Source organism: Chenopodium quinoa, unplaced genomic scaffold (assembly GCF_001683475.1).
Source record: "Chenopodium quinoa cultivar QQ74 unplaced genomic scaffold, ASM168347v1, whole genome shotgun sequence".
Classification (NCBI taxonomy): Eukaryota; Viridiplantae; Streptophyta; class Magnoliopsida; order Caryophyllales; family Amaranthaceae; genus Chenopodium; species Chenopodium quinoa.
Window position 1 is genome coordinate 3839331 of NW_018745324.1, and position 144179 is coordinate 3983509.

Here is a 144179-nt window from a genome sequence, read left to right on the forward strand (position 1 = left end):
ATGCACAAATAAAATTATTATTGGCGATCAATTGAATTATAATCATATTAGCCTAAACAAGATTGTTAATTATCTTATTAAGTGTGATTACAAGTACAAATTCCCTTTAAACATGCATAAAAGGCGTGATAAAGAAATAACAACAAATAATCAAGCAACATAATAACAATAATCATCATAATATTCTCAATCTCAAAGCATAATAATATTAGCAAGATCTTAGGCATGATACTAACAAGATTAATAACAAATCCTAGCATGTCACTAAACATTAAAAATCAAAGTTTTATCCCTAACATGTAGAAGAAAGAATAGGAAGCAACCTAAACATGATACTAGAAACATACATGATATTAGAAATATTAGTTATTACCCTAAACATGATATTAGGAATCATAAAGACATCCTAACATGATACTAGGAATTCAAAAAATTAAAGCATGATTTCTATATCAAAAAAATAATTAAAGTAATTAAATTACTTACTTGGATGTCTCGTATCTCTTTCTAATAACAAAATCCACACGTTCGTAACTTCAATGAAAATATTAAATCAAAAAATCAAATTAAATAATTGAAATAGGGATTTGGGACCAAACCCTCAGAAATTATCAACCTTTCACGTCTAGGGCGAAGACAATTTCGAACTTGGCTAGGTGTGTCTAGAACTTGTGAATGTGGAGTTTTGTAAGAGGGAAGGTTTAGAAAGAAGGAGAAAGAACCAGCTTCTAGCTTTTAGAGAGGGAAGAGAATAGAATTAGATGATTGTTGATGATTGGTGAATAAAAACAGGGAAATACGACCCTATTTATAGAGAAAATAGTCCGAAAACGATAGAAAAGAGTTAAAATTCGAATATGAATAGAATTGGCTCCTATCGCAAAGTTGTCGCGAAACGACAGGGATCACGCATGGCGACAGGCTCTGTCGTTTGGCGACAAGGCTGTCGTTTCACAATGAGACAGTTTTTTTGCGGATTTTGTTTTTATCATATCTTTTTATCAAGAAGTCAAAATAAGTCATATAATGGTCGTTAGAAAGATCTTGAAGTCTTCTTTCCAACCTAATTAGAATCAAATTAAAATAATTTTTAGATAAAAAGATATGGTCGAAATAGTGAAAGGGTGTCAGTTTTGGACAGAGTTTCGTATTTCTTTCATATCTTTTTCGTTATAACTCGGAATTAATATTATAATAAATCATTGGAAAGATAATTTCAAGATCTATCCAACTATATAATATTTGGATAAATATTATGAGGTACGAAAATAATATCTGACCATCTTCCATTTCGTACAGAATAAGGACTCTCAAAAAGAGAAGTTTTATACAATTTCGATATCTTTGATCTTATCTTTTTTAAAAAAGGATAATTAAGATCTTTTATAAACTTATAAAAGCTTCTAATAAATCCTAATTAGTTCAAGAATGGGATTAAACTTTAGGACCCTCCACATGATCATTGGGTCGTAGGTAAAATCCAGTTTGAGCCCAATTTAGTATTTTGGCCATAACTTCCTCATTATTCATCGGAATTGGGATTATAATATAACGTTGGAAAGGTCTTTTCAAATTTTCAAGCCCCATAAAACTAAACCATTATTGGACCTTTATCATGGACCAAAGTAAACTAGACGAGACGTTTTCAGTAAATCGATTAAGAAAAGAAATATTTTCAAAAACAGAAAGAAAGATTTTTATTAAAACAAACACATCACAAGACTTTTCACACTTTCACCTCTTTCGAAAATCAAGCGACGTGAAAAGTATTCATTACTGGGTTTGGTTTTTAGGGACACAATTGGATGTCTACACTCATATCACTTTCTAATTCCCTCTTGACTTAAATTGATTAGGCACAGTTGGTTGGAGTAAAATAAATGGGGCAAATTTGTCTTTTCGCATTTTATGACCAAACCATGCTTTAAGAATTAAGGAATACTTAAACACAAGTTACCATTTGATTAATGACATTACTCTTTGGTTACCAAAGATATTTAAAAGTTGAACCCTTTACCATTGAGAAAAATAATTAATTTGTGATTACCAACGAGAATTTCCCTAGTATTTATCACGTATGTTCTAAACTCTTGTAAGTTTGAACATTATGCTAAGTAAGTATTAGGTACTCGTTTTGTTTTAACATATATCTTCGCACATACATTTACAAAACAAAATCCTATATATTGCTTTAAACTATAACATTTAAACATCGGCAAATGACCCACTATTATGCTTGATAATGACGATACTAGTTGACTATGCAACTTCAAAATTAAAACAATTTTAACTAGTATATATATGCTTTAGAAACAACTACAGGTTGTGAAATCTGTAGTTGGGCCCAAACTCCAAACGTTGTTTGTTATCCATGTTGTATATGGTTGGTGAACATCAATAGTTGGGCCCTATTTATAATTTGTTCAACTAATGTGCCAGACCAATGATATAATTATTGGACTAGCCCTTTTGAATTAAAAGTTCATAACACAATTTTTGGACATCGAACTTGAAAGGATAATATTATTGGACCACATCTCTTTTGAATTGAAAGTTCATTAATACAAGTTTTGGACACCAAACTTGGGCCCCCATAGTACTTGATAGTTAAAGGACAAATCAATAAGATATAGTGTATTGAGATGACATAAATTTACTAGGCCTAACCCACGAGGAGATGTTATATGATGTAAACAAGTAATTGGACTAGAGCACACTTGGGCCACAACTGTCTTGTTAATAAAGGCAATTGGAGGAAAACTATCATATAATTGGACCACAAAAGTATTTGGATGACAACACTTGGGCTACCTAGTTGGGCTGACAATAGGCTACCTAGTTGGATTGACACATATAACGAATGTAAGGGTCAACTCTTCACAAGAATGATATCAACACGAACAATTGTGTCATATAACAATTAATTATCGAGAACCAATTGAAAGTACAACGTACTACATCCTACCAATTGGTACGCTGAAAGTGGGTTTACAAAAGACACACAACATCTAAAAAACGCTAAAAGTATTAAGAGAACCATCCTTGCAGCCAGCAACACTGAAAACGGGTTTACAAAAGACATACAACATCTAGAAACGCTGAAAGTGCTACAAGAATCATCCTTGCAGCCAGCAACGCTAAAAGCGAGTTTACAAAAGACATTTGAAAAACCAAAATACTAAAAGTTCCATCTCCATAACACAAAAGCCAATATTCCCGGACATTACCATGGCTATTACTCGAAACCAAATTCACCAATACCCACATTATCCACGGATGAACAAGGTCAGTCGTGCATCTCAAAATTCAAAAGATTCAGTGTCGTTGTCCAAATCCCTGTCAGCCATGACTCGATATCCACCTTTGACCTGCTATAACAACACAAAAAATATTCATAGTCAACTATAAGATCTGCTTATAAACATACATACATACATACATACATACATACATACATACATACATACATACATACATACATACATACATACATACACACACACACACACATACATACATACATACATACATACATACATGCATGCATATTACGTGGAATGATCAGTTATCTACATACTCATATCATTGTGGCATGATTCTGGGATGGAATTGGACATGGGAACAAAACAAATATATTCGTTAACATCCCAAACATGAATGAAAAATAAAAAACATTTGGGAAGAAATTGAATTACCTCTTTCCTTCTACTTCTAGTATTTTATGCCTTATAACCTGTTTCAGAATTGGGTTTGTTTCTAGAACTCTTTGGTATTCCACGTTTTCTTTTACGTTTTGTGGGATCAAGCACCAGTTGAGATGACTGCTATGGGATCACATCATCCTAGTCAAGGCATTCACCACTACTACCAATTTGTTGTGGGATCACATCATCCCAGTCAAGGCATTCACCACCACTACCAATCCCACCTTCACCCCCTTCTTGGGTAACGTTTACATCCGGCCGACTACCATTGCATGGTTTATACACCGACGTAGAGCTACAGTGTGACTCGTAGATCCTATTTTGAATACGGGGTATTCAACACTAGGGGGAAGAACACAACCATGTGTTTTGATGTACTTCTTACGGTGTTCCTTCACGTCCTCCCTTAGCTTGGACAGAGACATAAGTAACATGTGTCCACAATATCTTCATCAACGGCAGAAGCTTCGTCACATAGTGGCTCAAAAGCTGTCATAATTCTATTATACCTTCTCACCTCTAGGGTTTGTGACGAGTCATGATAAGCAACCTTGACCCTTGTATGCTTCCTAATTATGACTTTCCTCCATCGATCTAAAATATATTTTTGTGGTATCTCAAACACCAAATTATGGTCCATAATTCTTATAAAATACTTGCATAATATGCCATGGGTTTCAAACTTACGACATTCAGATGACACCTCTTTCGTCGTTGTGTTAAACCTAACGCGGTAGGAACGTCATCTACCGGTAATAATTAACCTCTTTGCTTTTCCCTTGGGAACAATCCACACTCTATCTTTGAGCCATAATCTTTGGTATGATCATCAACAACCCTTTCACCCCTACTATTACAATACAATGTCCTAGACAACTCCTTCTAAACCTTTCGAATTTACCATTAGTGTACAACCTTTGAAATATTTTCTCAACCTTGAAGCCACTTATTAGGCAGCGAACATACTTCATACATCTAGCATTAGCTTCATTCTCATCTCGGACCCTTTTCTCCATTGCCCCTAATATACTTTTGTGGAAACTCGTGCAGTTTTGTTTTGCGGTTGACAAAACCGTCAAAATTGCTATTTATGCTCTCAACCCTTTGAGTTGTTTTCATTCTTGCCCCAAAATACTCTTTTGTGAATGCAGGTACCAACATATGCCTCTCCTGAAAAAGATTATCAAGCCATTTATTCTCTTCCAACTTGTAGTGCTTGATAATCTCTAGCCAACCTTTCTCAAATTCTTTAACGATAAAGCTCTCGTATAAAACATTTTTCAACGGCCTCTTAAATTTCTGGTACTTGACACAGTGTGTTTGCTTTGTATTTGCCTCTTAAATTTCTACATACTTACGAAAATATAGGGTTATTTAATCATGTAAAAGATATGAAACAAAGGTGACCAATAACTTACAAGGTCCATTTTCCAAGCTTCTTTGGGAACTTCTTCATAATGTGCCTTATACACCATCGATGGCGGGAGTTTGGCATAATTTCAGCTAACGGCTTCCTCATCGCTGCAGCTAAGTCTGTAAGTATGGCCAACGGAGCTTTGTTCCTCATATATTCTACCCACTAACGAAATACCTAAGCATAGTGTCGCAATCTTCACGATAAACAAGAGCATAGCCGAGTGGAATTGACTGACCGTGATGGTTCACCCCTACAAAGTTTGCATATGGAAGTTCATATTCATTTGTTAGATAAGTGGCATCGAAGCACATAACATCCCCAAAATCTTTACATGCTACCCGACTCCATGCATCGACCCAGATGACGTCTTTCAGGCAACCTTTAGCATCCAAACGATGAGCGTGATAAAAATTGGAATTATCGGCTTGCATATTTTCAAAGTAACACATCATTGCTGCAGCGTCACCGCCCTCCATTTTAAGCCTCCTCACCTTATACACCTCATGTTGAAGGTCCTTCACACTAGGTAACACCCTCTGGTGAGATAAACCTCTGTGAATTTGAGATACGAGAATACCCTATTCGTAAAAGTTAAGTAACTGCTTCCGAACAACAGGCGTGTTATACTTCAATCTATACTCCTTCACCAGCTTAGATTTGCCTGGGATATGATTTTTATGTTCATTGTTCACTTCTTTTATAACCCATTCACCTTCCTCATTGATACTAGCATATATCAAAGCACCACTTTGGCACTTTTTGGAGGTCCTCTTCCCCTACTGTAGCTCATCTTGTCCTATAACCCCATTTACCTTACCACCACACCCGGACACTTTCATCGCCTTAGCCCTCTTCTTAGCCTCCCTTAGCGCCCTCATGTTAGGAGCACCCCATCATTCACATCTCCATCTTAACACCCTACACTCCTTAGGTTTCTTTGAAAAATTTCCTTTAACGCGAGTAACTCGAAACCCTTTTTGCTCGGCTTACTGTTTATAATATATCTCAATATCCTGCCAGCTTCTAAAAACCATACCCACCCTCAGTGGTTCTACAACGGTAACAACACTAACCCGGTTGTTAGACACAGTTGTTTCAATTGTTTGGATCGGAGATGAGTATACAACAAGGTTACTACTTGGAATTTCTTTCACAACACGATCAGGGGTTTGCAACAACGACTCACCAACGACGAAATCAACCATGTTATTGTTAGGCTCAGTACTAACAGGAACACAAGTCGTCGATTTGGAACATATGAATTTAGGGTCATTATCATCACCCAAACTAATTCCACTAACAGAAGTAACAACATCTTCCTTTATTATCCCTTCACCTATAATCTTATCCATAGTTCAACACACGTAAAACAGATCTACCTACAATTAAAATTGAGTAATTTTAATAAACTTACAAATATAAATCAACTCATTATATATCAAACCTTAATAAAATCAAGAAAGGTGATATGATGATGAACTTATGTGGGGCTTGATAATCGCTACAGAGGCTATACCATTTCAACCTACAATTAAAATTGAGTAATTCTAATAACTTACAAGATAAATCAACTTATTATACTTTAAACCATAGGAAAATTTCACAAGAATAATCCAACCATTAGCTTGTTCTCCCAAAATACTCCAACGTTTTGATTAACCTTGAATAATCCTAATTATACTACTTATCTTATCTTACCGAGCCTTTTGACCGGTTACCTGAACTTCAGGTTACTTTTTTATTTTTTTTATTTTCCTTAATTAATTTCCCCCGCCTTCTTCCTTCTCCCCTCTTTAACTTATTCCAGCCATTAACAATGGCTTCTTCACCTATCTCAACCTTGCCGCCACCGTGCACAACCTCACCTCACCTCACCTCACTGTCAGCCTAACCCATTCCTATCCACTGTCAGCCTAACCCACTCACCACAACATCCATGACCCACCCACAACCTCACCTCACCTCACCACCTCCGCCACCACTAACCCCACCCAAACCCACTCCCACCAGACTCACAACCACCAATCCCACCTAGTCGTATACGTTCATACCCGAATTCACCAACCCATACCCGAAACCCCAATTCTACCTACCCAGAACACGAAACCCCAACTCCCACCAATTTCCTTATCTTTTCTCCCTTTCAATTGAATTTTGGGCTGAATTGGGCGGCCGTAAGCCGTTGATATTGTGGATACTGTTTTCGGTTGTGGGTGGGTCATGGATGTTGTGGTGAGTGGTGATGTCGGTGGTTGTTTGTGGTGGTTCTAGGTGGTGGTGTTTGTAGTGCTGTGATGGTTTGTTGAGTGGTGTTGGTGGGTGATAATGGAGGAAGGAAGAGGAGAGGGAAACAAACAGAGGGTCGGGGAAGGAGATAGAAGGGGTTTTTTTTTTTAATTTTCAGAATTTAAATTTATTATATATTTAAATTAAAAATAAAAATTTGACCAATCAGAAATTGCCACGTGGATGGTAACTGGTTAAAAAGGGTAAGGTGACTTGCTGGGGTTGCTAGGAGAAAATATATAGTAAACTTAGGATTATTCAAGGTTAATCGAAAGGTTGAATTATTCTGGGAGAATGAGACAAAGGTTGGAATATTCTTGTGAAATTTTCCTAAACCATAATAAAATCAAGAAAGGAGATATGATGATGAACTTACTTGGGGCTTGATAATCACTATGGAGCCAATACCATTTCCATTCTCCTCTTGAATTGCTTATCTCACTCGTACAACAATAATGCATGATTGCTCCTCTTGAAAATTTGAAAGGTGCAACAGTAAACTAGAGTAACTAACCATAGTTAACAAGCGTTAGATGGCAACTAACGACATATTACTTGGCATCCAAATGTTTGCCTAACGGTGCAAATTAAATGCAACTTGTAGGTGAGCTGTACAAAATACTTGAACTAAGGGGCACGCTTTTTCCATACATTTACAAGAAATGCCATCAGATAAACGAAACTTCGTTAATCTGGGGCATGAACTTGTCGTTTTTTTTATGAACAAAAATACTCCCTCCGATTCAAAATAATTGGTATTGTTTGTTCTTATATAATTGATACATGACCAAAGTAGTAAGGGGCAACTAATACTATTTTCTTTCGATGTACTAACTAATAATAAATACTACCTCCGTTAATTTTTATGTGCAACTTTGGAATATTTTATATCTCACAAATAATATCCCAAAGTTGCACATAAAAATTAACAGAGGTAGTAAGAAATAAGAGACAATAGACAACCTTTGAATATAATTGCGGAAGCATACACCTAAATCGGAGGTATTACCGCCACACTCAACAACTTGTCAAGTGTTAAGGCTTACAAAAATCTCAACAGTTACAACCCAATAAATCTAAGTCAGCTATTTATGCAACTTTACAAACTCGATATGAAAACACTAATCGATCACTTGAGCTCCTTTAGCTCCTTTAGCTACGATCACTTGATCAACCTGTTCAAACAATCTTGACTGCTCACCATTAAGGACAAATTCCAAAATAGATCGTCGTAGGGCCACCATAAGAAAAAGACATGGCAGTAAACACAAGTAGCATAACAAACAAACACACACGTCAGCAAAAGTTGAGTAATCACCACATATTATAATACAAAGAATAATATAATAATTAACATTACTAGGTCAATTAAACAATGTAGTTAAAAACTACATTACACATTGTACTCTGAAAATAACCTTTGTCTGCCTCAACCTCGAATAAATATGATCATTTACTCAATTAACTCATACATCCCATAAGTCTGCCATGTTCTTTATTCTATATCTAGCCTTGGACATGGGTAATTCAAATAACAAACCTACAAGTATAAAAACTTGAATACTCTCATAACCAGAAAAACACCTTAAACTAGACCACATATGGGTCAATCCCACTGTAGGGGACCATAGAAAAATAAAGGGAAATTTTCTTTGGTGAACCCCAATTTTTTTGTTTTCCAAGTGGTAAACATTCTTAAATTTTATTATCAATGGTAAACCTAAAATTTTGATTACCATTGATAAGTGTTATTTTAATAAAAATCCTAAACTATGGTTAGTTAGTTATTTTTTTAATGATTAAATAATTATAAAAGTAATTTTTTTTTAAAAAAAAAAAAAAAAAACCAAACCCCTCCCCCACCCAACCTAGCTAGCCACTAGTAGGCGGCAACCCCTCTGATCCCCTACCGGCGGCCATTCCTCTGCCGGAGACACCCGACCTCCCCCAGCGCCGACGACTCCCGACCTCCCCCTCCTTGTCCAGCGACGCCTAACCTCCCCCGCCCCACCTTCTCTCTTTCTCCCATCCTGATATCTCCCCCGCCCTACCTTCTCTCTTCCTTCCCCTCCCCGATTCCGACCACTAACTCCCTTCCCCTTCCTAATTCTGGCCACCCTTTCCCTTCTCCTCCCATTTCTTGCCACCCCTCTCTTTTCCTCCCCGATTTCAACAACCACCAACCCCAGCACCAGCCCGCAACACCATTGAAATTAGCGCTTCTACTGCTACTCCTCTTCTATTCGCAAACACACCACCCACAAACGATGCCCGCAAATTCCTCATTGGTTGTGATTGTGGCTGCGAATAGGGGTGCTTTGCGAATTGCGGTTGAGATTGGTGGGAATTGTGGTTGCGATTGGTGGTATTGGGCTGCGATTTTGTTGCGGCTGTGAAAATGGTTAGGCATTTGGTGGGTAGCAGTAGCAGTTGGTGGTTTTGTTGTTGGAGATGCAGAGTGGAGCGCTGGTGGTTGGAGGAGTGGTGCATTGGTGGTGTATTTGGGATTTCAATAGGTGGTTTAGGGGAAGGGGAGGGGCTGGGCGATCGGGCTTTGGGTCAGAAGTGTACCGCCGGCACCGAGTAAATCCTCTGGCCGCCGACGGGGGTAATGGGTGGTGGTGTGGTTGCTGTCGGTGAGGGGAGGATTTTTTTTATTATAAAAAATATTTCTAAAATAAATGTTAAAAAAAAAGCTAACTATGGTTAAATATTTAGTTAAAATTTATGATTAGTGTTATATTTGACTTAGTATAAAATTTTAGGTCTACCATTGATAATAAAATTTAAGAATGTTTACCACTTGGAAAATTAAAAAGTTGGAGTTCACCAAAGAGAATTTCCCAAAAATAAATAATAAAGATTGTACCTCATTCTTAACTCAGGATTATTATCTCCTTACCAACATGCCTAGGACTAAGGTCTATAATGCCTAGCCTCAAACAAAAAACAAAATAATAACGCTCAACCTTTTGATCTCATAAGTCGATCAAATAATTATTCGCAAATTAATTTATAATATCTCAATAATGGCACAGGTTTCCAAATAACATAACAATTCGATTCATAAATATCTCAACTCTTAGGGCAATAAAACTAATTCCCAAAATTAATTAATTCTCAACCCAAAAATAATATTAACAACTCTAATCTAAAACCTCAAATATGATACTATATATTCAAACACAATGCCTCAATACAATTATGCTAGTAGACTACCAGAGAGCAAAAGGTTACATCAAATAAAGCCACATAAACTAAATTGTACATGAAAATCATATACGGAATATATCAATATTCATTCAATTCCACAAAGTCGCAGACCATCAAATACATAAATTACAAACATGATTGTAGTATAATTAAACAACAAAATATGATATGATTAAACAAAATAAATTATATAATCAATTAACTCTAAACAAATTAAAATCGTGTGATTACACATAATATTGAGATAGTGTGATTACACATAATAAACAATACAACCAAATTACTATCAAACCACTTCGAAATATTGAGATAGTGTGATTACATATAATAAACAATACAATCAATTTAATCAAATATCTCCAAAGAAGTTTGTGTGATTATATATAATAAATAATACAATCAAATTATAAACAAATGATATAAAGGTTGATGGTGTGATTACCTTTCTACGAAATACTATCAACTACTATATTGAAAGAAAGAAGTAGATTGACTGACGTCACAATTCCTCGCCTTCATTATACAAACATCTTGTGGGCTTTCTTTACGATTCAATAAATAAGCTAATGGAGATTGGTGAATGAAACAAAACTTAGGAAATAATTTTGGGTTTGGTTGATGAATCCGACGCACACAAGAACAAGAAAACGCTGGCTTCGGCTGCTTTACTTTTTTTTTTTAAATAAAATAATAATGTAGGGTTAGAGATATAAATTCTATCAAATAAGATAAGAAAATAAAATTTTATAGTACACAACTCTAATTTTATAATTTGTAAAATCATAAAATATACGGATATTACACCTACTAATTTAGGACTTGTTACATAAAGAAATAACAAGTCAAAAAATAGAAAAGAAAATTAAAAAAATGGCATCCCTCAACAGCTTCCCCAATTTCATCAATGGTCCCATCGCATGTTTAAATGTGAGTTGGTAAGCCTTATTTACGTTCACACTCATTGTAATAACTTAAGTGCGTTCTATACCTGATTTTTACTTATTTGAACTTATTTGATCTTATCTGATCTTATCTTAACTTATTTGCCTTGTTAGAACTTATTTTAGTTATAAATTAAATTGGGTAGTCCTTTTTAACCCTTATCACAACTTATCTCAACTTGTTTTTCCTGAAATTATCTTATCTGAACTTATTAACTCTTATCTGAAGTTATATGAACTTACTAACCTTGAAATAAATGGAAATAAGGTGAACATAATAGGGCCTAAAGGTAAATGTCGTTAATGGTCTTAGTTGGTGTTGTGTAAGGACTTTTTATGCCTATAGTAACTTATATGGTTATATTACTACCTCTGTTACAGGTTATGTGCAACGATTTGACATAAAGCAGAGAAGGAAAATGTCTAATCGTTGCACATAACCTGTAACGGAGGTATTACTTTACTTTTTTTTTTTGTTAGTAAACTTGTTATAATTACTAAAAAAATAAAAATTGCAAACAATTTTTTGAGAAATCAATTATATTATACTAAAGGCGAAGCTTAGAGAACACTTGGCAAAATATTATAAAAAGTTTTCCCTCCCAAACCACTTACTAAAAAAAACTTATTTTAATTAAATTATGACTTTTAGTTTGTATAAATAAAATCTAAAATAAATGTCCTTAAATATCAAATTGCCCATTATAACTATTACATGTTTAATTAATTTCTTTCACAATATTTCATACTTTTTATTACTAAGTCTATTCCTTCAAAAAAAAAAAAAAATATTACTAAGTCTATTTATAATATTTATATCCATTATTTTTGGTAAAATTTATTGTCATTAGAATCAACAATCAATTACATTATACTAAAGACGAAACTTAGGGAACACTTGGCAAAATATTATAAAAAGTTTTCCATCCCAAACCACTTACTAAAAAAAAAACTTATTTTAATTAAATTATGACTTTTAGTTTGTTTAAATAAAATCTAAAATAAATGTCCTTAAATATCAAATTGCCCATTATAACTATTACATGTTTAATTAATTTCTTTCACAATATTTCATACTTTTTATTACTAAGTCTATTCCTTCAAAAAAAAAAATATTACTAAGTCTATTTATAATATTTATATCCATTATTTTTGGTAAAATTTATTGTTATTAGAATCATCAATCAATCAATTACATTATACTAAAGACGAAACTTAGAGAACACTTGGCAAAATATTATAAAAAGTTTTTCCTCCCAAACCACTTACTAAAAAAACTTATTTTAATTAAATTATGACTTTTAGTTTGTATAAATAAAATCTAAAATAAATGTCCTTAAATATCAAATTGCCCATTATAACTATTACATGTTTAATTAATTTCTTTCACAATATTTCATACTTTTTATTACTAAGTCTATTCCTTCAAAAAAAAAAAAAATTACTAAGTCTATTTATAATATTTATATCCATTATTTTTGGGAAAATTTATTGTCATTAGAATCATCAATCAATTACATCATACTAAAGGCGAAACTTAGAGAACACTTGGCAAAATATTATAAAAAGTTTTTCCTCCCAAACCACTTACTAAAAAAAACTTATTTTAATTAAATTATGAATTTTAGTTTGTATAAATAAAATCTAAAATAAATATCCTTAAATATCAAATTGCCCATTATAACTATTACATGTTTAATTAATTCCTTTCACAATATTTCATACTTTTTATTACTAAGTCTATTCCTTCAAAAAAAAAAAAAATATTACTAAGTCTATTTATAATATTTATATACATTATTTTTGGTAAAATTTATTGTCATTAGAATCATCAATCAATTAGATTATACTAAAGGCGAAACTTAGAGAACACTTGACAAAATATTATAAAAATTTTTCCCTCCCAAACCACTTACTAAAAAAAACTTATTTTAATTAAATTATGACTTTTAGTTAGTTTAAATAAAATCTAAAATAAATGTCCTTAAATATCAAATTGCCCATTATAACTATTACATGTTTAATTAATTTCTTTCACAATATTTCATACTTTTTATTACTAAGTCTATTCCTTAAAAAAAATAAAAAATATTACTAAGTCTATTTATAATATTTATATCCATTATTTTTGGTAAAATTTATTGTCATTAGAATCATCAATTACATTATACTAAAGGCAAAACTTAGAGAACACTTGGCAAAATATTATAAAAAGTTTTCCCTCCCAAACCACTTTCTAAAAAAAAAAACTTATTTTAATTAAATTATGACTTCTAGTTTGTATAAATAAAATCTAAAATAAATGTCCTTAAATATCAAATTGCCCATTAAGACTATTACATGTTTAATTAATTTCTTTCACAATATTTCATACTTTTTATTACTAAGTCTATTCCTTCAAAAAAAAAAAAAAATATTACTAAGTCTATTTATAATATTTATATCCATTATTTTTGATAAAATTTATTGTCATTAGAATTATTTAACAATCGTGCATTGCACGGGGTTTAATCTAGTGGAAGCATAAATGAAAATACTAGTAAACACTTTTTAAAATAGATTTACTTTTTTTTTTTAATGCAAAGCCGGGGGCATGATATTAAAAGAAAGTAGAAGTCAACAAGATAGTTAGGGAGGCTTATCCTCCAATATTACATCCCGAATAAAGTCAGCTGGATCATATAAAATTACAAGAGTTACATCTTGATTCGGAGATGTCCTACAATATTTAGCTAATAAGATTTACTTTAACCCCTTATAATTAGACGCTCATTTTAAAGACCCGCCCCATTTATTTATTAGACGGATCTAATCCATTTATAATTGTAGCGGGTCAGGACTTTTATTCTCGTTGGACCTATCTCTCAGTTATCCATTGAAGCACAGTTGACGTTCTCCGTTGAAGCCTTCTATACTTGTATCCGCCATTGAAGCTGCTTCTGGGGTAAGTTATTTGTTCTTGTTATCATCATATCAATTTCACAATCTAATTTAGTTAAGGGTAGGGTTCGAAATCTCAACTATTGGTTCTAAATTCTAAGATTATGAAACCATAAATCAAAATAATGAGCCTAATTTGATTATTGAATCCTAAAATTATGTGGTTTTTCGAGATGATTGAATGAAATTTGGTTGCTAATGTGTTGCAAAACCCTTTAATGTTAGGATTGAGCTATGAATCAAAATTATGAACCTAATTTGATTATCGAATCCTAAAATTATGTGATTTTTCGAGATAATTGAATGAAATTTGGTTGCTAATGTATTGCAACACCCTTTAATGTTAGGATTGAAGTATGAAATTAGACCTCTTTTCGCTGCCCTGCCTTAGGGACGGGCCTACATTCTTTCTCCTCGGCTCTCGTCGCAAACATTGCTTCTCTATCGGAACCCGATGTTTGTCTTCGCTATCATCCTCATCAATTGGAACAGAAAATTTGAACTCTCAGAATGCCGGACGTACTGGCGGAATTATGCCTTCTATGATTGCCCAAACGCCGCAGAAAATCGATATAAATCCTCCCAAAGGAACAAGAGATTTTCCTCCTGAGGATATGCGGTTGCGAAGCTGGTTGTTTCAGAATTTCAGAGAGGTTTTCTTAGCTGAATTTTTGAATGTTTTTCCAATGAATTTGTGGAATTTTGTTTTCATTAATTTGCAATTGTAGGTGTCGCATTTGTTTGGTTTTGAAGAGGTTGATTTTCCGGTGTTGGAATCAGAGGCATTGTTTATTAGGAAAGCTGGAGAAGAAATCAGGGACCAGGTATGATGGTGAAATCAAATGAACTGTATTTATTTATTGTATTTTTTTTAAGTTCATTGCTTTAAATTGTATGTTTTTTTTTTTTGGCTGAATTATGTGATGGTGAAGTAGACTGTATGATTTGTTTTTGACTTTTTGGTGATTTGATGACTTTGAGCAACTTTTATGGCAACAACAGATTATTTAATTTTATTGTGATGGCATTAGAACCTACTAACCAGCCTAACACTTGGAGTATAAACTATAACACAATAGTATAAACACAATGCACACACGAATGTTGTGGTAGCACCTGTATGAACCATAGCAAACATTTCCTTGCCATTCACAATGACCTTGCAATACATCAGGCCATAACAGATTCTTTGTGTTCACCCTTGGTAGCATTCAAAAACTTTATGGTTAAAGGAAAAATTGCCCAGAATAATCCAACTTTTGCCTCATCCGCCCAAAATAATCCCACATTTTAATTATTTTTTAATAATCTGACCTTTAATACCAATCCACTTATGATCCCAAGTGATCTGTAACCGGTTGAATAGGTAATTTATGTTTAATTAATTTAAATTTACATGTGTCCAATGTGATTGGTCAAAAATAACTTTTAATTTAATTTTTTTTTTAAAGCAATGATTATTACTAATTAACAATAATTAACTATTTTAAAACTAACGTTTTTAAAAATAATAAATTTTTTTAAAAAATAATAACTAAAAATTAAAACAACAACCAGCCACCCCGCCCCACCATCATCCCGCCGTCCCAGACAGCAGCCTTGCTGAACCAGACCATCGTCCCAGACTGGCCGTAAGCCTGTTGGTCGCCGCCCCTACCCCCTTCCGTCAGTAGTAGGAGAAGGTGACCGAAATCGAGGAGTTGGGGGGGGGGGAGGGGGCTGAAATTGTGGCAAGGGGAAAGGGATAAGGCCTGAAAAGGGATAAGGGAAAGGGAGGGGCTGGAAACGTGGGGGGAATGGGAGGGAGGTCGAGATCGGGACAGGGAAGGATTATTTCGAGGCTGGTTAGTGGTGCAGGGGTGGGAAGTAGGCGATTCAAGGGGGAGGGGGATGGCGGTCGGCGTGACGCTCCAATGGGGGGGGGGGCAGGGGGTCGGGCGAGTGGGAGTGATCAGCCGTAGAGGGTGGTTGGGCTGGTGGGGTTGATTTTTTAATATTTTTTTTTATAAATTTTGTTAATTAATTAAGTTTAATATTTTTTATTTAATAAAAAATATTTATATTTTTTTATTTTTAGACCAATCAGATGCCGATGCCGACACATGTCATGTAACTTGCTATAGCAAGTTAAATGACCGTTTAGGACCATTTAAAGCAGATTGACATTAAAGGTTGGGTTATTAAAAAATAATCGAAAGGTGGGATTATTTTGGGTGAATGAGGCAAAGTTCGGATTATCCTGGCAATTTTTCTATGGTTAAATTCAAAGTTTTCATACAACTCAACCTCTGTCATTTCATCTATCAAATTCTTTGGTTAAGATGGGAGCAAACCGAAGATCATCCTCCAATTGAAACATATTAACAAGGCTAGCAGGCACTATATAGCCTCAAACTGTGCCAAACAATGAAAGAAGCAACAAACTCAATTACAACAAACACTAACAATGCCTGACATAAAAGAGAGGAAAGAAGCTTAAACCATTTCAAACTTAATGGTTTGGTTGGGAAATGCGGTGGAAAACCAGGCTCACCAGTGCTGGAAGGAAGCCAACGAGTCTTCAACAGCCATAGGTCTGTCTAGGGTGTGGGGTCTTTCAGGAAAGTGAGGGGAAAAACACTTTTTTTTTGTTTTGTTATTTCATGTCCACATTCCTTGTAGTTCTTTAAGTAATCCTCTAACTCTACCGATTTCTTTTGGAAAGCTAGAGAATTGATGCTAATATTATCCTCTTCAATCTCCATCTTCTTCTAACCTCCGCTTTGCATATTTTTCCTTTAATTGTTACTTGGTCGCTGCAATTTGTTCACGGAAGACTGACTGAAATCTGTGTTTTGCAGTTATATTGTTTTGAGGATCGAGGAAATCGCCGGGTTGCATTGAGGCCAGAACTTACTCCATCATTGGCAAGGCTAGTATTACAGAAAGGGTACTTAACTTGCCATTTTGGAGCTTTTGGTCATGTTGTCATGGAATAGTGTTCAATTATTTTTATTGGTTTGTCCAATGCCTATTTCATTGTTCACTTTGGCTTGTGCTTAGAGCTGGTAATCAAATGAAAATTGTTTAATTAGTTTGTTTATTATTATGATTTTTGTGTCCAGGTACACCAGCCACAATTTGATCCCCATGTTTTTTTCTGTCCAGAAAATCCGCATCCTTGCCATTGAAATGGTTTGCTATTGGACAATGTTGGCGTTATGAAAGAATGACTAGAGGTCGTCGCCGTGAACATTACCAGTGGAATATGGATATTATTGGTGTGCCTGAAGTTATGGTGTGTGCATTACTTCTGCAAATTCCTGTGTTTTTGTAATATTTACTTAGTGATTTATTACTCCCTCATCGCGGATTAGTTGCACTAGTTTGACTGTTGCATGTTTTTACAGAAAAACAATCGACTCATATAGTGGAAAGAGTATGAATTATTTTTGAGAGGTGCGAGTGGGGATCCTATTATTTTAAGTTTTCTTTGGAAAAAGTAAGTAAAGTGGTACCAAAGGTAGTGAGTGAAGTGATAAAATTAGAGCCCTTTGAATTTTTCATTGGAGAGATTTAGTAGTAAATTGTTCATTGATTAGTTGCACCATGCTTGAACGTATTCTTATTACATATTAATCTACTTTGTTGTAGAGACTTAGCATTTGATATTTTAGATCTTGTATTCTTCAACTTGTTTCATAAACTTATTGTTATTCTTGTGACTAGCGTAGATTTGGATCAGTGAAAAAATATTCACTAATCAAAATTACACACCCTAGCACAGATTACTTGTATCTCTTTGACGGTACAAATTTTGCCGATGCACATTTGACTATCAATATCCTTAAAATCTATAAGTAAAAATTATAAAAAGGTTAGTACTTTGAAAATATACATTAAGATAAACCCATCAACTTCTTACATACTAACATTTGTTAAGGTGCGGTTTGTGAATATTGCAAAAAAATCATTTTGGGATGTTGATGAAATCTACATATTTGGAAAGTGCACATTGAGAGGACATTAGATTTAAAAGCATGCTGAAGGCACGTTCATTTGTGTGCCATGGAGCATTTCCTACCCCAAAGCGCCTTAGCCTAGGTGCAAGGCACAATGCCTCTCTCATTTCTGGTGTAAGGTGGGTGATGTGGCAGATTTCTGTAAACTTCAAAATTTAAAAATTATCATGTGACGTATTTACTACCTCTCAATGGTCAAAACTAGTCTGCAAAGATTAGAGGAAAGAGAAAAGTCAGAAAACAACAATTCCTCAAAATCCTAAGTTCAATTTTCAATTGTAACTTTCTTGGTGACTAACATCCTATTGATCAGAAGTATGTAATCTCTTGTTTCTTGTTTCTTCTCTTTTCATATTTCTTTTCTCACCTACTTTCTGCTTCATTCTTCTTTTCTCTTCAATCTGTCTTTTTCTTGTCTTGATCTGTCTTTTGCTTCTTCTCTATTCTTTTTTTTAGATCTATTTGATTTGGAAGCTTCACCATTAAGTCAATTATAAAGTACTTTTGTCTCCTCTTCCCCCCCCCCCCCTCTTTATTGTGTCTTTCAATCACTCTCATCTAGTTATGTGCCCCGCTTTCTCTAAAACAGCGAGTCGACTGCTAAAAGTCATGTGAACCCCTCCCTAGCTCCCCCTCTTCTCTATCTTTCATGAGGACCTTCATTTAATTGTATTTACTATTTTATCCCCCTCTCTAGTTGGTTTTTTAATGAAAAATTATATCAAGAAAAAAGGTGTGCCTCTTCTTTGAGAGGCGCTTGCCTACACTGTGTGCCTAAGCTCTAGGAAGTAGGGACCCTTTGCACCTCAGTGTGCCTCACACCTTTGAAAATTAAGATTATGATAAATCTAAGTTCTTACTTGGTAATGTTTCTTTGTTATACATTAGTGTTGGTATACAGTTTAAGTTTAGTTGGACCAATACATCATAAAGATAAATATTCAGACCTGCCAGACTACCTTAATATAATCAGACCAAAATACTTTATTTCAGAAAAGAACAGGTTCTTAAGCCTGTGAGGTTTTATGTGATATGGAGAATTAGAACTGTGCTTGCTTTTGTTCCTTTTGTTTGATTTCCTTATACTGTCTACATATCCTTAAGTTACCATACTGTTTTGATCATGATATATTAAAGTGTATGTGTGCGTTAGCGGACCATTTGCTATGATTTTGTAAAGTTCAAATTGGGCCATCATATATCATCAATAAAATTATAGGATATGGCACCTTTAATGCCATCTATCCTAAGCTGGTGGAGGTCCTATCTTAAAATACCTGCAGAATACCCTCAATAATCTATCTACGTAATTTTTATTATTTACTGCTATTTGTTTGGTTTGATACATAAATCTCATTGTGCTCATGATATTTGTACTGGTAAAAGGCTTAAAGAACACTAACCCTGGTAATCTGATAATAATTTTATTAGACATCTCATTCTTTTCCAGGATAATCCATTTATTTCAAAAGTTGTTTCAATTCAATTGATTCATGCTATGTCTCCTGCAAGTTCCATCGTCAAAACTATGTCTTTTGTCTGATCTTTGGCTATGACGTATGTATTTGGTAGAATCCTGCTTCCTCTCGCTGAATTTTAAATTATAATTTCATGCAATAGGCTGAGGCGGAGCTTATTTCTGCTATAGTCACCTTCTTCAAGAGACTAGGGATAACAGAGGCAGATGTTGGATTCAAGGTTTCGAGCAGGAAGGTATGAACTGCTTTTCATGAGGTATTCATTCACTTATGAACCTCGATCTTTTTTACTGCCTTTACTTCTTAAAAAAAAAAATGTATGCTGACATGTTTGATCAGGCTTGATTTTATTTTCCTGTATAAAATATTAAAAGGTTTAATGTTTTACATTTTTATACAGCAAAGATCATGCTTGTTTGATTAATAATTTTGTAGGGTTATCCAGTCATTATGTTGATTATGTGAATATTTAGGGGGAAACATAATACTTCCTCCGGTTTTTTATAAGTGCTATATTTTCCTTTTGCGGCCATTTTATTATTATTATTTTTTTATTTAGAAATTTTTTAAATTACCACCCAAAAATGTATCCATTTTCAAAATAACCACCCGTTTAATTTTTTATTTTATGTTACCACCCCTTAAATTTAAAAACTACTCCGATTACCACCCATTTCAAAATTTCGATGGATTTTTCTTTTGTGGGCCCCACCTAACGACTCTTAGTGGTGATAGGAAAAAGATGATCAGTGGTAGTGGCAATTCAGGCAGCTAGCTCTTGGTTTTTTTTTTTTTCTTTTGATTTTAGGTTATCTTGTACTCAATAAACTGGTTTAAGGGGGAGGTGGAGTGAAGACATGACTGATTGTAATGCTTAGACATAGCCGTTACTAGTCGTTGGGTAGGTCCTCAAAACATTAATCCACTGGAATTTTAAAATGGGTGGTAATCTGTAATGGAGTGGGTCAACCGGGTCAAAGAGCCAAGTCAACCACCACTTTTGGTGTACTCAAGGCGCGCCAAACAGGGGCAACAAGGGTCAAAGATAATCAAGGACAAGAAGCTCCAGGACAAAGTTAATTAAGAGAGTTCAGGGAAAGAAACCAAGTTGCTTTAACAATGTCATTAGAAGCAAATTTCCATTCTTAGCTTAGTAAATCACATGTATCTCTTTAGCTTGAGTATATGTAAGTTAGTAAGTCCCATTAGAAGGATATCCAGAAAATTGAGAGTAAACACATGAGAGTTGTGGCCTAAAGCTACTATGAGATTTATAACCTCAAGTTATGTCCATCCCTTGTAATTCAATCTTCAATCAATCAAGTACTCAAGCATTCAACCTTAGTTTACATTTTCTTGTCTAAATTACATTTCCGAATTAGTCTATAACAACTTGGTATCAGAGCGGTGGTCCTGCGGCCGCCGGCGACCGGGAACCACTACCCCGTACCCTAAATTAAAAAAAAAAAGGAGGAAAATCTTTCACAGAGGATGGATGTCATGGAGGGTACACTGGCTGACCCTGAAAACTCAGTTGGCAACGCTTGTCGAGAAATTGCAAACTCCCGACGACAACATATCACAGGCAGTGACAGCGGCGGTTAAGGTGGCCATGGAGGAGGAGAGACGGAACATAGCAGAAGAGCGGAAGAAGACGGAGGAATTATTGAAAACCACCGTCGAGAAAATGGATGACCGCCTTGACCGTTTTCGGGTCACGGTGGACACCCAGGCCGCAATCGACCGCGCCAAGATCACGAAGTTGCAGGAACAGGTGGAGAAGGTGGCGACGCAACCTCGCCAACCGCAACCAACACCCCAGCCGTTGGGTCTGCCCTTAATAGGGGAGAACAACACTCAACCCGAGTTGGAGGGAGTGCGAACGTCACCGGGGAGGCCATACGACGACCCTGGGTGGCACCCTCCCGACAATAGTGGATGGCGTGGCGGCGACTGGAGAAGTGCCGATGAGGGCGGCGGAGGAGGTGGTGGCGGTGGTTATGGCCACTGGAAACACCGTAAATTGGAAATGCCCTTTTCGCCGGGGTGGAACCGGATAACTGGACGGCTAGGGCCGAGATGTACTTTGAATTTTACAAACTAACGGAGAAGGAGAAGATGGAAGCCGCAGTGGTCGCGATGGATGGGGCCGCCTTAAAGTGGTTTCAGTGGGAGCAGAAGCGGCGACTGTTCTACGGGTGGCCGGACCTCAAACAACGGGTGTTGAACGAGTTTCGACCCTCGCATTCGGGAACGCTTCACGAACAATGGTTGGCGGTGTCACAAGAGGGCTCGGGGACCGTGGCGGAGTACCAGCGAAGGTTTATTGAGATGGCGGCGCCACTAGAGGATGTGCCGGAAAGTCTGATGCTCGGGCAGTTCATAAATGGGCTGAGTAGAGAGGTCAAAACCGAGTTAATACTCCTTAACCCTCCCACCCTTGAAAAAGCCATTTAATGGCTGGAAGAATTGAGGAAAAAAATCGTGTCCAGCAAGGTAAGAAGCCTCTTAGTAATTGGAAGGGGGGCTTGGTGGTTGGGCCAACGAATTCTAGCCCAAATCACAGCAGCCCAAGTGTGAGCAAAGGAGGGTTAATAGCTTCATATGGGTTGCTAGCAGCAGTGGTCCGCCCAAATCGTGGCCCAAGGCCCCAGAGTCTCAGGGCTCCGTGAACATGGGCCGGACATATCGAGGCCCAAGTCAGAATTCTACGGGTGGTACAAGGCGTTTGACCGATGGAGAATTGGCGGAAAGGAGAGCGAAGGGGTTGTGTTTTAGGTGTGATGAGAGGTGGGGTGTGGGCCACCGTCGTAAGAGGAAGGAGCTTAGTGTGTTGATCGTGGCGGAATGGGAAGGCGAGTTGGAGGATGAGGAACCGGAGACGGAAAATGACCTTCCCTCGGAGGACGTTGGAACGATGTCCTTGTGTTCGGTGATCGGGATTCACAACCCAAAAACCATGAAGATGAGGGGTGTAGTTAAAGGGCAAGAAGTAGTAGTTACGCATAATTTCTCGGTGGAGCAAGTGGCTATCCCCGTTACTCAAGGCGGGGAGTTTGCCGTATCCCTAGGAAACGGGGACACCATTCGGGGAAGGGGTGTTTGTAAAGGAGTCAAGGTGGAGCTACAAGGGGGACTCTCCATAACCGAAGATTTTTTCCCACTCACATTAGGTAGTGCCGAGGTGATTTTAGGAGTCCAATGGCTTGAGAAGTTGGGGGCCGTGGTTACTAATTGGCGGACCCATGTCATGAAATTCACCATGGATGGAGTTCCGATAACCCTCACCGGAGACCCGACCCTTGAAAAATCACAAATTTCACTCAAGGCCATGATGAAGGTGTTAAAGAGGGAGAAAAAGGGGTATTGGGTTTAGTACAACAATTTAGAGGAAGAGAAGTTGGGCCCAATCCCAGCCGGCCCACCCGTCTTCTTGGAGGAAATATTGGGCCAGTTTCAAGGGGTTTTTCAAATGCCCAACGGGCTACCCCCAAGTAGAGGCCATGAGCACTCTATTGTGCTAAAGGATGGGGCCAACCCAATTAGTGTTAGGCCTTATAGATATCCCCAAATTCAGAAAGATGAGATCGAGAGGCTCATGCGGGAAATGCTCGAGTCCGGCATCATCAGGCCTTCATCAAGCCCGTTTTCAAGTCCGGTTTTGCTAGTCAAGAAAAAAGACTGGTCTTGGCGATTTTGTGTCGATTACCGAGCGCTCAACAAAGAAACGGTCCCGGATAAATATCCGATTCCGGTAATTGAGGAGTTATTAGATGAGTTGCATGGGGCAACGATTTTTTCCAAGCTCGATTTAAAATCGGGCTATCATCAAATTCGGGTCAAGCCGGGAGATACTCATAAAACGGCGTTCCGAACCCACGAGGGCCATTATGAGTTTTTGGTCATGCCATTTGGGCTCACTAATGCCCCGACAACCTTCCAATCACTCATGAATGAAGTCTTCCGGCCTTACTTGAGGAAATTCGTGCTTGTTTTCTTTGACGATATTTTGGTGTATAGTAAAGCCGAGGAGGAGCACAAGCGTCATTTGAAATTGGTTTTGCAAAATTTAATGGAAAATCAATTATATGCCAATTTTAAAAAGTGTGAATTTGGCAAGAGGGAGATTGCATATTTGGGGCACGTCATTTCCGAGCAAGGGGTCGCCATGGATAAAGAAAAAATTCAATGCATTCTTGAGTGGGAAACACCACGGAATCTAAGAGAGCTACGGGGTTTTTTGGGGTTAACCGGTTACTATCGGAAATTCATATCCCGTTACGCTCACATAGCCAACCCTCTTACCGCCCAACTGAAGAAAGACTGTTTCGGGTGGTCAGAAGAAGCTGCAACAACCTTCCAAAGGTTGAAGACGGCGATTACCACCGCCCCCAGTGTTGGTGGTTCCAAATTTCAGCGAGGTTTTTGTAGTTGAAACCGACGCTTCCGGGTTCGGTCTTGGTGCGGTTCTGATGCAAAATGGTCGACCGGTTGCTTTTTACAGTAAGATGGTGGGAATCCGGGCTAGAGGAAGGTCCATTTACGAAAAAAATTAATGGCAATTGCTTTGGCAGTGACTAGGTGGCGCCATTACTTGCTCGGTTGCCATTTCGAAATTCGAAGCGATCAACACAGCTTGCGGTATCTCGCGGAGCAGAGGGAGGTCGGAGGGGAATACCAACGGTGGTTGAGAAAATTGGTGGGGTTCGATTTTACCATCAATTACAAACCTGGCGCCGCGAATAGGGTGGCCGATGCACTATCCCGTAAAGGTGAAGCTCGGTTGACATCCTCACTGAAAAGGCTCGAAGGAAAGAAGGAAGAGGATGTGTTAGAATTTGGGTCAATGATCCACTCTTGCTTTGTGGATTGGGCTGAGCTGGAAGAGGAATTGGAGAGTGACAAGGGTTTGGGCCAGATTGTAGTGGGCTTGAAGGAAAGACAAGAGGGCCCAAAAGGCTACCACTTAGAAGGGTCCAGATTATTTTATAAGAACAGAGTAGTTCTGCCTTCTTCCGCGAAGTACATTCCCCTGCTATTGAAGGAATACCACAGCACTCCTACGAGTGGCCACGACGGCGAGATAAAATCATATTTCCGGCTCGCCGCCGACTGGTTCTCGGCAGGCATGCGGAAAGATGTCGGAAGGTTTGTGCGAGAATGCGATGTGTGTCAGAGGAATAAGGCCATCACCAAGAGTCCTCTCGGGTTGCTTCAACCCCTCCCAATTTCCGAGGCCGGTGGAGGATATTTCCATGGATTTCGTGGAGGGGTTGCCTTTGTCTCGTGGGGTAAACTCGGTGCTAGTAGTGGTGGATTGTCTCTCGAAATACGCCCACTTTATTGGGCTAAGGCACCCTTTCAACGCCCTCAAAGTGGCCGACGCCTTTGTGAGGGAGGTTGTTCGCCTCCATGGGTTTCCGGCCTCAATTGTTTCTGACCGTGATAGTGTTTTTATGAGTATCTTTTGGAGGGAACTTTTCAGGTTGCAAGGAACACATCTACGGCGAAGCACGGCCTACCACCCACAAACCGACGGGCAGACCGAGGTGGTAAACAAAAGCCTCGAGACATACCTGAGATGCTTCATCGCTGAACAACCGCAAAATTGGGCTCGCTGGCTACCTTGGGCGGAATATTCCTACAACACCTCGCTGCATACCTCGACCAAGATGACACCATTTAAGGTGGTGTACGATCGTGATCCTCCGAAGCTGTGGCGTTTGGGTGCGGGCCAAACCATGGTCAGCATGAGGAGGGCTTGCAAGAGAGAGATGGGATCTTAGAAGAGTTACGGATGAATTTGAACCGTGCCCAGCAAGTGATGAAGGTTAACGCGGATAAACTGAGAAGGGAGGAAAAATTCGAAGTTGGGGAGCGGGTATTCCTCAAGCTGCAACCGTATAGACAGAAGTCTCTCGCTAGAAGACCTTTTGAGAAATTGGCTGCAAGATTCTACGGGCCCTTTGAGGTAATAGAGCAAATTGGCAGGGTCGCTTACAAATTGAAATTACCCAGTGATTGCAAAATACACCCAGTGTTTCATATCTCACAGTTGAAGAGAGCACTTGGCAGCCTCCCAAGTCAGCCCACCATTCCGCAGCAGCTTTCCCCCGACCTAGAATTGATGGTTGAGCCACCTGGGCTCCTCGATGTGCGCCTGGTCAAAAAGAACTCGGTGATGGTGCTGGAAGTACTGCTCACATGGAAAGGGTTGCCCGATTGTGAAGCCACATGGGAAGAGTTCGACGCAGTCAGTTTGCGTTTTCCTTCCTTCCACCTTGAGGACAAGGTGAAACTCAAAGGGGGGAGTGATGTAATGGAGTGGGTCAACCAGGTCAAAGAGCCAAGTCAACCACCACTTTTGGTGTACTCAAGGCGCGCCAAACAGGGGCAGCAAGGGTCAAAGATAATCAAGGACAAGAAGCTCCAGGACAAAGTTAATTAAGAGAGTTCAGGGAAAGAAACCAAGTTGCTTTAACAATGTCATTAGAAGCAAATTTCCATTCTTAGCTTAGTAAATCACATGTATATCTTTAGCTTGAGTATATGTAAGGTAGTAAGTCCCATTAGAAGGATATCCAGAAAATTGAGAGTAAACACATGAGAGTTGTGGCCTAAAGCTACTATGAGATTCATAACCTCAAGTTATGTCTATCCCTTGTAATTCAATCTTCAATCAATCAAGTACTCAAGCATTCAGCCTTAGTTTACATTTTCTTGTCTAAATTACATTTCCGAATTAGTCTATAACATAATCTGAGTAGTTTTTAATTTAAGGGGTGGTAAAATAAAATAAAAAATTAAACGGGTGGTTATTTTGAAAATAGATATATTTTTGGGTGGTAATTTAAAAATTTTCCTTTTTATTTTAAATAATACAAGTTGTACAATTCCTTTTTTTTTGGCAACCTACTTCATTTAATTTTAATTCTCTTCTCACTTATGATCCCTACTTAAACCCACTATTACTTTTTTGTTATTCTTTCCCTCTTACATCCCTTACTTTACAATAAAAGAAACCCACTTTCTTTTCTTATAATTTTTTAATACCCCAACAACCCCACTTACATCTTATTATATTCGAGTATTTGCTAAAAGGCCCTTTTAACTCAGTGGTAGAACAACGCCATGGGAAGGTGTTAGTCATTGGTTCAAATCCAATAAGGGGCTTTTTAGGTTTTTCATAAAACTACCATATATCTGAGCGGGGATAGAAGTATTGTTAATTGGTATTATGAAAGTACAAAGCAAGCAACTTTCTAAGCATAGTAAGTTATGCTTATTAGTAGTAGTTATAAAGTTGAACTAATTAATATATCTAAAGCTTTGTGCCAATCAAAGCATAACTCTTAAAAAAAAAAAAAAAAAAAAACAGAGGGAGTAGCAAGAAGTGGAGGCTATGATTGTGAGAAATCTATTGAGATATTCCAAGTGAAACTGATGATTGTGGTTTAAAGGATTTGGCACCCAAATAGGTTTATTTCTTCAAATATGTATATTTAGCTTTTGCAAAATGGGAAATTTGAAATCTTTCTTTTATTAGGTGATGGAATTTTGTGAAACAGGTTATCTAAAGTGATATGGTTCGTACAGTTGCAGTCAACTGTATTTTATTAAGGACTGTTACAATATAAAAGTAAAATGGGTAAAAGGTGTTTATGAAGATTGTCTTGTTTGGCTATGTGTAAAGTGTGATATTTGATTCTATAGAATTGTAGGTTATTTGCATGCAATATAGAAATAAGAAGGATAGGAGGTGCTTATGAAGATTGTCTTGTTTGGCTAGATATAAAGTGTGATTTTGTGCTCATTATCCTATATGGAGGTCTCCTTGCTGTCAAGTGATGCATTCTCTCTCATTTTAAATTTTCAGTACTTCTGTTTTTATAATGTTCTTTCTCCTCTCTAATGTGCTTCAAATTAATTGTTCTTATTGTCAATGTTATGTCGATGGTTTTTATGTACTTATCCCTGAAAACCTTTTCTTACTGATAATTTTATATCTGTTTGTAACTTAGTGACCTGGTTTGGACATTGTGCAAGATTGGAATTACATTTATCTTTTCTTTACAATAAAAACCTCTATAGATCATGTATTCTGAGTTTATTGTTTATGTAATTCTTTTTCTTCAAAGCCTGAAAAGTAGTTGTGACAGTTATTTTTCCATTTTTTGGTTGTGGTTTCTTATATTATGACTTGTCTTGTGACTGAATTTGCTGAAGATGAGCGTGGAACAATTTTTCTTGTCTTCTCTGCAATTCCTCCTTAGCTGTCCACTCTTCTATATTACATCATCTTCTTATTCTAATGTTAACTAGTAGTTGTTTATTATACTTTTTCAAAGTATGTATGTTGAGTCTATTCCTTCTATTCAGGTTTTGCAGGAAGTTTTGAGGTGCTACAATTTACCAGAAGAATTATTTGGAAGAGTTTGTATTGTTATTGACAAGGTCAGTTGAAGAATTATTTCCTAGCATGACTATTTTGCGAGTGGATTGCTTTTTTTTAAAACTTGGATCTGAGTGGTTATCATTTTCCTTTCATCTCTGACCTGCCTTTTTTTGGACCAACGTTTTCTTGATGAGCTTGTCGCTAACCAACAAAAGTAAAAGCTAAATAGTTCTTTTAATTATTTAACATTGCAAGTTGAGGTCGATCATGCGTATGGTTTTTTTAAACAATTGGTTGGTATCATCACAATTAGTCGAATCAAATAAGGAGTTGAGTAAATTATGTTAATAAAATAAATTTATGAATATAAGTTCTAGAAATAAGTATCCCCATATATAAATCAATGTAATTCATAATTATCCCCTTAAAACCAGTTTAAATTCAACGAGATAGATGTGCCCTATACTAGTAACAATAATTATTTTATTAATTAATTGATTCTTATAATATGCAATCATGCCTACTTTTATAGTCATGCTGATTACAGACTTTGAATTTTGTATTTTAATTCCTATCAACTTCTTTCAGCTAGTTTTGTAACAATGCTCCCTACTTTTAGTTTTGAAGTCAATCAAGAACCATATTTTTGTTGTGAGCTAATTACATTCATCAAACACTTTTTTTTTAGTTGAAGTATTATAATAAAACCAACTTTAGTGAAGAAATATAACAAACAAATTACATTAGAGATTTGGGATTAATTCATGACATCAAACTATATTAGGGTTCAACCTCACTCCAAACAAGATACCATAATCAAATATTCAAATAAACAAAAAAAATACAATAATTAAAGATATCATAGAAACGAAACAAGAGAATTGAGAAGAAAAGATACTTGAATTAGTGAAGTGAGTCTAGTTAAACATTGAAGATCTATTACTTCATTAGTTTATCTCTCATTTATAAACATAAAGTAATTTAATGATAATAATGTTGGCATTCTGAAACAGGGTTTTCAAGGCTATTTTATTTATCTACAAACAAAGAGCAAATCAATTGGTCGTTAAAATAGGTTGCATGACCCTATGCTCATACGAGCACTTGGGTGCTTGGATGTGTATTGGAGTACAGAAATGTACACTGTAATAGTGTTTCGGATTTTAAACCTTAAATAGCCCATCGCTTCTTTAGCAACTACGATTAGCCCCTTAATCTCCTTACCCCTTCGTCGCTCACTTTCGGGCGAGGTCACCATTAAAAAAAAAGAGAGAAAATCGAACCTTAGAGGTATCAATGACTATGATGATGGTGATAGATGAGCAAAAAGAAAAGGGAAAAAAAAAAGATCAACAAAAAATTGTAGATAAATATGCTTTCCGATTTCCCTAATACAAACCCTTTCTTCATTAAGGTTGCTGTCGCTCTTTGAACAATTTAAGATCAAACACCATCTTATCATGCGTATTTTTGTAACCTCCATCTTGAGTGGAAAATTCTACAGGCGTGATTTTTGTATGAAGGGAATAATGTATAATGGTAGGTGGGATTAGATGTAATAGGAGCAATTTATAAAGACTGATGGCGCAATGACACGATGAAGGTCTTGCTGCGCCTAGGCGTGCCTTTGGTGCACTTCTTTGAAGTGAGCTGCACAATATAAAACAATTTAAGAAATTTGCCTATGTGCTTCTTTGAATGCATCTTGCCTAGAGCAAAAAAAGGCGCTGTATTGCCTAGCGCCTCAACACTTAGGCGTGCCTTTTTATACACCAAATAGGAGTAAATAAAAAATTTAATTGGACATAATAAGGACAGTTATGAAAAGTGAGTAAGGTTAGTTTGGTATTTTGGTGGGGAAAACTTACTAAAATTAGTAACGTTGCAACTAAAAAAAACTTCTATATTATGGAAGTGTATTGAAAGAGAACAAAGGAAATATTCTTTTCTAAGTTAATTTCCTTGTAACAATATTACTTAGAGGAGTTATTACATATAATCATGTACTAACAAATAATTTATGCATAAATTTCCAAAATTAAATTATAATAGCTAGTAAGATCATTTGCAACACCTTTTATATACACCCCAGTGCACATAGAAATAGGTGCACCCAAGAGTAGTTTTTTGTTCATTTGATATGTTTTCGCTCATTTTTAGATTTTAAAATGAATAAAGCAAATTTCTTAAAGTAATGAGCCAAAAATACCTTTAGGTGCACCTTGCACTCTGGTGTTTATAAATTTATTTACATCATTTGAAAGTTATATTTTTTTTCAATCAATGATGTACGCTGTTTTATTGTACTCCCGTAATTTTTTTTTGTTTAAATGCTACACTTGCCTTATTCGGTTTTTATATTTTTTAAATGACACACTTCCTCTTTTGGAAATCTCTTACATTTTAATAATATAACGTCACCCACCAATGGTCCCCATTCTTTCTAACTTTATCATTTCTCACTCCTTTAATGGTCCTCAACTCTTCACTCCCTCTCACATCCCTTTACTTATCAATAAAATAAGGAAAATTTGCAAATTACAGCCATTTAAAGTTCGTATTTTGCAAATTGCAGCACAAAAGTTCGTATAAATTGTAAATTGCAGCCTGATTTAACTGTTTTATCGGTTTACATCTCAAAAAATCTTCGATCAAGGTTTTACGGGCTATTTTAGCCCTTAGGGGCTCAAAAATAACGCAAGTGCCTCGTTTTGCGTAACAAAAATGTATGGATTTGTGGGAAATTGTAAAAATGAGACACTTACGTTATTTTTTTGCTAATTCCGAGCTCAATTCGGTTCTCTAAGGACTAAAATGACCCCTAAAACCTTAACCGAAGATTTTTCAACATGTAAACCAATGAAAAAGTTGAATCGGGCTACAATTTACAATTTATACGAACTTTTGGGCTGCAATTTGCAATTTTTTTTTAAATGGCTGCAATTTGCAAAATACGAACTGTAAATGGCGTAATTTGCAAATTTTCCATAAAATAATAACTCCACTATCTTTTCTTACAAATTTTTATTATCCTACCTACCCCACTAACAACTTATTGTATTAAAGTCTCCTAAAATTCCATGCATTCAAAACTGTAACATTTAAAAAAAAGGACTATTGTTTTTTATTCAAACAAATTTCATGATTTGTGAAGATTGATTTTAAATGATACCAATGTTGCTTTGCTTATTGCCTAATAAGGGATCCAGTCTTGTGTCGTATGTAAGAATTTTAGGAATTTAACTTATTTGATTTTCCAAATTATGAGTTTTCATGCTTATGTTCCTTCTTTGTAAAATTTGATAAACAGCTTGAAAAAATCCCTCTTGATGAGATAAAGAAAGAGTTGAAGTCTATTGGAATGTCTGATGAAGCAATCAAGGAACTGCTGGAGGTCCTTTCTATCAAGTCTTTAACGAAGTTGGAAGGTTAGCCACCTGTATGACTATATATGTAAAGGTTTTGTCTCCTTATTAGGGCTATTGAAAGTATTGATTTAATGTTTAAGTTGTACTCCTTAGAATATTAGTCAGATACTCATACCTTGAATTATGCTTCATTGGTCCTGCAACAGTCTTAAATTACTCAGAGCATGATTATATGATCCATGCAAATAGGTACTGTAAAAATAAATGTCCTAGAAATATCCCAAAATAGATTTACAATATGTAAAGAAAATGTGATCAACCAATTGCAAAGAAATCCTGAAACTACCAAATCATGTATATTGATTTTGAAATTTTACTTGATCCCATACTTACACGGTGTGTAATACTTTACAACCTCCATTTTCATGAGTAGTTACAATCGCAACAGAAACTAAGGTGAACTCAAAAGGGGACCACCCATGTGGGTACTTTAGCTTTTAGGAAGAAAAAGATAGAGAGTATGATAATTATCAAATATAAGTGGGTCACAAAAATTGGTATGGAAGATGATAAAATATGAATAAAATGTTGACATAAATGGAGTGCAGTAAAAAAGAGTAAAATCCCCTCAAAAAGGTAAAAAAAAAAAAAAGTGACCAGAACTAAGAAATACATATGAAGACAGAAAGTGAATAGAGCTAATGAAGACAGAGGTAGTATAATTTTGAGCTGTGTAAAAGATATAAGATAAAACCTTGAGGAGAGGAAATTAAATCAAGAAAAAAAGGAAATTTAAAGTGCTCGTAATAACAAAATTTATAGTTAAGAAGAAATTTATGAATTGGTTGAAAATGGTTTGTTCCAGTTCAGGTCAGGTCGTTTTCAAATAAGGAGGTTGTCCAGTTGTGTTGGGTCAATTTTGGGTCAGCTTATTATGGGACATATATTGATTTAAGTCATGTTTATGTTTAGATCAATTTGGATCATCCAATTTTTGATACAGGTAGGGTGATTAAGTTGGATAATTTGGATTGCCGGGAGGAAGCATTAGCCATCATATGGGTTTGGCAACCTGGAATGTCAATTTCCATGGATTAGATATTTAACATTTCTGAATCCTGATAAATTTTATGTATATATCGTGGCTTTATTATAGGATGATTGTATATTATGCCTTTGTGACACTGCTCATGATAAATGCAGAGAAACTTGGAACTTCTGGTCAAGTTGTTTGTGAAGTTAAACAACTTTTTGCTGTTGCTGAGAAATTTGGTTATTCTAAATGGATCCAGTTTGATGCATCCATTGTCCGTGGTCTGGCCTATTATACTGGCATTGTGTTTGAGGTATGTGCTGTATTTGGTTCTTATTGACTCTATAATTTTAATAAACATTATCTTTGTTTCCATTTATGTAGAACTTGTAATTTTTTAGTGTCTTGCTTTCTTTAGATATTTCCGCCTTTGTTGCCATATCGTTGCCCATTTGCTAAATATATATGCTCCAATATAATTTGGTCAATTTTATTTCTTTGGACAATTGATTGAATTTGTGAACCTTTCAAGTTCTGTGGCTTTGCCTTTACTTACACATAATAGTTGATGTGAAATTTTTTTCCCTCTATGTTTGCAACTACTTCACTTGTCTCAAAATGTACAATTGATTGATTTTGTTCTTGATTTGGATGTGATTTGAGGATTGTGACTGGTCTTTTCCTTCAGATATCGAGTTTAATAAGTAAGAGCATGTACAATATACTAATGCAAAGCTGTTGGCTAAGGCAGTAAGGTCTCAATCTTGTATTGAAGTAAGGGCATATTTTCTGCACGAATGTGCTGTAGGTAGGAACTAGTAGCAGTAAATTCTACTGCTGAGTAACTAGTGTAGGGTCATAGCTTGTTGATTTCACTCTTCTTATAGGATTATACCGGTGGAAAAGGATGCATAAATTTGACTTCTATGCTTTATGGTAAAATTACACAAAATAAGGGCAAATTCTGGCCAAAATTAGGCTATGTAAAGATTGTAAATGACTTGTTTGAATAGTGTCATTGATACATAGAATATCTTAAGTCTAAATTAGAATTGAGGTGCATAGTAGAACCAAAATGCTCATTGATAATGAGATATGCAGTAATACAGGTCTGGTATATGCCTAGTTCAATTAATCAGCACATTAAGGTGATCATGAACATAACAAATGGCATTTGAAGTTTTGAACAGTGTAACTCCCATGAAAGTTGGTTCAGGTGATTTCTTGAGGGATTAATGAGTTATTGATTTCTTGTTGGTAAGTAATGTAAGCAGCAGTGGGTTGCAATTTTCTTGTGCACATATACCACCTATGACCCCAGTCAGCCAACTGATGTTTTTCTTCATATTAAGTAGTATTATTATTTCATCTGCAGTGGAGTTCCTTGAAAAAACCTTTTATTTTTCTATCATTCAGGGCTTTGATAGAAAGGGAAAGTTACGAGCCATTTGTGGTGGAGGACGTTATGATAGACTGCTATCTACATTCGGAGGTGATGATGTTCCAGCCTGCGGTTTTGGATTTGGTGATGCAGTCATTATGGAAGTAAGCATTTTCCTTGTGATTTTGTTGATTTGATAATTTATTTACAGACATTGCTAGAGTTCATATAAAGTAGCTGTATACTAGCTGCAGTCCAATATCTGGTATTGCTTGTTTGGCTGTTTATTATTTGCAAATTAAATTAAGGGGATTTTACTAACAAGGTTTTCCAAACTGTCCTAGCCTAACTCCCACTTACTTGACTTAAAACCCCAGCCTGTACCTGAATTCCTGAAATCAACCCAACTTTGGCAAATCAAAATTTGACCCAACCATATCTAAAGTAATTACTAAGTAATGATTGATTATCACATTTACCCACTTGACCAACAACCGAACCAATTGAGTGATTCATCACCCCGATATGGCAATGAATTGACCCGAAATTAGAACAACCCATTTCACCTCTATACATGTTGATCTGGGTGTTGAATGGGAAGATAGAATTGAGAGTATATACTTCCAGTTTTCTCCCTCATTGTTTTTACTAATAATTTTACTTTATTTAACTTTTCTTTCAAACTACCCTATTTTGGCAGTCTGTTTTTAAACCATGCATAATAGAATTTTGGTAGACACGACCACATTTTCCACCTTCAGCAAGGGTCTGCAAAATTTGATTGCAGGTACTTGTGGTTAATTGCATTTCACTCTTTCTTCCTGGCACCAAAATGTAATGTTAAGGTTTTTTAATTACCGTGTTTTGGTAACTATTATATTTGTCGCTTATATATCAACTTTTAATCCTAAAACAGGTTAACCTGTTTACGTCTTAAAGCCCTTGGCCCATATTATGGTTACTATCTCCCAGCATCAACTTTTTTCACAATTTGACTGCCTTCATGTTGTGCCCTGGTTATTTTGTTCAGCTGCTCAAGGAGAAAAGCCTTCTTCCAGAAATTGGCCTAGAGGTCAACAACATAATATGCTCACTTGATCCTGACCTTCAAGGTGTGGCAGCATTAGTTGCTTCTACTCTTAGAGGAAAAGGTCAGAGTGTTGATTTGGTATTGGAGAGCAAGCCAATGAAGTGGTAAGCAATTACTTTGATTTGTTTAATGGCTGTCATTTTTATTCTTCATAATGAATCAGAAATTGATAGTTGAAGGTTTGGGAAGTGTTTCAAATTCTTAAGTTGCTGAGTGTTGATTCCTACTACATTTTTCAGGGTATTTAAACGAGCTGCACGAATAAATGCTCAGCGCTTAATATTGATCGGAAAATCTGAGTGGGAAAGAAGTACAGTGGCTGTAAAAATACTTTCAACAGGCGAACAATATGAAGTCAAACTTGATGAGTTAGATTGACACGAATAAGTTCCCATGTATGGATAACAGGATAAGGGGTTGGAGGAAAGAAGGTGAGGGAGAAGGGAGAGGACGGGTCCATTTTTTCTCTCTTTAATAAACACTCTCTTCCTTCCCCTTCCTCCTATATCCCTCCCCTTTCTTTCCTCTTATTTTGCTATCCAAATTATTTTCCAGCGTTAGGCTATTATTATAATTTTTTTCTCATTATATTGCAAACAGCAGTACCATAATATCGATGTATAAATAAGTGTTTTGTTAGACAACCATCTTATTTGATACTTACACTGTTATCATTTTAGGCTGCTGTTTAGTTTTTTTCATTGCATAATTATAAGTTTACTTTCTACATAGAGTGTTCGTATTGGGGAGAATGTGGGGATGGGGTGGAGGAGGTGATAAGAGAAGAGAAACTGAGGCATTTTCCATTGTTCAAGTGTGGGAGTGAGCGCAAAATACATGTTGATCAATTTGATCAACTTGTATTTTCAATCCCCCGGGTATATTGGAGTGGGAAGATTTACAACTTCCCACTCTTTCTTCCCCCTACTTTTATTTCTCCCTACTTTTATTCTTAGTAGTTTAGTTCCCTGTTTTTTTTTTTTTTTTTTTTGACAAGAAGAGAAAGGATTTCATTAATGAAAGATAGCCAAACGGCACTTACAAACAATTCCGAAGAAATCTAAAATTCCAATACAAATACAATTCACCTTAGAACTAGTTACATCGCAGATTCGATCAACGATCGCCTTTATAAAAATCTTCATCTGAAGCAATACAATCTGTGAGTTAGCACTAATTCGGCTTGAGATCCACATATGAATAGTTATTTGGGTGAAAAAACTCATATGGCCTTCTAGACACTTTTGGAGATTGTGAAACCCTAAATCTTTAAACTTTGACAGACGAACAAACAAATAAAATAAACCTAATAGATCAAACTCCACCATAAAGATGTGATCTTTTATTGATAGCAATTAAAAAGTTTTTTTGGGCTTACCACCGGTAAAAATACCGATGGAAGCCCCTACAAAAATTTACAATTGAGATCAGAAGAAAAGAGATGGAAGAGAAAGAGAGAGAAGGAGAAGATTGAAGGAAAACCTTCAAAAAAAGTAGAGAAAATCTAGCAATGAAGGCTAGAAAAACCCTCCCAAGGGAGAAACCCTAGAGGGAACCAAAAAAACCCTCCTAAGGAGAAAACCTAGAGGGAACTAAGTTTAGTTCCCTTTAATAACAACAAATTAGTTACTTGATAATTTAGATTACTTTTGATTAACTAGGAATAAATTGACTTGTTTCCCTATGGTTCAACCCTTCTTCCCTATCTACATAGTTAGTGGACTTATGAATTATTTTTTATTAGTTGATTACGACTTTAGCCTGTTAAAACTTTGGCGCCGTTGTCGAGGAAACGGTTTTATTTTTATTTTTGATTTGTTTTTTTGTAGTCTAGATTATTCTCTCTTGTCTCAGAGAATGTTTGTTCTTTGAGGAAATTCTCATATTTGTCTTTTAGCTCTTTGTTTATGCCCATGTGTTCCAGATCAGGTTATATTCCATTCGATCATGAGATCGAGCGCTCTTTCCATAGACAAAAGAAACTTTACAGGCAAATCCTGGTGGGTTCCGGGGATAACAATAATCACAGAGACCCTCCAACTGATTCTAGTGATTCAGAAGTTCCCTTAGATTCAGAATCAGAGATGACAACACCTAAGAAGCAGTGATTATTCGTAGCCATCCCTGACGAATTTTCCACACCTTACTCCTACTTCGGCCCTTGATGGAGTGCAATTTGAAATCAAACCCCAATTTATCACGATGATAGAGAGGAAGCAATTCATTGGAGCTAAGGGTGAAGATCCTAATCTTCACATTGCAGATTTCTGCCAATATTGCAACACCATTAGACAAGCTTGGGTCACGCAAGATCAAATCAGAGAGATTTTTTTTCCCTTTTCTTTATGTGGAAAAAACCAAATTATGGTTTAATGGTTTGAATAGAACTGCACTTGGTATATTGACTGGAAAACTCTTGATTTGAATTTTTATACTAAATATTACCCTGCAGAGAGAACAGCTTTACTAAGGAGTGCTATTCAGAACTTTGCCCAAGAGCCAGAGGAAACTCTCTATGAGGCAGAGAGAATGCCCTCACCATAATCTAGCACGATGGCAGTTCATCCAAGCCTTTTTACAATGGACTTGGAAATTTATCTAGATCAATTCTAGATTCTGTAGCTAGTGGGAGATTCATGAATCTTAATGTTGAAACTACAAGTCAGGTTATCAAAGACTATGAAAATTCACAATTCCCAATATGGGAATCCGAGAGGGTTAGCTAACAAAGGAAAACATAATGTCGATTCAGTATCCTTTTTGCAGGCTCAATTAACATCTATTTGTCAGAAACTAGATAATCTTAATGTTGTTCCTAACTCTGTAGCTACTGTTTCTGCTTTTGCCAACAATTAAGCTTTTTGTGAAAATTTTGAAATTATAGGACATTGGGAGCAAGATTGTAGGAGTTCTATAGAGCAAGTTAATGCCTTTCAATCCTATAGGCAAAATAACCCATACTCCAACTCTTATAATCCTGGCCTCCGGAACGACCCATATCTTTCCTACCGGAGTATCAATGTACAAAACCCTCCACCTCCACAACAAACACAAAAGCAACCACCACCACAGCAAAAATATTACCATCCTAATTCTGGCTAGAAAACTAATCACAATCCTCCTCATCTTCTGACCCTGCTATGTCAGAAATTAGAGCAATGCTTTCAAGCATGCAAAAGCAAATGGAGAGTAGGGATGCACAAATTGATTTAATTATAGCTCATAATAAAATCATAGACAATCAAATTGCAAAGATTTCATCTACCCTACAAACCCGTCAACAGGGAGCTCTACCATCGCAACCAATCCATCATACAGATCATGCCAATGCAATCACTCTAAGGAGTGGTTCACATTATGATGGGCCTCCTATGCCCATGGATGATGGACATGTTGCTAATCCTGATTCCCTTGTACCAAATGCTAATCTAACTAACCCTGCAGGGCTACAAAAAGAAACTAACCCTTCTAATGTTTCTTTGCAGGGTAAATTTCAGGACAAGGGTGGAGATGTGTATAGCCCAGTTATCAAACTACCATTCCCTAATAGACATTTGAAGAGTAAGTTTGATAAGCAATTCGGTAAGTTTTTGGAGGTTGTGAAAAACTTGCAGGTAACAGTTCCTTTCACTAATTTAATCACTCAGGCACCCGCATATGCTAAATTTATGAAAGATATTTTGACTAGGAAAAGAGCCTTTGAGAGGTAAAAACTGTAGCTTTTACAGAGGAATGTAGTGCTTTATTGCAAAATAAATCCCCTCCTAAATTAAAGGATCATGGTAGTTTTTCAATCCCTTGTCATATTGGTAATGTCTTCCTTGATAAAGCATTATGTGATTTGGATGCTGGTGTCGGTGTTATTCCATCTTCTGTGTGTGCTAAGCTTAATATAGGTGATTTGAAAGTTACTAACATTACTTTACACATGGCAGACCGTTCTGTTAAATACCCTTTAGGTATTTTAGAGGATGTCTCTGTCGTAGTTGGTAAATTTTTTATCCCTATTGATTTTGTTGTGTTAGACATGGCTGAGGATATACAAATTCCCATTATATTAGGTAAGCCTTTTCTTCATAATGAAGGAGCCATTATTAATGTTAAAAATGGAAAACTAACCCTTTCTGTAGGAGATGATAATATCACTTTTAATTTAGGGAAGGTTTAAAAAGGGCCTATGCTAGAAGAAATCTGTTGTTTAATTGATGTCATTGATATAATGGATGATATTTGTGAAGAAAGCTTACCACAGGTTCTTGCAAGGGTTCCCATGGAGGAAGTTCTTTGTGGAGATGTATCTACAGGTGATGCAAGCATTTAAAGAAATGAGGTGGATGCTATTGAGAAAGCTCTTTCAGTAGAAGAGCTTGATCCTAAAGAGACCATGAAGGTAGTGAAATTATTTCAGGAATCAAAACCTGCAGAGGTCAAGAAACCTGATCTAAACTCTTCCTTCTCATTTGAAATATGTTTTTCTTGATGAGCAGGAACTATACCCTTTGATCATTAAAACTGCACTTGATGACCCACAAACTTCCAAACTTCTAGAGGTTCTTCGAACCCACAAAACGGCAATTGGGTACAACATTAATGATCTCAAGGGTATTAGCCCTGATTTTTGTATGCATAGGATACATTTAGAGGACAACTACAAGCCATCTATTCAACCCTATAGGAGGTTGAATCCTAATATGCAAGAAGTAGATAAGATAGAGGTGATGAAATTACTTGATGCAGGTATTATCTATCCTATTTCTAACTCAAAGTGGGTGAATCCTGTTCAGGTGGTTCCTAAAAAGGGTGGGATGATTGTGATTAAAAATGATAAAAATGAATTGATTCCAAATAGAACTATTATAGGGTGGCGTATGTGCATTAATTTTCGTAGATTAAATATCGCCACTAAAAAGGACCACTTCCCTCTTCCTTTTATTGATCAAATGCTTGACAGGTTGGCTCATCATAAGTTCTTCTGTTATTTGGATGGGTATTTGGGATTTTTCCAATTCCGATTCACCTTGAAGATCAAGAAAAGACTACATTTACATGCCCTAATGGTACTTTTGCATATCGTAGAATGCCCTTTGGTTTATGTTATGCACCTGCTACCTTTCAACGTTGCATGATGAGTTTCTAATTTCTTAGAGTCTATCATGGAAGTCTTTATGGATGATTTTAGTGTGTATGGGTCTTCATTTGATGCATGCCTAGTAAATCTCGCTAAAATTTTGAAAAGATGTGAATAGTGCAATTTGGTTTTAAAATGGGAGAAGTGACACTTTATGGTGACAGAGAGAGTAGTTCTTAGTCAAATTGTATTTGATAAGGGTATACAGGTAGATAAAGCTAAGAATTTCGTGATTGAGCAATTGCCTCCTCTTGTTAATGTTACGGGGGTTAGAAGTTTCTTAGGTCAAACGGGGTTTTATCATCGCTTCATCAAAGATTTTTTAAAATTGCTAAACCACTAACTCAACTTTTACTCAAGGATGCCCCTTTTGATTTTACTGACGAGTGTCTTGAGGCTTTTCACAAGTTAAAGCAGGCATTGATATCGGCACCCATCATAAGTGCACCCGATTAGACTCTTCCTTTCGAGATCATGTGTAATGCAAGTGATTTAGCATTAGGTGTTGAGCTAGGACAGAGAAATAATAAAGTTCTACATGCTATCTACTATGTAAGTAAAACTTTGGATGAAGCTCAAGTCAACTATGCCACTACGGAGAAGGAGTTTCTTGCTGTGATATATGCTTTAGAAAAATTTAGATCATATATCTAGTTGGTTTTAATTAAAGTTATTGTTTTTACTAACCATGTAGCTTTGAAGTACTTAATAGTATAGCCAAGGCAAAATCAAAGCCTAGGCTACTCCGTTGGGTTCTCTTGCTCCAGGATTTTGATGTGGAGATAAAGGATAAGAAAGGTGCAGAGAACGTTGTGGTAGATCACTTGTCACGTATCAGGTATGATGAGGGTTGACAGGGTAAAGTCGTATCCCCTAATAAAAAATAATTACCTAAATCCTCTAACTAAGGTAGATAGGGAAGTAAGGCCGAACTCCACAGGGAAACAGGTCTTTTTACTTCTAATTAATTAATATAATCTAAATTATCTAAGTAACCAATATTTTTATGAATAAAATCTAAACTACGGAGAATAAGGTCGAAGGAAATAAAGTAGGGAGAAAATCAAATATTAAAAGGCCTAGGGTATAGGTTCACTAATAAACAATATTCCAGGGCAATCATAATAAGCAATCATCAAGCATTGGTTAATCAGATTATAAAGGGCTTTCGCTACGTATTATAACCACAGAGTTAATTTACCGGTATTAAATCTCATCTGTCGAATCTCGACTTAACCATTTATAAATTAATCCGCCTATTGAAACTAAGCCTAAATATCAATTCTCATCTGTCGAATCTCGAATTAATATTGCTAAACTCGTACAATTAAATCTGGCCAAACCTAATTGCATAGCATTTAATCAATCAATAGGAAATCAACCAAGCATTGATAATTAACAAACACAAAATTACCACTTCATATTATTTATTAGATCCCCATAAACCCTAGAAATTCAACTACTCACAAATCATCATGACTAAACTAATCAAGCAATTAAATAAAAGCATAATCAAGAAAACAAATAAAATAACTGAAATTAAAAGAGAAGAAATTGTTACCAAAAATAAATCTGGAATTAAAGGAAGAAATAAGAACAAAAGTTGGGAGAGAATTTAAGAGAGAGAAAAATACTAAGTAGAGAGAGAAAGTCTAAGAAAGAAGGTAATCTAATAATTCCGTACAAAATCGTATTTAAACGTTTTCTAAAATAAGAATTAAAACTAACTTAATCAGGTCTTCTAAAAACGCGCGCCCGATCGGGCGAAGGGCCGCCCGATCGGGCGAAGGGCCGCCCGATCGGGCGAAGGGCCGCCCGATCGGGCGAAGGGCCGCCCGATCGGGCGAAGGGCCGCCCGATCGGGCGAAGGGTCGCCTGATCGGGCGCGCCTTTTTCTTCGCGTTCCTACCCAGCAGCATCGCCCGATCGTGCTAGATGCTCGCACGATCGGGCGCACCTTAGCATGCACAGCACTATGGTTTGCCGCGCCCGATCGGGCGAGAGGTTGCCCGATCGGGTCTTTGCTCCCCTTGAGGCTTGGACTTCGATTGGGCTAGATTTCTCGGCCCAATCCGGATTTCCTCTCGGGTCTCGAATACTTGGTCCAAATGCCTCGGGATCCCAAATTACCGAGCCCTTAATCACCGGCTCTCACCGATCCTGGGCTCCAAAAGTGGTCGTGTCCTTCTAGCTTCCGTAGTTGATCCATAAAGACCGGAAAAATGCTCCAAGAGTGCAATTTCCTGTAAAATACAACTAAAAATACGAAAACACTAGAACACACAAATTAGTAATAAAAGTGGCCCGAAAGAGCCAAAAACACTACAAATAACGACCAAGGGACAGGGGTAAAACACTATATAAAATGGACATATCAAACTCCCCAAGCCAAACCTTTGCTTGTCCCTAAGCAAAGAGCTCATCAATGAACATATAAAACATACTTCACCCCAATCATCAAATCAAAAACCAACGATTCAAGGCAAATCTAATGAACATGCTTCAACATCAATCAATCTTATTCATCTAACCACCCTTCCTCCCCAACAATTGTCAAGTAGAGCAAACTATAAGGGCATATAGAATTCAAGACTAGTGCTCACACACTCAACTCTCATTTATGTGGCGAGTAAAAGATGTACTCGATTGCTCTCCAACCCAACCCCTTTAATGTGAACAATGCCCTCCCAACTCACACCCTCGTGTGTATAAAAACATTGGACGCTCATCCTACTAGTCGACTCGAAATATGCCAAGTCATAACTTGCATTGACAAACAACATTTTCACATTTACACAACTTCTATATGCACAAGGTCGGAAGGTCTTTTAAGCTTGTAATGTAAGACTAGGGTGAAGGTAGGATAAATTTGGGATTATGTGAGAGAAAAGCTATGCATTAAGGGAGCCAAATCCTAATAAACCCATGATCAAAATAATAATGATGATCATACATCTCCATAAACATAACCAACTCCAACAAAAAACCACCAAATACAACTCTAATTATCATAAACAATCCCATCACCCACAATAATCACTCATAAAAAATATGATAATGTAGAACTTTGAGTGATAAACAAACTTTGAACTCATTCTTTTTTTTTCTACTTGAATTTTTTTCTTCTTTTTTTTTTCTTTTTCTTTGAACAACCTTCAAATAGAACATTTGAACATTTGAACATTAATAAAACTTTTTCTTTTGCTCTTTTTTTTTTCTTTTTATCTCATATTGGAAAATTCAACTTTGGAACACAACATCAATATTTTTCAATCAAAAATCAAAGAACAATAACTCTTCTTTTATTCCCACATTGTGCAAATAATGTGCACACCACAACTCCCTCACCTCACCAACTAATAGCTCCCCCAAGCCAAGCTTGGGACTAGTAACCAATGGGGCTCATATAGGCTTGTAATGTGGCTATATAAACAATAAAAGGGCACAAGCAACAACATGGGTAACAAGAAGGGAACAAATGTATCTAATACTCTGAAGGCTACCTAAAAGAATGAACGCCTTCGTCCTCCTCATGTGCATAATAATAAGTCATGAAACACTACTCATAGTTGCAAATCAATACTCAAATTCATTGACATACCAGGAATTATGGAACTATCACACATTTCCTAACCAAATCAACTAGTCAAGCACTATATTCACAAGTAGTTGGGCAAGGTTGACTCATGTTTAGGAATGCAAGCAATTAAACTTCAAATCATGACCAACAAATCCACAATGCTCATTATCAATAACCAAGAATCAAAACAAATTTTTCTCAAGTATGGGGCACAGGGAAGTATGATTCATAATTCATTAGAACGTATTTTTGAATTTTTTTTTATTTTTCAATTTTTTTGTATTTTTCATATATAAGAAAGCAATAAACACTACACTAGGAAAGCAATAAAAACTATACTAGAAAGCAAATAAAAAGAGAAAAGGAAGAGAATTACCAAGTGAAAGAACACCCCCCCAAGCCAAATCAAGAAATGCCCTCATTGACTTGGGAGAGTAACCTACTCTTCATCCTCATCCATCCTCGAATAGCCCCCGCCGTGGCTAGAACCGGCTCCTCAATGGCTAGAGCCACCACCTCCATACCCCGAACCACCTGCAAAGTAGTTAGGTTCCACATTCCCCCCAAGCCCACCAAAAGGTACATCGGTCCCATAACCATGGACCGATGAGTAGTCGACATAGGTACCAAAGGCACTTGGGTTCGTATATCCACCCTGCGGATATTGGAACCAATCAGGGACAAGTGAATCGGGGGGGATATCCCCCCGACGGGCGTAGTCATCATACATGGGGTATAAACCCCTCCCTAGGTTCCTCTCCACATAATCTACCCTTTTATCTAGAGACCCTACTCTAGCATCTAAATCCCTAACCAAACCCTCAACTCTCCCTTGCCCCTTCTGAATCCTATCCAATTGGCTCCTAAAAGCCGAGAAGTCATAAGGGGCGTTGGGGTTTATGTTGTAGTTGGTAGAGGAAGTGGGGATATCGTATGTAAAGGGTTGAGGTGATGGATAATGTGGTGAATGGTGAGGAGGTGAGTGGTCAATGGGAGAGTGATGGGGTTGATGTGAAGGGTGAGGTGGTTGCACCTCACCTTGACCGTTAAGCTCAAAAGTGTAAGAAGGCTTCCCCTTCTCAAATTTGGTCAAGGTGGGGTGGGGTAAAGTGAAAGCATTATCCCTCCTACCCGATTCCCGTTGAATCACCCACCAAGTATCCCCTTCCATGACATTAATCCAATTAAGGCTACCTAGATAGGGTAGGTCCATAAGAGTTGGGTCGGCTACCTTACCATCATCGTTAGGGACAAAGCTAAGGTGTTTGAACGCTATATGTGTAACTAGGCCACCAAAATAAATGGGTACCCTAGACCTACCCGCCTCGGCCGCGTTGGCCACCCATTGGAAGTGGTTGGCCATTTTGTGGACTATATTGAGCTTTTCACTCCTAATGATCATGTATGACCCTAGTAATTCAAGCTCATCCCGCCTAACATTGGCGGGTTCATGCCTTCCAAAAATGGTAAGGCCAACAAACCGTTGCCAAATCTTTGGCACGGGATGTTGTATCCAAGTACCTTTAGCATGTTGGAGGTTCAAGTTAGGATCCCCCGTAAGGGATTGATAGACAACGACAATGTTGTCTTTGGGTGGTTCAAGAGGCCTATCCGATTTCAACTCAAAAATCTTACCAAACTCTTTCAATGTCAATCTAATATCATTATTGAATAACCGAAATTGAACATGAGAAATTAAGGCATTTGATTTTATGACATTAAAACTAGAAACGAATTCTAAGGTTAAATAATCATAAGTATCGTAATGCATGTTAAAGAAACCGTTCATTCCAACTCCTTTGAATAATTTTTCCACATGCTTATCAATTCCTAGTCTAATAAGGGTAGGGTGATGAATGAAACGAGTGGGAATTACCTGTCTCGTGATGAGGTTAAGCATTCTCTGTTTTTGCTCTTGGGTGGTGATGACCACCCTCTCCCATCCCGGAATTTGCAAGTCCGGGTCAATTCTCGCCTCTTGGTTCCTTGAGCCTTCCCCCTCACCGTTCTTAACCTCTTGAAAGCCATTGATGGTGGAAATAATAGGAATTGAGTGGTTTCTCTCTCTTAAGGTTTAGAAAAAGTTGAGAGAAAATTGTAGAAATTGGGTTTAGATTGTAGAGAAAGGTGAAAGGATTAGAAATATATAAAAAATTTTGAGTTTTGATGGAAGGATGGGAGAGGATCTTGAAGAATAAGTGAGTTTGAAGGTGTAAAAATGGGGGTTTTAGAGAGAGAAAGTAGAGGAGAAGAAGATGAAGTAAGATGAAAATGAGAAAAGAAAGAAGCAGAAAAATATAAGGGGACGGCCAAAAATAGGCGTGCCCGATCGGGCGAGCCTCGCCCGATCGGGCGGATCATTTGAATTCCAGAATTGTAGTTGCGCGCCCGATCGGGCGAGCTCCGCCCGACATATCTTTTCCTTCACTCGATTTGCGCCCGATCAGGCAACCTCGCCCGATCGGGCGAAATTCGCTCGAGTTTGTAACTGAACTTGCGCGCCCGATCGGGCAAATCCGCCCGATCGGGCGAAATAAGGCTCGATTCCAGCTCTCTTCTCGCGCCCGATCGGGAGAGAGAAGTCATGAATTTTAACCTCCCTTGCGCGCCCGATCGGGCCCGTGCCCAGTCGTTTCCTTTGCTTTTCTTCGTCTTCAAATTGTTCTAAGTCTTTTGACCTCTTAGACCTATACCTGTAAAAAAACACTTATAAACGGTAAAATTTCACTCTCCTCGCCTCTCTAAAGTAAAAAATAAATAAATAAAAATAAAAATAAAACTAGTCTAGAAAGCAAGAAATACGGGTTGCCTCCCGCAAAGCGCTGGTTTATCTAGGTCCCGCACGACCCTCTTACCACAGTGAAACTCAGAGTGAATCGGAACTAATTAGGTGAAGTATATCAACCGCACCGATTGTAGCCCCTCATGATATTGCTTGAGTCTTTGGCCATTAACTTTGAACTCGTTACCATGTTCGTCGAAAACTTCCACAGAACCGAATTCGTTGGCCCTTTTTACGATATAAGGACCCGACCACCTTGACCTTAACTTTCCTGGAAAAAGTTTAAGTCGTGAGTTGAATAGTAACACTTTATCACCCTCTTTGAATTCTCTCAGAAGGATCATCTTGTCGTGCCACTTCTTCGTCTTCTCTTTGTAGACTCGAGCACTATTATAGGCCGTCAACCTAAACTCATCGAGTTGATTAAGTTGAAGTAACCTCTTTTCTCCCGCTAGTTTGGCATCTAGATTGAGCTCCTTAATAGCCCAATATGCCTTATATTCCAATTCAACTGGGAGATGACATGTTTTTTCCGTACACGAGTCTATACGGAGTAGTACCTATAGGGGTCTTGAAGGCAGTTCTGTATGCCCAAAGAGTGTCGTCTAACTTGTCACTCCAATCTTTCCTTGATTTTGACATCACCTTCTCTAGAATGGCCTTGATCTCGCGGTTGGAAACCTCGACTTTGCCACTAGTTTGGGGGTGGTAAGCTAACCCTGTCCTATGGTAGACACCATACTTTTTGAGGAGGGTGTCCAACTTCCGTTCATGAAAGTGAGATCCTCCGTCACTTATTATAGCTCTGGGTACGCCAAATCTTGGAAAGATGGTCTTCTTAAAATGTTTGTGGACGACCTTGGCGTCATTGGTAGGAGTGGCGATGGCCTCAACCCACTTGGATACATAATCTACGGCGAAAAGAATATAACGGTTCCCTTTTGAAGAAGGGAACGGTCCCATGAAATCAACACCCCAAACGTCAAAAATCTCAACTTCTAAAATTCCTGTTTGAGGCATCTCATGCCTCCGCGAGATGTTGCCAGATCTCTGGCAAGAGTCACAAGCCTGCACAAACATGTTAGCATCTTTATACATTGTAGGCCAATAAAAACCTGACTCATTAATCTCGGCCACCGTTTTAGTGGGGCCATGATGTCCTCCATATGGTGAGGTGTGGCAACTGGTAAGCACACCGTGGACTTCCCATTCGGGAACACACCTGCGAAATAATCCATCTACACACTCACGAAACAAAAAAGGATCATTCCAAAAATAATGCATAACATCAGAAAGGAATTTCTTTCTTTGTTGGTAGGACAAGTCAAGGGGTAGAGTACCACCCACTAAATAATTGGCGAAGTCTGCATACCATGGGTGTTTCTCTACAACTGCATATAGGTTGTCATCAGGGAAAGAATCATCTATAGGTAGAGAATCCTTACCCTCATCATACCTGATACGTGACAAGTGGTCTGCCACTACGTTCTCTGCTCCCTTTTTATCTTTGATTTCTATGTTGAAATCTTGGAGCAAGAGAACCCACCGGAGTAGCCTTGGCTTTGATTCCGCCTTAGCTATCAAATATTTCAAAGCTGCATGATCAGTAAAAACAATAACTTTAGAACCAACAAGATATGATCTAAATTTCTCTAAAGCATAAATGACAGCAAGAAACTCCTTTTCCGTAGTAGCATAGTTGAATTGGGCTTCATCCAAGGTTTTTCTAGCATAATAAATAGCATGCAAAACCTTGTCCTTCCTCTGTCCGAGCACGGCTCCTAGTGCAAAGTCACTTGCATCACACATGATTTCGAAAGGAAGGTTCCAATCGGGAGCACATATGATGGGTGTCGATATCAAAGCCTGCTTGATCCTGTTGAAAGCCTCAAGACACTCGTCAGTAAAAATAAATGGGGCATCCTTGAGCAAGATCTGTGTCAGTTGTTTAGCAATTTTAGAAAAATCTTTGATAAAGCGGCGATAAAACCCTGCATGACCCAAGAAGCTTCTAACTCCCTTAACATTAACTGGGGGAGGTAATTGCTCAATCACTGATATTTTAGCCTTGTCTACTTGTATGCCCTTATCAGATACAATATGACCTAGGACTAATCCCTCTGTCACCATAAAGTGACATTTTTCCCAATAAAGGACTAAGTTGCACTCTTCACATCTTTTCAAAATTTTAGCGAGATTAATTAAACATGAATCAAATGAAGAACCATATACGCTAAAATCATCCATAAAGACCTCCATAATAGACTCTATGAAATCAGAAAAAATGCTCATCATGCAACGTTGAAAGGTAGCGGGTGCATTACATAAACCAAAGGCATTCTACGATATGCAAAAGTGCTATAAGGGCATGTAAAAGTAGTTTTTTTCCTGATCTTCAGGGTGAATCGGAATTTGGAAAAATCCCGAATACCCATCCAAATAGCAAAAGAATTTGTGATTGGCTAACCTCTCAAGCATTTGATCAATAAAGGGAAGAGGGAAGTGATCCTTTTTAGTGGCGATATTTAATCTACGATAGTCTATGCACATACGCCACCCTGTTACAGTTCTAGTGGGAATTAATTCATTTTTTTCATTTGTTATCACAGTCATCCCACCCTTCTTTGGCACTACCTGTATGGGACTTACCCACTTGGAGTTAGAAATAGGATAGATAATACCTGCATCAAGTAATTTCATCACCTCCTTCTTGACTACTTCCTGCATGTTGGGATTTAATCTTCGTTGGGGTTGAATGCAGGGCTTGTAATTTTCCTCTATATGTATCCTGTGCATACAAAAGTCAGGGCTAATACCCTTGAGATCATCAATACTGTACCCTATAGCCTTCTTATGGGTTTTGAGAACCCCTAGAAGTTGGGAAGATTGTAGGTCAGTGAGTGCAGTACTGATGATCACGGGGTGTAGTTCCTGTTCATCTAGAAAAACATATTTTAAATGAGAAGGGAGAGGTTTTAGCTCAGGTTTCTTAACCTCTGCAGGTTTTGATTCTTGAACTAAATTTACTACCTTCATTGCTTCCTTGGGGCTTAACTCTTTTAAGGAAAGAGCCTTTTCAATATCCTGTACCTCATTACCCCAAATGCTTGCATTGTTGCTAGATAAATTCCCGCAGAGAACTTCCTCTACGGGATCCTTCGCAAGAACCTATGGCAAGCTATCATCACAAATATCATCCATTATATCAATTATATCAATGTAGCAACAATTTTTCTCTAGCATAGGCCCTTTCAAAACCTTCCCTAAATTGAAAGTAACATTATCGTCACCTACAAAAAGGGTTAGTTTACCATTTTTAACATCAATAATCGCTCCTGCAATATGGAGGAAAGGCCTACCTAATATAATGGGTATTTATGTGTCCTCTGCCATGTCTAAAACAACAAAATCAACAGGAATAAAAAATTTACCGACTCTGACAGGTACGTCCTCTAAAATACCTAAGGGGTATTTTACCGAACGATCTGCCATCTGCAAAGTTATATTAGTAACTTTTAATTCTCCCATATTTAATTTAGCGCAGACAGACGATGGCATGACACTGACACTAGAATCCAAATCACACAAAGCTTTATCAATAAAAACATTCCCAATGTGACAAGGGATAGAAAAACTACCGAGATCCTTTAATTTAGGAGGCAATAAAGCGCTACACTCCTCTGTGAAAGCTACAGTTTCTACTTCATTAAAGGCCCTTTTCCTAGTCAGAATGTCTTTCATAAATTTAGCATAAGCAGGAACTTGAGTGATTAAGTCAGTAAAAGGAACTGTTACCTGCAGGTTTTTCACCACCTCTAAAAACTTACCAAATTGTTTATCAAGCTTACTCTTCAGTTGTCTATTAGGGAATGGAAGCTTGATAACTGGGCTCTGCACATCTCTTCCCTTATCCTGCGATTTACCCTGCATAGAAACATTAGTAGGGTTAGTATCTATTTGTAGCCCTGCAGGGCTAGCAGGATTACCATTTGGTATAGGGGAATCTAGATCAGGAGCTGGTCTATCTTCCTTTGGCATAGGAGGTCCATCATAATGTGAACCACTCCTTAGAGTGATTGCATTAGCATGATCTGTAGGATGGATAGGTTGTGATGGTAGAGCTCCCTGCTGACGAGATTGTAGGGTATATGAAAGTTGTGCAATTTGATTGTCCATGATTTTATTATGGGCCAGGATAGAATCAATTTGTGCATCCCTACTCTCCATATGCTTTTGCATGTTGGCAAGCATTGCTCTAATTTCTGTCATGGCAGGGTCGGAAGATAATGAGGGTGATGCTTGACTTTTCTGGCCGGAATTAGGATGATAATATTTTTGCTATGGTGGGGGTTGCTGTTGTGGTTGTTGTGGAAGTGGAGGATTTTGAACATTGGTGCTCCGATATGAAAGATAAGGATGATTTTTATAACCGATATTGTAGAAATTAGAATAGGGGTTATTTTGCCTATAGGTTTGAAAGGCATTAACTTGTTCCATAGAGCTCCTACAATCTTGCTCCCAATGACCTACAATTCCACAATTTTCACAAAAAGCTTCATGGTTAGCAACAGCAGAAACATTAGCTACAGAGTTAGGAGCAGCAGTAAGATTATCTAATTTCTGACAAATAGATGTTAATTGAGCTTGCAAAAAGGATACGGAATCGACACTATGTTTTCCTTTATTTGCAAACCCTCTCGGATTCCCATATTGGGAATTGTGTATTGCTATGTCTTCGATAACCTGTCCTGCATCATCCACATTTAAATTCATAAACCTCCCGCTAGCTGCCGAATCTAGCACTAATCTAGAAGAATTTCCAAGTCCATTATAGAATGCTTGGATCAATTGCCATTGTGCTAGATTGTGGTGGGGGCACTCTCTCTGTAGATCCTTGAACCTCTCCCAAGCCTCATATAATGTTTCGTCGGCCTCTTGAGTGAAGTTCTAAATAGCACTCCTTAGCACCGCTGTCCTCTCTGCAGGATAATATTTATTATAGAAATTCAAAGCAAGAGTTTCCCAGTTAGTAATACCAAGTGCAGTTTTATTCAAACCATTAAACCATAATTTTGCTTTGCCACATAATGAAAAAGGAAAAAGAATCTCCCTGATTTGGTCTTGCATGACCCCGGCTTGTCTAATGGTGTTACAATATTGGCAGAAATCTGCGATGTGAAGATTAGGATCTTCACCCTTAGCTCCGCTGAACTGATTCCTCTCTATCATAGTGATAAATTGGGGCTTGATCTCAAATTGAACTCCATCTAGAGCCGGAGTGGGAGTTAGGTGCGGGAAATCTATGAGCTTCGGTTGCGAGTAGTCACTGAGTTTCTTCTTGGCCGTCATCTCTGATCCTGAATCTGAAGGAATATCTGTGTCACTAGAATCAGAGGGAGGATCGCGGTGATTATTGTTATTATCACCAGAATCCGCCAGGATTTGCTTGTAGAGATTTTCCTGTCTATGGAAGGAACGTTCGATCTCAAGATCGAATGGGATGTAACCTGATCTGGAACACCTGGGCATAAACAAAAACTAGAAGAAAATATGAGAATTGCCTAAAAGAACTAACGTTCTCTGAGGCAAAAAGGGGATAATCTAGACTACAAAAATATAATCAGAAAACAAAAAATAAAACCGTTTCCCCGGCAACGGCGCCAAATTTTGACAGGGTAAAGTCGTATCCCCTAATAAAAAATAATTACCTAAATCCTCTAAGGTAGATAGGGAAGTAGGGTCGAACTCCACAGGGAAACAGGTCTTTTTACTTCTAATTAATTAATATAATCTAAATTATCTAAGTAACCAATATTTTAATGAATAAAATCTAAACTACGAAGATTAAGGTCGAAGGAAATAAAGTAGGGAGAAAATCAAATATTAAAAGGCCTAGGGTATAGGTTCACTAATAAACAATATTCCAGGGCAATCATAATAAGAAATCATCAAGCATTGGTTAATCAGATTATAAAGGGCTTTCACTACGTATTATAACCATATAGTTAATTTACCGGTATTAAATCTCATCTGTCGAATCTCGACTTAACCATTTATAAATTAATCCGCCTATTAAAACTAAGCCTAAATATCAATTCTCATCTGTCGAATCTCGAATTAATATTGCTAAACTCGTACAATTAAATCTGGCCAAACCTAATTGCATAGCATTTAATCAATCAATAGAAAATCAACCAAGCATTGATAATTAACAAACACAAAATTACCCCTTCATATTATTTATTAGATCCCCATAAACCCTAGAAATTAAACTACTCACAAATCATCATGACTAAACTAATCAAGCAATTAAATAAAATCATAATCAAGAAAACAAATAAAATAACTGAAATTAAAAGAGAAGAAATTGTTACCAAAAATAAATCTGGAATTAAAGGAAGAATTAAGAACAAAAGTTGGGAGAGAATTTAAGAGAGAGAAAAATACTAAGTAGAGAGAGAAAGTCTAAGAAAGAAGGTAATCTAATAATTCCGTACAAAATCGTATTTAAACGTTTTCTAAAATAAGAATTAAAACTAACTTAATCAGGTCTTCTAAAAACGCGCGCCCGATCGGGCGCGCCTTTTTCTTCGCGTTCCTATCCAGCAGCATTGCCCGATCGTGCTAGATGCTCGCACGATCGGGCGCGCCTTAGCATGCACAGCACTATGGTTTGCCGCGCCCAATCGGGCTAGAGGTTGCCCGATCGGGTCTTTGCTCCCCTTGAGGCTTGGACTTCGATTGGGCTAGATTTCTTGGCCCGATCCGGATTTCCTCTCGGGTCTCGAATACTTGGTCCAAATGCCTCGGGATCCCAAATTACCGAGCCCTTAATCACCGGCTCTCACCGATCCTGGGCTCTAAAAGTGGTCGTGTCCTTCTAGCTTCCGTAGTTGATCCATAAAGCCCGGGAAAATGCTCCAAGAGTGCAATTTCCTGTAAAATACAACTAAAACTACGAAAACACTAGAACACACAAATTAGTAATGAAAGTGGCCCGAAAGAGCCAAAAACACTACAAATAACGACCAAGGGACAGGGGTAAAACACTATATAAAATGGACATATCAAGGGTAAGGATTCTCTCCCTATAGATGACTCTTTCCTTGATGACCACTTGTATGCAGTTGTAGAGCAACAGTACCCCTGGTATGCCGATTTTGCTAATTATTTAGTGGGTGGTACTCTACCTCCTGAGTTGTCCTACCAACAGAAGAAGAATTTCCTTTATGATGTTAATCATTATTTTTGGGATGATCCTTTTTTGTTTTGTGAGTGTGCAGTGATATGTCTATTTTATATAGTATTTTACCCCCATCCCTTGGTCATAATTAGTAATGCTTTTCGCTCTTTAGAGCCACTTTTATTACTAATTGGTATTTTATAGTGTTTTCGTAGATTTGTTCGACTTTTGCAGGGATTTGCACTTTTGGAGCATTTTCCCGAGATATGATGGAGCAACTACGAGCACTGAAGAAGCACGACCATTTTTTATAACCCAGGGCCGGTTAGAGCCATCGAACCGGTGATTAAGGGCTCGGTATATGTGATACCGGGGCATTTGGACCAAAAATTCAAGACCCGAAGAGGAAATCCAGATTGGCCCGAAGAATTGAAGCCGAATCGAAGTCCAAATAGTGGCCCAAGAGTGCCGCCCGGCCAAAGAGGCTGGCGCCTGGAGGCGCGCTCGGCCGGGCGAGGGAAGCAAGGCCGGCGCCCGAAAGGCCGGGCGCGAGAAGTGTATCTAAAGCAAAAAGACGCGCCCGATCGGGCGGTGCCTTGCTACTGCCCGATCGGGCGCATGCTATTATTAGGGGTTAATTATCGACGTTTAAGTTTGTTTTAGTTTAGGATTCTCGCTTAGTATAAATACTTTTTTGAAAAACGAGTTTAGGACTTTCTTTTACTCTTTATTAATTCTTTCTTAGATTTTCTCTCTCTACTTAGCTTTTAGATTAGTTTCTCTCTCATATACTTTGTTCTTAACTCTATTCTTAAATCCAGATTTTCTTTGGTAACAATTTTTCTTCTCTTAATCTTAGTTATTTATTTTATTCCTTTGATCATGTCTTGCTTTATTACTTTGATTTGCTTAGATTTAATTATGTGTGAGTAGTTTTATTTCTAGGGTTTGTGGGGATCCATAAATAATATGAAGGGGTAATTTATTGTTGTTAATTGTCAATGCTAGATTAATTCCCTATTGATTGATTTAATGCTCTGTGACTAGATTTGTGCAGATCTTTTATGCATGAGTTTGACAATATTGATTCGAGATTCGAGAGATGAGAATTGATGTTTAGGTCTAGTTTCAATAGGCAGGTTAATTTATAAATGGTTAAGTCGAGATTCGAGAGATGAGATTTAATACCGGTAAATTAATTGTGTGATTATGATCTGATTAATTTATGCATTGATGATTGATTACTATGTTTTACCCTGGAATTTTATTTATTAGTGAACCTATACCCTAGATATTTTATTCATTGTTTTCTCTTTACTCTTAATCTCCGTAGTTTAGTTTTATATCCAAATTTATATATTGGTTACTTTATTAGTTAGATTGCTTGAATTAATTAGGAATAGAAAGACCAGTTTCCCTGTGGATTCGACCATACTTCCCTATCTATTATTAGTTAGTGGTTTTAGGAATTACTTTTGATTAAGAGATACGACTGTACCCTGTCATGCAGATGGCTTATTTCGTAGGTGTGTTCCCGAATGAGAAGTTCACGACCTTCTTACTAGTTGCCACACCTCACCTTATGGAGGACATCATTGTCCCACCAAAACGGTGGCCAAGATTAATGAGTCGGGTTTTTATTGGCCCAACATGTTTAAGGATGCTAACACTTTTGTGCAGGCTTGTGACTCTTGCCAGAGGACTGGCAACATCTCGCGGCGACATGAGATGCCTCAAACCGAAATTTTGGAAGTTGAAATTTTTGATGTTTAGGGTGTAGATTACATGGGACCGTTTCCCTTTTCAAGAGGGAATCACTATATACTTGTTGCCGTTGACTATGTATCCAAGTGGGTTGAGGCCGTTGCCACTCCTATCAATGATGCCAAGGTGGTCCATAGACTTTTCAAGAAGACCATCTTTCTAAGATTTGGAGTACCTAGAGCTATAATCAGTGATGGAGATCTCACTTTCATGAGCGGAAGCTAGACACCCTTCTCAAGAAGTATGGTGTATACCATAGGACAGGTTTAGCCTATCATCCCCAAACTAGTGGCCAAGTTGAAGTTTTTAACCATGAGATCAAGGCCATTCTAGAAAAGGTGGCAGCAAAATCAAGGAAAGATTGGAGTGATAAGTTGGATGACACCCTTTGGGCATACAGAACTGCATTTAATACCCCAATAGGTACTACTCCTTATAGACTTGTGTATGGTAAAGCATGTCACCTCCCAGTGGAATTAGAGTACAAGGCATATTTGGCTATTAAGGAGCTTAATTTGGATGCTAAGCTAGCGGGAGAAAAGAGGCTACTTCAACTTAACCAACTTGATAAGTTTAGGTTGACGGCCTATGATAGTGCACGTGTCTACAAGGAGAAGACCAAGAGATGACGCGACAAGATGATCCTTCCGTGAGAGTTCAAAGAGGGTGACAAAGTTTTGTTGTTCAACTCTAGACTTAAAATTTTCCCAGGAAAGTTAAAGTCAAGGTGGTCGGATCCTTTTATTGTAAAAAGGGCTAATAAATTTGGTTCTGTGGAATTAATCGATGAGCATGGTAATGAGTTCAAGGTAAATGGTCAAAGACTTAAGCTATACCATAAAGGGGCTACGATTGGTGCGGTTGAATTACTTCACCTAATCGATTCTGGTTCATCTTGAGAAACATTGTGGTAAGAGGGTCATGCGGGATCTAGATAAATCAGTGCTTTGCGGAAGGCAACCTATATTTCTTGCTTTCTAGACTACTTTTTACCTCCTTTTATTTTTTCCTTTTTTTTAGAGAGGTGAGGAGAGTGCAATTTTTACCCCTTTAAATTGTTTTTGTACATGTTTTGAATCAACAAGTAAGGAGATTTAAAGAAAAAAAAGTTGAAAAAGTGTATGTTTTGAGCTGGGCAGGGGCCCGATCGGGCGCGAGAGTGAAGCTTAACTTGAGTGTCAAATCGCTTGATCGGGCAGCCACGCTCGATCGGGCGTGCAAGGCAAGCAAATTTTGATCTGAAATTCGCCGGATCGCTCACCCGATCGGGAGCGCAAGTGGAAGAAGAATTCAAAGAAAATTTGCCCGATCGGGCGAAGGTGCTCGATCGGGCGCAAAAATGGAGAAATCGAGTGTCACAAAAAGAAATCTCGGGCGAAGCTCGCTTTATTGGGCGAAGGGATCGTGAGAAATTCGAGGTCCCCTCGCGCCTGATCAGGCGGAGTGCGCCCGATTAGGCGCGCAACTCGCAATATAAAATTCTAGAGCTTCGCCCGATCGGGCAGACTTGAGCCCGATCGGGCGCACCTTTTTCATTCGGGCTTCGTATTTCTTTTCCCCTCTTTTCTTTCCACTAGCTCTCTTCCTTCTTTCATCTCTTTCATTCACACTTTCTCTCTTTATTCTCCATTATCATACCCTCAAACTCACTTTTCCAATCAAGATCTTCTCAAATTCTCCCATAAAATGTCAAATAATTTTACATATTCTTCATCCTCTCACTTTCCTCTACATTCTCCATCTAATTTTCACTTGTTTTTCTCAAATTTTTAGGAAACTCTAAGATAGATAAAGTTCAAGGTTTATCAAAATCAATTCAAATGGCGTTCAAAAAATCAAGGACTCGAAGGGGTGAGCAATCAAGGCAACAACCGGCACTCATGGTCAACCCGGAGCTCCAAATTCTAGGACGGAGCGAGGTGGTGGTTACAAGCATGGAGAAAAAGACTAGGATTCTCAACCTCGTCGAGAGGCAGGTAATTCCTACTCGTTTTGTTCATCATCCTACCTTGTCTAGACTGGGAATTGACAAACATGTTGAAAAATTGTTTAAGGGAATTGGAATGAGTGATATATTTAACTTGCATTATGATACTTATGATTACTTGACTGTGGAATTTAATTCTACTTTTAATTTGATTAAGTCTAGTGCATCTATTTATCATCTTCAATTCCGCCTACTTAACAATGATGTGAGATTGTCCTTAAAAGATTTTAGTAAACTTTTTGAGTTAAAATCCGATAGGCCTACAGAACCATCTAGGGATTATTATGCCGAAGTCTAGATACTTAGCTTTAATAGGGAATGTGTTAGAGAACCTCCAACATCCAAGGGAACTTGGATTCAACATCCCGTGCCAAAATTTTGGCAAAGGTTTGTTGGCCTCACCATCTTCGGGAGGCATGAACCGGCAAATGTGAGGAGAGATGAGTTAGAGTTGTTATCTACCTACATGATTCCTAGGAGTGAGAAGCTAAACATCCCACTTAGCATGGCCCAACACTTCTAAAGAAGTGCTAAGGCGGCCGAGGCCGGTAGAACTAGGACCCCTATCTACTTTGGTGGGTTAATCACCCACATTATGGTAAAATTGCTGAGTTTTACACCTAATGACCATAGGAGAGTAGATGGCCCTACCCTCATGGATCTAACATACACAGGAAGCCTCAGTTGGGTCAAACCTACCCATAGGGTGACTCAACCTAGTGAGATGTGGTGGATAATTCATAGAAAGTCGGGTAGGAGGGATCAAGCCTTCACATTGCCTAACACAAACTTGAGCAAGTTTGATAAGGGTAAGTCCACCTACACTTTTAAACTAGGTAATCAAGGAGAGGCTCGAGTGGCTCACCACTCACCACCTCAACCACAACCCTAATTCCAACCTCCTCCATAACCCCAATCCTACATGTATGATATCCCTACTTCTTCCGTTGACTATAACATCGATCCCAATGCACCATATGAATTCTCGGCTTTTAGGAGCCAACTTGATAGGATCGAGAGGGGGCAAGGAAGGGTGGAGCGTTTAGTTCAAAACCTTGACTCTACAGTAGGTTCTCTAGATAGACGGGTGTACACACCCAAATGTGTCTCCCCAAAACCAAACCCAGTGATGAATTACTTTCATGTCATTTGACTATCAAACAAACCGAAAGTGTGAAAAGTCTAGTGATGAGGATGTTTTTATTAAAATATCTCTTTTTTCTGTTTTTGAAAATATTTCTTTTCTTACCTTATTTTTGAAAAACGTGCATTCCAGTTTAGTTTGATCCATGATAAGGGTCCAATAATAGTGTAGTTGGATGGGGTTTGAAAAGACCTTTCCAATGATATATTATAAGCCCAATTCCGATGAATAATGAGGAAGTTATGGCTAAAATACTAAAATGGGCCCAAACCGGATTTTACCTACGAACCAATGATCATGTGGAGGGTCCAAAGGTCTAATCATATTCCTAAACTAATTAGGATTAATTAAAAGCTCTATAAGTTTTTAAAAGATCTTAATTATCCTTTTTGAAAAGATAAGATTAAAGAATTTGAGTTATATAAAAAATTTCCTTTTCTTAAATCCTAATTCTATTCGAATTCAAAGACAGTCAGATTTTATTTTTGTGCCTCATAATATTTATCTAAATTTTATATGGTTGTATAGATCTTGAAATTATCTTTCCAATGATATATTATAGTATTAAATCCGAGATATAACGAAAAAGATATGAATAAGACATGAAACTATATCCAAAACTAACACCGTCCTACTATTTCGGCCATATCTTTTTATCTACAAAATATTTTAATCTGATTCTAATTGGGTTGGAAAGTAGACTTTAATAGATTTCCAACGAAATATTATATGCATTATTTGGACTTCTGGATTAAAAAATATGATAAAAACAAAATCCGAAAAAACTGATGTCCACCGAGTTCTATTTCGATTCGAATTCGGATTCTTTTCTTTATTTTTCGACTCTCTTTTTTCCTATAAATAGAGGTCATATCTTCCCTTTTTCAATCATCAATTCTCACCAATTCTCATTAACTCTCATCAAGAAATTCTTGATTCCCTCTCTCTTTCTAAGCCTATCTTTTTACAAACAAAATTCCTCATACATTAGCACTAGACTCACCTAGCCAAATTTGAAGTTGCCTTCGCCCTAGACGTGAAATGTTTTAATTTCTGAGGGTTTGGTCCCTAATCTCTATTTCAATTATTTAATTTAATTATTTGATTTATTATTTTCCTTGAAGTTACTAACGTGTGTATTATGTTATTAGAAAGAGGTACGAGGCATCCAAGTAAGTACTTTAATTGTTTAATTGATAGTATCATGCTTAGATAGTTATTATGATTCCTAGTATCATGTTAGGATTTTTTTCTTAATTTGATGTTTAGGGTGACAACAATAAATTCTTAGTATCATGTTTAGGGTAAAGAATATAATATCAAGTATGATTAAAAGTATGATGCCTTCTATTTTCTTTCCTAATGTTTATTCATGTTAGTATCATTTTAGGGCTATATATTTGATCTTTATTGTTTAGTGACATGCTAGGGTTTGTTATAAATCTTGTTAGTATCATGCATAGGATCTTTCTATTATTATGCTTTAACATGATTATTTTAATTATTATTATTATTTATTATTATTATTATTTTATGAATATCATGTTGCTTGATTATATTTATTGTTATTGCTTAATCACACCTTTTATGCATGTTTAAAGGAAATTGGTACTTGTAAACACGCTTAATAAGATAATTAATAATCTTGTTTAAGGTTAATTTGATTATAATTCAAGTTATCGCCAATAATAGATTTATTTGTGCATTAATATTCAACCAACATAGATAAATAGGTTTAGGGTTAATCATATTGCTTGCATGTTAGTCAGAAAGCGCAAATGAATACGATCAGAATAAAGTAGAGGCCTATTATTAGGGTCGGTTCAATCTCTTTTAGGTTGGATTTGTACCTTCATCCCCGAACTACCAGTCATGGTTCAAGACCTATTGGAGTTGACGATCTCCTGCATCGTTAAGGGGTGTAACCTTCACCTCGTGAACGGTTTACAAGTTCCTAAAACTTGTTGGCAACTCTTTTGCTCTATCTTCCTTCTCTTTGGACGCCACCGTACTTTAGTGTATGATCACAGTGGGGTTCAAGCTAGGGATAATGCTTGAAATATTCCCTACAACGGGTTGGTCACGTGGAGAGAAACCTAGGGAGGGATTTATACCCCATGTATGATGATTATGCTCGCCGAGGGGCTATTCCCCCTGAGGCTCTTGTTCCCAATTGGTTTTAATATCCTCAAAGAGGGTATTTGACCCCCGGTGCTTTTGGTAGTTGTGTGGACTATTCTTCGGTCCATGGTTATGGGGCCGATGTCCCTTATGGTGGGATTGGGGGGAATGTGGATCCTAACTATTTTGCAGGTGGTTCGGGTCATGGAGGTGTTGGTTCAAGCCATGGAGGTGTCGGCTCTAGCCATGGTGGTGACTATGCTAGGATGGAGGAGGATGAGGATGATGATGAGGAGTAGCTAGTCCTAGCTACACTCCCAAGTCAATGAGGGCATTACTTGATTTGGCTTGGGGGGAGATGATCTTGTATATATGGTATTACTCTCTCTCTTTTCTTCTTTTTATTGCTTTCTAGTATAGATTTTTTCTTTCTTTATAGAGTAGTTTTATTGCTTTTGAAAAAAAATACAAAAAAAAATTGAAAAGATAAAAAAAAATACAAAAATACGTTCCAATGAAGAAAATGAATCATGCTTCCTTGTGCCCCTTGAAAAAAATTGTTTTGACTCTTGGTCATTGATAATGAATATTGCTCATAAGTTGGTCATGATTTAATGTTTGATTGCCTTGGAACCTTAACATGCATCAATTTTTTCCAACTACTTATGAATATAGTGCTTGACTAGTTGATTTGGTAAGGAATGTGTGTTAGTTCCTAGTATATCAATGAATCTAAGTATTGATTTGTGACTATGAGTAATGTTTATATTATTCACTATTATGCACAATGTGGAGGACGAAGGCTTTCATTCTTTTAGGTAGCCTTCAGACGATTTAGATACATTTGTTCCCTTCTTGCTACCCATGTTGTTGCTTGTGCCCTTTCATTGTTAATTTAGCCACATTACAGGTCTAATTAAGCCCCATTGGTTACTAGTCCCAAGCTTGGCTTGGGGGAGCTAATAATTAGTGAGGTGAGGGTGTTGTGGTGTGCACATAATTTGCACAATGTGAAAAAAAGAGTGATTGTTCTTTTGATATTGTGATTGGAAAAAATGTTGACAAATTATGTTTTAAAGTTGAAAAATTCCAATGTAAGATAAAAAGAAGAAAAAAAAGAGAAAAAGGAAAAAAAAAATGTTTCAATATTCAAATATTCTATGTGAAGGTTGCTCAAAAGAAAAAATAATAATAATAATAAAAAAAAGAAAGAAAAAAATTCAAGAAAAAAAAAAGTTCAAGTTTGAAAGAAAAAAAAAAGAATGAGTTCAAAGTTTGTTTATTCACTCTTAATCTTTAATATCATATTTTTACGAGTAAATTTGTAAGTGATGATTGTTATGTGAGATATTAATTTGGTTGTTTGGTGAACTTTTGTAGAGTTAAGTTGTGATTGGAGATGATTTGGTCATTACTTGTTTTGACCTTGAGTTTTATTAGGATATGGTTCCCTTAAGCATGGCTTTACTCTCACATTTTTCAAAATATTTCCTACCTTTTACCCTAGCCATACATTATAAGCTTTAAAGACATTCCAACCTCTGTGCATAGAATTGTGTAGATGTGAAAGTAGTTGTTTATCAATGCGAAGGATGACTTGATGTATTTTGAGTCGAGTATCTAGGTTGAGTGCTATTCTCTTCAAACACACGAGTGGTGTGAGTTTGGAAGGGCATTGTTAACAATAAAGGGGTGGTTGGAGAGCGATCGAGTACATTCTTTACTCGCCATATAAATGAGAGTTGAGTGTGTAAGCACTAGCCTTGAATTCTATATGCTCATGTGGTCTGCTCTACTTGACAATTGTTAGGGGAGATAGGAAGTCAGATGGATTTGAGTGATTGATTTTGATGCATGTTTGTTGGATTGGCCTTGAGTCATGTTGTGGATTTTTTATTTGATTTGGGGTGAAGTTATGGTTTGTTTTGATTCATATTGTCTTGCTTAGGGACAAGCAAGGGTTTGGCTTGGGGGAGTTTGATATGTCTATTTTATATAGTATTTTACCCCCGTCCCTTGGTCATAATTGATAGTGTTTTTGGCTCTTTAGAGCCACTTTTATTACTAATTGATGTTTTCTAGTGTTATTGTATTGTTGGTTGAGTTTTTTAGGGAATTGTACTTTTGGAGCATTTTCCCGGAATTTTATGGAACGACTACGAGCATTGGAGGAGCACGACCACTTTTCATATATAGCCCAAGGCCGATTAGAGTCATCGAGCCGGTGATTAAGGGCTCGACATATGAAATACCGAGCATTGGACACCGAGTATTCAAGCCCTAAAATGGAAATTCGGAGTGGGCTAAGAAGTGAAGCCCAATCCAAGTCCAGGCAAAGTCGGGCCCGATCGGGCAACCTTTGGCTCGATCGGGTGGTTGCCCAGAATAAGGAGGCGAAGAAAAAGGCGGGCCCGATTGGGCGGCCATTCGCCCGATCGGACGCGTGTTTCTGATAAGCTGTTTTCGGCGATTTACTTAGTTCTAATTAGGATTTGTTAGGAGCTTTATATAAGTATGATTTAGTGATTTGGTACAAGTTACCTCTTCTCTTAGACTTTCTCTCTCTACTTAGTTTTATTTTCTCTCTTATTTTCTCTCTCTACAACTTTGCATTTGTTCTTGATTTAACTCATTATTTTCGTTAACTTTGGTAACGATTTCTTCTCTATTAATTTCAGTAATTTTATTTCTTTATTTTCATCATGACTTGTTTAATTGCTTTGATTAGTTTAGATTTAATTATGCGTGAGTAGTTTTCTTTTTAGGGTTTTTGGGGATCCATAAATAATATGAAGGGGTAATTTTCATTGTTGATTGGTAATGCTTGATTAATTTCCAATTGATTGATTTAATGCTATGCAATTAGATTAGGCCTGGTTTAATTGTATGAGTTATGCAATATTAATCCGAGAGATGAGAATTGATGTTTAGGCTTAGTTTCAATAGGCGGACTAATTTATAAATGGTTAAGTCGAGATTTGAGAGATGAGATTTAATACCGGTAAATTAACTCTGTGATTGTAATACTTAGCGAAAGTTCTTTATGATCTGATTAATTAATGCATTGATGATTGATTGTCGTGTTTTACCCTGTAATATTATTTATTGGTGAACCTATGCCCTAGGTCTTTTATTCATTGATTTTCCCCCTACTTTTATTTCTCCCTACTTTTATTCCTAGTAGTTTAGTTCCCTTTAATAACAACAAATTGGTTACTTGATAATTTAGATTACTTTTGATTAATTAGGAATAAATTGACTTGTTTCCCTGTGGTTCGACCCTTCTTCCCTATCTGCATAGTTATTGGACTTAGGATTTATTTCCCTGTGGCTGCCCCCTTCCTCCTCCTTTGTTTTCTTTTTATTTTTGCTTAAAATTGATTAAATTATTTTGGGTTTGATTTTATGGTTTGAAATTGATTTATTTAGTATCAAAATTATGTTTTAATGTTTTAAACATTTAATTTCATATTATAATTGTATTATAAATTTTCAGATTTATATTATTAAGAATTTAGGGTTAAAAACCTTTATTTTTCACGGTTTAGGGTTTAAAATGTGATTAATTGATTTAACTAGTTACTTTGTGTTTATATAGTGTTAAATCTTTAGTTTTGATGATTAAAAATAAATTTTCAGATTATAAAATTATGAATTTTCGGATTTAAACTATCCTAAATCATATTTTTAGAGTTTTACTTATAATTTTTTAGCTATTCTAACTCAACTATGTTAATGGGTTGCTAATAAAGTTTCAAATTTAAAGTTTTTGATTAAATTTCGGAATTTGTAATATAATTGTATTGTTTTAGTATCAAAATGAGAAGTTTTTATGTTTCTACATATTTTATTAAGCAATACTTTGATATTTCAACGTAGATTGTTGATTATCCTAAAGAAAATAACAAACTAAAATTTCAGATTTTCTTAGTAGCTTTAGTATGCTGTAATTTTATGTATAAAGGTGTATTTTAAGGTTTTATGAAGGAAATATAAATAACTATGTATAAGCTTTTGATTTTAATTAAAGGGAAGGTATTAAGATGTTATTTAATTGGATTTTGAAGTTTTTAAAGTAAGTTAGTATTGCTGTAAATTTTGTTGTTTGGGTATTGATCGAAGTTTTATTGTTTGGTTTAGGAGAGGAGTTTATTGAAGGTGATTTCTATATAGTAAAGTGGCATACCAATTCGTTTACTCAAGGTACGTACAAGTTACGAAACCTTGCCTGTAGATGCATGTTTAGGGATGTATCGAGAACCCAGTATCATGTATAGAGAATTGACTGGGCTAAATTGTTTGTTTATACATTGTGATTTCCGTATGTTGTGCACTATTCTATATTGGAATTATTGTTTATGCTCTAATTATGTAAGATGCACTTAGAGGCAAAGGTATGTGATTTGATGAAATAATTCATTTATTACTCGTTCATGATTGTGGAGATAGAATGAGTAAAGGAGGAAATTTAAGTCTTATAAGACGAGGTTAAGATTGAGGGGTGCTTTATGTACTCAAGGTGTTTATACACCGAGGTAGTTAAAGGAATAAATAATAAATATTGCTTGTCACTAATAAAACAATAATTGAAATTGAAAACTTGATTTACTTGATTGAATTGATATTGGATTGATCGTATTCTTTTGCATATGAGTCATCACCAAGTCTAAACTTGTAAACGTAAAGTGCAAGATGGATGAACAATAAAAATCTGGATTTGTGCACATCTGGAGTAATGACAATCAGGGGTTGGGGTACACAGGGTATTAGCTGTGCACTTTTCTTAGGGTTGTTTGATCTACGAGTCTCTCATTTCAAATACTTTTCAAAAACTAAAAGTTAGATGAGATCTCATACTAGCTATGGTCACGGAGTCGCGCCCGTGGTCGTTGGATGTTTATTGATGTTTCCGAAAGAAGGCATGGGGTTTTTCTTTTATTGATGTTCCAATGGAGCATGGTATGGAAAACCTTGTCTATTGTTTAATCCAATGTATAAAATGAAATTATTTAACTACTGTTAACTAGTGAAGTCATAGTAAAACTGACAGTTGCGTCGCGTATTGAATCTATAATTTAATTGTGTGCGATGATTGAATACTAGTAGCATGCTAGAGATTTCTTATTATATTTTGTAGCCCGTATGTACTCAGCTTTGCTGATTACGTGCTTTTGTGTGTATTTCTTTGGTCATGGCCTTCACCTTTCAATGACCCTGTGACGATCCAATTTATACACTTGTAATATTGGGGAGCAGATTAACCACAGGTTTTTACATGTTCTGAACTTGCATCAAGGTGGTGGGATTTTGAATTGAGTGTTGATTATTATTCACAGTTTACTTTATTTCTTACTTTTGAATTTATTTAGACTCGGTTTCATTTACCTATCACTTTTTATTATTTTGGGTTATGAATAAGGGTCTTAATGGTTCCAAGTTGTAAGACTTTGGTTTTGAAACTTATTTATAACTGAATTAGTTTTTCCGCTGCTAATTTCTGATATAGCCTTAACGTTTGAATACGTGGCGGTAACATGCCAATGGTTATCCTCTATTTTATTTAAATTAAGTGGTTTGGGAAAAGGGAGAATTATTGGGGTGTTACAGTTTTCCAAGGATATTTCTGTGCGTTGGATTCAACGGGAGATTCTGGAAGTTATTGGGACTTTGGTTGTGTGTCATATTTAGAAGGTTCCAAGGTCTACGGTTGCTCAGGCTCATTGTTTAGCAGGGATGGCGCGTTGGCGTGATTTGCTTTGTTTCCGTTTTTAGTTTGTTTGTAAGTTCTTTTGTCAAAAAAAAAAATAACAGGGTATATTGATCTTTTCCATCATTAAACATAGGGCAAAAGGGTAATTGCATGTATGTTGATTCAGCAATCTTGCCACACATGCACACATACGTATATTTTGGTGAGTAACGACGTTACCCCAATTGATGTATCGCACCGTTATGTCAATTTTGTCCGTTATTTCTTCAGCTACCCCATGGCCCATACCCAATATATCATCAATGCAGCTGACTAAGTTAAATTGTGAAGCAATTTTTGTGAAGCAATATATATTTGTACCGTATGGCCCATACCCCATATATATTTTTTTATTATTATTCAGAGTTGGTTTTGTTGTGTTTTTATGAACCATTTTTTTTTAAAAAAAAAATTCAGATTTGGGTGATAATTCATAATCTTATATAATCTAGTCTTTAAAATTTATAATTCGCATAATGTAACTGAATAAACCAAAATATATACAAGTGATGGGCCAGATTTAGCTGTGAGCAATGGGCATTTGATTGTGAATTTAGACCATTATTTTTTGACCCAAATCCACAATCATTCACTTTATTTAATACTCCTAAAGTTAAAGACCAATATGTTTTAGGTAGTATGATTAAACTTATTAGTTGTGTGTAGTTTACCTTGTTGCAATTATAATAAATATAGTGCTTATTACTTGTGTGTAATTTACCTTGTTGCAAATATTAAAAAAAATATATTGCTTATTAAGTGTGTGTATTTTTCGTTGTTGTATTTCTAAAAAAAAATATATTGTACATAGCCGTTTGAAAGTCTGTTTTATAAACGATAAATTCTAAAGTTAACATGCCTGCGCTTTATAAAATATAATATGGCCTTGTAAATTTGTCCACATTTTATGTACAAAACTGGGCCAAATACAAGCGGCACAACATGTTTTAGTCAAATTATAAGTTTCAAGTATCTAAAGGTCCTTAGCCCATTGGGTTGAGTGCAGTAACCTATTCATAGTTTCATACTATATAAAATATTGTGATGATCAACCACTAAAGACATTTTAGGCCCATTGGAAGAAATGCCACATTCCTATTATTTAATATGTACAAGTTTACACTACCGCAGTAAACAAAATTTTATGGGCATTTAACTGGACTAAACTAATTCATAGGGTTCAAAGTACTCATATTGGGATTACAAATATATCCATGATCGTTGGCCCATTAACTTAACCTAACCGACATTTTAACATGTTCACAAGATACAACTAACATACTAGATTTCAATTGAAACACACCTAGTCAAAATTTAGTAAGACATATTTTTGTTCCGCAGTAAATTGACCATAGATTAACATAAAACACAATAGCTAGCTACTGTTGTAATTACAAAGTTTCCAAGTTTTTTGTCAAAAGAGCTACCATCTCCTACCACAGGCTGCTGTGCTGCAAGCTGGGGTTTATTGTTAAGTTTAAGACATCAAAAGTTTAGCACATCTAAATATTAGTTCACAGAATTACATATACAAAGTTGTGCCACAGTTGGATGAACACAGTTAAAAAAAGTTAACACATAGACACATCAAAAGTTTTGTTGATCAAACCTAAACCAACGCTCATGTTTAAATAAATTATGGTACCCCTTGTCACCTTGAAAGCCGGAGGAGATTTGCAGATCATTTGCACCATCACTTCTTCCCCCATCTTGATTTTCTAACCCCATATCATGCTTGATATTCCCTCCCTTATGTTGCAAAGTCTGATCTGGTAACGCTCGTTCCTTTTAACATACAGAAAAGATGGCTACTTATTCATCCATACATTGACTTTAGTTCTAGGCCCCAGGGGGTCCAAATGAGATCTTGCAAAGCCCAACGGCACATTCTACAACATTGATTGTCAACATATGAATGGAAGCATCACAACAGAGATTTTATATTATATTCAAATTACATTAGATAAAATCCATTTGTATTCCTACAGCCCAACGCATAATCATTGACCTACTAAACTAAGTATATTTTATACGGGTTTTTCACCATATGTCCCTGAGTTTTTTGTTTATTAACCATATACCCCTAAACTTTTTAAAATTCATCATATACTCTTGAGTTTTCACAAAAATACACCATATACCCTTGATGACTAATGATTGTTAATTTTGTCAATTATTAAAGTTAATTATGAATCAAAACCACCCTAAATACATTCACTAACCCCTGAAATCACAACATTCCTTTTCCCACCCCTAAAACCACCCTAAATTTCCTTTTTATGTCCTCAAAATCAATCATACAGATATGGTTATGGAGATATGTAGTGATTTCAGGGGCTTGAAAAAAGGAGAAGAGTTATTTTGGGATGAGGAGAGGAGATCTAAGGTGGATTCGAGATATAATTAACCAAATTCCACTCATCTTATTTTTATGAAGGGTATATAGTGAATTTATGTATCAACTTAGGGGTATAAGGTGAATTTAAAAAATTTCATGGTTATATGGTGAATAAACAAAAAACTCAGGGGTATGTGGTGAAAAAACCGTATTTTATAATCAAATTAGATGCGTGAGAATATTAAGGGAAAAATAAAATCATAGTCTAGGAATATAATTTGGATTTATGCATGAGAGTAATCAGTGCAAACCATTAACACAATACATCAATCTAAATTAGTTGTATGCATGATTACATAAGTTCACATTATCTTGCTACAAGACTCTAATAAAGGAAAAGGATGCATTCACATACAAAACCCTTACCAGTCTACCCACATTAATGTAGGGTTGTGTGAACGTTGCGCTGAACTTCGGGTACTCCTCAACCTCATCAGGGCCAGTACAATCAATTGCACTCCCATTAGAGAGGGAGCCAATACCATCACTTGAAATATCATCAGACTAACAATGATATCATTGTCATTGGCTTTGGGGACCTCTACTCCATCTCCAAATACAATCACATGGAAGCTGTTATTTCCCTCGTATGTAGTTTCAAGCTTGTCTTCAACTAGTATGTCGTTCTCCTCCATGAAAGCCTTCCATCCTTTCCCAAAGTGGTTTCTACCCGATGTCCATAGGAGATATGTAGCAAATAGATGGAGTACTCCTTATCTATATCCTCTCCTCGGTGAAATTTGACAACAGGTTCTCCTCTAACCAGCTTGTTAACTTTGTTAGGTATTGGCTGTAAAGGTGCATAACATTTAGCATTATCCCATGAGAACATCAAGGCATGTAATAAGATACCCACACATGCAAGAAAATAAAATAAAGACTCTCACCAATGTATAAAATATGGAATTGTCAATCTCAACATCAAAGATTAGATTGTTATTTGTATAACACGCCAATAATACTCCCTTTTCCAAACCACTTACTTTAAATAAAATTAGAGGAGAACCATTGACATGTTACTGCCATGTGTTAAAACGTTAAGGTTTTATCAAAGTATCATAGCGAAAAAACTAACTTAAAACTTAAATTAATATAATTTAGAAAACCAATAAGTCAAAGCTTACAAATTGGAACCATAAAGGCCCTTATTAAAACCAAATCAATATTCAAAATCCCACAGCATAATTGAAATAGTAAAACATAAATAAGTTCAGCAAAAAGAACGAATACTCTCAATTACACCAATCCCTTGACAATGCGTATGTCAAATCCCCAAACTTCACATCATCAAGCTAACCTATGCAATACTGCTCTCGAATAATACAAGTGTAATAATTAGATCATCACAAGGTCATTGAAAGGCGAAGACCATGACCAAAAGTAACAAACACAAAAGCACGCTCAGCAAAGCTGAGTACATACAAGCTACAACGTACAAAACCTACCATGCTCAATTAATTAAAGTAAATAAACATGAAACACGAATTCATTAATCAAGACTCTACACTTAGACAATTCAATTGACTCAACATATACTTACTAACCAACTCCAAACACTTGACTCTTTACATTTAATTTGATTAATTTAATTTGAAGTAAGCATTAGACGAGGTTGTCCAACCCACCAAATCATTTTGGTCCCAATCGACCATTTAAAATAAAAGTTTAGCGCAATGCAAGAATGGGCGCGACTCCATTCTCACAAAGTTAGTCTAAGATCCCATCTAACTTTCATTATAAAATTAAATTGTAAATACCAAAAGAAAAGAGGACATGTTGATCAAACAAGCCTCGGAAAGCCACGAGCTACCACCGTGTACCCCAACCCATAATTGTCAATACTATAGAAGTGCACACTTTCCAGAGTTTTATTGCTCATCCATGTTTCACTTTACGTGATTACAATTTTAATAAATAGCCGACTCATTCAAGTTAAATTTTAATCTTATTTAGGACAATAGTGATCTCATCATAAATTGACCTTTAATTCCATTAAACTTTCAAATTATCCAAAATTGTTGAACATAGTCAACCCACCTAGCCATTTCGGCTTAATTCACTTTTACTCAACATACTAACAAGTCATGCTTGAGTAATAAATAAAATAATAATAACCTTGTGGAATAATTAATAAATTCATTCCACTTAAACCATTTAATTCCAATCCTTCAATAATCAAAATATGGTTAATAAACCAATCCAATAAAAACATGCTTGTATCAACATTCCATACAAACAATTAGTCTAATATATTTCAACATGCTTGCATCCATAATTCCATACAAACATAATCAATTCACTAAAACATGTCTCATAAACATAAGCACATGAATTAATTAAATGTATAACCAAACAATTTTCATCCAAGTGTTCTTTGAACATAAAACTAAGTTCTTTCATTTTGGTACCTGGACATGATACTACTTACAACGAAGTAGACATGTATGTACCTCGTAAAACAATCCTTTGTGCCACTTTTAATCAATTAAAAGTCTCCAAGGGAATAATCACCTCCTAGAAAACAACCAATAATCACAAATTAATACCCAAACTAATTTCCAGCAATATACACTACTAGAAAACAGCTTAATTCCAACGAAAAAGTTTCGTCTAAAACACCCTATTTTTCGTCGGAAAGTGTCGTCGGAAAAGTATTCGTAGGAAAATAGACCTTTTCCGACGGAAATTCCGACGAATTTTTGAGTCGGAAGAGGTTTTATGTGTACGAAAAAGTCTTAAAGAAATTCCGACGAATTTTTTCGACGAAATTAGATTCAGTCGGAAATTCCCGACGGAAATTCCGTCGGGAAATCCTTTAAAAAAACCAAAAAAAAGCCCCCACCAACCCATACCACCATCAGCCCCCACCGCTAAACCACCACCTCCACCGCAACAAAAACAATTAAAAAACTCCTCAAATATTATTTCCCACAACCACCACCGACCACCCTAAGCGAACCACCACCAACCACCCTAAGCAAACCACCACCGACCACCTAAGCTGACCCAGAAAAACCCACCAAAACCCACTAACGCCTAAAGACAAACCCTCACCCACCCACCTACCAAAAATCGACTAGACACACCCACACCGAATCCACCTAACCTAAACGGCCAAACCCTCACTGAACACTAACCAAAACACCATAAAACCCTGACCTAGATCTACATCACCACCGCCACTGACAAGTCCACCGCCACCACAATTAACCATAAAATTAAAAAAAATCTAAAAAAAAAAAGAAAAAATACATACCTTAACGAATTTCACCAACAAAACCCGGGTTTTAAAAGTCAAATTCGACCATGCTCGTGGGCATGAAAAACCATTAATTTATATAATTTGGCAAGAAATTGACGAGAACACCACCAACCATGCTCGTGGGCATCTTAAACACCACCAACCATGCTCTTCGGCGGCTAGAACACCACCAACCCTACTCCTCGGCGTCGTGAACAACAACAACAAAGAACAAAAGAGATAAGAGAAGAGGAGAAAGAGAAAGAAGATGCGGAAGGAGAGAGAAGAAGAGGAAAGAGAAGAAAGAGAAGAGGCGGAATAAGAGAAGAGGAAGGAGAGAGAAGGAGGAGAAAAGTGAGAAAGGCTGGGAAGGCAGGAAGCCCGATTTTAGGGTTTCTAAGAGAGTTTTTTTTTTTTAAATTATATTCCGACGGATTTAAATTCTGTCGGAGATGGTACTATATGACAGAAAATTCCACCGCAAAAGTCCAAATTTTCGACAGATTTTTATTCCGTCGGAAATATCCGACGGAATAAAAGTTCGTCAGAAATTTCGACTTTTGTGACAGAATTTTATGTCCGTCGGAAGCATTTCGTCGCTATTTGCCTATTTTCTAGTAGTGATAATTTTATTTAAAACACCTTAAAACTTCCTTTAAAACATGTTTTTATGGTTAATTAATCATTATAAATACAATAGGAGTAAAAGCCCAAAATTAATTGATTATTAGAACCCTATAATCCCAATTTAAATAAATTAGAACCCTAGGTTTTAAAAATATAAAATCTGAAAATTGTAACAACAATTATAATATGAAATTATTAGTTTAAAACATCAAAAAGATAATTTTGATACTAAAAATATAATCTTTATACCCCAAAATCAAAACCCAAAACAATTTAATAATAAACAAGATAATAGAACAAAAATAAAAGGAGAAGGAAGAGGGGGGAGGGCAGCCACGGCAGGGCTGCGGCAAGGCTGGTTGTCACCGGCTTCTGGTGGCCGACGGAAGTGAGGGTAGCAGGCGGAAGCAGCTAGGGGCGGCAGTGAAGGAGCAGTGAGTGAAAACTCACATAAAATGGGAAAAAAGAAAGAAAGAAAAAGAAAAAAAAAGAAAAGAAAAATAAAAGAAAAAGAAATGTAAAGGAAAAATAAAGAAATATAATAAAGAGAAGAGAATTTACTAACCTTTTTGTATGGGGAAAATTTTGGGGATTTTTGGGGTATTTATAGGAGAGAGAGTTGTAGGGTAAGCAGGAGTATTGGGCCTCATAAAAAATAATGGGTTAATTAAGTACGTAAAGTGGGTTAGGCTTTGTTTGTTGGACATAGATTATAGAAGATAGTTCATAAAAAGTTTTTTGTAATAAAATCATTTATCAACCCAAATGTAATTTGAAACTTTTGAAATTAAATCTCGGAAAATACAAATAAATATTATAAATAAAATATAATTTCATTTATAATATATTTAAAAATACAGGGGGTCACAATTCGCCGCCATGATTACCTAAATAAAGTAATTTGCCAATTAGCCATCATTATGCATTGAATAAACAACAAAATTTCAAGCACATAAGTTGTAGATAAGTTCCATGGCAAACAAATAACAAAATAATCATTGGACAACCTTCATATCCATTTACTGCTACATACACATTGAGGAACAACTAACTTCATACATCTAAAAATATGGAACGCTCTAAATTTCCTCTATATTGGTCTGTGTGTCTACTAAGTAAACTAAATAATATCCTAACTATATTGTCATGCACAATTGTAAAGTATAAGACCGAATAATTTTCCACCACTGATATGTCTGTTTTATATAGTGTTTTACCCCCGTCCCGTGGTCATTATTAGTAGTGTTTTTGGCTCTTTCGGGCCACTTTTATTACTAATATGTGTTTTCTAGTGTTTTCGTAGTTTTGGTTGAGTTTTGCAGGGAATTGCACCTTTGGAGCATTTTCCCGGGATTTTTATGAAGCAACTATGAGCATTGGAAGAACACGACCACTTATGGAGCCCAAGGCCGGTTAGAGCCATCGAGCCGGTGATTAAGGGCTCGGTTATTTGGATCACGAGGCAATTGGACCATGTATTCGAGACCCGAGAGGAAATATGGATTGGGCCGAGAAATCTAGCCCAATAGAAGTCCAAAGCCTTGAAGATAAAGACCGGGCCCGATCGGGCAAGCAATCGCCCGATCGGGAGGATGCGCGTGGGAGTGCCATCAAGGGAAGGCGCGCCCGATCGGGTGAGCTGCTAGCTCGATCGGGCGCGGCATCTAAGAAGACCTGTGCGACAAAAAGGCGCGCCCGATCGGGTATCGGAATCATCCATATCTTTCCTACCGGAGCACCAATGTTCAAAATCCACCACCACAAGAACCACAGGTGCCACAGCAACAGCAGCAGAAATACTATCATCCCAATGCTAGCCAGAAGAATCAACCACAACAACCCCCCTCATCTTCAGACCCTTCTTTGGGAGAAATTAGAGCAATGTTGGTCAATATGTAAAAGCACATGGAGAGCAGAGATGCGACAATTGATCAAATTCTAGCGCACAATAAAATTGTATATAATCAAATTGCGCAACTCTCCGCTACCCTACAAGCACGCCAACAGGGAGCCCTGCCGGCACAGCCGACTAGGCCTACGGATCAAGCATTTGCAATTACTCTAAGGAGTGGTTCAAACTATGAAGGGCCCTCTATGCCCAGAGTCGACGAACCCATTTTATTAAATAATGCTAATCTTGATTCCATTAAACCAAACAATGTAGTTGCTAGCCCTGCAGGGCTAGAGGATAATATTAACATATCTTATTCTACATTGCAGGGTAAAACTCCGGAGAAGGTGGCTACTCCAGGCAAGGAGAAGAATGCTCAAAAGACAATTATCAAACTTCCTTTCCCCAATCGCCAATTGAAGACAAATTTGGATAAGCAGTTTGGTAAGTTCCTGGAGGTGGTTAAAGATTTGAAGGTAACAGTTCCCTTTACTGAATTGATCACACAAATCCCCTCATATGCAAAATTTATGAAAGAAATTTTGACGAGAAAAAGTTCTATTAGTGAGGTAGAGACAGTAGCTTTCACTGCAGAGTGTAGTGTCGTACTTCAAAATAAGTCTCCACCTAAATTGAAAGATCCGGGTAGTTTTTCTATCCCTTGTCATATTGGTAATCTTCTGATTGATAATGCATTATGTGATTTGGGTGCTAGTGTTAGCGTCATTCCATTATCTGTGTGTTCTAAGTTGAATATGGGTAAATTAAAAGCTACCAATATAACTCTGCAAATGGCCGACCGTTCTTTCAAATACCCCCTAGGTGTTTTAGAGGATGTCCCCGTTAGAGTAGGTAAATTTTATATACCTGTAGATTTTGTTGTTCTTGATATGGCTGAGGATATGCAAACCCCAATTATTTTGGGTAGACCATTCCTTAACACTGCAGGAGCAGTCATAGATGTTAGAAGTGGTAAGTTAACACTATCAGTAGGGGATGATAAAGTGGTTTTTAATCTGAATAATACCCCCAAAAGCTCCATGACAGAGAAGAAATGTTTCAGTGTCAATGTGGTTGTAAATTATTCTAACAAGCCCCAAGCTCTTGAAAAAGATCCCTTGGAGGCGGTATCTTGTGTTGCATCCTTTTCAGATGAGATAGAAAGATGGCAAAAGGAAGTCGATGCAATAGAAAGAGCACTCTACAATGTTGGTCTTGGTTTCGAGGATGAACAAGTGGAACCGATCGAGCAAGTTGTGCGAATCGAGCCTACAGTATGTGTTCCGCCAGATCGAGTTGCAAGTGTTGAACGCAATGATAATTTGAAGCAACAATCGATCGAAGAAGGGTTTTTAGTGCGTAGCATTGAAGATCCCCATCCCAAGTCAAGGAGGATCCACCAGATAAGGCAACTTGGCGTCCCACAGGTTATGTCAGAATGCCGCATCGTAGCCTAAACATCACTATACCGGGTGGGAAACCACCCAATCAAGTGTTAGGTAAAGGGTCCTAGGAATTGTACTTGGTAAGAAGGTCGTGCGGGACCTATATAAACCAGCGCTTTACAGGAGGCAACCCGTATTTTATGCTTTCTAGATTAGTTCTTCTTTTCTCTCTTTTTTATTTTTATTTTAGAGAGGTGAGGAGAGTGATATTTCACCAGTTTTAAGTGTCGTTGTACAGGGATGAATTTGAAAGGTATAAAGACTTAAAAATTTTTTGAAGAAGAAACAAAATCGGAGAAACCCCAGTGCTTGGTACGGGCCCGATCGGGCTAGGCTCGCCCTATCGGGCGCGCAAGTGAGGCAAAAATCGGGGCAAAATTCGCCCGATCGGGCGCGCCTTCAGGCCGTTCCCCCTTTTATTTTCTTTTCTCTTCTTTCTTTCCTCATTTTCTCCTTATTTCATCTTCTTCATTCACTTTCTCTCTCTAAAACCTCCATTTTCAAACCCTCAACTCACACTTCAATCCAAGATCTCTTCCAATTCTTCCATCCAAACTTAAAAATTCTTACATTTTCCAACTCCTCTCATCTTCCTCTACAATCTACACTAAATTTTCAACATTTTCTCTCAATTTCTTCTCAAACCCTAAGAGAGAGAAAGCTTCAATTCCTACCTTCTTTTACACAAAAATGGCTTTCAAGAGGTCTAGGACTGTTAGGGGTGAAGGATCGAGGCAACAAGCACCTACCATTGACCCGGAGCTGCAAATTCCGGGGTGGGAGAGGGTGGTCATTACCACCCATGAGCAAAGGCAGAGGATGCTCAACCTCGTCACACGGCAGGTAATTCCTACCCGTTTTATTCATCACCCCACGCTTTCTAGACTAGGAATTGATAAATATGTTGAAAAACTGTTCAAGGGAATTGGCATAAGTGGTTTGTTCCAATTACATTATGATACATAATATTATTTGACTTTAGAATTCATTTCTAGTTTTAACGTCATAAAATCAAATGGTCTACTCTCTCATGTTCAATTTCGTTTGTTTAATAAAGATATTAGATTGTCTTTGAAGGATTTTGGTAAATTGTTTGAATTGAAAGCCGATAGACCAATTGAACCACCCCAAGACAACATTACTTTTGTCTACCGTGCTTTAACAGGGAATCCTAACTTAAACCTCCAACATGCCAAGGGCACTTGGATTCAACATCCCGTGCCAAAACTTTGGCAACGGTTTGTTGGCCTCACCATCTTTGGGAGGCATGAACCGGCTAATGTGAGGAGAGATGAACTAGAATTATTAGGATCATACATGATTCCTAAGAGTGACAAGCTTAACATAGTTCATAGGATGGCCCAACACTTTCAAAGGGTGGCCAATGCGGCCGAATCGGGTAAGTCTAGGGTCCCAATTTACTTTGGTGGGTTAGTAACCCATATTGCGGTCAAATACCTTAGTTGGACCCCTAATGATGATGGTAAGGTAGCCGGACCAACCCTAATGGACGCACCCTACTTAGGAGGCCTTAACTGGATAAATGTGATAGGGGGTGAGACTTGGTGGATAATTCATAGGGAGTCGGGTAGGAAAGATAACGCCTTCACCTTGCCTAACCCGGCCTTGACCAAATTCGAGAAGGGTCTTCCCTCCTATACCTTTGATTTAGGAGACCAAGGGGAGGCCCAAGCACACCACCAAGCACCTCCTTCACCACAACAAAATTTCCACCAACCATCACCCCAACACTACACACATAACATTCCCACTTCCTCAACCAACTACAACATCGACCCTAACGCTCCATATGACTTTTCGGCTTTTAGAAGCTAATTGGATCGGATAGAGAGTGGGCAAGGGAGGATGGAGGGTATGGTTAGGAATTTGGACTCTAGGGTAGGAGCCCTAGATGCTAGGGTTGGGGTTGTGGAGAGGAACCTAGGGCGGGGTTTATACCCCATGTATGATGATTATGCCCGTCGGGGGGCTATTCCCCCCGATTCACTTGCCCCTGATTGGTTCCAATACCCCCAAGGGGGTTACACGGACCCAAGTGCCTTCGGTGCTTATGTGGACTATTCATCGGTCCATGGATATGGGACTGATGCTCCTATTGGAGGGTTTATGGGGAATGTAGACCCTAACCACTATGCCGGTGGTTCGGGGTATGGTGGTGGTGGCTCTAGCCATGGAGGAGCCGGCTCTAGCCACGGTGGGGGGTACTCTAGGATGGATGAGGATGAGGATGAGGAGTAGGCTACTCTCCCAAGTCAATGAGGGCATTGCTTGATTTGGCTTGGGGGGTGTTCTTTCACTTGGAAATTCTCTTCCTTCTCTATTTCTATTTGCTTTCTAGGTTAGATTTCTTGCTTTACTAGTGTAGTTTTTATTGCTTTCTTTATATATAAAAATTAAAAAAAATTGAAAAATAAAAAAATTTCAAAAATACGTTCCAATGAATTGTAAATCATGCTTCCCTGTGCCCCCTACTTGAGAAAATTTGTTTTGATTCTTGGTATTTGATGATGAATATTGTGGATTTGTTGGTCATGATTTGAAGTCAAATTGTTTGGATTCCTTAACTTGCGTCAATTTTGCCTAACTACTTGTGAATATAGTGCTTGACTAGTTGATTTGGTTAGGAAATGTGTGATAGTTCCATAATTCCTGGTATGTCATTGAATTTGAGTATTGATTTACAACTATGAGTAGTGTTTCATGACTTTTTATTATGCACATGAGGAGGACGAAGGCGTTCATTCTTTAGGTAGCCTTCAGAGTATTTAGATACATTTGTTCCCTTCTTTTCACCCATGTTGTTGCTTGTGCCCTTTTATTGTTTATAGCCACATTACAAGCCTTAATTGCCCCATTGGTTACTAGTCCCAAACTTGGCTTGGGGGAGCTATTAGTGAGTGAGGTGAGGGAGTTTGTAGTGTGCACTTTTTTTGCACAATTTGGGTGGGTTTTGAGAAGTAATTTGTTCTTGATTATATTTTTGTTTTTATGAGTTTGAAAGTTGTATATATTTGAGAGAAATAAAAGTGTGATGAAAAAAAAGAAAGTGAACTTCTAAGAAAAAAAAGAGAAAAAATATGCTTGATGTTCAAATGTTCTAAGTGAAGGTTAATCAAAAGAAAAGAAAAAAAAAGTTGAGTTTCAATGTAAATATTTCAAGTTATGAGTTCAAAGTTTGTTATTCACTCTTGTTCTACATTATCATATTTCTTATGAGTGAAATTGTAACTGTTGGGATTGTTTATAGTGTTTGGAGTATTTTTGGGGGATTGTTGTTTGGAGTTGGTTATGTTGGAGGTGTGTATGATCATTATTTTTGATCATGAGTTTTATTAGGATTTGGCTCCCTTAATGCATAGCTTTTCTCTCACATAATCCCAAATTTATCCTACCTTTACCCTAGCCTTACATTACAAGCTTAAAAGACCTTCCGACCTTGTGCATAGAAGTTATGTAAATGTGAAAGTATTGTTTTTCAATGCAAGTTATGACTTGACATATTTCGAGTCGACTAGTAGGATGAGCGTTCAATGTTTTTATACACACGAGAGTGTGAGTTGGGAGGGCATTGTTCACATTAAGAGGGTTGGGTGGAGAGCGATCAAGTACATTCTTTACTCGCCACATAAATGAGAGTCGAGTGTGTGAGCACTAGTCTTGAATTCTATATGCTCTTGTGGTTTGCTCTACTTGACAATTGTTGGGGAGGAAGGGTTATTAGATGAATAAGATTGATTGATGTTGAAGCATGTTCATTTAATTTTACCTTGAATCGTTGGTTATTGATTTGATTATTGGGGTGAGGCATGGTTTTATGTTCATTGATGAGCTCTTTTCTTAGGGACAAGCAAAGGTTTGGCTTGGGGGAGTTTGATATGTCTGTATTATATAGTGTTTTACCCCCGTCCCGTGGTCATTATTAGTAGTGTTTTTGGCTCTTTCGGGCCACTTTTATTACTAATATGTGTTTTCTAGTGTTTTCGTAGTTTTGGTTGAGTTTTGCAGGGAATTGCACCTTTGGAGCATTTTCCCGGGATTTTTATGAAGCAACTATGAGCATTGGAAGAACACGACCACTTATGGAGCCCAAGGCCGGTTAGAGCCATCGAGCCGGTGATTAAGGGCTCGGTTATTTGGATCACGAGGCAATTGGACCATGTATTCGAGACCCGAGAGGAAATATGGATTGGGCCGAGAAATCTAGCCCAATCGAAGTCCAAAGCCTTGAAGATAAAGACTGGGCCCGATCGGGCAAGCAATCGCCCGATCGGGCGGATGCGCGTGAAAGTGCCATCAAGGGAAGGCGCGCTCGATCGGGCGCGGCATCTAAGAAGACCTGTGCGACAAAAAGGCGCGCCCGATCGGGCGGCCTCTAGCCCGATCGGGCGCGTGTTTCTGGAGAAGTGTTTTTGACGAGTAATTAGTTTCTAATTAGGAGTTGTTTTTAGTTTTGTTTAAATACGTTTTTGTACGGATTAATTAGGATACTACTTCTACTTCTTCTTCCTTAGTCTTTCTCTCTCTACTTAGACTCCTCTCTCTAAACTCTCTCTCAAAATCTTTGTTTTTATTTCTTTGATTAATTCCAAATTATTTTGGTAACGACAACTCTTTGTTTAATCTCAGTTATTTATTTTATTTCTTCTATCATGTCTTGTTTAATTGCTTTGTTTAGTTTATATTTAATTATGTGTGAGTAGTTTAATTTCTAGGGTTTATGGGGATCTAATAAGTAATATGAAGGGGTAAATTATTGTTGTTGATTATCAATGCTAGATGAATTTCCTATTGATTGATTTAATGCTCTGTGACTAGATTAGGCCTATCTTTTATGCATGAGTTTGACAATATTGATTCAAGATTCGAGAGTTGAGAATTAATGTTTAGGTCTAGTTTCAATAGGCAAGTTAATTTATAAATGGTTAAGTCAAGATTCGTGAGATGAGATTTAATACCGACAAATTAATTGTGTGATTGTAGCGAGAGCCCTTTACAATCTGGTTAGTTGATGCATTGATGATTGGCTATTATTGATTATTGGTATTACATGATAATTTCTTATTGGATTGTTTTAATGTTTTACAATTGCGGCTTATAAAAGTATAGCAATATTAAATTAATGAATCGAGCAGATGTTAATTTGATATTAAAGGCTATTTTCAATAAGAACTTAGATCTAGTAAATTGCGAGAGCCTGTTAGATCTATGTTGGTTAATAAATTGCGAGAGCCTGTTAATCATGTTATTTATGCAATGCCAATGATTGATTACCCTATTTTACCCCGGAGTATTATTTATTGGTGAACCTATGCCCTAGATCCTTTATATATCATTTTCTCCCTATTCCTACTCTTTTTAGTTTAGTTTCGTATTCAACTATAAATATTGGTTACTTAAATAGTTTGGACTATAATAATAAATTAGGAGTAAAAAGACTAATTTCCCTGTGGAGATCGACCCTACTTCCCTATCTACCTTAGTTAGTGATTTAGGTAATTATTTTTGATTAGGGGATACGACTTTACCCTGTCAACCACATTTTGATTTATATATATATATATCCTTTCTTACTTAATCTAGTTATACAAAAAGTTGTGACAAAAATTAGAAATTTAAAGTTAGACAATAATCTTTGGAATGGCTAAAAGGCAAACCTAAAAATCCAAGATATATATGACAATGATCTAAACTGCATATAAACATAACAAATAATTTTATTATACTACAAAAATGTTTTTTTTTTATTTTTTTATTTTTCACTTTAAAAACAAACCTCACCACTCAAAAAAGAAACACTTGTCAGACTGAAATTATACACTATACAAATACAGAACATATATTACAATTTTTCCGTTTAAGCGTAATCTCAAGCATTTATACTCATAGATCTTGGGATTTTTTGGTTGATTTATGGTCAGGTTTATAAGTGCCTTATGGTAAAGGCCTAATAGCGAATTATACAAACACAAATTCCTTACCTTTAAGACTGTATTCCTAATTAGCTATAATTTGTCAGACACTTATCACATAACAACCAAAGATTAAGTATAATTTATAATAAAATCTGCAATTGACATGCATCAATAATCTGCAATTGACATGCATCAATTAACAGAGATACTATTAATTAAACCGAAGCCAAAAAAACATTGTATTAAAACAAAGGCAAAAATCTGCAAATTAAAGGGTACATATTCAATGAAGAAGGTCCACATTCAAGTTCTATACCATACACATCAAATTGAAGCGAAAAAATTACAAGAGAAAAAAAAATATTTAGCAACTTAAACAACTATAGTATGAAAACGGAGTTGAATTTTTAGGACACAAAAACTCAAAATATGTGGATTTGGGTCTACTTTCGGCAAATAACTAATTTTATTCGTCGTTGGGTGTAATTGTATACCTTAAACTTTGCTATTGACTTGGGATTTCCTTAGTGAAACGCCGCACCTGGAGGTCCACCTGAGTAGTTGGACGACGCCGGAAAAATTAGACAAAACAATAGATGAAGACATTTTGGGAGGAGAGTCTGATGAGGAGTTGGGGGCACATAAGAGTGAAGAAGGAGATTAAAAGTTACTTGGGTTTGGTGTGATATTTTTTTTTGGGTACATGCAAGGTTAGGGTTTAATTGGGTGATGATGATACTACATGGCATTAAGTGAGACAAAAGATACTTGTCTTTATTTGTTTTTTTTATTATTACTTTAGTCGAAAAAGATAGTTGTGCATCTACTCCGCACTATTATTGAATTGAAACATGTTATTTTTAGTATTTTACTATGAAAACCTTCTGATTCATTCAATTTTATTTTTAAAAGGATGGCATCACTCATTCACTCAATCTATTTTGGACAATAGCAATGTATGACATAGTAACATGACATCACAGAATTCTAATGTGTTAAAATTATGCAATCCATTTATATTAATTAGTATATAATCAAACTACTACTAAATATTCCTTTCTATATACTAATGTTGACATCTAATTTGTTTAATAGAATAATTATCCCAATAAAAATTAATGATAATGAGAATATACATACTCTATTTTGATTTTTTTTAAAAAAAAAAAATCCAACACACATTAATGTTTTAAAAACCAAGTAACATTAACAACCATTAGAGTCTATGTGTTATTGTTCTATTCAAACCTTTATCAAAGTCTATTCCACAACAAATTCCATTGATTCACCATAAATTTAACATCATTCCAGTTGAAACTTATTAATTACCCATTGATTTACCATAAATTTAACTTTATTGTTACTTTTATACATTAATTTTATTTATTCCACGACGAATGGTTATATATGAAGTTAATTATAGTTATTAATTAGTGATGCCATAGGTTTTATTTTGGTTCACCTTTATATATTTTTTGGACTGGAAGATTGTGGATAGCACTTCACACTTTTTATTTTGTGTCTAATAATTTTTTTGCATATGAAATATATATACCTATGATAGTAAAACTTTATAAAGGTCAAATCACATTAAACACATAGATTGCAAATTAAAAGAGTTAAAGCAATTTTAAAACATTATAATAACCGTAATTCTTTATCGTTTTAATTGAGCCAAACCAGCTATAATCATAGTTACAATTGAGCCAAGATGAAATAAAAGTAGTTTCAACCAAAATTTTGGTATTTAAATTTAAATAATAATTAAATTTAACAACTACCGTTACAAATAATTTATCATATACTATAACATTTTACACATAATTAACATTTACATGTCTAATGTGATCGCTTATGTGGTAATTTGTTGACGTGGTGAATAAGGAAATAATAGTAACACACGGCAGAAAGATAACTCTTGTATTTTAAATAATTCAATTACACTTTCATAAGATAACCCTTAAATGCACTAGCTGAATCAGTTCAACTTAATGACCATCCATAAGTCTCATCCTATATGCCAATCGCTTAATTTTTTAAATTTATTACGGCATATAAACCGTGTTATTAATCGTACATGACAAGACCTCAATGACACGTACTTAATAAGATCTTGTATTTTTGTTTCTTATTATTGTACCTTAATATTTACCCCAACAAAATCCATTACATATTATGCATCCTAATTTATAGGTGTTATAACCTAATTTGAATTAATTCAACTATTTAGGTAACACATTATAATAGTTGTCCATTATTTGCCTTATTACAATGCTAAGATCATATTGACTTAACTTAATCAATTCTTAATTTATAAGATATTCATAAAACGCATGTGTTGAAATATTTCAACTTCATGTCCCTCCATGTTGCAACCTCTCTAGCCATCACTGGTATTACATACAAAATGTGTTAATACCCACACCTTGTTCCTAATAATAATATGACATTCCTTGCCTTTGATGTCTAATAATAAACTAATAACGTTACTTCGTTGGTTGTAAAACGTAGGAATACAAATATCTTTAAACCTATCACTATAAATACTATTAATTATATGTAATTAGGCTATATTTTATTCACCTAATTTTTACTTATCTGATCTTATCTGAACTTATCTGCACTTATCTGAACTTATATGATCTTATCTGAACTTTTTAACCCTTATTAGAACTTATTTTAGTTATAAATTAAACTTGGGTAGCCCTGGTTAAGCGTAATTATCACAACTTATTTAAATTTATCTGAACATATTTTCCCTGAACTTATCTTATCTAAACTTATTAACCCTTATCTGAACTTATCAACTCTGAAATAAGTGGAAATAAGGTGAACATAACATGACCTATGTGTTATCAAATTAATACATGTTCGCCGGCAATCATATAATATATGATTTCACTCTTTTTATTTCATTTGTTGCGAGCTTAGCTGAGCATGGAGCTGGTCTGTGGGAGGGTAAGATTCTCTCTCCTTCTTTCTTTCGAACTCTGCTCTTAAGCCTTTTTTTTAACCGGAATTTTGAACGAAGGGCATAAAGACGAGTTCCAAGAGTCGTCTAAGCACATCCATTCTCGTAGGGCTTAGGAGATGCCAAAAGCTAGCCTCACTCTCATATCTCTTTACCTTTCTACCACGGTCGAAGGAATGTGTCCCAGGGCAGCATGTAAGGTAATCGGAAAATTGATCAAGGGCTTCTCCTACAAAGAGGATCGCGAATGGGGCTCCCCTGCAACATAATTTCTTCCCTCTCACCCGAGTCTTAATCTCAAAGAAAGGGAATTGGCTCTGATACGGCTTCGAAGACTGTTAGACATGGACTGCTAGCGGGGTGGAAAGAAGAACTTGTTACATCCTCAAAAGAGTGAAAAGTACTCAACGAATAGAAAAAAAAAGTAAAGACAAGAAGAAATCCAGTCTAGCCGCAATAAACTACATGAAAGCAAGCAGAGGAAGCGGGGAAGTACTTGAGAGAATGGAGGGTAGGGACCCCTAATCAAAAGCAAGGTGCGTAGCGGGAATCGGGATATACTGATTAACCTACCTTTGGAGAGTTGCAAATCCTTAAATTGCTACCAACTAGAATAAAACATAGAATGAAGATAGTGCTTGACTTACATACGTTATTTCCTAAACGAAGGTATACCAATCAACAACATGGGAGAGGTCAAAGACCAATTGACGAATTTACCTGGATGGACCATTTGAACTATTCAATTTCGAACGAGAAACCACCCTCGTGGGTGACTGGCCATATGAGGGTCCAAAGCAGTATACCCTCTTTTCTAAGCTAGAAAGCTAGTTCACAATAAAGCAGAGGGGTAGCTACTGGAAAGCTACAAAGCAGGGGAAGGAGCTAGACCACCACTTTCTGGCCTAAAATTCACATCAACAGACACGAACTAGTTCACTTACGTTTATTGTATAGTGTCTTGATCTTATAAACATTGTCACTAAACTTTAGTAGAAAGTACTAACACTAAATACCTATTATATTTTTTACCCAATATTTTAACTCCCATAACCCCATTAAGTAGAAGTCACTTCATACTATTTAACTTAGTTTGAATTAATTAAATTCAAACTCACATAAGTATCAATTCAACTATGTAAGACACATATTATAATAGTTGTCTATTATTTGGGTTATTATATTGTAAAAGATTGTTTTATTGGGTTATCTTATTATTAATTTATTATGTATTACATTGTGTTGAGTTAAATTATTCAATTCTAACTTAACAAGATAATCCTCAATGCCTCATTTCCTCTAATTGAATCATTTCAACTTACCATCCTTGTGGCAACCTCTCTAGCCGTCGCGAACATTATATTTTAAATCCCATAACTGCTTGTTCACCTTGTTACTAAACATACGGGACTAGATCTTAACGAGACGTACTTATTAGCTATTAAATCACTCAATAATTACTAGTTTTTAGAATTAAACCTACCAACAAACGCATCCTAATATGTGGGTGTTACACTAGAAGGTTTAATATGTGAGATATAAACACTTCTAGAAAATCCGTCTTTTATGTTTTAAGCTTTTTTTCCACGCTAAAAAGTGTCGAAATTTTATTTCTCGACGCTGCAAAAAAGCGTCGAGAAAATTAGGTGTCATAAAACACGTCGCAAATCTCGGCACTATAATTTGTCCAAATTTTTATACGAAGCGTCGAAATTACAATAGTTGGCGCACTTTCTCAACTTAGTGACGCTTTTTTTATGTCTAGAATCTTATTATTGGCGACGCTTTTTTGTGTCAACAATTTTATATAATCTATGTTTAGTAATTTGGCGACCCTTATTCTGTCTATTTTTTTTTTTGTCTGAGAAGTTCTTTTCTTTTCCATATTCTTTATAAATAGATCTACAATATATCAACCAAAAAATATTTCATATTGAAACTTGTATTACCAATAAATATATATATATACATATATATATATATATATACACACAGCAAAGTCAGGCCAATTTTTTTTTCTTATTCCATATCAAAATATTATAGTACTTGTACAATATCTCATAGTCATGAGTTCTCCATTACAAAAATATGATTCCAACTTATATATACTTTATTCGTGACTCGTGACTAGTTGTAGTGGAACAAATAAACTCATTTCTTCTTCCAAAAAAAAAAAAAAAAAACTTCATTAAATCTCCAACTTCGCTGCTCCTTAATCTACTTGCAAGGGGGCATTAAGGAAAGTTCACATTGTGACCAATTGTTGGCCTTGAATTCAATACACATCCTTTGATGTTTTTGGATCATTGGCGGGAGCAAAGATAGCAAGGTGGAGCGACAGCAAATTTGACGAAATTAAACTATATATTGTTGTGGTATTCCTCTCGTTCGCAATCTGCAAGAAACTCAGCATCATTGATAGTAGATTATGCAGAAGCATATTAAATGTTTGAAAAAATCAGAATCACAACGCATAAAAACTACAACGAGAAAATGAAAAAGATACATTTCTTTTGAATGGAGAGAGGGAAGCTATAGGGGGATAATAGAGGAAAAGTAGTATTTTCAGTTTTTCACACCTAAAACTTCAGTAGCGTCAGTCACTCGTAACCATGTTTGAGTTAACAACGTTTTTGATAAACATGTATAAAGTAGACATGAAAACACACCACTCAATAGAAAATGGTAGTAAAATATAATAGATATCACTAGCTTCAGAGCAACCATTGGGGCATGTAGCACTTAAACCCCTCTTACACGGAAAATCAATTCAAGGCATATTATTTGTCGAATCTTCTTACTTAACACTACTACAAAAACACCATAAGGAGTCGCCCTTTTAGATTCGCCTCAAATTAATATGTGATGCGTAAGGTTTTAGAGTCGCCTCTTACAAAGAATGTGACACATAAAAGGTATCTAAAAATAAATTGAAAGTCATAAACGTCACCTACACTATAATAGGCGACACGTAAACTATACACGTCCCGTCTTTCATCATGTGTGACTCATAAAGTATTACTTTACAAGTCGCCTATAATCATGTACTATTATAGGCGACACCTTTTCCAAGTTTGTATTAATAGAAAGGAAAACCCTAGAAACCTTATTCATTTCCTTATTTTTTTTTGTTCTTCTCTCATATGCCTCCCTCATTCATTCCCTTAGTCTTTTTGGTCGTTCCTCTCTTCGCCTCTTACCTTACTCCTCTATACTATTTCCTCTCAATCTCATCCCCTCGCAAACTCACCGACAATGACTACTCCTAGTCCTTTCTTCGTTGTCAGATATGTCATATTGGATCTCTCATCTTTTTCACCTCAAAAGTGACGGCGAACATCGTGGTCACCACCTTCTCCTCTACCGTCTGCCCAGATGCGCCTCTCACTGGTCTTCTCACTATCGAGGTTAGGGTTCCACCCAAACAAGAATTAACTGATTTTTTTTTTTCATTATTAAAAGTTAGGGGTTATCTATTAGTCGATATTTTGGTTGGATTTTATTAATGTTTAATTTTTTAATTATTGAACTGTCAAATCTAATTTTATATTATGGGATTTTTGTGGCTATGCTTTGATTTTATATTCATTTGAAGTTTTTCCATTATATGGGAAATGAAACGCATGCGGGATGCTGAACCTGAATTAGAAAAGGTTTGTTTGAGACACCAAGAAGCATCAGAGAAAAAAGACAATGTAGATTTGAACAGTGTGATTGAAAAGACTGCAAGCAAGCTTGTCTCTTCGTGACTAGGAAAAGTAAGGTCAAAGCTTTGGTGGGTACTTTTGAAACTGTGATGTCTCTTCGTGATTGCAAACTTTTGGTAGAATCTAGTGCCTCCTGACATGCAAAAAAATGGTATGTATCATATAGCTTTCTTGTGTATAATTATAGCTTTAAAGTCGAGTGACATGGTGTGAAAATTTCCATTTGTGTTTTCCTTTTTTCCCTTATATTCATTCATGGAGATGTTTGTACTCCGTATTTGTTTTAACATACAATGTCGCTGTAATTTGAGGGAAATTTGGAATTTGTTCCTTGATTTATACCTGTGCTCATTTTGGAGGCTAAATTTTTCTGATGTATATTTTTTTGGAATTCACAATTATGATTTTTTACAATTTCTATATAAGTCATCTTTTAATATTTTTTCCCCTGTGTTTGGGATTTTCTAGTTTCAACTACTTGGAAAGTTGGAACTAGAGAAACTCCAGAGTATTGAAGCCAAAAGTTGTTGCAAACTTGCAATAGTTGAATTATTTAGTTAACATATGTCCTGTTTTATTATATAATGGAGTATTAAGGATTGAACTTTGTCAAACTTTATATTAGTGTTAATGTGATTATGTGCACTAAAGGATAGTGTCTACACATAATAAAGGAAACCCCACTAGTTATTGATTCTGTGAACATTTGTTGGAAATATGCTAGTTAGTTTCAAGAAATTTTATTAGTCTTCAGCTTTAATTTATATACCTTAAACGTGATACATTTGTTTGTTTTGTAATGATGTTGCTTTGTGTGTTATAATATCTTGTTATTCACCTGTTTTTAAATTCAATTATTATTTATCTTTTTGGGGGAATTTCAATTTAAGTGGGACATGTACAATATCTTTGGAAAATAAGATGATATTGTTACTGTCTTATTGGACTGATAATGATAGTGAAACTTATTCTTAAAATGTCATAGTATTTGATATAATTATGTCTTCGACTTTATACATTAGGTATGTGGCCTTATATACATTTTATATGCTGTGTTTTTTCCTTATACTATTGATCCTTTAGTTATGTGTACTATGCTGGTTGTAGGATTGTATTTCAATCTTATGTTGTTAATTTTTTGACTGTAGAATATAGCAAATCAAGGAAAAAGTTTAGGGTCAAAGGTAGGCTTAAATGTACCTGAACCATCGAAGTTGACCGAATATGAGAAACAAAGGAACCTGACTATTGAAAAAAATGCTCTCAAATTCAAAGATCGAGCTTGGGATGGAAAAGTTATCTAATAATTTATTAGCCGAAGTTAAGAGCTTGCAGCAGAAAGACAAAAAGAAACACAAGATCATAGAGTTGAAAGATCAATATTATGTGCCTGATGAAGATCAATTTGATGACGATCGATCATGATTATGAACAAGAACTTATTGATATTTATTGGAGTATTAAGGATTGAACATATGTATCACATTTATTTGAACACAAAGGTGAGATGGATGACATAAGGTGAAATTTCCTTTATCAACTTATGTTGAAGTTTTTCCATTCCAATAGTAACTCTTATTATTTTCTTCACTCATATTTGTGTTATATATTTCTCCTTTAATGTCATTCCTTTATTTATTTGTTTAGCAGTAACGAAGTCTTATTGTTAAAGGTATAATGGGTAGAATTCTCTACAATTGTTGGTGCATTATGGTCAAAGCTTATTGTCACTTGTCTTTGTTATTCTAGGTTGTCTATGTTTATGTTGATATTTCTAATGTTAGTTTTATAGCAGTTTTGCCTTATAAGTTTTCAAAAACCTATTAGCTTATTTCTAATGTTAGTTTTATAGCAGTTTTGCCTTATAAGTTTTCAAAAGTCTATTAGCTCAAATGGTGGAGCAATGTGCTATTGCACATAGATGCAGGTTCAAGTCCTACATAGGTTGTAATTATAGTAGCAAGTGTGAATTGAATTTAATAAGGAAAAAGAAAAAAAATTGTATTTTGGGCATCGCTATTGAAGAATGATACTTTCCAAAAAATTACTTTACACGTCGCCTCATAGAAAGCAGGGGACTCATAAAATACATCTAACGTGTCGCCTGTAATGAAAAAGATGACTCATAAACCAACCTAACGCGTCACCTGTAATGAAAAAGGCGACTCATAAACCAACCTAACGAGTCACCTGTAATAAAAAAAAGGCAACTCATAAAATTAACGCATCACGTCATAGGCGACACGTAAGGGGGGTACCTATTGTGTCAGTGCCTGTAGTGTCGCCCTTGAAGCGATGTGTAAGGTGGTTTAGAGGCAACTTGGGGCCTGTTCACATTTAATGAAATGAACTGAACTGAACTGATTAGAGCTGAAATGAACTGATTGGAGCTGAATTGAATTGAACTGAAATGAATATTTTATGAGAGGAAAATTAAGAGCTGAACTGAACTGAGAACTGATTAGAGCTGAACTGAACTAAACGGAACTGAAATTAAGTAAATGTGAATAGGCCCTTGATAAGGGTTTTTTTAGTGTAAACATGTCATATATAAGTATATAACATATAATGGACATGGGATTGCATCAACCAAATCATATATTTCAATAATAAGTCCAATTCATTGTTTGAAATCGAATTCCAGCCATCAACTAAATCCAAAGGCAAATATAACTATACACAATTCTAAACTTATGCTTGTTGTAGACGTAAATCTTCCATCTAAAAATTCAACCCAAGTCTTATAAGATTTGAGTAGTATTACAATAGAAATTCAAATCGTAACAATATTACAAGGAATAAAGGTTGGAACTTATTAATCCTGCTTGATTATAGTGTGTTACGGAGTAATGCCAAGATCTTCATTTCACTTTCTTGTGCAATATGTTGTATGGAAATTGTCTTGCGTCTAATTCAAATCTTATAAACTATTTCATTGATGGAGCTCACTGAAAATCCATTGGGAAAATTAATAGAGAAATCATAGTTAATACGAAGTACATATTATCTTTTAATGACACATAACTCAGAGAAGACAAAGTAAAGACCTTGTTGTCTATACGCGAAGGAGAACCTGCATAAGGAAATTACTAATTAGAAATAGGCCAGCATTACTAGAGTGATTATAGAAGTAAAATAACTCAATTCGGTAATAAAATTTCTTAGTCAAAGCTATAGCCCAATTTGTCTAGTCACCAAATTAAATTTATAGTCTAAATAATAATAATGGCCTTTTAACCACACTCTTGTCTAATAGTATAATGCAATAAAATCGGCCTTAACGTCAACATTACTAAACAGAAACTAAGTTCTAGGCAAACTAATCACAAAATCTTCACTCCAAAATAAAAAAAAAAATTGCTTTCAGGAACCTGTGAAATTAAACTGGTAGCATATGGATGTCTAAGCTAGAAAATATGGGTCCAGAGCACATTTATTCCCTGGAACCCCTATTTTGTTCTCATGATGGACAATCAACTGACCACAAAATCATTAACTAAACACACCCCAAAACATAATACTACGTAATAACAAAGAGTGATCAAATAAAACTCCAATAAAAAAATCCTAAACATACTTTATAGCACAATTTATATTCGTATATAAATTCTAACAAGGATAAAAACATGCCAAACACATGACTATTGAATTGGAGCTATTACTGCTTATTAGTTATAGAAATTCAAATCTAGTTTAATTCTTCAAAGAATCTATCTAGTTTGTAGCAAATTATTAGAAATTAATCCAAAAAGTACAAAAAAAAAAAAAAAAAAAGACAAGATGGAGGAAAGAATTGATAATTAAGATTGACAAATTTAACACTTACATAAAGTTTCGAACGAAAAAGTTGATTTAGCAAGCCCCTTGATACTGTGCATCACATACAAAGATACAAATTATTACTCCCTCCGTCCCCGAAAGAATGACCCATTTGGGTTGATTACGCAGGTATTAAGAAAGTTAAATAAAAAGAAGTAAAAGTATATTGAAAAGATAAATTTACATGGGGTTTGTTAAAAAATAGAGATAGAAAGTAATAAAATTACATGGAATATCAAATTTTTATATGGGGAAGCTAATTTTGCACAAATATTGTTTCAAATTGGTGGGTGTTTTAATGCAAATGGGTCATTCTTTTTGGGACTAAAATTAGGCCAAATGAGTCGTTTTTTCGGGAACGGAGGTAGTATAAATTATAACACCAATCATTATATAGCATAAGTGAATCACAAATTTGAAAAATAAAAAGAGTAGTACAATAAAATACTGCATTACATAAAAAGAATCAAAGATACTAGTTCTACAATATGATAGAAGTGGGAACGTTGTTCTTTTAGGTGTGAGATTCAAACTAGATAGCTATGTCATCTCTGTAACACCCCAATAATTCTCTCTTTAAATCTGTGAGAACCCTGAACAATATTCAAGAGAATTACTGGCGTGCTACCGCCACGTGTTCAAACGTTAAGGCTTTATCAGAAAATAGCAGTGGAAAAACTAATTCATTTATAAATAAGTTTCAAAACCAATAACTAAAACCAAATTAAATCATACAACTTTGAACCATTAAGGCTCTTATTCAAAACCTCACAAAAGTAGTAAATAAATAAACCAGAGTTTAATAAAATTCAAACTTCTAAAAAGAAATAAACTGCGAATAATAACCAACTTTCCACTCAAAATCCCACAACCATGATGCGAATGTTGCGTGTGTAAGAACCTGTAGTTAATCTGCTCCCCAATATTACAAGTGTAAAAATTGGATCGTCACAGGGTCATTGAAAAGTGAAGGCCATGACCAAAGAAAGACACATAAAGCACACAATCAGCAAAGCTGAGTACATACAAGCTGCAAAACATAAAAGAAATCCCTAACATAATACTAATAGTCAATCATCATGCATCATTAGTTTATAGACTCGACACATGACTCAACTATTTATAGTACTAAGACTCCATTAATTAATAATAGGTAAATCATTATTTTTATTCATTGGATTACGCAATAGATAAGGTTGTCCAACCCATGCTCCATTTGAAACATCAATAAAAGAAAAACCCCATGCCTCCTTTCGGAAATATCAATAAACATCCAACGACCATGGGCACGACTCCGTGACCGTAGTTAGTATGAGATCTCACCTAACTCCTAATTTAAAAAAAAATATTTGAAATAGGAGACTCGTAGATCAGACGGCCTCGAGAAAAGTTCATGGCTAATACCCCGTGTACCCCAACCCCTGATTGTCATTACTCCAGATGTGCACCGATCCAGAGTTTTATTGCTCATCCATCTTGCACTTTACGTTATTTACAAGTTTAGACTTGGTGATTACTCATATGCATAACAATACAATCAATCCAATATCAATTCAATCAAGTAAAACAACTTTCCAATTTCAATTCTTGATTTATTAGTGACAAGCAACATTTATTATTTATTCCTTTAACTACCTCGGTGTATAAACACCTTGAGTGCATAAGGCACCCCAAAACCTTAACCTCGTCTTATAAGACTTGAATTCTTCCGTTACTCATCCTATTTCAATAATCATGAATGAGTAATAAATAAATCATTCCACAAATCACATACATTTGCCTCTAAGCGCACCTTGCATAATTAGAGCACAAATAATTCTTGCAATATAAAATAGTGCACGTCATACGAAATTCACAATGTATAACCAAATAATTTAACTCAGTCATCCCTATACATGATACTAAGTTCTCGATCCGTCCTTAAACATGCACCTAAAAGCAAGGTTTCGTAACTTGTACGTACCTTGAATAAACGAATTGGTATGCCACTTTACTAACTAGAACTCACCTTCAATAAACTCCTCTCCTAAACCAAACAATAACATCTCAATCAATACCCAATCAATCAAATATACAGCAATACTAACTTACTTTAAATCTTTCAAAATCTAAATCAAACAACACTTTAAAACCTTCCCTTTAGTAGGCTTATATATTGTTCTTTAAATTTTCTTCATAAAAACCTTAAAATATACTCTTATACATGAAATTACAGCAAGTCAAAGTTTAATAAAAATATGAAAATTATTTAAAAACCCCTAATAATCTCCCTTTTTAATGGATGATTAAACCCTCTTTATAAAACATCAAAAGTAGTACTTAGAAACTATTTTCAGCACTTAAAACTTCAATAAAAACATATATTTATGCTTAATTAACTTTAAACATAATTAATTATATTAATCAAACTCAAGGATAATATTTTAAGTATAAAAAAACTTCGTTAAAATCAAAAACTGCCCGAAAATCATATTTAGAGACTGAGTTTGGCCACGAGAGGGTGATGCTCGGTACCAACGGTAGTGAGTCTTTCTTAAAACGTTGTTTCCACATGAAAAACACTACTTTTTTTTTATCAAAATCGGATGAGTTAAGAACCTATTCGGGATTAAAATGGGATTAATATTAACGAATAGAAATCTAAAAATTAAAACACGAATTTACGTGTTCAAAATAATCTTGAATTAAGTTAAACTACTCGTCAGTTATAATCACCAAAATTCAGAACATCATTACTATAAAAGCCCTATGTCAATTGTTCATAAACACCCTAAAATCATGATTTTCAATAAATAAAAACCCTAGGTTATAAAATTTACAAAATCTGAAAATTATGACATTTATAAAATCTGAAATTATAAAGTTTAATCATCAAAATACAATTTGATACTAATTAAATTAATTTCAAACAATAAAATCAAAACCCATAAATCACTAATTATAATTACACAAATTAATAAAACTAAGGAGAAAATAAGACTAACCTTTTTGTGTGGGAAATCTTTGGGGATTCATGGGGTATCTATAGGGGAGAATGTTGTAGGGTAAATAGAAAGATTGGGCCTCATAAAAATAATGGGTCAATTAAGTAAACAAATGGCTTAGGCTTGTTTGATTGGACATAAATTGTGGAATAAAGGTGCATAAAATAATTTGTTCAAATAATTTTCGACCCAGATTAATAATTTGAAATTTTTGAAATTAAATTTCGGAAAATAACAAATAAATATTATAAATAAAATAAAATTTCATTTATCAAATATTAAAAAATACGGGGGATTACATCTCAATCTATCATGATTCAAGAGCTTACAATCCTTTATAATAAGACTAATATAGTTTTATGAATCTAAACAATTGAAGAAAATAAAAATACGCAAATCATTATCTTTTCCCACTACAAAACGCAACCCAAAAAAATTAACACTTTAAATATATAATCAAAGAGAGTCACAAAATAAAAATAAATACGAATCGTGCTTCAAACATATGATGATCAATGGTTTCGAGATTGAATTAAAAAAGCAGCAAACAATTTAACATAACAATATGTATACACATACAAACAATCCCTAAAATTATTCTCTTCATGAATCTAACCCATATCTGAGTAATCTGACCAATATTTTGAGATATTATTGAAAAGTTATTAACATCGGAAAACAATCTATAGATATAATTCAAAAATTAGACAAACCTGAATAATATTGACATAGAGAAGGATGAAATTAATTACCCCGTACAATAGAGGACGAGTAGTGAAACTTCAGAAAGCAAAATTATGAGAGACGTAAGGAGAAAGAAAATTTGTGATCGAAATCTAGGTCATGAATCCCTTTGTAGAATTTAGATCGAATAAAGGGAAATGAATACAGAATAGTTAGGGTTAAGAATATTAGTTGAAGGTCTGTGATGTTGAATTGGGCGATTTTTTTTTATCAATTCTGTGGGTTTAGCTAATTGGGTCCACGTGCAAGGCACATGTTAACATTCTCGACGGTTTTTGATGTTGAAAATTACTTTCGACATTAAAAAGTGTCAAGAAAACACGGATATCATTATGTACAGTTGACCCTCGTGCCTCAGTGTTGAGGCCATAGCGTCGAGAAAATGCTTTTTTGTAATAGTGAAGTAGTTTCATTTAAATGTAAAAAACTTTTGGGTTTTTCTAAGATATGCCCCTAAGGTAGTCGAGTTTCTAAGGTGTACCCATACTTTTTCAAATTTCTAAGTTGTGCCCCTCAACTCACTACCATTAATAAATGGTGTCCTCCTTGGGACTTCCACGTCACCTAAAGTTAACTATAAATTTAATAAAAAGATGATAAAAGGTAAGGAAATGATACGAGAAAGAAATCTTAACCACAACAACCCTAATAACGAAAACTAAAGCCACGAAATCACGCTCTCAATTAAATTTTAAATAACTAATAAGGGTACATTTTAGTATTGATAAGAAGTTGAAGGGCACGGTTTAGAAACTTGAAAAGGCATGGGTACACCTTAGAAAATCAACTACCTTAGGGGTATAGCTAAGAAAAACCCAAAACTTATTTCGAAGTATACCTTAAAATCAGTTATACATCTATTAAGTAGGGGACATTACATTATCAATTCGCACAAATAATATGTACTTACTTAGTTTAATCTCATGCCTGGAAACCTATTCAGGTAACTTACTTTAAGATTTTTGCAACTGACTTTATATTTTGATAAGGTTGAAATTGCACGTATGTTTATGGATTAATAGAGTCCAGTGTAAATCAAGGGTCCATCAGCCCTCCGTCTTTTTTTTTTTTAGTTAAGTAAATTGTAATGATTTTTCATCTTATTTGCAAATTTTATTTACTAAAAAACTGTTATTTCTCAAATGTGTTTGTATTTTTCGTATAACACCTGTACATGCTATACGAAATAAAAGATGAGTCTCATCATCATATAAACTACCCACTACTCGATTTATAGAAGTTATTTGTGCGAATTATAGTAGTTGTCTCTGCCATTTGAAAAAAAAAAAAAAAAATAACTACTCACTTAACCAAAATCATGGAAGAGTAAAAATCATTGTTTTTTTTTAAAAAAAAAATGCTGTCACAGTATTCTTATAAAATACGAACTGGATTCATAAACAACAAGAAGTAAAAATAAAAATCCTTCAAACACCCACCTCATCCACTCCACTTACATATCCTTCAAACCATTCACTTCTTTGATCATGGTGGTAATCGAAGAGGTTTCCGATGAATATGAAATCGTCGTGGGTGATAGTGTACGTTTTTGTTATCGTGAATTATCAATCTTAATGAAGTTCATCTTTTCGGAAAACATTGTGGTGTCATACTTCAACCCTTTATTTTCAAAATTTTGTATTCATCTTAAAATGTTATTTATGCACTTAATTCACGTCCAACACATAACAAATAGGAAGACGATGATAATCATGCAATTTAATTGGTTTTGTTAAAGCTCTTTGTATGTTAATTAGTATTTTGTAATTGCAAATGGAAAAAACAAAATATACTCCGTCCATGTTTTTTTAAGTGTTATAATTTGACCGGTACATAGTTTTAGGCAATTTAATTGACTTAAAAAAAATAAGAGTTAAGTGGAGAAGTTGGAGTATTAAAAATTTGTAAAACAAAAATAGTGGGGTTAATAGTTTATTAAAAAGTAATGAATGTGATAGGATAGATATAGGACTTGTTTGGTAAATGGCTTTTGCTTGGCTTTTTAGTTGGTTTTTGGCTTTTCATCTTGGTAAAACAGCCAATTAAAGTGTTTGGTAAATGACTTTTTTCTTGGCTAAAAAGCCGACTTTTCCGCCAAAAATAAAAAGCTAGTCTTACTAGCTTTTTGGTATTGGCTTTTGGCTTTTTACCATTAAAATTATTTTTCGAGCCTTAATTAATAATTAATAATAATAATAATAACTAATAACTAATAACTAATAACTAATAACTAATAACTAATAACTAATAACTAATAACTAATAACTAATAACTAATAACTAATAACTAATAACTAATAACTAATAACTAATAACTAATAACTAATAACTAATAACTAATAACTAATAACTAATAACTAATAACTAATAACTAATAACTAATAACTAATAACTAATAACTAATAACTAATAACTAATAACTAATAACTAATAACTAATAACTAATAACTAATAACTAATAACTAATAACTAATAACTAATAACTAATAACTAATAACTAATAACTAATAACTAATAACTAATAACTAATAACTAATAACTAATAACTAATAACTAATAACTAATAACTAATAATTAATAATTAAATAATCAAATAATTAATTATTATTACTTAATATTTAATAATAAGTACTTAGTAACTTTTAATTATTTCTTAAAAAATAATAATTAGTACTTAGTAATTATTAATTAGTAACTAGTAATTTGTAATTAGTAATTAATAATTTGTTATTATTAATTAATAAAAAATAATTTATAATTAATAATTAGTAATTAGTAATTAATTATTAATAACTAGTATTTTATTATTAATTATTAGTAATTTGTAATCAATTATTAATTATTATTAATTAATTAAATTTATTAATAATGATATTTAAAAATTTAAAACTAATAATAATTAATAAATAAGTATTAATGATTAATAATTGAAATTTATTAATTAACAACTATTAATTATTAATTGATTGTCAAAAAAATTAATTATTAATTTGGAAAAAAATAAAATATTATTAATATAAATAAATATAGTAATTTAAATAATAATTATTATTTATTAATAATTAATAATAATTATTATTATTATTTGCAATTGATATTATAAAGAAAATAAAATAACCAATGTCCTTAAAAGTCATTTTTATATAAAACTACCAACAGCCAACAACCAACAATACCAAACATATTTATTAAAAGCCAACAGTCAAACAGTCAACATAAAAAGCCAATACAAACAGCTGGTCAAACCAGCCAAGAGAAACAACCTGCAGCCAATTGCCAAACAAGGCCATAATAAAAAAAAAAAGTAGCAGTGGGTTTGGGTGGGGACTATCAAAGGAGAGAGATATAATATTTTAATGTAGTTTTTTGCCAAAAAAGAAAGTGTAACACTAAAAAAACACGGCCGAAAATGGGAAGTGTAATACTTAAAAAATCACGGAGGGAGTACAAGTTATGTGACAATATTTTTATCAGTATGTCTTTATTGGTTCTTTTATTCTTAACTTTCATCTTATGCTAGGATATTGATCGTAAGAGAAAACAGGCTTTAGAGGATGCGCAAGATGTTGGGTCATCATCTCAAGGAAAGCGAAAAAAGGTATATTTAACATTTTCAATTTTTAGGCATTATGCAATTGTGTAGACACCCATTTGTGTCTCCCCAAAACCAAACCCAGTTATGAGTACCTTTCACTTCGAATCATAATCGAATGAAACGAAAGTGTGGAAAGGTCTAGTGTTGCGGAAAGTTTCTTTTCTTTTCTTTTCTCTTCTCTCTGTTTTTTAAAAACTTTATTTTTAAGAAAACAGCCAATCCAGTTTGGTTGGTCCATGATATGGGTCCAATAGTAGTGTAGTTGGATGGGGCTTGCAAAGACCTTTCCAACGATATATTATAAGCCCAATTCCGATGAATATTGAGGAATTTATGGCCAATTTACTAAACTGGGCCCGGTTTGAGTTTTAAGTACGGCCCAATGATCTAGGGGAGGGCCTAATATGATTTATCATTCCTAATGTAATTAGGAATGGTTTTGGTCTTCTAGAACATTCTAGAAGGTCTTATCATTCTTAATTCAATTAGGATTCTTCAGAGTTTTAATCAAGATCAAATAGCATTTTCGATTGAAATTATATTATTTTATCTTCCAGTACGGGAAATTTATCAGATTTCGAAAACGCGTTAAAAGTCGGTTTGGCGTCCAACCCCAGGCCTTGGCGCCTGGAATCAGGATTGGCGCCAGACGCCAGCCATTGGCGCCTGGCGCTAGCCACTGGTCCTGGCGCCAATGAGCCAAGGCTGGCGCCAAGTTAATTTGTCGATCTTCAGACTCTGTTTTGATAAATTATCTTTTTGGATGTTTTTCTCTATACAATTTTTTCCATACAGCATCCTCAGCAGAAAGTTGATAGGTCATAGGATTGTATCCCATTCCAGTTTCTTGTACTAATTTATTAAATTCCTTCCATCTCTGTCTTAGTTGATTATATTTGTTCTTAAGTTGTTCCTGACTATAATCCTTTTTTGTCTTCTCCTTTAGAATTTGCTTGATAAACCTCCAAGCTTGTTTGGTTAGAGTGGTTGTTGGTCTAAATCCTTTTTTTACCTCCTCCTCTATCAAGCTTATAAGGTAAGATTCAATATTTTCATTCCATACTCCAACTACTCCAGTAGATTCAATCTCAACAACTTCATCTTCGCACTCATCATTTTTCAAATTTGACATCTATATATAAAGTAATTCACTATTAGACATAATAATCATCTAAGTTAACTAAACAACCAATGTGCGACAACTAGAAAAACAATAGCATATACAAACTTCACCAATATCATCATACTAGAAACAAGATAAACCTATGACTTTATTATATAATATGATATGATCAGTAGTATACAAAGTTTTTGATAAATTATAGAAAATAAAAGCAAACTCAATTATCTAACAAGATATATGTGATCTGAGCAAGAAACATATAGGACATGTCTACTAATTCTAAAGCCACCCTCCTTGCCCAAACTTACTTAAGTTTTGCCAAGTTGGGTTTAAAGCCAACATCCCTGCCCAAACTTCTCATGTGTAACCTCGAAAACCAAATTCTTCAACACAAACTTTTACTCGGAGTTTTTGGCATGGAGTGTTTGTCACTTCAAAGATAGGCAATAACTTTTAGGGAGGGTTTGACCGCACTTACCCTTAATCTCAAGGGAACATTTTTAGATCTCCAAGATTAATACTGATAAAAGTGTCCCAACTTATTTATAACAATACCGGCTACTTCAGTAAATTCTAAAGTTTTTATTTTGCCAAAGGGAATCTTTAGCATTAGATGTTGGTACTTTTAGGGTAATGGTCATGCATCATGTCCAATATCACAGGCATGCAAATTATTCAACCACTTTCTAAATCGTAACAATGCCTTGATTTTACCATTTTATGTCACCAAAACAGAGCTTGAATTCCATTAAAAAGAAAAAAACATTAGCTTAGAGTTGGCTGACAGAACCATTATATAATTTGCTTATCAAAAGTAACAAAAAGACATGAATAATTGAACTATACAATCAAACAATTAACACTCGTATAGAATAACCGAAAGCAATTTGAAGAGCTGAAATTCTGCCCACGAATTCAAGTAATTACAACTTGATATAATTAGTCAATTTAGACAGTATTATTTCAGAATAAAAAAAAAACCCAAAATAAATTATATACAAATTAGACAAAAAAACAAGTAAAATTCAGAAAAATAAAGAACAAAGATGACCAATTTTGATCAAAGAAATTGAATACAATCAAATTTAACAACAAAAACATCCATAAAATAACAAAGTAGAAAGAACATAGGAAAAAGTGATGATTACAATTGAAATTAAAAGAAAAGATAGAGGAGAACTCCATACCTGTAATTGCTCCTTGAATCTTCAGAATGATTAGGGTTTAGGGAAGAAAGATGAGATATTGAATTTGAGGAGATACAATTGATGATATGAACGTAGCTTTGATAGGGCTTTAAAAAAAAAACCTCAAAAACTGCTTTGAGGTGTTTTCGGTTTACCGTTTTTGTTTTAACAAAAAATATGTAAAGTTGTTTTTGTTAAATTATTTTACCAAACAGTGTTTTGTTTTATTTTGGGGGTAAAAAACAAAAAAACCAAAAACAACAATGATTTATTTTACCATTTTATTTATTTGTCGTAATTTTATTTTAGTTTATTAAGTTTCATTTTATTATTTATTTCCTTTTCTTTATCCTAATCCTTTCCTCGATTTTGTGTGTAGTTGTTCGGGTTTCATGTCAAGTGAGTGCGGCTTCCAATTCGAGTCAAATGTACACCAAACAAGCTACTAGTCTACTACCCAAGGTTGCCCAAACTAAGCCATCAGCAGCCCAAATCAGTCCCCACGCAAGTCCCTGCCCTCACGCCACCATAGCACCCTAGCCACCAATTTCAACCACCAGCCACCATCACCGCAAGCCACGGCCAGCAGCACCCTTCACCTCACAACACCACCATTTCACAATCCCCTGTTCCTACAGCAGCCCGCTACACCAAAGCACAACCGCACTTCCTCGCCTCCCATTTCGCCACCAATCCCAGCCTACCTCACAAACACAAATCACCACACACCGTCTCACCACCACGCAACTCCCAGCCTAGCAGCAGCCACCGTTAGCCGCCCCTAAAACAGCAGCAACAGAGCAGCTTCATCTTCGCAGCACACAGCTCACCACGCATTTAAGCAACCACAAAGCAACTCCAAACAACAACAATTAACCACCAATTCGAGCCCCAAAACCGCCTGTCATTTCTCCCATGTTTTCCCCCACAAATCCATCTCACCCAATTTCTCACCTCCTTCACTCAAACACCAGCCACCACTCTTCACATTACGCAAATAATAGAACCTCAATTCAGCCCCAATTCGCACCTAGTTCGCCGCGGGCGCGGCCTCTACCACCGTGTGTGCGGTTCAATTGGAGTTTAACATTTGAAGCGGGAGATGCTGAGGAAATGCCTGGGAGAAGGCGCGGCTCAGGCCACCGCGGGCGCGGGCTTCGGGGTGTGTAAAAACCGTATCACGAGCTTCACACGTGATATTTATCAAGATCGAGCGGCCAAGATTATTTGCTTATAATTATTAACGGTGTTGATTTTATTATGGATGCTTGCGATGGTGGTGATGATTGTTAGTTATTTGATGTTGGAACTGAGTAGCCACAAAAGAGATGAAGAGGGGGGTCTGATCCTTTTTTTTTTCCTCGTGGATTTTGCTTTGTTTTTATTTTTAATTTCTTTTTCCTTTTTATTTATATTTTATTCTAGTTTTGTTTTTTTTTTATTAATTTGTTTAGTTTTTTTTTTTTTTTTTTTATTTTAGCTTGTAATATAAATACCCCTATGGGGTTATTTCTCTCTTAACCTTGAAGGCTTGAATCAACAATTATTCACTTAGATTAGATATTTAGATTAGATTAGATTAGTTTAGTCTCTCTCTTATCTCTCTTTTAGGGTTAGATTAAAATTTTCACCATGGTAGAACTTGGTGATATTTCTTCAAGCTTTGTCAATTCAAGTCTTCCATTAGTAATCTCTTCTTCCCTATCTCTTTATTTTAGTTTACTGCTTTCATTTTGTTTACTTATTGTTTTGTTGATTCTTTACTTGCTTAATTGTTATTGCTAGTTTGATTTTCATGTTTAACCTTGTTAATTATGCTTTCTTACATTGTTTAGTTTTCATGGTTAGTTTCTCTTCCCTAGGCTAAGTTTTTAGCTAGGGGAAGGGAGTGAAAAACATGTGTTATAATTGATGATTGATGATGAGAGATGATACATGATTTGAGGTATTTAATATCCCCAAGTGGACCAATGAGAGAGCGGCACGTGTCCCTCTGGGAGGCGTCCAAATGGACTCTCCAGATGCGTGACACGTGTCACTCGGATATTCCCCTTTGGAAATGGCGGCCTTCAAGGCCCAAACTTCAAGGGCGCCGCAAAACGGCCCTGCCCTAATCCCTAGGTCGTCAACCCTAGGGTAGGGTATGTTCTCCTAGGACCCTATAAATAGGGAGATTCCCCCAATTATTGGGAGATATTTTTTGACACCTCGAACTTTACGTCTTAATCATTAAGGCATTTATTGCTCTCTAAAACAGAGAACACCTGAGCTTGGAATCCGAGCAGATACCTTACTTTCCGCACGTTTTCACTCCGATTCCGTACTAACTTAATCTTCGGAAGCGGACCTCCGATCCGACCACTCAAAGCTCCGTTTGTTTTGCAGGTACATGCGTCCTTGTCAGATCCAGTCTTGACTTGTAATTCTCCCAAGTAGGGATGTCAGTGGGGCGGGGATGGGCCTCGGTTTGGCGGGTGGTGGGGCGGGGATGGGCCTCGGTTTGGCGGGTGGTGGGGCGGGGATGGGGATGAAAATAAACCATACCCGCCACGGGTGATGGGGCGGGGGTGGATTTTAGGTTATACCTGCCACTTCCCCCCCGCCCCTCTTCGTACCCGCCCCATCCCCACCTTATACCCACATCTTTATATCTTTTAAAACAAAATTCTATACTTTTGTACTATTTTATACAATTTTATGTAAAACATAAAATATTAATTATAATACTTTGTAATACACTTATAATATAAAACTAATATTAAGAATGATTTTTTTTAAAAAAAAGTAATCTATACAAGTATTAATTATGTAGGATTGTGTATTTGAAAGGTGGAGGTTAGGTGGGTCTTGGGTGGGGATTAGGCGGGTCTTTGGCGGGGATTAGGTGGGGGTGGATATCCAAGTGGGGGGGTGGGGTGATAACTTGTTATTTGGTATGATTATAGGGTACTTTTGAACCTTGTTTTCGTGATTATTCGACATCATAGTTCATTATTTATCCAATTTTATGCAAATGTTGTACCATCAATGCTTCACGGGTTGTTTGTATTTTTGATGTAATGTAGCTATTTTTAGAACTATATATGGACGTGATCAATCATGAGTGAACAAGGAGAAGGGAAAGCTTGGTTGATTGAGCAATGGAGGAAGAAGGATGAGTGCCTTAAAGAGAAATGAAAAGCTTTTGGAAAGCCTTGAAGGATTGTTTGCACAAAGGTCAACTTCAACTGACCATAAATTTTTTTCGAATCAACATTTTGAAGTGATTAAAATTGGAGATTAAATTTCATTTCAAAATCTTTTCAACGACTGGTCACATGCCTTATTCCAATGAGTAACAAAGAAGTTATGACCTTCCGAAAATAAGTTGTTTTGCTAGAAAAGGGTTGCATGTCCGTGCCAAGTGAAGCACGTCCGTGCAAGGTCAGGCAGTAGCTACTGCTCGTATTTTAACAGGTCTGCACGTTCGTGCAACCTTTGGCACGTCCGTGCCGACCTGTAGATGGGTCGTTTCCTCGTGTTCTCCGTCCTTTTACTTGGGGGTTATATAATACCCCTTTGGCTTCATCTTTAAAGGGAGGGGGGCGGGGGATCTTCTTAGTGTAGTTTTAGATTAGGTTAGGGTTTTTAGAGAGAGAAACTCTCATTTTCTAGAGAGAGAAAGTGGGAAAAACTTGTTGAAAGCTTGGAATATGAAGAATTGAAGGAAGGAGACTTGAAGATTTGATTATTTCTTGCACTATCAATGAGAATTTCTTACTCTCTCATTTATTTTATTACTTTAATTGCTTATTTTTGTATCTTTTCTAGTTTTATTACTTGTTTATGTTAAATTAGTGTTTGATTTCATGTTCTTAGTTGTTAATTATTCCTTTAGTTTTGCAATTTATTATGATTTGTGAGTAGTTCTTTTACTTGAGATGGTTGAAACCATTGATGAATTCACAAATAATTGTTTGCATGTGTTGATTTAGCTAATGTGGGATGTTAATTAGTTCAGCTTAAGTGGTTTCATTGTTAGTTCTTGTAAGTGGCCATTGCTAGAACTATTTATCTAAGCTTTCTCAACGAAGGATCGAGAGATGAATTTGAGTTAGCTTCGTTATGCTTAATTGACTTGAAATGCCACGAGAATAAGAATTTCCAATCAAGGGAATGTTTATGTCATCGTGATTATGCTTTAACACTTGTTTTATGCTTTGTAACCACCAGAGTAGGTTGTATTCATGACTCAAGTAATCCCTCTAGCTTGAGAGAATAGTTGGGTGCCTTAGATGACTTCCCCAAATTTATCCCCAAATTGTTATGCCTTGTATGTTAAATTGTAGTTTGTGAATGACTTAATTGGTGGATACCTTCCTAAGTTCCTTTTTTTATTTATTATTGTTTTTAGTTTTTTTCTCTATAACTCAAAACCCAAAAAGACATGACTTAGCTTACCACAAATCGATATTTGTTAGTGCTCCCCTTAGTCCTTGTGGGATCGACCCTTACTTGCCCTTTCTACCCATTAGAGAGACCAAGTTAGGTTTTAATCTTTGGTAGGCTCGACGACGACCTATCATGGGGTGGGGATGGTTTTGGAAATGTACCCGCCGGGGCGGGGATGAGGATGAGTTTCAGACCTGCCGCGGGCATGGGGATGGGGATGGGGATGAAAATGTTAGGTGGGGATGGGAATGCCAACATCCTCCCCGCCCCGCCCCATTGACATCCCTACTCCCAAGGGACACAAAAAAACCCTGAAACATTTGGCGCCGTCTGTGGGGGGAGTACCTCTAAGATGGCTTCACAAGAACAACTAATATCGCCTCTAGAGACCAATTGGCCTCCAGAAGAAGTAGAGGTCAAGACGGATCATGATTCAGGTGACGATGGAGACATCAAAACCATTGTGGCCCCAGATGGGTCACTCATCTCTTAATGCCTCCGTATAAAAGACAGGCGGGAGCGCAATGCTAACTAGGCGGGTCCGAGCAGCCTCCTTGGACAATCAAGTAAGCCCTCAGGGCAGCCGGCTAATTCCTCCCAGGCGACATGATCAACCCTGATCACCCGCGATAAGCTCATGAAATTCATGAGTAGCCTCAAAGATGAAATTAAAGATCTAATCAACAAGCGGTCGGCTGCTCCTAGAAAGGAACAGTCGGCCACAAAGCCAGCTCAAGCTGGAAAGCAAAAGTCGGTCCGGGACCGTCAGCCGACTCCTCATCCTGCTCCAAAGGAGAACGCTCAACCCCAGTTCGACCTTTCAAGGCTCCGTTTCCCAGAAACGGTGATAAGAAAAGTCATCCGGCATGTACATCCGGATGGTAGCAAGAAGTCCTTTCTTGATGCTCGTCAGTACATTGAGTAGAAAGGACCCATCAGCTATCAAAGTCGGCTTCTATGTCAACTTACTATGATAGCTTCTAGAATACCTCTATGAGGAATTCTCAATCAGTACAGGGGACCCCGTCAAGCGGCCCCCTCGTACAGTCTGGGGCCCATGTAATCAACTCGGCGCAGTATATAGCACATCCACTATACCGACCGCCTGCTTTGCCCTACATCCAGCCTGCCTTCTTCAGAGGACAGGCGACATAAAACTACCAGCCTATGGAATGGCAGCTTCGGCTACAAAACCTTGGGGAACAACCCTCTGCATTCTCTAGGGAAATTGCCGAGGCCGAACAGCCGGCCGAGGTTAAAAATGTAATGGTTAGAACCTCTGATGGTACCTCCAACCCAGAAGACCGCCTCCTGGCATACACCCACCTCATGTACTTACAGGGGTTGGATGATGCCGCCTGGTATTGCTGCTTCCAAGCCACCCTGAAGGGCATAGCCCAGCAGTGGCTCAGCAATTTGCCGGCTGGTTGCATTAACAACTTCAAGACGCTTGCGTTTTGTAGGGAATATTTCAAGCATTAATCCCCTAGCTTGAACCCCACTGTGATCATACACTAAAGTACGATGGTGTCCAAAGGGAAAGAAGCTAGAGCAAAAGAGTCGCCAACAAGTTTTAGGAACTTGTAAACCGTTCATGAGGTGAAGGTTACACCCCTTAACGATCTAAGAGATCGTCAACTCCAATAAGGTCTTGAACCAAATAGGGTTCGGGGATGAAGGTACAAATCCAACCTAAAAGAGATTGAACCTGCCCTAATAATAGGCCTTTACTTTATTCAGATCATATTCATGTGCGCTTTCTGACTAACATACAATCAATAGGATTACCCTAAACCTGTTTATCTATGTTGGTTGAATATTAATGCACAAATAAAACTATTATTGGCGATCACTTGAATTATAATCATAATTAACCCTAAACGCAATTGGTCCGATGCTTTGGTCGAAACCAATTCCCACGGTGTGACGGGCGGTGTGTCCGAAATCACCGGTTGGGTTGGTCTGACCAAGAAAGGAATGGGAGTCTTTGGCATTGATTTCTTCTCTTATTCCATTTCTAGTTGGAGTTCATGTTGGAAGAGTAGCTGTTGTCTCTTTCCCCGCAATGTCAGAGTTGGTTCTGAAAGGGCCGGTAAAGCATCGGCTACACAACCATTGACGTCTTGTCATTCCGAGTCATTCATTCACACTTATAAGTCTATGACCTGTTAGCATTCTTATTGAAACTCGAACTCATAGGGAAGAAAATCTATTTATGGATGGAATCAAATATGAGCAGATTTTAACCTGCATTTTTTTTATAAGGGGCAGTTAACAGAATGAAGTTTGAAAGAAGAACTGCTATATTAGGGGTGCATACAGACGACTTGGTCACATACGTTTACTAGAAATCGAAAAATTCCCTTATTCACAGTCCAACATTTTCCTTCACCATTGTGAATTGCATCGACAAGGGCAGTGTAGTCCCAATTTTCAATGACTACAGGGACAGAAACCCGTATGATAGGATAGGAGTGCTCAAAAACTCTATTGAGAAAAGTACACCACCACTTTTGTCTTGTCTCTCTTTAGGGATAAGAAAGCAAAGCCGAAATAGGATTCGTTTTGACTAGAGAGCCCAAATCCGCTATATATTTGACACGTGTTTGCCGTTAGGCCTAAGAATAAGCGCTTGAGGCCGAATTCTTGGATAGGTTTGGAAGTGGAAAAAGACTAGAAGCAAATTCCACAACGGGTGTCTTCCCATCCCCCTAACCTTTAGTCGGATTCTCAAAGGTGGACTTTCTGATCGCCTCTTTCATGATCTTTTCTATAGGTAAAACTACCGTGAGCGGTCTAAACTTCGACCCTTATTTATTTCTTCATATTGTAAAGGGGAATAGCGATCCCGATAGAAAGGCTACCCTTTCTTGTTCGTTGGCGCCCTCACCCTATTATATTTGTTAAGTCATAAAGGAAAGTTTACTTTCGCCTTTTGACAATCTTACTGACTGAAAGGGGTATCCGCTCAAACATGCGAAGAACGTCCGAGAAGAGACGCCTAGTTTTGATTAGCTATCCCAAGGAAAGGACTAAGTATTGGCAGTTGGCATGTCCGAGCTAAGATCTTAGCTTGCTCGTTTCATATCACGCTTGACAGCGCCTTGACTTCAGATTTGAGTATAGACCTTTGTCCTATTCTATTTTGGCTATTGCTAGAGAAGACATCTATGTTATACCAGCAGACATGGCAAGAAAATATTTTTTTTATAAAGAATGAGCCAAAACCGAACAAGCAAGGCCAAAGCCAAATGCTGACCTACTAGCCACGAGATAGATCTTCCAAAGAACAGGGCTTTTTTCGAATAAGCCAATTCATTTGGGACCCTGCAGATCCACTCTTTTTCCTATTCAAAGATAGATGCCGGGGCGAAGCCACTAGTTTATAGATTCCTTAAGTAAGGCTCTTTAGAGTCAAACAGAGTAGATGCACAGGGGATTGTCACCTTGATTGCCTCCTGGGTAGCCCCTAGTAACATTTGCTGCTTATGAGAATGCAGGGGAAACGAAGAAGAAACTGAAAGAAACTTCTTCAAGTCTACTCGTGGCAATCTTCCGGCCGCCCAACAACCTATAACGCTAGTCACTACTCCCACTGGGGCTAGGAAGTAAGCCCCACAAGCCAAAGCAGCGATTCCTCTAGGGTTATAAAATTGCTTAGCCGAACTATAGAGGCTAAAGGGTAAGACGAATAGAAAGCTCTGCGCGGGGGTAGATTCTCACGACTAGGAGGAAGATTGCAAACATGGAGTTAGAAGAAAGGAGTGCCCGAATGTTTCACAGGACCTCAGAAAGGAGCCAAAAAGCATAAACTAGGCTAGGCCTTCAGGGCGACTCACTTAGCATGGTGAGTGAATCAGACCGCAGTGACACAGGCGTCCAAAGCTTTTGAACTCGGAAAAAAGATTGAATTATCCTTACTCTAAGGAGTAAATGAGTAAAAACTCCCTTAAAGGGAAGCCAATCTACTTGGCTCCTCACGCTCTTAGATTACCTGTAGAAACTCTAGGTCGGGACCCTACATTGGTCCGCTTCGGCTTACTTTGGACTATGATTTGGCGTCTCAAGAGCTCAAGGTAAAACCATTAATAACGCCCTCATCCCATTTCCTACCAGGAATGGTAAGGGCAGATAGCAACATTAACCACATTAGCTACATTAAGAAGGAACGCGACCCCATTAGGGGAAGGTACAGAAAGAGAGGGATTCGAACCCTCGGTAAACAAAAGCCTACATAGCAGTTCCAATGCTACGCCTTAAACCACTCGACCATCTCTCCTACATAATCTTATGATTATGACCCACGTTCGAAGAGCTTAGTTGCAAGACTAAGGAAAGAATTCAGAAATTAAGAAAATCCTTAGCATATACTAATGGTGTTACAACATGAAATGAGTCTGTAATTACTTGGATTTGTGGCATTAGGGATCTTGGGAACTTACTTGAAAAGCACGGGATTCGCAGACAGTTTGCGTGTTCTTATACTACACAGCAGAATGAAGTCTCAGAGAAGATTCTCCTAACGCTTTTTCATTCACGATTTTATGTTCGTCATTCTTTGTCGATTCTTCCCCTCTTAGGGGTTTTAGAGTGGCATTACCGGACGTGAATCAGAAGGTAAGAACGAATAAGCTAGCTCTTTGCAAGAAGGGCTTTTTGCAGGACAAATGCCAAATGCAAAGAAAGCAGAAGATGCTTCTTAGCCAGCTCGCTCTTCTCTTCTGTAGATACGCTATCCTTTCTGGCTATGGTATGGGGGAAAGGAAGTGATATCTACATATTGATTTGATATTAGATGAGCGATCGTACTATGATCGTTCGGAAGACAGGAACAGGAAACGAATCCCTTAAAAGAAGCGTCGTAAATGGTTTTGGTAACAAGTACTTTTTTAATATTGATTCCTTTTCATACATAAATGTTATTTTTTCATCTATTGAATTGAAACCTATAACCATATAACTTCGACCCAAATAAAAATTTATGTTTTCATAAGGAAGCCATCGAAGGCTTTCCACAAATTGAGATTTGGCCGTAGAAGGATCAAATAGTACGCACGTACATTCACTGTTTTGAAGCTAGCGCTCCGCCCGCCAAGCGGGTGGCAGGAGCAGCAGGCAAGTGCTTGGTAGGCTAACAGCCCGGTGAACCGGGAAGAGCACTCGACGAAAGGAGGACACCTTGTATTTTTCGATTAAGATAGGGTGAATTCATTTCTAGGCTAATTCAGTGCCTTGTCTGTGGATGCTATATATGAAGTAGTTAGACACGCGGGGGATCAGTTGGGTCATACAAGATAAGCACGCCGCCCGCTTGCTGGCTAGGCGAATCGAAGTTCTCTTTCGATCACCGCTTTCCTAATCAAAAGATAGGAGAGCAACCCTTCTCCCGAAGTTACGGGGTCATTTTTCCGAGTACCCTGCTGACTGACTTTCCTCTGCTCTTACTCCCGCGTGCTTTTCTCCTATGTTCTAATAAGCGGTAATTGACGAGTGAGTATTACACCAATAATTGACAAGCGGATTCGTTTTTTCTAGTTGGCTATGTTGTTCCTTCCATTTGAAGAAAGGAAGGATCCCGAAGAATCGATCTTTCTTTTAGTTGTTGAAGGAGTAAGTGAGTATAAACTCCCTTAAAGGGAAGCCAATCTTCATAAAATAAAGACGCCGGGCAGCCTAGCTCATTCTTGGATGAAGAGGCAGCAATGGACCCTCTTCTTTCTCGTTCTAAAAAAAGATTTTTTGTAAGATTATTAATTATGTTATTAAGCGTGATTACAAGTACCAATTACCTTTAAAAATGCATAAAAGGTGTGATCAAGTAATAACAATAAATATCAAGCAACATAATAATAATAATAAAAATAATTAAAATAATCATGTAAAGCATAATAATAGCAAGATCCTAGGCACGATACTAACAAGATTAATAACAAACCCTAGCATGTCACTAAGCAATAAAAATAAAAGCTTTAACCCTAACATGATACTAACAATCATAAATATTAGAAAGAAAATAGAAGGCATCATAACGATCATACTTAATATTAAAGTTGCCCTAGACATGATACTAGGAATCAAAATAACAATCTAAGCATGATTTCTACGTCATAACATCAATGCAAACAATTAAATCACTTACTTTGATGCCTCATACCTCTTTCTAATAACAAAATACACACGTTAGTAACTTCAAGGAAAATAATAAACAAAACAATCAAATTAAATAATTGAAAGAGAGATTTGGGACCAAACCCTCAGAAATTAAACCTTTCACGTCTAGGGCGAAGGCAACTTCGAACAATGCTAGGTGTATCTAGATCTAATGAATGCGGAATTTTGTATTTGAGAGAAGGCTAGTTTAGAAAATAGAGAGAGAAAATAATCAAGAAAATCTTGACGAGAGTTGGAGAGAATGAGAAAGAATAAGAATTGATGAGAATTGATGATTGTGGATGATTGAAAACGGAGTTATTACGATGTTATTTATAAAGAAAATCAGCCAAAAAGATAAAATATCAAAATAGAGTTCTGGCGCAGATAAAATTGAATTAGCGCCAACGCTGGCTATTGGCGTCAGGCGCCAAGCGTAGCGCCAGGCGCTACAGCTGGCGTTTGGCGCTGATTCAGAAATTCACGCGTTTTCTTAAAATCAGATAAAAATTGCCGTAGAGGAGGATCAAATCGTAATTCCCTCAAAAAATGTTATTTGATTTTAATTAAAACTCTAAAAAGTCAACAAAAGTCAATTTATCAATGCTAATTGAATTAGGAATGAAAAGAACCTTCTAGAAGAATCTAGAAGACTAAAATCATTTTTAATTGCATTAGAAATGATAAATCTATATTAGGCCCTCCCCTAAATCATTGGGCCGCATATAAGGCTCAAACCGGGCCCAGTTTAGTAATTTGACCATAACTTCCTCAATATTCATCGGAATTGGGCTTATAATATGTCGTTGGAAAGCTCTTTTCAAGCCCCATCCAGCTACACTATTAATGGACCCATATCATGGACCAACAAAACTGGATTGGCTGTTTTCTTAAAATAAGTTTTCAAAAACAGAGAGAAGAGAAAAGAAATTAAAACTTTCCGCAACACTAAACTTTCCACACTTTCACTTCATTCGATTATGATTCGACGTGAAAGGTGCTCATAACTGGGAATATTAATTATTGGTGAACCTGTGACCCTAGGCTTCCTTATTATTGTTTCTTTTCTCCCTAAACTTATTCTTCGTAGTATAGAATTTATTCCCAAAAATATTGGTTACTTAGATAATTTAGATTATAATAAATAACTAGGAGTAAAAAGACTTGTTTCCCTGTGGAGTTCGACCCTACTTTCCTATCTACATTAGTTAGAGGATTTAGATATTACTTTTGATTAAGGGATACGACTTTACCCTGTCACAAACTAAGCACAAGGTATACTAATGATTTGAGGCACCCCTTGTAGCCACATCATATTACCTTTCACCCTTCAAGTATACAATCCTTTCTTTATAAACCACTTTGAGCCTCGTCTAACGATATACCTTTCTTTTTTCAATCCACATCTACCTGACCTTGGGATGGGATGGCGTGTAACTTATGCAATCTCAAAAGCTTGAGTGAATTCAAAAGATTAAAATAGCAAAAATAAGCAAAAAAAAATAATAAAAGTGTACAAAAGGGCAAGTGTTCCAATGTCTTTGATATGAACACGTCTCAGATTGCGTCTCTTATCGAGTGCTCGGTAGCGTGCCTGAGAAACATGAATGCCAAGTGAGTGATAGACCGCATGATCGGGATTGCCCACACTTATAAAAATAAAAAAAAAATACTAAAACAAAAAAATAAAGCAAAAAAAAAAGAGTAGAAACTCAAGCATGAAAATATAAAGATTCAAAAGCAAGGTTGCATACCTTTATCCCTTTCTTCTATAACCTTTATCCTAACCACGTTACAACCCTTAATAAGACCTTTTTGAGGTATACACACACTTGTGCGAGGTTCGGCTAGAGCTACGTTTGGCCTGATTCCTAACGGATACATAGGCTACTTCACATCGAGGTGCGGCCGTAATAAAAATGCATTCATATTTACATTCACAATTGATCATATCAAGGGATCTCCTATGCTCATCCCTATTCATTAAGAGCTAGACTTGGGGGGCTTGATCCCTACATCATTAGCTTACCTAGCCTAAGAGTCACCATCATTTGACTCTTTTCAATATATTTTCCCACACACTTAGCCCTTGCGTCCTAACTTTAGTGTCACTATCACACACATCACACATACATGACCAAATATACTTCCCTTAGGAACCCTTTGTCATGGAATCTTAACACAACACTGAAGCATGCCTTGTCATATCAACATCACTCATCAATCATAATTGTCATTGCATCACGAAGTATGAAGTGCTTAGCCTCCTTGCCTAAGTTACCCAAATACTTTCATCATTGAGCCAACCATTGATATAGCCTAGGATGGATTAATCTTTTCACCTTGAGAGATAGTATCAAATGACATTTGACTAAGCTCATTCAACATGCACCATTAAAAACTTCAATTCTTTTTTCGCGTCTTTCTTTTTCGGGATAAAGTCGGTAACCTCCACAAAAATGACGGAAAATTTTTGCTTTTTTTTGCATTTTCGAGTCGCACAATCATAATACAATGAACATACGGGTCATGGGTCACACGTGTCATTTCACTTCGAGTCGAGTCAACCTCGAGTCAATCACAGCAAGTCAAGTTTATACCTTGAGTCAAGTCAATTCAATGAGTCAAGCGACATTAAACCTTAGGTCAACCCTAAAATAAACAAAGAAATTGGCAAAGTCCTATAGTCAAAAATAAATACAGGTGCATTCCAGCGGTAGCAAGAGTAGAATAGGGAAGACCCGACTCCAGCGCCAGACGATAACATCAAGCGTCTGGCAACAGATTTCAGCGCCTGGCGCTAGATCCCAGCGTCTGGCGACAAAGCCAAATCACGGCGCCAGAGGCATTGCATCGGCGACAAAACGCTCAACCGCTCAGAGCAGTTATTTCAACCTCTTTCAGCAATTTTGGGTTCCTTGGTACGCCAGTTAGCCCCTATAAGCAATTTGACATGCTTAAGTAGTCGGCTTGATTACAATCGCAATAAGTGATCGACTTGACGAAAGATCGTCTCACTTAGCTTAAAGCGCCTAAAACATTGGCTCATCACAAGAAACCGATGTACTGGTTCATAAACAGCAGAGACACCGACATACTGGTTCATAAACAGCATAGGCACCGGCATAATGGTTCACAAGCATCAAAAGCGCCGACGTACTGGCATAGTGGAAGCAAAGTTCAAGCGAGCTTTAAAGATCGACAAGCGTTGGTCTTCAAAAGTTTTCTTCAGAATATTATCGCAACAAACATTCAAGTATCGAAGCTCTTTTATTCAGAGACGCGTGGACATTTCTTTCAAGCTCTTTTGTTCAGAGACGCGTGGACACTTCATTCGAAGCTCTATTGTTCAGAGACGCGTGAACATTTCCATCAAGCTCTTTTGCTCCAGAGACACATGGGCATCCTATTATCAAGCTCTTTGTTTAGAGACGCGTGGACACATCATTCAGAATTTCATATCCAAAAAATGAAGAAGCTCTATTGTTCAGAGACGCGTGGACATATCCAAAAAAACAAAGAAGCTCTTTGTCCAGAGGCGCGTGAACGTATCCAAAAAATAAAGAAGCTCTTTGTTCATAGACGAGTGAACATCGAAACAGCATGATGGCGTTCCCTAGATTGTGGAAAGTTATCAAAAAGCAACTGAAGGTGATTTCAAGCGAAGCAATCTTCGATAGTATTCCCTTGGACGTGGAATATTATCAAAGCGGAAGAAGATTGTTTCAAGCGAAGCAGTCTTCGATGGTATTCCCTTGGACGTGGAATATTATCAAAGAAGAAGAGGATCGTTTCAAGCAAAGCAATCTTCAATATTGAAAGCAGTTACAAGCGTAGCGGTTTTCAAGCGGGATGACATTCTCTTGGCAGAAGGTCATCAAAACAACAGAAAAAGCAGCAAAAAATCGGTTACTTCAGAGACGTGTGCTTGACGCTGCAAGATACGCATTTCTTAACTCTTTTATCTGTTTAACTAACTCTAGTTTGCAGGTATAAGCGTTACAAGAATGATTTAGGATCGAAGAACGTTCTGAATCATTTTCCGTCCCTATCGATACTTTGACTTTTGTTTTCGAAAATTACGTTTCTCCAAACTCAATAAAAGTAGGGGCTTATGTAGACACCCATTTGTGTCTACAGAACCCCCCACTTTGACTGAGTTTGGAGAAACGCGAGTTTCGAAAACAAAAGTCAAAGTAGCGATAGGGACGGAGAACGATTCAGAACATTCTGCGATTCTAAATCACTCTTGTAACATCGATACCTGCAAAACTAGCGTTAGTTAAACAAATAAAAGAGTTAAGAAACGCGTATCTTGCACCGTTGAGCACACGTCTCTGAAAGTAACCGATTTACCGCCGCTTTACTGTTGTTTTGATGACCTCCTGCAAGCTAGAGAGTGCCATTCCGCTTGAAAACCGCTACGCCCGTAACGGCTTCCAATTTAGAAGATTGCTTCGCCTAAAACGATCCTCCTCCGCTATGATAATATTCCACGTCCAAGGGAATACCATCAAAGATTATTTCTCTCGAAACAACCCTCATCCGCATTGATAATATTCCACGTCCAAGGGAATACTATCAAAGATTATTTCTCTTGAAACAATCTCCTTCCACATTGATAATACTCCACGTCCAAGGGAATACTATCGAAGACAACTTCGCCTGAAATTACCTTCAGTTGTTTGTGACAACTCTTCGCAAGCTAGGGAATTCCGTCGAAGATATCCTCGTTTGAAGTCATCCTCATTTGATGCGATAATTTTCTTAAGGAAATTACCGAAGATCTCCATCTGCCGATCTTTAAAAGTTTGCCTGAACTTTGCTTCCGTTATACCTGTACGTCGATGCTTCTGCTGCTTTGAACCTGTATGTCGGTGCTCTTTTTTTTCTTTTCTTTTTTTTTTTTGCGAATGAACCAGTATGTCAGTGCCTTTGCGAATGAACCACTATGTCGGTGCCTTTTGTCAATGAGCCAATGCTTAGGCGCTTTGAGCTAAGTGAGACGATCTTTCATCAGGTCGATCACTTTATGTAATCAAGCCGATTACTAAATCATGTCAAATGTCTTAGAGGGGCTAACTGGCGTACCAAGGAACCCAAAACATGTTGCAGAAAGGTAGAACAACCTCACCAAGTGGCTGGGTGTTCTGGCGCCGCTGAAAAGCTATCAGCGCCACACAATTAGCCTTAGCGCCAGGCGCTAGTATTGGCGCCAGGCGCCAAGCCTAATTTTTGACGCCAATGCTTAGGGCTTGGCGCCAGCACGGGGATTTCCTTAAATGCCCCTTTTCTCTTCATTTTGCTGCTTGCTCGTCGCGAAACTGCTCAAAAAAAACCCGAAAACTTTAATTGCTCGGTTTTTGCTCGTTTCTCAACCGAATTCACTCAAATTTGTTGCAAATTAAAGCTCTTTTCGTCTACTTTCCCGATCTATGTAAGTTTTCTTCTAACTCACATCAGCTTTTATGAATTTTTGGCATGTTTATTCACAAATTTCATGTAAATTCGAAATTAAAAATGCTAAATTTTATCAAGTTTTATGCCATGAAATAGCTTGATTATGTTTATATATTTCCTTGGGAGTAATTTGAGACTTGTTTGACTCAATTTGGTGAAGAAATGAGCAATTTGCCATTGTTGGACCTCCTAAGGTTGTGAAGAACAATGTGATTTGTTCTTGATGTTTTTGCTAGCAATTCTTGTCCAATTTGTCACAATAATCACTATAGTGTTGTAAGAAATTGTGTGATTGCTTGAAAAATGTTGTTATGCTCAGTTCGATTTTGTGCTCTGTTTTAGTACTACGTACTCTGAACATAGTATCATGCGGCTAGGTGAACCTTAGATATAATAGAATCCTTAATTTATGATGATTCTGCACAATGTAGTATGGCTAGACAGCGAGGCTCGAGTTCACGGTCCCGAAACACCCAACGGGAGCATGAGCCCGTAAAGGATGATGTCACAACTTTTACTTCGCTTGGTCGACTTCCTGAGTGGGATGAGCGGACCCTGTTCTTCTCCCCCGTCCACCACATTTCTGAGAGGGTGAGACGAGGCATCACGGTCGGGAGGACGCGCTATCATGGTTCCGGCTGTGATGGCTTAGGCGATTTGTACAAGATGTACATCGCCGGGGATCTTGAGACGAGACTCTTATGGGAGTCTTGTGGACTGTCTACCTTGTTCGAGGTAGTGGTGGTCACCATATAGTGCGCGCTATGGTTGCCTCCAGTGGTGGTCACCATATAGTGCGCGCTCTGGTGGAGTTCTTTTGGGACACCACCAACACTTTCCATTTCCCTTGGGGCGAGATGATGGTCACCCATACGGACTTCAGTCTCATTACAGGACTAGAGTTCCATTCTGTGCCACTGCCGTTCGACAGTGGAATCGACGTCTTTTCTACGGAGGTCGAGGAGCTGTTGGGGTCGATAGCTATTCGGACCCGAGCAGAGGTCAAGACGTCTCAGTTTATTGCTAGGGGAATTCGCCGCTCGACGCTGGCAGCGACTTTTGATGACGATGCGACCACCCGAGAGCAGCGGGTGCGCATCTTTGTGTTAATGTTGTTGTCAGGGACATTCTCCCCTAACAAAGGTAGTAGGGCGCTGCTTTACTACCTTTCTGTTGTCCGCGATCTTCACCGGATCGGGACTTATGACTGGGCTAGCTTGGCCTACGCTGACTTCGTTCGTGCTCTGAGGGACTCGTGTCGGCACCGGTCCTTTGGGACGATGTTGCTTTGTCTGCCTTTTGGAAGGTCGTAGAGGTAAACATTATTCCATATAAAGTTTAGCTCTACATATTAGCTAGCATTTACTCACACTTTTTACTCCTTGTAGATCTGGTTCTACGAGTACTTCCCCTCTGCTGCGCCGGCGAGACCATCGCCGCGCAGATTTCCTGTCAGCGCTTCTTGGGGCGGCGGCCATGTGGATATGTCTACTACACATGTCCGGAACTGGATCATCACGGTACGACCTCATTATTTATTTGCTTTTTCGCGATGCTTTAAGTATACTCTCGCCTGATTGATGTTCTTTGTAGGGGCCTGAGGTGGTATACCGGCCGTGGGGCGGCTGGACAGTCCCTGGGTTAGCCGCACAGTATTCTGCTGAGCGTCGCTACTTCCTAGGGACTTACGGAGCGATCGCGTACTTAGGAGAGAGGGTTGCTAGACAACATTCCTCTGATGTCTTCGTCGTCCCCACTCCTCCACCGCGTCATATGTTCGACAACGCGCGGTTGTTGAGCATGTCCGAGGGAACTGGTAACCCTTGGCGGTCCTACACGATCCCTGGGTAGTGCTATGCTGAGGAGCTATTGTCGTTGCTAGCTCCAGCCCCCATACCGGCTGAGGATGTAAGGGTAAGATTTTTTGGCTTTTACTTTCCATTAAGTAGCCCCCAATTAATGTTTTATTGACTTTTTTGCTTTATCAGGACGGTGCTACTGAGTTCGTGCCACCCAGTATGTCCATTCATTACCAGGGGACATATGGGCCGATCGAGGAGATGATTCCTCCGGCTCCCGAGGGCCAGCGCTTCGTAGAGCGGTCGATTCCTCGCCACCAGACTCGAGTAAGCCTAGTTATTCACAAAAAAATTTTTTGTTCATATATCATGAACATTTACTGACTCATTTCTTTGACAGTTTTCGCGCGAGGTGGTTTCGGCGATGGCACGATGTATATAGATGCCTTCCGGAGCCAGATCGTCCGAATGAGGAATGTAGCCACCTGCCGCCGGGACGACATTATCCGAGAGGTAATCATTCTTTATATATATTTTTTGCATTACCGCTTCGATTTTGCCTTATTTCTGATTTCATTCTTTGTGCAGGGCCAGCCTATTGCTTCTCACACCCGCACGAGACCTGAGGTGCGGAGGGATCCGGCGCGGTCTAGCTCGAGACGTCGTCGTACTACGTTAGGGGGTAGAGGCGGTCGCTCTGAGGCTGCTCGTGCTGACGTTGCAGAGGGATCGGGATCTTCTTCTGAGGGTGGTCATGCTGCACCGGTAGGAGAGGCTACCTCGACTTTCAGAGGTGGTGGGATGTACGAGGTAGGCTCGTCATCGCAGCAGCCTCCGTAGCCTCAGCCTCAGGTTGATCCTGGGTGGAGTGGTCCTACATTTAGTTTTCCTCCTCATGCGGAGACTGGAGCTGGTGGAGAGGTGACTCCTCGTACGGCGCAATTCTACGATATGATGGGTATACGTCCTCCGGCGCCGTAGTTTGTTCCTGTGATTTTTTATTTTGACTTTTTTATAGTTATTTGCCTTAGACTCATTATTTTTAAACACATTTTGTATATTTATGCTATTATGAGTTTATTTTGTTTGCTATTATTATGTGTATGTTTGTGTGTGCAAGAGAAGTGTGACAAACAATTTTGCGTAAAAATTCCGTCATTTTTATTATTGATGGAGGGTATCCGACTCTCTCCCCCAAAAAGAAAAAAATTAAAAAGGAAGAATCAACTAAAAGCTTTTGTGAATAAAAAACTTGGAAATTATTCTAAATAAAATCCAAAAAAGAGCAATATAATGAATATAATAGCTATATTTATTTTAAAAGATGTTTAGAAAAGATAAACAGAGCCGTAAAGTCAGTAGCCGACTCGAGTTTAAGATAAAAACGCAATTTAAGAAAGCGCGCCTGATGTGGCAACTTGGCGCCAGCTAGCGCCACGCAATGGCGCGTAGCGCCAGGCGCTACACCTAGCTTGTGGCGCCAAGCGCTGGCGGCTGGCGCCAATTACGGAATTTGACGCCAATTGACGCTGATTCCGTATTTCGTTCTGATTAAAACTTCTCGCAAAATGCGTATAAATAGCCCTCTGCCCAGCCGATGCTTCTCATAATTCCAGCAAGTAAAATAATTCTTTGGCTTAGAAAAAAGATAATACCATGTCTTTAGTCACCAAAACTTTCACCCAATACACTCATGAATGATGTCGATCTCTTAATGCTAGAGAAAGAAAAGAATTAGATTTGTTCCACTTTGGGGGGATTTATGGCATCGAAGGGGTAGATCTTGACTTAGATTTCATACATACCGCTCTAGAATTTTGGAATGTTGATACTCATTGCTTTAGAATAGGGTATGATGAGATTAGCCCTTTGCCAGAGGAATTTGGTGCTATTTTAGGCTTTCCTGCAATAGACCTCATATTAATCCCTAGAGTAGATGCATATTATTATAAGAATTTTGAGCGCTTCTTTAACTTAAAAGAAAGGGATTTATCAAAAATAGTAGGTGGCAACATAGTTAATTTAAAAGAATTTGCACACCATTATTTTGATAAACCTCTTTCTGAATTGTTTCATATATATAGAAGAAGGGCGTTCTTATTTTGCATGCTTAATCAATTTTTTCTTAGTAGTGGTAAAAATAATGAAGGTCAATCAATTATAACCACCGTTTTAGAACAAATTGAATCAGGGAGAAATCCTATGCCATTGATAGTTGGAGAGACTATGATTATTCTTGATGAATTGAAAAGGGACCCAAAAGCACCTTTTCGCGGTTCTCCAATTTTATTACAGGTAGAAAAATAACATTTTTAATTATAGAAATAAAAAAATTTATTTTTGTATTGTAATAATAATTTAATTGCATTGTAATTTTTTTTACAGATGTGGCTAATGGAAAGGCTAGAATCAATTAGCCCTCCGGACGATATTGAGAAGTATACTCCCAATTGCTTCGTGAGGAGGAAGAAACGCTTCCCTAAGATTGGGCGCCATGGGTGGAGAAAGGTCTTCGAATCTCGCAATTTTGCTATCAAGTGGGTCGTCCCATGGTGGAAAATAGAAAGGATGGTTGGTGTCAACAAGCAACCTTTCTTTCGTCTTCCAAGCTGGTCTCGTGTGACTTATTATTACCCCTGCAGGGTAAAAAGACAGTACGGCTTGATTCAGAATATTCCTTCCGGGGATCTTCGTCCTCCCTATGAGTACCCTGTTTCTCAAGAAGTAGACAATTTTGATGCTTACTGGAGTGCTAGACCTTTATGGGAAGTGATTACCCAAAAGGCTCCTCCTTCTTTGCCCAATGATGTGAAGAAGTGGTTGCTAAAGAAGCCTTTGAAGGATTCGAAGAAAGATCAGGGTAAAACTGATGTGAAGAGTCGTCTAGGTGACAGGGTGATTCCTGCCAAGGAACACCTAGGTGCAAGAATTGAAATCAAAACACCTGCGATGCCTAGGAAGAAAAGTGTCACCAAGGATAAGGGAAAAGAAAAGCTGACACCACAGATAAAAAGACTTGGGTGGAAAAGAAACATGGAGTATTAGCTGAAGGGGAGAATATCTATTCTAAGATTGAATGTAGGTCCTCTAAAGGATTCCTACTAGCTAAAGTTATGGATGAGGAGGAGGAAGCAGACAAAAATTGGAAAAGGGCTAGAAAAGAAAAGAAATATTAGAAGCATTGCTTATCTTTCAAATTATTAGACTTAGTTTATTTTTCATTTAAAGTTAATTTATTGCAGCTTTATTTAAATTCTACCAATAATGTAATTTTATTTTATTAATGAAATTTCAGCTTTTAATTAAATTATTTACTTTAAATTTATTTTATTAAAGCAATGAAAACCGAAAAGAATTAATTTTCCAGAAATTATTCGAGTACGGAAGTAAAAAATTTTCCGAAAAACACCGAGATTCGCCCAGAATTTATTTTGAAACTGGCGCCACTTATTTTCCATTGGAGCCTGCCATTGAAGTCTGGCGCCAGGCGCCAAATTCATCGGCTGGCGCTGATGGTTGTTGGCTGGCGCCAGGTTCTACTCTGTGACGCCGGTATTTCGCCAATATTCTGTTGAATTTTTAATTAATTTTGGGACACGGGGATGTCGAAAAATAAGGTGGCCGCACCCGTAAAGGGTTGCCTACGTATCCTTTCTTAAGGAATCAGGCCGAACGTAGCTCTCTTGAGTATCCTACTCAAGTAATTATGGGTAGTATTTCTTAAGTTGGTCAAGATTTGTCATGTTCGAGAATTCATTGCCATCCATATCAGTTAGTTTTGCTGCACCTCCTGACAAGATTGTTTTGACAATGTAGGGTCCAGACCAATTAGGTCTAAATTTACCCCTTAGATCTAAAACATTTTTCCTTAGTGCTTTTAACACCAAGTCTCCTACTTTGATATTTCTTGTCTTGACCTTCTTATTAAAATGCCTAGCCATACGAGTCTGGTAACACTGATTGTGATGTAGAGCTTCTAGTCGTTTCTCGTCGAGTAAAATCAATTCTTCATATTTTTCCCTAGTCCATTCAACTTCATCGAGTTTACTCTCTAATGCAATGCGTAGAGATGGTATTTCTAGTTTAACAGGTTGTACGACATCCATTCCATATACCAAGGAAAATGGCGTATTTCCTGTTGATGTACGGATTGACGTGTGGTAACCCCACAATGCGAAGTAAAGTTTGTCAGGCCAATCCTTATAATTTTCTGTCATTTTCTCGATGATAGCCTTTAGATTTTTATTAGCTGCCTTGACTGCTCCATTTGCTTGAGGTCTATAAGGGGAAGAATGATGATGTTGAATGCCATATTTTTGTAGCAATTCTTCACATTCGGCTTGAAAGTGAGTTCCATTGTCACTTATCATTTCGTGTGGGACTCCGTATCGACAAATAATATTTCTCTCGATAAAGAGTGCTACATGTTTCGCAGTGAGTTTAGCGTATGAAAGCGCTTCGACCCACTTTGTGAAGTAATCGATTGCTACTAGGATATATTCGTGGCCTTCTGTTCGTGGGGGAGTGATTTTGCCTATGATGTTAATTCCCCATGTAGAAAATGGCCATGGTGATGTGTAGGTGTAGAGCAAAGATGGAGGAACATGTTGTAAATTGGAATAAATTTGGCATTTATGGCATCTTTTTACGTATTGATGGCAATCCCTATTCATTGTAGTCCAATAATATCCTTCTCGCATTATCTTTTGGACTAACATTTTGCCATTTATATGTGTTCCACAGATTCCTTCGTGGACTATCGTAATTGCTCTTTGTGCATCCTTCTTTCCTACACATAAGAGAGTTCGACCCTTAGGTACCCTTTTATGTAGCTCGTTGTCTATGAGTACATATTGGGAAACCAAAAGCCTTAATGCTCGTTTTGCTCTTTTATCAGCATGAGGAGGGTATTCTCCTTTGGTGACATAATTGAGTATGTTCGTGTACCACGGTTCTTCTTCTTCTTCTTCTTCTTCTTCTTCTTCTTCGCCTTGGACTACTTCTTCGTCTTCTATAGCCTGGATGTATGCCGGTTTGTGCCTTTTTTCTATAGTTAGAGGCATTTGCTCAATTTATGTGGGAATCCTAACCATTGAAGCTAATCTTGCTAGGGCATCAGCAAATTGGTTTTCTTCCCTAGGTAGATACGTATATTCTACCTTGTCTAACTGGTCGGTAAGAGTTTCCAAATAGGTTTGGTAAGGGGCTAGGCTTTCGCTACTTACTTTCCACCTTTTAGATATCTGATTGATGATCAAAGAAGAGTCTCCGAATATCCTTAAATTTTTTAATCCCAATGCCAAATCTGTTTCAAGGCCTACCACCCATGCTTCATATTCAGCAGCATTGTTGGTGACGTCGAAATCAAGCTTTATGGAGATTGGAACATGCTCTTCTTTAGGTGATACTAGTAATACCCCAACGCCACATCCCTTTTGGTTCGAGGCTCCGTCGAAGTACAAGGCCCAAGTATCATCTTTAGTAACCATTAGGTCTTCGTCTGGAAATTCACTGTCTTGTATTGGCGTCGAGTCTTCTATTGGAAAATCCGCTAGAAAGTCTGACACCAAGGATCCTTTGATAGCTTTTTATGGCATGAACCTTACATCAAACTGGGCTAGATTGACTATCCATCTCGACATGCGTCCATTGAGTGTAGATTTCTCGAATAGATACTTGAGTGGATCTAATCGGGAGACTACGAAGATGGTATGCACTAGCATGTAATGTCTTAACTTAGTTGTGGCCCACACCAAGGCGAGGCACAAATTCTTGAGCAGTGTATAGCGTGCTTGGTATTCGAGCATCTTCTTGCTTAGGTAATAGATTGCGTTCTCTTTGCCTTCTACTTCTTGTGCTAGCATAGCTCCCATTGTCTCTTTGGTAACTGTCAAATATAACCTAAGAGGTATTCCGGGAAGTGCTGGTGCTAATACGGGAGGATTTGCGAGATAGGCTTCGATCTTTTCAAAGGCTTTTTGACACTCGTCATCCCATATCACTGGTACATTCTTCTTGAGTTTTTTTGAAGATTGGTTCACATATTGTCGTCAATTTTAATATGAACCTACTTATGTATTGCAACCGACCAATAAATCCTCGAATCTGTTTCTCAGTCTTGGGCGGTGGCATTGACATGGTTGCTTTGATCTTGGTTGGGTCTACCTCTATTCCTCTAGAGCTTATGACATAACCCAAGAGTTTGCCTGAGGTGACTCCGAAAGCACACTTAGATGGATTCAACCTCATATTATATTTTCTTAGCCTTTCGAAAAATTTCCTTAAGGCTACTTGATGGCTTGGACGGTCTTTTGATTTTACGATCATGTCGTCGACATATACATCGACTTCTTTATGCATCATGTCATGGAGTAAGGCAGTTGCTGCACGTTGGTAAGTAGCACCCACGTTTTTTAACCCGAATGGCATTACCGTGTAGCAGTAAGTGCCCCATGGTGTTATAAAAGTTGTTTTCTCCATGTCTTCTTCTGCCATGAGAATTTGGTTGTAACCTGCGTACCCATCCATGAACGAGAGAAGCGCGTGATTTTCTGTGTTATCTACCAGAATATCGATGTGTGGCAAAGGGAAGTCGTCCTTTGGACTTGCCTTATTTAGATCTTGGTAGTCGACACACATTCTTACCCTTCCGTCTTTCTACGGAACTGGGACGACGTTGGCGACCCATTCAGGGTATTTGGATACCTTGATGAAACCTGCAGTTATTTGTTTTGAACTTCTTCTTTTATTTTAAGAGCTACGTCAGGTTTCATTCGACGTAACTTTTGTTTTACAGGTTTCATTCCTGGAATTAGTGGTATAGTGTGTTGAGCTATTTCTCTATTAATGCCTGGCATATCTTCATATAACCAAGCGAATACATCGATAAATTCTTTAAGTAAGTTAACTAAATCGGTTCTTTCTTGTTTATTCAGTGTTAATCCGATTTTAACTTCTCTTTTATGAGTAGAATCATTTGAGATATCAACTGTTTCAGTTTCTTCAATTACCGGTGTTTTCTTTTCGAGTGTTTCCATTGCTTTAATAATTTCTTTGTCTTTTTCAATGTTAGTTAAGCAATGCTCGTCATCTTGGGTTAGAGAAGAACATGAGAAGTAAGGAGAATGAGAAATATTATTGTACTCTGTTATCATTACATCAAAGAGTGATATGTCCTCAGGGACTGGATCACTAACTATCCTAGGAGGAGAAATAGGAGGGAGAGGTGTTACAATTAAAAACTTAGAAGACTCTAGGGGAAAAGACTCAGACTCAGACTCAGACTTAGACGACTCTTCAAACAACGGTCCTTGCCCTGTCGTGATAGATATCTTCCTTCCGCTTGGAGTAGTCACCTTGATAGTCTTGTGCCATCCTTGTAGGGATCCTTCAGCTGGAGTAATTAGCTTCGAGGGATCGAAGCTTTCACTTTGTAGGACTGTTTGAATGAGCGAGGAGTTATCCTCTTTATAAGTCGGCTCATTCTTTTCTCGCCCAAACAGTAATCCCATGACGTTAAAATCAAAGCATGGGGGTGCTTTCTCCTTGTAGACAGGAGTTGGGATTTCATCAGTGAAATAGCAATCCAAGAAAATCTCGAATCCCGGTTGTCTTATGCCATTTACAACAAATGGATCGGGAAATTCATGGCATGGATAGTCCTCTCCTTCTTTTATAAACTGACCATTAAGCGTAAGAGGGTACTGATCCATTGGGATTGCTTTCTTTTGAATGTGAGCGTCCCTACGTGCTTTTGACTTTTCCTGGGCTCGCTTGAGATCTTTCCGAGTCGGTTTGAAACCAAGTCCGAAAGTGTCTAACTTAGGGAGGCCAGGTGACTCCAGCGGTTTTGCCATTCCTTTTTTCTTTCCTAGGGTCATCCCAGGAAAATGTCCTTGTTTCTTCAGCATGGCATTGACGATCATGTTGGAATGGGGATCATGGCAAAGAGGGGTCCTTTCATCCTCCTGGATTAAGGAGACTTCTTCGTTAAAGCCCCATAAATCTTCATCGTCCTCATCGTGCTCCACATTAATGATCGGATTCTCTATAGATTTGATCCTCATAGGCGAAGCATCGATGGTGATTGGAATTCCTCCAACTATAGCTTTCACTTGTTAGTGGAGAGATGAAGGGACGACCTTTAGATCATGAAGCCAAGGGCGTCCCAACAACAAGTTGAACGAAGCTTTAATATCTACTACTTGGAAAGTAGTAGCATGTTCTATTGCTCCTGCCGTTACATTTAGGGTAATCTTGCCAAGAGCTTGCTGACGAGTGTTGTCCTAGGCCCTTATTCCTTGTGTAGACGGAGTTAAATCTTCGTCCCTAATGCCAAGTATCCTCGCAGTTCTAAATGGACAGACGTTGATGGCCGATCCATTGTCTATAAGAGTCATAGGAACATTCATCCTCTTGCAAACTACTGTGAGGTTTAATGCCTTGTAATGTTTGTCACCTTCTGGGGGTAAATCTTTGTCAGAAAAAGTGATCAAATTAATCGGACTGGGAAGGTCACTTGTGAGGAAGTTGGCTAATCCCTCAGGAGTAGTGTCAGAATCTATCCCAATTTTGTCCAAGGCATTCATTACAGGCAACCTATGTTCTCGGGATGTTGCCAGAAGTTTCCATACATTCATCTCAACCTTTGTCTTCTTAAACTGCTTAACAATATCGTTGTCTTCAATGATAGGTATGGGAACTTGTTGTGTGGTTGGCATAGGTTGTGTTGAAACGGGAGGTTGCATTCTCCCGGATCTTGTGAGGACGTCTATCGATGAGTCTTCTTCAGCCCAAATGTCATCTGTGGTGTATGACACAGAAGGTGTAGGTCCTACTATGTCCTTTAGATAGACATCTTATTCATCACTGTCCCAAACTCCATTAATGGTCGCATCCTCTTCTTGTTGAACTTGGACTAGTTTCTTTTCATCAATCATTTTCTGAACCAAATCCTTGAATTTGAAACAGTTTTCTATAGCGTGGCCCCCTGATTGATGATACTGACAGTAATATCTATCTGTCCTTTTCAATGATTTGAATGGTCTCGGTTCGAGAGGTTTGATCTCGCCACTCTCGGAGAGCATTTCGAACATTTGTGCATATGGGATCCCAATTGGAGTGTAAATTCTATTGCTGTTCTTGGGTTTTTCAGTGACTTGTAAGGGAAAATGCTTTGCCTCATAAGTCGTTCTCACTGGTGTGAATTCCCTTTTAGGTCTATCTTTCGGAAGTGGAACCTCATCACATTTCTTTTGGGATTCCTTTATAGCCTTGAGAGCTTCACGTAGTAGATGCGATACCTCCTTCATAGAAAGTGTGAGCAATTGTATATCTTCCTTACTTGCCGGTTCTGGAAGATCATCCTTGACATCGAAAAAGATTTCCTCTTCCTTTTCTATGGCGCGGATTTCTTTGACTGGTCTAATGAGAGATGAGGGGTCAACCTTGTTTTCCTCATCAGAGATAGCCAGGGTATGAGCGAGAGGTGCATTGTCAATGCTTGGCTTCTTACTGGCAGGGGGCAATGGCAGCTTGTTGTTATTGAATAAGTCTTGGATAGCTTCCTTAAGATTCCAACAGTTTTCGGTGAGATGGCCCCTACCTTGGTGATACTTGCAGTGTGCATTAGGGTTCCAATTAGCCGACCTCTTCTCAATTGGTGGGTCCCCAAATGGTCCAATAGGAGTTATAAGACTTTTTGCATTCAATCGATCAAATGCGGTGTCATAACTCATGCCAATAGGAGTGAAGTTCCTCCTAAATGGTTTCTTTTGTCCTTGATTGTTCATATCAAGAACTTCTCCTAAATTAAAAGTGCTAACATTGTTAGAGTGGGCGGTTTTGGAAGAAGAAGGATTGTCGTTCTTTTTTCCTTTCCAGCCACTGTTGGAGTTATTTTTGGCAGCTTTTAACTTAGCCAAGTCGTCTTCAATATTGATCCCAATGTCATAAACGGCCTTGAAGGTATGGAGATTATTTTGATACTTGAGATGCTTGGAATATTTTTCTTGAAGATTTTTGATGAACAGCCTCACAGATTCTTTTTCACTTGGCACCTCAATCATCTTAGCTGAGGTTTCTCTCCATTTGTTAAAGAAAGAGGTGAAGCCTTAATTCTCTTTCTGCTTGAGGATTTCAAGTTCCCTATGGTCAATCTCGACTTGAATGTTACACTTTTACCTATCAACGAAAGCGTTTGCTATGAACTCCCAGGTAGAGGTCTTTTCTTTCTCGAGAGAAAAGAACCATTGTTGGCAAACGGTCTCGAGAGATAGTGAGAACAAAGAAGGGAAGACCTTCTTACCAATACCCTTAATACTCATTATTGTTTCGAATGCTCTTAAATGAAAGTAAGGGTTGTCAGTTGCTCTGAATTTTGGGATGTCGTTGGCGTTGAACTTCTGCAGAAGAAGTTCTTTGTCCACCGAGACCCCTTGTGATGTAAGCTCTTGAAACTTGTAATCGCTAGACAACTTGCTTAGGCTCTCTTGCATGAGGTCCATCTGTTGTTGCTTCACGGGATCATCGATCTTGAGTGCGAGAAGCTTCAGTGTCTCAGTCACAGTAGCCAGTTGGTTCTTAAGATCATTGACTTCTTCTTGTGTTGCCATTATAATCTTAGCTTTCCTCTTACGAGCTATGGGTTTGTCGAAAAGTTGGACATGTACGAAGAGGTTATCTTTAATTAACCGTCCTTCCTTTCTTGACCACGCGTTGTGAATTAAACCATTTTGCGTTTTAATTACTTACTTTATGGTTTATTTTAAGGAGGAAAAGAGAAAAAGGGTGCATATTTTTGGCAAAAATAATGTACATATTATTAGGGAACTAAGTATAGTTTTTTTTTTTTTTTTTGGAGGATTAATATCCGACTTACCCCCTAAAAAAATGACGGAAAAAAACACGCACACAAGACTCTCTTAGACATGGTCAAAGTATGTGTATTGGTGTGTGCATTGAGTGTAAGTGACATGCCAGGACTCTTGTGTAAGACCATGGAACTGAGTGCCTAAACTCGATCATCGACTCAAATAAGTACTATTGCCAGCAAAACTTAACCGAATTAGTTAGAAAAAAGATTAATTAGACTCTAGGTGATGGCTCGACCAATAATCCGAACTGTCGGCCAAACGACAGGACTGGCGTCGCACCGTGGAGCTTGGCGCCAGACGACAGAGCTGTCGTCAGGCGCTACACTCCATAGTGTGGCGCTACAGCTCAGATCTTGGCGCCAATATTGGAGCTTCGATTTGGGACTGTTTTCGGTGTTATTAGTCAATTGGGGAATGCCTAAAGTCGTACTAGGTCAATTCCGATTAAAACATTAGGCTTTATTGACTCAAATTAATTAATTAATTAATTAGGCAAAGTTCTTTAAGTCATTAATTTATTTAATCTCAACACAAGTCAAACAAACGGTTAAGAGAAACATAGAATATATATGCGCAACAAATAATTCACAATTAGTCAAGTAGGCACAATATGATGCAATGCGTTTGCAACCTAACAATGGCTCTAGTTCTCTAAAGTTGGGGATATGGTTTAGTCAATAAAGGGTCCATGGTTAATTGACCGAATGCTCCGCGCGAAAGCCTATTCGTGAAGGGTTGGCGCGAGTGGATGGGACACCGCGAGTTTTAGAAAAGAACTCGCTTCCAAGGTTTGGTGAATTCAACATCTCGGATGTACCCTTTGTTGCACCGAGCGTTCAATCGGGTAGATGGAGCATGAATTCCCAGGGGGTTATGTCTATATGTAGAACACATATGGGTTTCAGAAAAGTGAGAAAAAATGCAATCAGGAAGTAGGATCGAGCAAACAATATGAAAAACCGGTCGAAATTAGACGCATATGGCTCGGCATTGGGGGAAATTGGCGCCAGCAAACAGAGACTGGCGCCAGCTTTTAACTGTAGCGCCTGGCGCCAATATTGGCGTCTGGCGCTACGACTAAAATACTGGCGCCAAGCTCTGGCCCCTAACGCTACTTCCCACATGCCTCAGCAGCTTTCAGTGCTCGATAAAATTTTCCAGTTTCGCGCGGTGTTATTTCGGTCCTAGTTGTGAAAGATATTTCTCAAATTTCCTACGTGTAAAATCCTACGTTTTTAACTCATTACGGATGGTCTTTCCAATGAGATATTTTTTATGCATATGACAAAAATGTTAATAAAAATTACGCACATGAAATACTTAGAACGTTTTGAGTCTCATCCACTCATTATAAATCATTGCCGAAACAAATTCAGGAATTAAAATAGAAATCCTCCCTAGTGGGGTCGCCAAAAACTGTGGGGAATAGATTTCAAGCGTTAATCCCCTCTAGCTTGAACCCCACTGTGATCATACACTAAAGTACATGGCGTCCAAAAGGGAAAAAGATAGAGCAAAAGAGTCGCCAACAAGTTTTATGAACTTGTAAACCGTTCACAGGGTGAAGGTTACACCCCTTAACGATCCAAGAGATCGTCAACTCCATAAGGTCTAGAACCAAATAAGGGTTCGGGGATGAAGGTACAAATCCAACCTAAAAGAGATTGAACCTGCCCTAATAATAGGCCTCTACTTTATTCTGATCGTATTTATGTGCGCTTTCTAATTAACATGCAATCATTAGGATTAACCTAAACCTGTTTAATCTATGTTGGTTGAATATTAATGCAGAAATAAATCTATTATTGGCGATCACTTGAATTATAATCAAATTAACCCTAACAAGATTATTAATTATCTTATGAAGCGTGATTACAAGTATCAATTCCCTTTAACATGCGTAAAAGGTGTGATAAAGCAATAAATAAATAATGTATCAAGCAACATAATAAATAATCAATAAAATAATTATAATCATCATCAAAATAATAATAATAAAATAATCATCATAAATAAAATAATCATCATGAATTATAACAATTATAATCATAATCATGTTCATGTTAATATTAAAGCATAATAAAAATAGCAAGATCCTAGGCATGATACTAACAAGATTAATAACAAACCCTAGCATGTCACTAAGCAATAAAAATCAAATCTTTAACCCTAACATGATACTAACAATCTTAAATATTAGGAAGAGAATAGGAAGCATCGTAACAATCATATTTAATATTAAGAATTACCCTACACATGATACTAGGAATAACATAATAACAATGTAAACATGATTTCTACATCATAACATCAATAAAAACCAGTTAAAGCACTTACTTTGATGCCTCATACCTCTTTCTAATAACAAAATACACACGTTAGTAATTTCAAGGAAAATAATAATCAAAACAACTAAATTAAATAATTGAAATAGAGATTTGGGACCAAACCCTCAGAAATTAAACCTTTCACGTCTAGGGCGAAGGCAACTTCGAATATGGCTAGGTGTTTCTAGATCTTGCGAATGCGGAATTTTGTATGAAAAAGCAAGGGTTAGAAAGAGAGAAAGATGAATTAAGAGAGAATTGATGAATGATTGTAGGCGAATGCTAATTAAAACTGAATGTAGATGATAACTCGTGAGAATTGGTGAATGAAAACGGAGTTTTTACGACATTATTTATAGAGAAAATCAGCCAAAAAGATAAAATAAACAAAACAGCGTCTGACGCACAAAAAACAGGGCTGGCGCAAACCCTGGCTAACTGGCGCCAGGCGCCAACACTAGCGCCAGGCACCAATGGCTAGCGCCAGGCGCCAGGCCTAGTCCCAGGCGCCAATGCCTGGGGACAGGCGCCAAGCCTGATTTTAACGCGTTTTCGAAAATCAGATAAGTTTTCCGTACTAGAGGATAAAATCATATAATTTCCTCGAAAATGCTATTTAATTTTAATTAAAACTCTGAAAAGTCAACGAAAGTCAATTTATCAATGCTAATAGAATTAGTATTGAAAAGAACCTTCTAAAAGAATCTAGAAGACTAAAACCATTCCTAATTGCATTAGGAATGATAAATCATAATAGGCCCTCCCTTAGATCATTGGGCCGCATATAAGACTCAAACCAGACCCAGTTTAGTAAATTGGCCATAATTTCATCAATATTCATCGGAATTGGGCTTATAATATATCGTTGGAAAGCTCTTGTCAAGCCCTATCCAACTACTCTACTATTGGACCCATATCATGGACCAACCAAACTGGATTGGCTGTTTTCTTAAAATAAGTTTTCAAAAACAGAGTGAAGAGAAAAGAAATAAAAACTTTCCACAACACTAGACTTTCCACACTTTCGCTTCATTCAATTATGATTCGACGTGAAAGGTACTCATCACTGGGTTTGGTTTTGGGGAGACACAAATGGGTGTCTACACTCACGCATCATCATAACTAAACTAATCAAATAATTAAATAAAAGCATAATCAAAGAAGCAAGTAAAATAGCTGAAATTAAAAGGGAAGAAATTGTTACCAAAAGAAAACTGGATTAATGGAAGTAATTAAGAACAAAAGTTGAGAGAGAATTTAAGAGAGAAAAAATATTCTAAGTAGAGAGAGAAAGTCTAAGAAAGAAGGTAATCTAAAATCCGTACCAAAAAACATACTTAAACGTTTTTCTAAAACAAAAATTAAGGCTAACTAATCAGGTCCTATAAAAAACGCGCGCCCGATCGGGCGAAGGGCCGCCCGATCGGGCCCGCCTTTTCCTTCGCATTCCTTGTCCGCAGCATCGCCTAATCGTGCTAGACGCTCGCACGATCGGGCGCGCTATAGCATGCATAGCACCAATGCCTTGCCGCGCCCGATCGAGCTAGAGGTTGCCCGATCGGGCCCTTGCTTCACTTTGAGGCTCGGACTTCGATTGGGCTTGATTTCTCGGCCCAATCCGGATTTCCTCTTTGGGTCTTGAATACTCAGTCCAAATACCTCGGGATCCTAATTGCTGAGCCCTTAATCACCGGCTCTCACCGATACTGGGCTTCAAAAGCGGTCGTGTCCTTCTAGCTTCCGTAGTTGATCCATAAAGCCCGGGAAAATGCTCCAAGAGTGCAATTTTCTGTAAAATACAACTAAAACTACGAAAATACTAGAAAACACAAATTAGTAATTAAAGTGGCCCGAAAGAGCCAAAAACACTACTAATAACGACCAAGGGACGGGGGTAAAACACTATATAAAATGGACATATCAAACTCCCCCAAGCCAAACCTTTGCTTGTCCCTAAGCAAAGAGCTCATCAATGAACATATAAAACATACTTCACCCCAATTATCAAATCAAGCTCCAACGATTCAAGACAAATCTAATGAACATGCTTCAACATCAATCAATCTTATTCATCTAATCACTCTTCCTCCCCAACAATTGTCAAGTAAAGCAAACCACAAGAGCATATAGAATTCAAGACTAGTGCTCACATACTCAACTCTCATTTATGTGGCGAGTAAAAGATGTACTCGATCGCTCTCCAACCAACCCTTTTAATGTGAACAATGCCCTCCCAACTCACACTCCCGTGTGTATAAAAACAATGAACGCTCATCCTACTAGTCGACTCGAAATATGCCAAGTCATAACTTGCATTGATAAACAACACTTTCACATTTACATAACTTCTATTCACAAGGTCGGAAGGTCTTTAAAGCTTGTAATGTAAGGCTAGGGTAAAGGTAGGATAAATTTGGGATTATGTGAGTGAAAAGCTATGCATTAAGGGAGCCAAATCCTAATAAACCCATCATCAAAATAAATGATAATCATACATCTCCATCAACATAACTAACTCCAACAAAAACCACCAAATACAACTTTTATCATCATAAACAATCCCAACGCTTACAATAATCACTCATAAAAATATGATAATGTAGAACTTTGAGTGAAAAACAAACTTTGAACTCATTCTTTTTTTTTCTTCTCCTACTTGAATTTTCTTCTTCTTTTTTTTTTTCTTTTTCTTTGAACAACCTTCAAATAGAACATTTGAGCATTAATAAAAAAAAATTTCTTTTGCTCCTTTATTTTTCTTTTTAACTCATATTGGAAAATTCAACTTTGAAACTCAATATCAACATTTTCCATTCAAAAATCAAAGAACAATAACTCTTCTTTTATTCCCACATTTTGCAAATAATATGCACACCACAACTCCCTCACCTCACCAACTAATAGCTCCCCCAAGCCAAGCTTGGGACTAGTAACCAATGGGGCTCATATAGGCTTGTAATGTGGCTAAATAATCAATAAAAGGGCACAAGCAACAACATGGGTAACAAGAAGGGAACAAATGTATCTAATATTCTGAAGGCTACCTAAAAGAATGAACGCCTTCGTCCTCCTCATGTGCATAATAATAAGTCATGAAACACTACTCATAGTTGCAAATCAATACTCAAATTCATTGACATACCAGGAATTATGGAACTATCACACATTTCCTAACCAAATCAACTAGTCAAGCACTATATTCACAAATAGTTGGCAAAATTGACTCATGTTTAGGAATCCAAGAAATTAAACTTCAAATCATGACCAACAAATCCACAATGCTCATTATCAATAACCAAGAATCAAAACAAATTTTCTCAAGTATGGGGCACAGGGAAGTATGATTCATAATTCATTGGAACGTATTTTAGAATTTTTTTTTTCAATTTTTTTTGTATTTTTCATATATAAGAAAGCAATAAAAACTACACTAGAAAGCAAATAAAAAGAGAAAAGGAAGAGAATTACCAAGTGAAAGAACACCCCCCAAGCCAAATCAAGCAATGCCCTCATTGACTTAAAAGTGTAGCCTACTCCTCATCCTCATCCATCCTCGAATAGCCCCCTCCGTGGCTAGAACCGGCTCCTCCATGGCTAGAGCCACCACCTCCATAACCCGAACCACCTGCAAAGTAGTTAGGGTCCACATTCCCCCAAGCCCACCAAAAGGTACATCGGTCCTATAACCATGGGCCGATGAGTAGTCGACGTAGGTACCAAAAGCACTTGGGTTCGTATATCCACCTTGCGGATATTGGAACCAATCGGGGACAAGTGAATCGGGGGGAATAGCCCCCCGACGGGCGTAGTCATCATACATGGGGTATAAACCCCTCCCTAGGTTCCTCTCCACAAACCCTACCCTTCTATCTAGAGACCCTACTCTAGCGTCCAAATCCCTAACCAAACCCTCAACTCTCCCTTGCCCTATTTCAATCCTATATAATTGGCTCCTAAAAGCCGAGAAGTCATAAATCTGGTCTAACTAATTGGTAGCAGGATTAGCGTTTGGTATAGAGGAATCTAGATCAGGAACTGGTCTATCTTCCTTTGTTCTAGGAGGTCCATCATAATGTGAACCACTCCTTAGAGTGATTGCATTGGCATGATCTCTAGGATGGATAGGTTGTGATGGTAGAGCTCCCTGCTGACAGGATTATAGGGTAGATGAAAGTTGTACAATTTGATTGTCCATGATTTTATTATGGGCTAGGATAGAATGAATTTGCGCATCCCTACTCTCCATATGCTTTTGCATATTGGCAAGTATTGCTCTAATTTCTGTCATGGCAGGGTCGGAAGATGATGAGGGTGATGCTTGGCTTTTCTGGCCAGAATTAGGATGATAATATTTTTGTTGTGGTGGGGTTTGCTGTTGTGGTTGTGGTGGAGGTGGAGGATTTTGTACTTTGATGCTCCGGTACGAAAGATAAGGATGATTTTTATAACCGGCATTGTAGGAATTGGAATAGGGGTTATTCTGCCTATAGGTTTGAAAGGCATTAACTTGTTCCATAGAGCTCCTACAATCTTGCTCCCAATGACCTACAGTTCCACAATTTTCACAAAAAGCTTCATTGTTAGCAACAGCAGAAACATTAGCTACAGAGTTAGGAGCAGTAGTAAGATTATCTAATTTTTGACAAATAGACGTTAATTGAGCTTGCAAAAAGGATACGGAATCGACATTATGTTTTCCTTTATTTGCAAACCCTCTCGGATTCCCATATTGGGAATTGTGTATTGCCATGTCTTCGATAACCTATCCTGCATCGTCCACATTTAAATTCATAAACCTCCCACTAGCTGCAGAATCTAGCACTGATCTAGAAGAATTTCCAAGTCCATTATAGAATGCTTGGATCAATTTCCATTGTGCTAGATTGTGGTGGGGGCACACTCTCTGTAGATCCTTGAACCTCTCCCAAGCCTCATATAACGTTCCGTCGGCCTCTTGAGCGAAGTTCTGAATAGAACTCCTTAGCACCGCTGTTCTCTCTACAGGATAGTATTTATTATAGAAATTCAATGCAAGAGTTTCCCAGTCAGTAATACCAAGTGCAGTTCTATTCAAACCATCAAACCATAATTTAGCTTTGCCACATAATGAAAAAGGAAAGAGAATCTCCCTGATTTGGTCTTGCGTGACCCCAGCTTGTCTAATGGTGTTACAATATTGGCAGAAATCTGCGATGTGAAGATTCGGATCTTCACCCTTAGCTCCACTGAATTGCTTCCTCTCTATCATAGTGATAAATTGGGGCTTGATCTCAAATTGAACTCCATCTAGAGCCGGACTGGGAGTAAGGTGCGGGAAATCTGTGAGCTTCGGTTGCGAGTAGTCACTGAGTTTCTTCTGGGCCGTCATCTCTGATTCTGAATCTGAAGGAATATCTGTGTCACTAGGATCAGAGGGAGGATTTCTTCAACCGTTGTCCTCCTCAGAACCCGCCAGAATTTGTCTATAAAGTTTCCTTTGCCTATGAAAAGAACGCTCGATCTCAGGGTCGAAAGGGATGTAACCTGATCTGGAACACCTAGGCATAAACAAAGAACTAAAGACAAATATGAGAATTGCCTCAAAGAACTAACGTACTTTGAGGCAAAAAAGGGACAATCTAGACTACAAAAATATAATCAGAAAACAAAAATAAAACCGTTTCCCCGGCAACGGCGCCAAATTTTGACAGGGTAAAGTCGTATCCCCTAATCAAAAGTAATACCTAAATCCTCTAACTAATGTAGATAGGGAAGTAGGGTCGAATTCCACAGGGAAACAAGTCTTTTTACTCCTAATTATTTATTATAATCTAAATTATCTAAGTAACCAATATTTTTGGGAATAAATTCTATACTACGAAGAATAAGTTTAGGGAGAAAAGAAACAATAATAAGGAAGCCTAGGGTAATAGGTTCACCAATAATTAATATTCCGGGATAAAATGAAGTAATTAATAATTAACAATGCGCAAATAACATGATTAACAGGCTCTCGCAATTTATTAATCAACATAGATCTAACAGGCTCTCGTAATTTACTAGATTTAAGTTCCTATTGAAAATAGGCTTTAATATTAAATTAACATCTGCTCGATTCATCAATTCAATATTGCTAAATATTTACAATCAAATTACATCTGCTCGATTCATAATCTAATTGCAAAGAATTAAAACAATTCAATAAGAAATTATCATGCAATATCAATAATCAATAATAAAAAATTATCCCTTCATATTAATTATGGATCCCCATAAACCCTAGAATGAAATTACTCACGCATCATCATAACTAAACTAATCAAATAATTAAATAAAAGCATAATCAAATAAGCAAGTAAAATAGCTAAAATTAAAAGGGAAGAAATTGTTACCAAAAGAAAACTGGATTAATGGAAGTAATTAAGAACAAAAGTTGAGAGAGAATTTAAGAGAGAGAAAATATTCTAAGTAGAGAGAGAAAGTCTAAGAAAGAAGGTAATCTAAAATCCGTACCAAAAAACATATTTAAACTTTTTTCAAAAACAAAAATTAAGGCTAACTAATCAGGTCCCATAAAAAACGCGCGCCTAATCTGGCGAAGGGCCGCCCGATCGGGCCCGCCTTTTCCTTCGCATTCCTTCTCCGCAGCATCGCCCGATCGTGCTAGACGCTCGCACGATCGGGCGCGCTATAGCAAGCACAGCACCAATGCCTTGCCGCGCCCGATCGTGCTAGAGGTTGCCCGATCAGGCCCTTGCTTCACTTTGAGGCTCGGACTTCGATTGGGCTTGATTTCTCGGCCCAATCCGGATTTCCTCTTCGGGTCTTGAATACTCGGTCCAAATACCTCGGGATCCCAATTACCGAGCCCTTAATCACCGGCTCTCACCGATCCTGGGCTTCAAAAGCGGTCGTGTCCTTCTAGCTTCCGTAGTTGATCCATAAAGCCCAGGAAAATGCTCCAAGAGTGCAATTTCCTGTAAAATACAACTAAAACTACGAAAACACTAGAAAACACAAATTAGTAATAAAAGTGGCCCGAAAGAGCCAAAAACACTACTAATAACGACTAAGGGACGGGGGTAAAACACTATATAAAATGGACATATCAGTTTGACAATGATATTTTTTTTTTTAATGCAATAAAATGAAATGATCATATGTAAAAGAATAAATGCTCATTTTTATTAAAAAGGGAAAAAAGAAAGAATCTACAAAATTAATTTAAGGGAGAAGAAAGGTGCCTATGCTAGACTTATTGGGGAAAGGATAAATAAAGAAAAAGAAAAAAAAAGATGTCATGAAATCTCGTCGTTTTGAAGCTCGCCTTTGTCTTGTGTTGTTTGCTCCGACATCATCCAATCTTCTCGCTAGCTAGAGGCAATGGGATCTTATTTGCCTCTATGAGATCTTGAATGAGGTTTTGAAACCTGTAGCATTCATCAGTGGTATGACCGTTTCCTCAATGGTACTTGCAATAGGAGTTTGGATTCCATCGAAGATCGATTTTCTGGTGTTGGATCCTCGGTGGGGCCAATAGGTTTGATTAACCCTCGGTCATAGAGACGATCAAAAGCAGCATCATAGGTCATTCCATGGGTGTGAACTCTCTCCTGGGTTTCTTTTTCAGATCCTTGATTGTCCATGGCTAAGACACCATTATGGTCAAAGGTACTAAAATTATTACTAGAGTGAGCATTTTCGGAAGAAGAAGGATTGTCGTTCTTCTTTCCTTTCTAGCCACTGTGGTTACTAGTGTTAGTAGCTTTTGTTTTGCGAGGTCGTCTTCAATTTAGACCGATGACATAAACGGCCTTGAAAGTATTCAGATTGTGTTGATATTTTAAATGCTTCGAATACTTCTCTTGGAGATTCTTGATAAACATCCTCACATATTCTTTTTCAGTGGGAATCTCAATCATCTTAGCGGAAGTTTCCCTCCATTTATTAAAGAAAGAAGTAAAGCCTTCATTCTCTTTTTGTCTTAGCATCTCAAGTTGTCTATGGTCGGTTTCAACTTGAATATTGCACTTGAACCTATCAATGAAAGCGTTTACTATCGATTCCCAGGTAGAGGTTTTTTCTTTGTCAAGGGAGAAGAACTATTGTTGGCAAACGATTTCAAGAGATAGAGAAAATATAGAGGAAAAAACCTTCTTATCGATACCCTTAATGTTCATTATAGTTTCAAAAGCTCTTAGATGGAAGTAAGGGTTATTTGTTGCCTTGAATTTAGGGATGCCAGTGGCGTTGAACTTATGCGGAAGAAGTTCCTTGTCCAGCGAGACCCCTTGTGAACTCATGCCCTGAAATTTATAGTCACTAGATAGCTTTCTCAAACTTTCTTGCATAAGTTTCATTTGTTGTTTCTTCACAGGGTCATCAATTTTGAGGGTTAAAGCCTTTAACACCTCAGTCACGTCATTCAATTGATTCCTGAGTTCATTGACCTCTTCTTGGTTTGCCATTATCTTTTTAGCCTTCCTCTTTCGACGAATTGGTTTATCAAAAAGTGAGACTTGAACGAAGAGGTTGTCCTTGATTAATCGCCCTTCTCTCCTCGACCAAGTACTGTGGAAAAGGAATTTGGGGATACTTATTGTGAAGAAATATTGGGGATACATGCAATGGATGGAGGAAGTGAAGAAATATTGGAATAGAATGTGAAAGAAGATTTAGATGGAGGGATATGAAGAATTAGGAATAGAGTGTACCCCCCAACTCAAATGACGGAAAAGACTGACTCATGCATGAACCTAAGACATGGTCATGGTGACATATACTCGAAGTGTGTGCTAAGACTAGTGAGTGTAGGTGATATGTTAAGACTCGTGTCATGACCATGTGGCTAGACTATGTGACTAGACTCAATTAATGACTTAACAACGTATGATTGACGATAAATTTAACCGAATTAATTAGCAAGCTGGTTAATTAGACACTAGGTGATGACTCGATCAATAATCTGAACTGTCGGCAAAACGACAGGACTGGCGTCGCATTGTGTAGTGTAGCGCCAGACGACAGAGTTGTTGCCAGGCGCCACACTCCACAGAGTGGCGCTACATCTCAGGCTTTGGCGCCAATGCTGGAGCTTCAATCTGAGACTGTTTCCGGTGTTATTAATCAACATGGGCATGCCTAAAGTCGTACTAGGTCAATTCTGATTAAAATATTAGACTCAAATTAATTAATCAATTAATTAATTAGGCAAATTTCTTTAAGTCATTAATTTATTTAATCTCAACACAAGTCAAACAAACAGTTAAGAAAACATATATATGCACAACAAATAATGCACAATTAGTCAAGTAGGCACAATATGATGCAATGAATTTGCAACCTAACCGTGGCTCTAGTTCTCTAAAGTTTGGGATATGGTTTAGTCAATAGAGGGTCCATGGTTAATTGTCCGGATGCACTGCGCGGAAGACTAACCGTGAAGGGTTGGCGTGAGTGGATGGGACACCGCGAGTTTTAGAAAAACTCGCTTCCATGGTTTGGTGAATTCAACATTCTCGGATGTACCCTTTGTTGCTCAGAGCGTTCAATCAGGTAGATGGAGCATGAATTCCCAGAGGGTTATGTCCCTATGTAGTACACATATGGGTTTCAGAAAAGTGAGAAAAACTCAATCAGGAAGTAGGATCAAGCAAACAATGCGAAAAACTGGTCGAAATTAGAGCGCATATTTCTGGCTCGGTATTGGAAGAATTTGGCGCCAACAAACAGAGGTTGGCGCCAGAATTTAGCTGTAGCGCCTGGCGACATGGTTGTCGTCTGGCGCTACAGTTAAATGTCTGGCGCTAGCTTCTGTTCGTTGACGCTAATTCCTACATGCCTCAACAGCTTTTTGTGCTTGATAAAAATTTTCCAGTTTCGCGCAGTGTGATTTCGGTCCTAGTTGTGAAAGATATTTCTCAAATTTCCTACGTGTAAAATCCTATGTTTTTAACTCATTACGGATGGTCTTTCCAATGAGATCTTTTTTTATGCATATGACAATAATGTTAATCAAAATTACGCACAAGAAATACTTAGAACGTTTTGAGTCTCATCCACTCATTCTAAATCATTGCCAAAACAAATTCAGGAATTAATATAGAAATCCTCCTCAGCGGAGTCTCCAAAAACTGTTGGAAATATTTCAAGCATTAATCCCCTAGCTTGAACCCCACTGTGATCATACACTAAAGTATGGTGGCGTCCAAAGGAAAGAAGATAGAGCAAAAGAGTCGCCAAAAAGTTTTAGGAACTTGTAAACCGTTCACGAGGTGAAGGTTACACCCCTTAACAATCCAAGAGATCGTCAACTCCAATAAGGTCTTGAACCAAATAGGGTTCGGGGATGAAGGTACAAATCCAACCTAAAAGAGATTGAACCTTCCCTACTAATAGGCCTCTACTTTATTCAGATCGTATTCATGTGCGCTTTCTGACTAACATGCAATCAATAGGATTACCCTAAACCTGTTTATCTATGTTGGTTGAATATTAATGCACAAATAAAACTATTATTGGCGATCACTTGAATTATAATCAAGATTAACCCTAAACAAGATTATTAATTATCTTATTCAGCGTGATTACAAGTACTAATTCCCTTTAAACATGCATAAAAGGTGTGATCAAGCAATAACAATAAATATCAAGCAACATAATAATAATAATAATAAAAATAATTAAAATAATCATGTAAAGCATAATAATAGCAAGATCCTAGGCACGATACTAACAAGATTAATAACAAACCCTAGCATGTCACTAAGCAATAAAAATCAAAGCTTTAACCCTAACATGATACTAACAA

General features: G+C 37.0%; 1 protein-coding gene and 2 long non-coding RNA genes across 3 annotated transcripts; 1 reads left to right on the forward strand and 2 right to left on the reverse strand.

Moving 5' to 3' along the window:
- Positions 1-8381: 8381 nt before the first annotated feature.
- On the reverse strand, positions 8382-11561 carry LOC110712731. The gene is made up of 2 exons (XR_002509686.1): positions 11063-11561; positions 8382-8600 (listed from the first exon to the last, which is right to left on the reverse strand). It is a non-coding gene; the product is annotated as an uncharacterized LOC110712731 (long non-coding RNA).
- Positions 11562-14367: 2806 nt separating this feature from the next.
- On the forward strand, positions 14368-35906 carry LOC110712639 (histidine--tRNA ligase, chloroplastic/mitochondrial-like). The gene is made up of 12 exons (XM_021891109.1): positions 14368-14505; positions 14849-15154; positions 15230-15325; positions 17342-17430; positions 17649-17778; positions 20123-20215; positions 28360-28434; positions 31686-31803; positions 32947-33089; positions 34193-34321; positions 35188-35351; positions 35487-35906. Exons 2-12 carry the CDS (start codon positions 14858-14860, stop codon positions 35623-35625), a joined length of 1473 nt encoding a protein of 490 aa, XP_021746801.1. The 5' UTR covers positions 14368-14505; positions 14849-14857; the 3' UTR covers positions 35626-35906.
- A 32117-nt stretch (positions 35907-68023) lies between these two features.
- Positions 68024-72613, reverse strand: LOC110712700. Its single transcript, XR_002509681.1, has 4 exons — positions 72340-72613; positions 71534-71597; positions 69450-69873; positions 68024-68574 (listed from the first exon to the last, which is right to left on the reverse strand). It is a non-coding gene; the product is annotated as an uncharacterized LOC110712700 (long non-coding RNA).
- Between the last annotated feature and the right edge of the window lie 71566 nt (positions 72614-144179).

Coding starts and splice junctions, on each gene's coding strand:
- LOC110712639 (XM_021891109.1), top strand. CDS start 14,858: ATGAAATTAGACCTCTTTTCGCTGCCCTGCCTTAGGGACGGGCCTACA. Junction 17,779..20,122: donor TTGGTGTGCCTGAAGTTATG/GTGTGTGCATTA, acceptor TTCATGCAATAG/GCTGAGGCGGAGCTTATTTC. Junction 33,090..34,192: donor ATACTGGCATTGTGTTTGAG/GTATGTGCTGTA, acceptor TCTATCATTCAG/GGCTTTGATAGAAAGGGAAA.